Here is a 144,179-nt window from a genome sequence, read left to right on the forward strand (position 1 = left end):
TATGGCACCAAATCAGCAGAGAGAGATCAGGGAGCCTCTGACAGCCCTGACACTGCAAATCAAACTCTCAGCTCATCTCATCTCCTTCACTGCTCCCTCAGGAGGAGGCATCAGCCCTCCTTTGTTACTGTCATCAAATGATGCAGGTACAGCATCACGCACCACACTACCAACACACATGTTTTTTCTGAACCTGACAAACAACAAACTCTGAGATGAAACCAGAGCGTTCTCCACAAAGACACCACAGCAGGTTGGTGGGTAGTTACAGTCACACAGCTGTGGGGGTGGAAGCTCTGCAGTTTCCTCTGAAGCTGCAGGAAGAAACATGTTTCATCCGCTCTCATCTGGAGATTCATATGGAGAGACTCTCTCAGATAGCTGCAGCTTTCAGACCATGTAGGTGGAGAATAACAGCAAACTGGTCTTTGGTGGATTCACGGCTGTTTGGACCATGTGAACCTGAAGTCAGCACAAACTAATCAGTAAGTACTCTTGAAACAAACAGAGTCTTAACAAAGATGGAAAAGTATTACACAGATAAACCACGGCTCTCTGCAGCTGTTTGAACTGGTAGTGTTTGTAGTTAGTGGGAGGGTGAAGTGTTTAGCCTACAATATTACTGGGAGGGGGGGGGTCACAGCCAGCTGCTGGGATGGCTGAGATTTATGAACCGAGAGTACCCATGTACATGTGATTCTTCTGATTCTTTAATATATTAAATGCTTTAATTTGAAACTACAGTGATTTAAATGTCTGCCTTCACAAATAAAAAAAACAAGACTTAACACTTTGAATCTTCCTCTCAGTGTTTTCACCTCTGCTCTCAGGATGAGTCAGTCCAGAACATCAGGATAAATTCTGGTTATTCTGAGGAGATGCAGAACAAGATATTTACAGCTTTAATGAGGAGAATTGTTTGCTGTGATGTTTTCTTCTGACTTTTAAAGGCAGAAGGAGAAGAAACAAAGTTAAAACCTCAAGATGTTTTCTAATATTGTGGAACAATATTTTAGAAACACTATTTACTACTTACCACTTTCTTCTTTCTTGCTCATGGGTGAAGAGCAGGAGAAGATGATCAACACTTGAAATTGTTTTTATGGATCTTGAGTTCATTTTCTACAGATTATTTAATAAAGTCTTCTTTTCCTTGTAGTCATATCAGACACAGTTCAGCACCAAGAAATCAAGAAATATGCAAGACACACCAAAATCACTGACCTGTGTATCTGCCTAATCATTAACTACATACATATGTACAGTAATAACGCCTCACCTGAGTCAGCTGCATCAGCTTCTGTAGTCTGATCTTTCTCATTTTCACCTCCTTTTTGTGGCCGCTCTGACCTGGTGGGCTGCTGTGGGACTTCCACTGGCAGATGGTTGACCAGCAGAAGCAGTGTCCCAGTTTTTCCTGTCATGTCATCTTCAGGATGGAGCACAAACTCTGGATTGTCTGAAACCTGTTCCTTCACAACAAATATCTTATTCTCCCAGTCTGAGCACAGATTAGCAGAGATTACAAACTAAAACCCTTTCACCTGCTTCAGGACCACTCCTCTCACCTTCTGGTCATAGTAGAACTTCCCTTGACTTCAGGCTCATTCAGCACCAGCACTGGTCCATAAACATCTGAGAACACAAAATACAGTTTATGTGCTTCAACTATCAGACACACAGACTTCACTGGAAGAGGTTCATAAAGAGACTCAGCAGTAAATGTAGCCTCACTGTGACAGAGTCGCACCTGATGTGTGACCAGAGGTCTCATTCAAATTCACCACATGTCAAAGCAATCCTGGAAAAGCATCAGGAGCCATCCTGCCTCTCCTTATTTGTTATGATGGTGTGAGCTGCTCATTCAGTGCAGAGCTTTAATAAAACTACAAAACAAGGAAATAATTCAGCACCATAACAGGCCTCTAACAGGCTTCTTCTGTTTACAAGACATCTAAAGGTTGAGGATTTCACAAATGAGTTGGCAACAGACAGAAATACTAATGGCAAGAAAACTCTGAACTTTTGATTTTTTTTAGATCACACTGAGCTGTTTCTGTGCACTGTTAGCTATCAAGCTAGTGAGCTAACGCTAGTTTTGTATTGTTTGTCTGTGGTCAGTGCTAACATAAAGAACAATGTAGCTGGTAATACTGAGAATAGTCAAAGGTCATAATATAAGTGACCTCACATATAAAATATTATTGATTGAAGAATGACTTCAGATTTTAATATATTCTATGACTTAGCAGTGCTACCATGTTAATGAGCTCTGTCTATTTTTATTGCTGTCATCAAACTCCAGAAGAGCAAAAAAAGGAAGAAAAAACAGCAGAAAGAAATTATTACATTTTTCCAGAATAAATTCAACCGAAAGAAAACATTTCATAGTCAGTGACATTTTTATAGCAGAATGATTTTGATTAAAGATTCAAGTCTAAAAGTCGACCTTTTAAGTTGGATGATTTTTTACTTGGATTTTTGTACTCAGTGGACTCAGAATCTAAGTGTTTACTCAGTATTTTAAAATACTGAGTAAACATTTAGATTCTTTTGCAGGTAGACTGCAGCTTGTAACATTTAAAACGATCTGAGCTAAATGTGAAAAAAATATTGTGGCAAATTATCCAGAATTTGTTTGACTCTCTGTACAAACTTATTTATTTATATGTCAAACTATACCCCTCCTAAATTTATATCAAATGATTATTTCATTCTAGTTATTTATTATAAATTTTATTTTTACTTGTTGGTTTTCATATAACTCTATGTTATCTGTGGAAGAATAAAGGATGGGAAAAAGAGGGCTCAGTCTGCCAACATGAGTTTAATGAAAAGTTTGATTTTATTTTTTTTAATTGTACAATTTTAAGATTGTGTGATAGATGTTGTGCAGCAAGGTGGCGTGGTGGTTAGCACTACTGCCTCACAGCTAGATTGATATCTAGGTCTGGGTTTGATTCCACCAGTGACGTGCGGTGAGGGTCGTGACTGGTGAGGCACTGACGTCATCACATCAGATTTACAAACATATAGCTTATTCACCATTTGATTGGCAACAGTTGTTTTGTTTAACATTAACATAGTCTGAAGCAAACCTTTTAGCTCCGGTGTTGGTCTTCCTTTAATTATTATCTTCTGCTTCGATTGAAAGTCCAGTTTAGAAAATTCTTTCAGTTGAGTTATGTAATCTTCCATGTTGAACATAAGGCCAAGCAACAGGAAAAACTAACTGGCCTTGCTAACTGTTTATGGTAGCTTGCCGCCGAGGAGTCGTAGAGTCCCTGGGATCACCAGCGCCCCCTACCATGAGGCACGAGAACTGCGTGCCTCACCTACACACTAAGAAATAGAGGGACGAGAATGGACCTAAAAAGGTACGAAGGCTTTGTCGCTCCAGCTGTACCCTAGTGGAGTACAACATTGTACCTCTAAATGTAGGAACAATTTTGTACCTTATTGTCTGTACCTTTAAAAGAACATTTCTGTACCTCTGGTGACAAATAAGTGCCTTTATGTACAGGTACCATACTGTACCCATTACAAAGGTACAAATTATGTACCCAATGAGGTACAGCTGGAGCGACATGGCTAATGGTACCTTTGAGAGACAAAAACAAACCCTTAGATTCACAAAATTATTCTTTATTTATCAAAATGTATAATTTAAAATCAGTTCATTCAGTTTAAAACAAGAACTGAATAAAAGACAGAAGAATGTAATGTTGAAAACAAAATATATACTGAAGGCTGTTATAAAGGCTTCACGTAGGCTCGTGCAGTGGCATACATCTACTCTACTTTCACCAGACTGGGCCCGGCACTGGTCATCACCGTCTTCCACTTATTATCCATAAGTTGAATGGTTGGATAGGGTGTAACAGCATCTTTCTATATAAATTACAAAAATAAATAAATAAATAACCAAGCAGCAAAAGACATTGTTCCAATTAATTTATGTAAAATAATTTAAAGACCTTAGTGTTAAGTTACAAGTTTAAAATATTAAGTAATACAACTTTAAATATGTTAAATGGTGATCAAAATATCAATATAGTAAAAATAATTCCTTACTCGAGTAATTTTTCCTTTCCTCTTCACTTATTTGAACACGATCTTACTACAGTTCAGATGCCTACCTGTCCCAAAGTGGTGTAGTGTTCAATCTTTTCTCTGAAGATGGATGGCAGAAGGATGAGTCCAGCCCTTAAGTCGATTCCTCAAATGCAAAAAAAGAAAAAAAAATCATACAGAGTGTAACTACAGCAGATCTACTTTCACATTTATTAGCAAGATGACTGTGACTACCTGGTAGATCTTCAGCCAGGGCATCTTTTCTTGTGTCATAGTACTGTTCTGCCAGCACAGACTTTCCCTGTGCAAGCTTAAGTACATTTGGCAAGACACCAGCAAAGCCGTCTTTGAAACAATGACAGACGGCAGATGTTGAAGGGTGAATTCTGTCAACCACATCAATACACTGTAGAATACACAAACACATTATCAATTATTATTGTTAAAGGCAACAAGTAATTCAAATCTAACCAAAATAACAAAAGCTAGAAATGCAGCTTCTAGTTCAAGTGAATTTGGCTGAGTTTTTTTTTTTTAGGATAGATGGTGTAGCTGAGCTGAAGGGAGCTTTAAAGGAGACCGCACAGCCCCAAACAAAGTACTTAAACAAAAACAGATGGAATTACTTAGCTCTTGTGACAGTACTTCACTAAAATACTAATATTCTGAAATTGCAGAGAAGTTGGGTAATGCCCTGTGCACACAACATGCTAGGTACTGTTAGCATGTTAGTCTTAAATTTTAAATGAATGGAGACTGAGTTAGACCATGAACATGAATAGGTCAGATTACTTACCACTGAATCTTCTTGCCTCGTCTTCATTCATTTTTATTCCAGCTTTAGATATTTTTTGAATAAGTTCTTCAGTGGACAGGCTGCATAAAACCGGATAGTCTGCCATTTTACATTTCTGGTGCCTTTTTTTGTTGTCTGGGAGGAAACACCCCACCCAACACTGACTTCTACTGGTACACTTTTGTACCATTTGCTCTGACAAGTGATTTTGTACCTCTGATGGTCCACAGTAAATCACCCCAAGGGTCCATCTCTGTACTTAGAGGGAACTTTCCTGATAAAAGTACCTTTTGGGTACAAAAATTTACCTTTATTTTTTTGTGTGTAGTGTCTCTTCGCAGCAGTTTCATGATCGCTCAACACAAGAATGCATTACACACACATACAGTTGTTAATGAAAAAAAACAAAAAAAAAACTGTGCATTATATACACCAGCTAAAATATAGAAATTTAGTTCATATAGTAAAAGTGTTAGAACATTTTAATAGCCACATGCAAAGGGAAAGTAATCCGGTCTCACTGCATAGCATGCCAGCACAGTTAGTAGTCATTGGCAATGACTATACTGAGCCGCACCACGGCTCGCCGGGCTGGTGCCTCACCGTTCGTCTCTTAGTATTTGACCGGCAAATGCGAAAATTCAGCGATTTTGAAAAAACTAATCTAAAAATGGTGTAGTTAAATGGAAAAGAACTTTAAAATACAAATCACTGAATGAATATAACCATTTAATTTATTTTTTAATTTTATATTTCCACGATGACAGGTGAGGCCGTGCCTCACCTGCCTCCCCTGACTGCACGTCACTGGATTCCACCTTGGTCTCTCTGTGTGGAGTTTGCATGTTCTCCCCGTGTCTGCGTGGGTTTCCTCCCAAAGACATTCAAGCAGCTTCTTCTTCAAGGGAAGAGAAATGTGTGTGAAAACAGTTTTCCATGAAAGAAGAAACTTAAATGTCACAGAATTCATTAAATTTAATTTAACCATACTTGTGGACACTCTATTATATCTATAATTTTATGGTTTAAAATTACTATAAGTTAACTACTTTTCATTCCTTGAAAATATCATTGGTCATATGAAGCCTGCTGGGTCTCCAAATGACCCCTTGACGCCTTTTCAAGGAGGTTCTTCCCACTTTGGCATTTTACGTGCTTAGTATTTTCAGTGGGAACTTAGCAAAGGGTATAGTCCCTGCTTGTCTTAAGAACACAGTGGTGACCCCACTCATTAAAAAACCTGGCCTAGACTCCTCTCAGCTTTCCAATTTCAGGCCGATTTCTAAACTCCCTTTTATTTAAAAAATTCTAGAGAAGATTGTTTACTGCCAGCTCAGTTCATTTTTAGATAAGCATGACACCCTAGAAGACTTCCAGTCTGGTTTTAAATCCCGCCACAGTACTGAGTTGGCACTGTTGCAGGTTTTTAATGACATTCTCTTAGCCACAGATGCTGATCTTTGTGTTGCTTTGGTCCTGTTGGACCTAACAGCGGCCTTCAATACTGTGGACCACCAGATCCTCCTGTCTTGACTGGAAAAGTGGGTGGGCATTAAGGGTGTGGCTTTAGATTGGTTTACATCCTATTTGTCAGAGAGAAGTTTTTTGTGTTCGTATTGGGGCTGCTGAATCTTGTGCAGCACCCCATATGTGTGGGGTGCCCCAAGGCTCTATTCTTGGTCCTCTCCTCTTCTCTCTCTACCTACTTCTGATGGGATCAATTCTTAGAAGACATGACATCACATTCCACCTTTATGCTGATGACTGCCAAATTTATGTGCCTCTGAAGCAGCAAAATGCATATTCTGCTAACCATCTGCTCGAGTGAATTGAAGAGATCAAGGCATGGCTGTCCACTAACTTTTTGCACCTAAATGATAAAAAGACAGAGGTGTTGCTGCTTGGGCCCAGTGATACTTCAAAAATGACTATTGATCTGGGTCCCTTAAGTCAACATCTGACTAAGACAGCGACAAACTTAGGTGTAAAGCTGGACAGTGAACTTAAACTTGATGCCCAAATTAAGTCAGTGGTCAAGTCCAGCTTTTATCAGCTAAGACAACTGGCCAAGGTGAAGCGATTTCTTTCACGGCATCATTTTGAGAATTTAATCCATGGTTTTATCATGACTTGCTTAGACTACTGCAATGCACTTTATGTTGGGCTCAGCCAGACACTGCTTGCCCGGCTCCAGATGGTACAAAATGCTGCTATAGGACTTTTAGTTGGGGTCAAGAAACACGAGCACATTTCTCCGATCTTGGCCTCACTTCTTGGCTCCCAGTTCATTATAGGATTGATTTTTAAAATCCTTTTAAAATGTCTTCATGGCCTCGCCCCGTCATATCTGTCTGATCTGCTCCACCTGTACGTTCCTTCATGTTCACTCAGGTCAGCTGATCTGGCACTGCTGGCTGTCCCAAAGACAAAGAGGAAGTCCAGAGGTGACCGCACTTTTTCAGTTGCTGCCCCACAACTGTGGAACGATCTTCCCTTGCACATCAGGCAGGCTGACTCACTCTCTGCTTTTAAGTCCTCTCTTAAAACACATTTTTTCTTGTTGGCGTTTATCTCAGTTTGAGATGTTGGTTTTCTTTGTTTATTTTTTTTAGCTGTGGTTTTTATTTTTATTTATTTATTATTCTTTCCTTATCTTATGTCTGTGTTTTGGTTGTTTGGTCTTAGTTGTGTATACCAACTGCATTTGATTTTAAAGTGCTTTATAAATAAAGTTGAGTTGAGTTGAGTAGATAATGTAGTGATACAGGCTCAACCACAAACACTGTGGATGTAACTGAGTATTTGAAATGAGGATTAGTGGCTGTGAGGAAAAGAAGGGACACCACAGGTTGGGCACAGGGACAAAAGAAAGATTTTTATATTGTATACAGGAGAAAAATGGGGCAAAGCAACCTCACAGTTCATGCTGCAGATTACATTCTGGCCACAGATCATCATCCTGCCCAGTAGGTGGTAATACACCTGATTGTTGCTGTTAGCCATAACACAACTATTAGTCACCTACCATTCCAGGGCTCAGGCTTTAGCTAGTGGAGCTAATGCTTGGAGTCTAAAAAGCTGTACCAGGATCACCGGATACTGTGTGTTACATGCAGGAATCATGAAAGCTGGCAACACTGACCTTTCCCGGTCAGTAAGTGTTGGACTTGAAGGTGAACAGAGGAGTGAATGTTCCTCACACCTTCAACTGTATCTCCTGCAGCTCTAACAGCAGTGACACAAACACAGCAGACTGTGCTGGCAGCAGTGGGAGAAGATGCTGAATTCAGCTCCTGGAGAATAAAGACGTCCTTCAGGTCACATGGCAGAAAATCTCAGGTGATGGAGGCGAGAATGTCGCCACCTACAACAAGGACTTCGGTCAGAGAGTCAATGATGGATTTATAGATAAATTCCAGTTTAAGTACACTGGACTGCAGAACTGCTCCATATTCATCAGGAATATGATGGAGCAGGATGAAGCCTGCTATCACTGTCTGTTTAACACTATCCTGAAGGTTCCCTGACAGGAAGAACCTGCCTCCAAGTCTATGGTAAGGAGTTGGTGAGAGCCTCAAACAAACACAGTGGACATCAATAGAAGCTGGTGTCTCTGTGAGAACATGCTGAGTCTATTTGTTCCTCCTTCACAGAGCTGCATGAACCTGTTCTTGATGTCAGAGTCAAACTCTGCTGCAGAGGGTTGTTTCCTGTTCAGCCAGGTCCACCTGCTGCCACTGTAACACTCAGTGTCTCACAACAGGACCTCAGCTGAGGGTTTCATTTCTCCTCTTCCTCTGGCCTTCTTTTCCTCAGAGGAATCAGGATTAGATGTTAGATTCAACTCACTGTCATTGTGCACACAAGGCACACAGCATAATGATGGTTCCAGATCACTCATCCAGAGACGAGCATCTGCGGTCATGCAGCCAGAGACTAGCGCTACCGTAAGGCAATGTGGTTTAAGTGTCTTGCCCAAAGACACAACGCAGCGCAGGGACAGGGGCTCGAACCTGCAAACTTCCGGCTGCAAGGCGAACGCCTACCCACTGCACTACTCCCACATTATTTCAGTCATTTCCTCCTCTGTGTTGTTGTTGCCGGTGTCATCTGTGCCTCAGAGCAGGTTCTCCTCCTTTTGGTTCAGCTGATAAATGTTTGTGCAGCTTTAACTGTTCTTAAACCTTTCAGTGTGACTCACAGGGAGCTCCAGATGAATGATATGAGGAACTAGAAACATTAAGTCACTCTTTATCCTGTCAGGCTGCTCTGGGAAAGCTGCTTATTTGTTGTTTATGTAAAGTTATGCACTCACAGTAGAAGCTCACTGTGAGCCTGAGACACTTTTACTTTTTTGTTGCTGTAAACTGAACTGTTTCCTTGTTGCTGGAATTTCACTGATATGTTTGAAAGTTTTTCATAAACTAATGTGCAGTTTGTTTAGTTCAACATCAGAGTTTAAACTCTAGTTTAACGATCATCTGAAATCATTTGACTGTTCTTAACCTTTAACCTCTGTTAAAAAGCTTGTTCTAACCAGCCTGTCTGAAAACCAGTTAAACCAGAGCTCTTCATAACTGCATGACTAAAAGAGGACAAACAGGTCAAACATGCTGCTCCTCCTTATGCTTCACTGCAGTTTGAATGAAATGGCTCAGAGTGGAGTTAAACATTATGTTTCTGCTCTTATTATCTTTAGAGTCTTTGACACAGCTGAGGTCAAACTGTGAGTTAATGACAGTATGTTATTTTTTGATAAGAATGAAGATCATTGGATTTCTAATGAAGGTCTACTTTTTACACCATCAAAACATCAGTGCTCACAGTATTGATGCAGTAATCAATACTGCAAACACTAACTTTGAATATAAGCTGAAAATATTTTTGCTTTAATAAAAACCATCAGAATGAATTATTGTGTTATTAAACGATGAGTCTGTTCAGATGTTCCTGTTTTGGGGGGAAACTCTGCAGAGGATCAAACATGAACCTCAGTCGGTGAGTTTCATGTGTAACAGGAAAAACTGCTCAGTCTTCATGTTTTCAAATGTCTGTAACTGAAACATCAGGAAACTATTTATGGGCGTTGTTCATGAGTACAAATGTGGTGGGGGCGCTCAGGAGGTGGAGTAAACCATCCACCAATTGGAAGGTTAGGAGATACTGAATTTTGTTGGGCTTGTATTGGAGATATTACGGTATCAACAGGAGAAGAAGAAGAATCCTGTAGTTTTGATCGTTTTACTGTCCAGCAGAGCTTTTGCTGGATTGCAAATTATAATACATAATTATCATTACATTACACACTATAAAAATATTTAAACTCATACAAATACTTTGAGGTGAACAAGTTTGAAATGGATCTGAATGCAGAACGACTCCAACTCTGTATAATTGCTGCCATGTAATATTACTGCATCTTTCAGGGGGAAAAAATTTATGTAAATCCTCTAAATACTCAGTCTAATTAATTTTGATTATTTAGATTATCAGTGTGTTATTTATTCATGATTTCAAACTGTCAGAGAAATTATTGTATCATGTGTCAGTCCAAGTATCACAGTACTGCACACATAAGGAACAATAAATCAGTTCATTCTGACCCCAGATCTGTCTGTGGAAAGCTTCTATTTGTGGTCATAACTGGTGTGTTAGAGCAGCACATGTAAACTGTTGATTCTGACTTTCTATCACATTCTAACTCTGAGCATCTACTTTTAAGATTTCCATGTTATTTGTGTGCTCTGAGGCATGTCGGTAACTTTATTGTTGACAGTTTGGAGCGAGTCTCTGTTAATAACATATGGAATGCAGAGTGAAAGTGAAAGTGAAAGTAAGCAGGAGTTTGAGAGCCGCAGTCACGGATTGTTCTGTCGGTGAGGATCAGATTGAAGTTTTTCCTGCAGGATGAAGATGCTGCTGCTCCTCTTACTCGGTAAGAAAGCCGCTCTGATCCTCTCTGAATGACTCTGTAAACCTGCACTGCTGTCTGCTCTCTGTTCTCCTCGATCCTCCTCCGTCACACGGATCAGCCTCCATCGAGTCCTGGTTTTGGTTCTGACTTCACATTTGAACCTCACAGCAAAAATATCTCCGAGTTTATCGGTTCAGTTTTCCATGAGAAGAATCGGTTTATAATCAGGAGGCTGCGCTCGGAGCAGCAGGGAGGTGTTAGCAGAGACAGCTCCACCTGCAGCCTCGCTGCTGCTCCCCTGCTGCCGTCCTCAGGTGTCTCCACCTGCCGTGGCTGTTTGCCGTGAGCTGCCATACTGTTAACTACACCTGCAATAATTAATCGACTAATCGATCACGTCAACAACAAAAACAGTTGACTTAGAATTTTAATGTCTACACGTCATATTCTAAAACCACAAAAGAAATCCAGTGATCTTTTTTTTTTTTTTTTTCAAGCTCCAGAGACTAAAACCACAGAGGTGATTTTGCAGCTGCAATACAATACAGGAAGATATGGGAGCAGTATTGCCTCCATTGTCTGCCAATAAAAACAATACTAACGAGGAAGAAAGTAACCGAACAACAATGAAGATGGAGCAGAGAGGAGGGAGGAGAAAATGAAAGAAAATGGAGACAGACTGTCAAAGGAGTGGGAGCGTTTGACAGAAACTAAAATAAAGCTGAATGCAGACTGTGTAAAGCAGAGATTTCCTTCCAGCAGCATCACTGCAATGCTGAGCTGTGACGTCAGCTCTGGATGGGTGTGTCAGTGCGTCGCTGATACCTGTTAATGTTTGTACAGGTGTGTTTCTGTTAGTTAACCTGTCGGAAACAAGCTCTCATTGATAATGTTTGATAAGCACCGCCGTTTCAGTGATGTGAGCTAACAAGTGAAGGACAACAGGAGCAGCTACGCTGTCTCCTATTTTTTTCCTCATATTAATATCAGCGTTCATTCTGAATAATAAACCTCTGTATGAACTGAATCATCTGTAAACTTTTCAGCTGTTTTGGACGGAAAAATCTTTTTGATTTAATTTGAAGCCTTATTTGAACTTTTGGACAGAGGCCATTTTTATTTATTTGCACATTATATTTTCTTTTAAAAATAAAAATTGCATTCACTTTAATATGCATTGTTTATTTAATATTTATTGTGATGGTCACATTAATGTTAAAAATTCATTTAATTAGTTTCAAACTGGTATTTTTATGGGTCATTATTTTAATTGTGAGAAGAGAACAAGTTGATGTTAACAGGTGGGCAGGCTGGAACAGGTGAGTTAAGATTGAAATAATTGTTGACTAATCAAATAATTGATAAAATAATTGACAGATTATTCAACTACCAAAGTAATCTTTAGTTGTAGTCAAACTCTCGTGGATACTCTCGTGCTTGATAGTGGTGTTCGTTATGGACAATCTCTAACCTGATTCCACAGATGCTGTGACTGATTGTAGAAAATGCTCAAATTTTTCTGCTCTTCTTCTCTGAGTTTTGTGGCAGTGCAGTGATTATTGACCAGGCCCTGTTCCAGGAAGCAGGTTTAGTTAAAAAGTCCGGTTTTCATTTCCTCCTTCATAAAGTGGCTGTCAGAGCGTCAGAGGAGCGAATTCATCTGCAGACGTTTATGTTTCTACAAGCTCTGAAATCCCAGTTAGACGTTAGTTTGTTATTTTTGTAATATGAAGCTTTTACAGTCGTTCACTCATCAACAGGCTGCAAGGACGGAGACAGCGATGATGTCACGCATTAATAATGAGGCAGCTGCAGCTGTCAGACTGTCAGTCAGTTCCTCTGAAACATTTACTGTAGTTACTGTAGCATCACTGTTACATCACACTGATCTGGATGAAGCTGCTGACACAAAACACACTGATCAGTGATCAATGATCGATCATTGGTCGTGTTGGAAAAGCTCACTGATGGAAAAATGTCTGATCCTGGAGATGATGGGAATGTTTGAGTGAAGATGAGGCTGAAATGATTTGAAGACTTTAAACTGAAATGGATTTTAAGTGACTGACAAACTGTCTCCTGCAGTTTGTCCGTCAGGCTCAATAATTAGATTTTATTAATCAAATATGAAGTTAGGATTCAGCTTCATCTGATGGAGATTCATGTTGTGTAAATAATGACAGCAGATATTATAAAGAAATGATATATTTGATAATAAACTTTTATTCTGTCTGTGATGATGTCAGAGTGGGTCAGGCTGATTAAAGTGACTCGTCATGCTCCACACTGACACGTGCGATCCTCCATCCATCGGATTAAAATGGAGGCTCCGCCCTTTATTTACCCGTTGCCATGGTGAATCCTGGTATCAGAGCTCCATTGATGATGGCTTTCTTTCTTTACTCACACACACACTAACTCAGGGTGATCAAACTCAGAATTGATTGAACCAACTCTGATCAGCTGTTCTGGGACAGGAAACAAGAGTTTGTTGAACCTGCTTCCTGGAATAGGGTCCAGGTCTGTCCCATCACACAAACACCAACCTGTGATCCACAGATTTTCTTTATTTCTTTGCTATTTTCCTCATATTTTTCTCCACCTGCTGAAATATTCCTGAGAGACTTGAGGACAATTATGCTCATCTTCCATTATGACCTTCTGATTGTGTCATTATCAAAAATGTATTTAAAATATTCCTTAACAAAAACAATTTTCCTTTCTTTATCTCAGGCTGACAAATCCAGGCACAGTTTTTCTGCTGAGAATAACAAACTGAGATTTATTTCATCATTTATGATGCTGTCTAACCTTATAGAAACATATAGAAACAGGTTGTTTATTCTCTTTCAGATTTAGTAGTTTTGACTCCTCTAGAGTACAATAACCCCTGGGTATAACAATTAAAATTGATGCAGTGCTTTCTAATAATACTGCATAAGGGAAGCATGTATAATGTAAATAGAATTGGTCCTAGTTCAGAACCCTGTGGAACTCCATAATTAACCTTAGTGTGTGAAGAAGACTCCCCATTTACATGAACAAATTGGAGTCTATGAGATAAATATGATTCAAACCACTGCAGTGCAGTACCTTTAATACCTATAGTATGCTCTAATCTCTGTAATAAAATTTTATGGTCAACAGTATCAACCGTCATTTAATTATAGCCACCTTAAAAGTCACTGGTACTTCTCCTATTGATAGATAAATTGATCAGAAAATAATAATGGTACATGTAATATATTTTGTAATAATGGAAACCAAGCTGACCAAATTGGAGGCACCACAGAAAATAAACCAGTATCCAAGGCCCTGTATCTGGTCTTGGCTAAAATATTTTCTCAATTTGCAATCTTAGAGCAGATCTTCTCAAGCAGTCAGGAAGTCACAGCTGTAGAGGGGAAGAGTAGACCCACACTGACTTGTACAAAAAAAAAAATTTTAAATGATTGGACTGTGTACTTGTAACATCTGACCAGTGATGAACTCTAGATGTGTGTTGTCCTTCAACATCTTTTCCTTGTAAGTGGTGTCCAGTGATTTTAACATTACTGCAGAAAAAAAACACCAAACTCACCTCTGCATTTATTTCATTATTAGACTCTACTGGCCTCAGTCTGAATGTAAATGAACCCATTCACTGTTTTAATCTCACTCTAATCTTGTCCTCACATAAGCCATAGAAACTGACCCTTTAACACTATTTCTTGAAAATCCTTCAATCTCAGGTTTAACTCTGAGATAGATCAGTAACCTACTACCACATGTGCAGTCCATTATTTTTCTTTATTGCAGGATCATTTAAAGAAGTCAGAAACTCTTCCAAACTTGGATGTTTGTTGGGTCAGTTGCCTGCACGAAGTGCAGTAGTTGAAATAAATGGGATGTTTTTGGTAGTGTTGTAGTACTCGAGATCGGTCTTGGTCTCGAGACGCTTTTTGATGGTCTCTTACATTTGCGGACTCGGGATTTTATTTCAAGACGAGTCAAGACCACAGCTCTGGAAATATCACTAAATTGCCAGAATATTGTCCAATTTATTTGTTAACATCTTTGCTTTTATTGGATGCAAATCGTACTGATTCAAATCCAACAAAGATTGCGCTCCTCTGCCTCTCAAAGGAGCGCACCTCGCAGACTCCGCCCCGGCCAGGGCTGGACTGGCAATCAGGCGTACCGGGCATTTGCCCGGTGGGCCGACAGTCCTCAAGGGCAGATACCATTGGATTTGTTTTTTTTTTCTTCCCTTTTTTTTTCTATGAGACTGGCCCACAATTTAGAGGGGGTGGCCCATTGGCCCATCTTCAATATAGACAGTGGACGTATGTCTGTGTAGATTCTCAGTTATCCAGGTCATAGTAGTCTCTGGAGCTTGAAAAAGGCGACTGGACTTCTTTTTGTTTCTTGAAGACGTTTCACCTCTCATCCGAAAGGCTTCTTCAGTTCTCAACCAAATGGTGGAGAGACCCAGGTATTTAAACCCCTGTGGGCGTAGTCTCCTGGAGGTGGTTATGACCCTCTATTGATCATGTGCTTGAACAGCATACACTACATCGCTGATCTTGTGTTTGGCGGGTTTGTCCTTGGGATGAACCAGTTTTTGTCTTAGGGTGTGACTTGGTTTGAAGTATACTGAGAAGAATTTTCTCCAAGCATGACATCTCAGTATACTTCAAACCAAGTCACACCCTAAGACAAAAACTGGTTCATCCCAAGGACAAACCCGCCAAACACAAGATCAGCGATGTAGTGTATGCTGTTCAGTGCAGTGAAGAATGCTCGGACCTCTACATTGGTGAAACCAAACAGCCTCTTCACAAACGAATGGCACAACATAGAAGAGCCACCTCGACAGGACAAGATTCAGCAGTACATCTGCATCTGAAGGAAAAAGGGCACTCTTTTGAGGATGCCAATGTCCACATTTTGGACAGGGAAAACAGATGGTTTGAAAGAGGAGTGAAAGAAGCCATCTATGTCCACTGTGAACAACCATCATTGAACAGAGGAGGTGGATTACGTCACCAACTTTCCCCCGCTTACAGTGCTGTCCTGAGCTCCCTTCCCAGACGTCTCAACCCCCATTCACACCTTTGTTCCAGTGACCTCAATAGGCCACAGGAAACAATGGAGCGGAGTCCTAAGTTGGTTTCAACTGAAACCACTGATTAAATATGACCCACGCCCCCTTCACACCTGGGCACATGTGTTCAAGCACATGATCAATAGAGGGTCATAACCACCTCCAGGAGACTACGCCCACAGGGGTTTAAATACCTGGGTCTCTCCACCATTTGGTTGAGAACTGAAGAAGCCTTTCGGATGAGAGGTGAAACGTCTTCAAGAAACAAAAAGAAGTCCAGTCGCCTTTTTCAAGCTCCAGAGAATAGACAGTGGACAGAACCAATCAGGATATAGGATGAAAGCGGCCCCACCCTTTCTCTGCGTGGTGCAGAACACTGAAACTACTCCCGCTAGTAGTTTCAGTGTTGAGCGCGTGTGTTAAAGGAGAGGCAATATGGAGAAACCGAAGCGGCAGAAAGGAGGTTCAGAGAAGTTACATGTGAAGAAATTGGAGAGTGTCGCTGTGTTACGTCCCCATCAGAGGCCTAGGGGTGAGGGGAATAACATAAGTCTGGAAGGAAGAACATGAGGAGGCTTTCTTAAGGTGGATTAAAGCTTTATTGCCCAGACAACATTAGGGAAGCAAGATTATGACTTCAGAGAGAGCCAAAGCCAACATAACAAACAAAACAGCCCTGCTCTAAGAAAAGAAAACCCCATCAACCACTTAGCTAAATCAAACCAAACATACAAACCTACACCTCAGCTCCCTAACAAGCGACAAAAAACAGGAGAAAAAGGTGGGTCGTCAAAAGAAATGGCAGCTCTCCCCTACCAGCTTCCACAGGGCACTAAAGCAGACAAGAATTAAAAAAAAACATTAACCAACAATTATCCACAAACATAAGCAAACAAATACATCTCCAAAGTGCCTGGTGCACTAATTACCATCCCATGGCCAAAGGCCCTGAGGCACACCTGCAGCCAGCTTATGTAGACCCTGCAGAGCGGCAATTGGCTGCAGGTCCCAGACTCCAGCCAATGACAGCCTGACAGCAGGCGTAAGGGCTGGGGAAGGGCGGATCCCACACAGCAGGTCCTGGAAGAAGCATAGCACTTATAAAAACGTCAACAAGGGAATGTAACACACTGTAGATGCTACAAAATGTGTAAAGATCACAGACATGTTCGCTGCTGTAGCCTCCACGTCCTCTGTAACAGTAATGCTGCAGCAACAGCTGCCTGTAGGCAGAGCCGGCCAGAGGCGACATATGCGGCTGCATAGGGCCCCCTGACCACCAGGGGGCCCCCAAGCTCGCCCACATTTGTCATGAAACTTTTTTGGTTTGTTTTAATTTTTTACAAATGCCAATTTCCTAAAAGAAAGAAGAGACTATTCTAACTGTCCAGATTTGTACACTTGTAACTACACTAATTTAATGAGTAGGCTACACTCTAATATTTCTGTCTCAGAGTGAAGCTGAAAAGTTAATTCATGCATTTATTACTTCTAGGCTGGACTATTGTAATTCATTATTATCAGGCTGTCCTAAAAGCTCCCTGAAAAGCCTTCAGCTGATCCAAAATGCTGCAGCTAGAGTACTGACAGGGACTAGAAAGAGAGAGCAGAGTTCTCCCATATTGGCTTCTTTTCATTGGCTCGTAGTCCCATATCACCCCAACAGAGCACTTCGCTCTCAGACTGCTAGCTTACTTGTGGTTCCTAGGATACTTAAGAGTAGAATGGGAGGCAGAGCCTTCAGCTTTCAGGCCCCTCTTCTGTGGAACCAGCTCCTAGCTTGGATTCAGGAGACAGACACCCTCTCTATTTTCAAGATTAGGATGAACGATGGGTTTTCTCTGTAATTATTGTGGGGTCTTTACCTTACACTATAAAGTGCCTTGAGATGTCTGTTTTTTGTGAGTTGGCACTGTATAAATAAAATGTAATTGAACTGAAAAATTGAATTGAAAAGGCTGAAACTGTAATATATCCTTAAAAAAAAAAAAAAAAAAAAAAAAAATCAACTTTAACCCTCCAGCATTAATAACAATTAAGTTCAGGGGACAATGAAGTGGTATGAAGGGGCCCCAAATCAAATATTGCTTCGGTCCCCTTCAAGGCTTGGGCAGACTCTGCTGTAGGTGAAGACAGCAGCAGTGTGATGAGCAATGGTGATTGATTAATATTAATATTTATTTACGTTTGCATACTTCCCCAAATCTGGCAGCCACGCCACCTTAATCTAATAAAATAGCAAACGGTCAAGGCCGAGAAGTGTTGGATGAGCAGCAAGGGTCCATTTTAGGCTGCATCACAGCATTTTAGATATTTAGGTTAAAGGTGTGTTGAAAGGCTGCACAGTAGTTTGAATTTGTAGCCTCTGTGCTGGTTAAACATGTTTTAAAAAGCCCTCAAGCAGATTTTAAAAAACTAAATGATACGTCAAAGCTTTGCAATTTAAGCATTACTGAAGTAAGTTAAAAAAAGAAAAAGTATTATTAGCAAAAGGTGTGCCCACACTGAATAAGAGTAAAACAGTGTCAAATGCTTCTAAGACATAGTTGCGGGCCAGTCTAAACCAAAAATGCCAGGGACGATTTTTTGTCCCAGTCCAGCCCTGAACCCCGGCTAGGTCGCTGCTATTATTGCTGCTTACGCCTGTATCATTTCACCACAGTTTGCAATCTACCACAGAGCACGGACAGTTTCATTCACAGTGTGCAGGTTTGATCTCACTATGGTCACGCGTGTGCTGCATAAATCGAAATAACAACCAGCATGAACACGTGTAGAAGTAAGAGGGAAAATGAAGATCAAAGGAAATTTCAGGCTTCCTACTCAACACAAGAATCCGAGCATGAAAGGTAAATACCAACCTTCATGTATTTAGATACACAAACTGAAAATTTAATGCAAGTTTTAGGGCTGCAACGATTCTTGATTCCGTCATTTGGAAAAAACAAAACAAAAACGACCCTTTAACACGAGTGGATTGCTGAGATGTTTTTCCACGCCCCCACTTCAGCTGTTATTTTTTCTTTACGTCAGCTGTAGCCACCAGAACAGACCTATAACCACAGTGGGGAAAGGGGGGCTGCCATTAGCACTAGTAATCGTTCGTTTGTTCAATAAAATGTTTTTTATCTTTAATCCCTGATTAGTGACTAAAAATAGAGCTGCAGTAGAAACGTAATTTGGAGGATGCTTGTGAATAAAAAGCATTACAGCATTAAGCTCATGCAGCCCCCAGTTTTTCAACAAAAACACAGCAGCAGCTGTTTTATGTGCAGTCAGACTGCAGGCACAGCAACTGCAAAGAGGCAGAGACGCTGAGCTCAGGTGGAGTGAAAGGAGCTCTTGTTCCTGTAACCACCTTAAAACCTTTACTGGGAAACAGCTGGAGGTCCTTCATCAACCACCTGATCAGCAACATGAAGAACAGAGAACTTTGTAGCTGCTCCATCCACCCTGTTTGTTTCACACAGAGAAACATCTGCAGTACGGAAGACAAAATATGCTGATGAATAGTTAAAATGAAAAATTATTTCTTATCCAATTACTTGATTAGCTGACAGAGTAATCAAGTGAATACTTGATTACTAAGATAATTGATAGTTGCAGCCCTACTTGTATTCAGAAAGCCATAGTCAAACATTAGTTTTCAGCACCAGTAGAGCTGTGAGAGGCCTTCAAGAATAAAATACTACAGTTCCCAGCAAGATGATGTCACTTCCTATTGTTGCATTAAAAACGTGATAGTTTATGCTCACAACGTGGTGGCTGATATTCAAATGTAGGAAATGCTTTTAGCAGCTGATTGTACAAAATCTGGATTATGTTTTTGTTGTGTATATTTTTTTATGTGATTTCTGCAAACACAGTGGAAGGAAACGGCACTCTGGGACACATTAAATGCTTGATATATAAATGTAACTTTTCTGGATTATATGCAAAAATTATCACTATCAATCTAATAAGGCCTGATTTAGAGTTCTGCATTGATCCTTTGTGTATAACTGAAACTCCTCTCTGAACCTAACCTGAAATGCAGCTCAAGAAATGTAACTACACGTCCAAAAAACTGATTACTGCTTTCCAGTTACATCTTAGGCCCCATCACTCAATTGACAAGCGGGAGCGGCATTTAGCGGTTAGCATTAGCTTACTAATTAGCATTAGCTTTAGCGCTGGGGTGAGAAATATTTCTTGCTATAACCCTGAAGTTACCATGGCCACCACTAATAGTAACAGCAGAGAAGTAAGTAAGTTGTTTCTCCGCCATTAGTACATTGAGCTAGTGGTGGGCAGATTGATCCTGATATCGATAATATGGATGCCAACGTTGGTATTGGTATTGATCAATATCAGTGTAATGAGGTCGATACTTTGGCTTCAGTTTCTCTCCTGTATGCAGTGCTGCGGTTTCATCAAAGATGCGAGCTGACTGTCTAAGTGTCGCTCCTGTCACAGCACAGAGCACTTTGCTCCTCCCCTCCCCACAGTGTTTTGTTATACTGTCATGTGACGCATAACATATTTTATTTGAGAAAAAAAAGGATTTTGCTATGAAACATTTAAAGCAAATTTAAATTTAAATTTGTACAACTTGTTTATTTAAGGAAAGATCTAGAAAATTAGTGAATGAAGGGACATTTTTTATTACATTTTTATATTATACTTTCGAAACGATCTACCTGGGAAAAAAGTTTGCATTTGTTCTTAAGTGATGATTGTGTACACTTAATTTATAAAAAAAAAAAAAAAAATTCCAGACATCAATGTATGGGGAAAATTGTTTTGTTAATGTTCTATTGTTTCAGAACAATAACTTTTATTTTGATAAAGTATTTTCTACTTTCATATAAACTTTGCCCAATTCTATCCTGGGTTTTAACTAATTAATGATCCAAAGGAAAAAATCTCAAACCAGTTAAACTTCATGGAAATTCCTCATAATTATTAAAAAGTATCAGTATCAGTATCAGTGATAATGTCCCTGTGTTTACTTGGCATAGGATTGATACTTAAACTGTACTTAAACTGAGTGCTCCTTAGTTCCTTTGCAGGTCCAGGTATTTAGTGTTCCAGTGAGAGCCTTCTTATGTTTCTGGCTCAGATCTGTTTTCTGGTTTTTGCCTCTGTTTGCTCCTCTGTACCTGCTTAGTTGGACTAATCACCTGTGTACCAAACCCATCTTTACATCAGTGAAGACTCTGAACATTTCCGTGATCTCAATGTGCATTTAGATCCTCATTCTGTGTCTAACCAGCTGTTACAAAAACACAGCACTCGTGTGATTCACTCGTGTTATCACAGCACTTTGTATTTTCTCTCCTCAGTTTCCCAGCATGCCTCAGGGGCAGAGGTGGAGGTGTTTGAGGGGGTGGAGTCTATCCTGCTGCCCTGTCAGGTATCAGCTGATGTTTCCAGGGACTCCACAGCAGCAGTGTGGGACCGCAAGGACCTCAACATCCCAACAGTCCACGTGCGTCTGCAGAGCGGTGATGATCGGGAACAACAAAACAATCGTTACAGCGACCGAACATCAATGAGAGCTGACGCTCTGCAGACTGGAGACCTCAGCCTCACTCTGAGGAACCCTACAGTCTCTGACAGTGGAACCTACGCCTGCACCACCCGCAGGCTTGGACAAGATCAGACCAAGATCCATGTGCAGCTGAAGGTCACAGGTCAGTGATGTAGATAAAGGTTGGAGGTCAGATCACAAATGAACTCTAATCTGAATTTAAAATTTGTTGTAAGATGTTCAAAATTTTGTGCTTCTTTTGATTGCAGAACCTCCTCCTCCAGCCTGGACTAAAGTTCTACCTGGTGTCCTGGTTCCTGTGGTTCTCCTGGCTGCTGGATTTGGTGTCTTCATGTATTATAGATATAAAATTATGAAGAGCAGAAAAGGTATGTGAGTGTGTGACTGTGTGTGTTATTGTATCATACCATGAAAAACCAGTGAGTGCCTCCTCTTCAGAACCAGCTTTAGTGTTTTAATGAAGTTTGAATCAGTTTTTCAAACCTGAAAGTTTCATGTGGATTCCTTCTGTACTTACAGAGTTCTGAGGGCTCAAAAAAGATGGAAAAATAACACAAATAAAATAAGTGCCAAATTTTGACCCAAGCCTGTGAACTCCATGGGCTTACAGACTTTATTAGATATACTCAGCTGATACTGAGGGGACAGGTAGGAACTTTTTTCAGACCTGGCTGACTTAGCTTGTGTGTGTGTGTGTGTGTGTATGTGTGTGTGTGTGTGTGTGTGTGTGTGTGTGTGTGTGTGTGTGTGTGTGTGTGTGTGTGTGTGTGAGTGAGTGTGTGTGTGTGTGATTTTATCAAACGCAATTTTTTTATTTTACTTGTGTATCCCTTTGAGATCTATAATAGAACAAGTCTGCTAGACCTTATTGTTACAGTTAAACATGCTGTAGTACCATCGTGTGGAATATTTCTATGCACTATAAATCAATAGAACCTTCAGAGCCCTAATTATAATAATATGTATGGAGTAAATGCATAATAACTACATAAGGTAGAGTGCACTAACCCCAAAAGATATTGAACAGTGAATGCATAATATGTACAGAAGAAGCCACTGAAAATGGCCGGCCGATCCCTGACTGGATGTTGGCCGGTCCGTGGCCAAAATGAAATCCCCTGTTCATGACGTAGCAGTTCAGGCACTGGTGGAAAGGCCCCTAAGCAGCATTTGGGAAAACTGGTTATAATATCTTGTTTAGCAGGAGCAGTGGCAACATTAAGGGTGAAGATTTAGTGAAAAGCTACTTTAGGAGAGGGACCTAAAGATTTGGCTCTTATACTTACAGGAATAATCCTTTGCCGGTGACATGCTGTTGGGCCAAAAAGTGATCCTGATGTTTTTGTCTGCTTTGATGTGTAATGTCTTTGCTTATATTGTTAAATTCAGCATGATTTATGAAGGGCTTATATATAAAATGAAGAAATAACCTGTTTTTCAAGAATCTTTAGGAGTCTGCAGACTCATAGAAACATGAGAAACACTTTTTGGCACAACAGCCACATGTTCCAGTGTCCAGCTGAATACTGCAGTATTTATTTATTTACAGCAGTGGTCCCCAACCTTTTTTGAGCCGCGGACCGGTTTAGTGTTAGAAAATATTTCCACGGACCGGCTTTTAAGGTGTGGCGAATAAATACGTCAAAATAAATAACCAAGTGTGATATTTTCTACGTATAATAATAAAAAACGGGAATCCACTTTGTATTCGTATGCAACTCTATCAGCAGCGTTCTCGTAACATCCCGCCTCAACATGAATAACAGGCTCTCTGCCCACAGCGCTCCCTGGTCAGCTGTTAGAGCCATGGTAAAACATGCCTTCAAAATAAGATACACCGCAAAAACAAATACAGTAGAAATCACCTCAGTCGGATTCAAATGGCCCAGTTTGGGGTCTATTATTGAATTTCGCTGCAATGGCTTCTGCTTCATCTATGAATTTGCTTCTGCAAATTTTATAATCTGAAATTTTACTCGTAAGTGCAAGTTTGTAGCTTACACTTGCCACGATTGTCCCCGGTGAAATGAACTGATATAAACACTAAAACAATTTCCAGGCGTTGTTAGTGTGTGTGTAGTTGTGCATGAACGAGCCGATGCATGGAAGTGGGCGGACAGGAGCTGAGGAGGGTTTTAGCGCTAAACTCATCCAGTTTATGTGATCACATTTAACTGGAAATTTATTACAATGGGACCAGATTTTTCATCCGAGGTACGTGAATATCCGACGGATTTATGTGATGATTTTATTGGAATTAATGTTAGGAAAAATCAGGACCTGCAGATGCCATCCAACTAGAGCAAAAACCCGATTTGTGCGACTTCGACTGCGATTTTTACTGTATAAAGCGCATGAAAAATACAACTCACCATAACACTGAATCAGTGTGAGCCCTGAGCTTGTTTCTCTGATACTCATTTTTGCTGGCTTCTGGTTTGACTGGGGTCGGCCGATTTCACATGGAGCGTGGCTGCAGAGCCGCGGTGTCAAGCGCTGGAGAGTCAGTTTGATGGCTGGGTCTACCTCACTGCTATCCCCGGTGTTGATAAATAAAAATGGTAAATGGACTAGTTCTTACATAGCGCTTTTCTACTCTTGTTGAGCACTCAAAAATTTAAAGAAGCGTTATGTAGGTCAACCAACCGATTTCGTTAGACAGGCCTGAAGCTTCTGGGTTTAATTTTAGCGGTGACGTATCATGTGAGCAGAAACCTCTTGACGTGTCAAGAGGAAGTCATGGAGGGAAGTAACGGAGCGAATCCGCCCATTTTTCAAAATAAAATATAGTTTAGGCGCAGATAATAAGTAAAACGGAAATAATTTAAGTTATTTATTCTTTATGTGCGGCCCGGTACCAAATGTCCCACGGCCCGGTACCGGTCCACGGCCCGGGGGTTGGGGACCTCTGATTTACAGGGGTGAAAGTAAGCCGGTACTGCGTACTGCTAAAAGATTCTGCGCCGGTATGCAGTACCGGCAAGAGCTCGTTCGGCTGTCTGCTGTAAAGCCGTCATTCAGGACTGGTCACGGCTGCACTTTGGGTCAGAATAGATCCGCTAGCAATAAGCAGTCTAAAACACGACTTAATCAGTTAATAAATTGCTTTTTTCTCTCATTTCAAATTGTTTCTGAACTGTTCGTGCTATACTGGAGCCTCAAGTCTCTAGCTTCTCTCCCCTCAGAGATCGAGGCTTTCAACAACGGACAGCCACTTCCCATAAGCGGGACTGCGCATTGTACATGACAGGCTAGACCCTCCTATTTTGATTGACGCCTCATTCAGCCAATCATGTAACTTGCTGCATCAAACTCAACAGAAAAGCTACGTGACACCCCCTGGTTATTATTTGCTTTGGGAAACCGATTTCTTTATGTGATTGACCGAATGAGGTGTAAATCAAAAAGGGAGGGTCTAGCTTTCCATATAAAATACACTACATACATGGGTTTTCCAGAGTCAACAATAACCAGAGGGTGTAGTTTTTTCTAGTGATTTTGGTTAACAGGTTAAAACGTTCACCGCTATGTTTAATGTCGGTCCGTTTTTTTTACAAACTCTCTCAATTAAAAGCAAATAGAGATGAACTAATTGTGTTTCATGTTATTCTGCTCAATTTCAACAACACAGCAGAGTTAAAAAACACTGCTTATGACCGGAAATTTCATTTACGTTACATGAGAGCGCATTCAGCTCCAAAACACAGTGGCTGCGAAGAGGTTTGAGGTTTGAGAAACTTTGGCGGATATTTAATTCAATTCAATTCAATTCAATTTTATTTATATAGCGCCAAATCACAGCAAACTGTCGCCTCAAGGTGCTTTGTATTGTGGGTAAAGACCCTACAATAATACAGAGAAAACCCAACAGTCAAAAACGAACCCCTATGAGCAGCACTTGGTGACAGTGGAAAGGAAAAACTCCCTTTTAACAGGAAGAAACCTCCATCAGAACCAGGCTCAGGGAGGGGCAGTCATCTGCTGAGGGGGGGCTGAGGGGAGAGAAAGACATGCTGTGGAAGAGAGCCAGAGATTAATATCAATTAATGATTAAATGCAGAGTGGAGTATAAACAAAGTAAATAAGGTGAATGAGAAGAAACAGTGCATTATGTGAACCCCCCAGCAGACTAGGCCTATAGCAGCATAACTAAGGGATGGTTCAGGGTCACCTGATCCAGCCCTAACTATACTTTCCAGAAGTTTTGTATTGGTGGACAGAGCCAGAATGCATGGAGGTGGTCATCAGTTGTGTTAAGTGTACAGCATGAGCAAACCTCTTAGTTCATTAACAACAAAAATATTTTTCACATTGTCGACTGATTCTACTTTCTGCCTTATCTATCTATCTATCTATCTATCTATCTATCTATCTATCTATCTATCTATCTATCTATCTATCTATCTATCTATCTATCTATCTATCTATCTATCTATCTATCTATCTATCTATCTATCTATCTATATATATATATATATATATTATGTTTTTTCTCATAGTACCGGCAAGAATTTAAAACTACTTTCACCCCTGTTTATTTATTTACAGGTACAAAAACTGCATATGCTGACAGGTAGGAGAGCGTAAACAGGACGTTAATGTTCGGTCTGAATAACCTGATGAATAAATAAATAAGCACACTAATTACATGATGTTCTATCACCAGTTTTACAAATAATTTATAGACTGCATAATTTTAAATGTAGCAGACTGCCTGCTACAAACCACTTTGTCTTTTTAAGAAGAAGAAGAAGAAGAAGAAACAGCCTTTATTGTCCCCCAGAGGGGAAATTTGGGTGTAACAGCAGCCGCAGTTATTATAAATATAAATATAATAATTTACATTATTAAGAAAGAATATATATATATATATATATATATATATATATAAAATCAACAAACAAGATTAACCTTAATAATAATAATAATACTACTAATAATAATAACACTATATACAATGTACATGTTGTGCCTGTGTGTTGAACCTTAACAGGCCGGACTATTTACAGTATATTATATATTATCCTACATTGTGTAGGTTATTGTGGTTTTGTTGGGAGCAGTGATGGTTATAAAGTCTTACAGCTGCTGGGAGGAAGGATCTACGGTAACGCTCCTTTGTGCATTTAGGATGCAGCAGTCTGTCACTGAAGGAGCTCTCCAGTTCAGCAACAGTTTCATGCATGGGGTGGGAGACTTTGTCCATCAGTGATGTTATTTTGGTCAGAGTCCTTCTGTCTCCCACCACCTGCACTGAGTCGAGAGGACATCCTAGGACAGAGCTGGCTTTCCTGATGAGCTTGTCTATCCGCTTCCTCTCGGCTGTTGATAAGCTGCTGCTCCCACATACTGCTGCATAGAAGATGGCTGATGCCACCACAGAGTCATAGAAGGTCTTCAGGAGTGTCCCCTGCACTCCAAAAGACCTCAGCCTTCTCAGCAGGTAGAGTCTGCTCTGGCCCTTCCTGTAGAGCGCATCAGTGTTATGAGTCCAGTCCAGTTTATTGTTCAGGTGAACACCCAGGTACTTATAAGAGTCCACTATCTCAATGTCCACTCCCTGGATGTTCACCGGTGCCCGTGTGGTGGGTCTGTGCCTGCGGAAATCCACCACCAGCTCCTTGGTTTTTAGCGGCGTTGATCAGGAGGTGGTTCCGCTGGCACCAGCCCACAAAGTCCTGAGTCCAGCCCACAAACCTGTGATGAGGCCAACTATGGCAGAGTCGTCAGAGAACTTCTGCAGATGGCAGCGTGGGGAGTTGATGGAGAAGTCTGCAGTGTAGAGGGTGAAGAGGAACGGTGCCAGCACAGTTCCCTGTGGGGCCCCCGTACTGCAGACCAGCCTGTCAGAGACACAGCCCTGTGTCCTCACGTACTGTGGGCGGTCAGTGAGGTAGTCCAGTATCCACTCGGAGATGTGGTGGTCCACTCCTGACAGTTCCAGCTTGTCTCTCAGAAGTCCTGGCTGGATGGTGTTAAAAGCACTGGAGAAATCAAAGAACATGATCCTCACAGTGCTTCCAGGCTTCTCCAGGTGGGTCAGAGCTCGGTGCAGGAGGTAGATGATGGCGTCATCCACCCCGATGCCAGGCCGGTAGGCAAATTGTAGCGGGTCCAATGAAGACGACACCATGAGGCGTAGATGGTTGAGGACCAGCCTCTCGAGGGTCTTCATTAGATGCGATGTCAGGGCTACCGGCCTGTAACTGCTAAGATCCTTTGAATGTTTGGTCTTTGGTACCGGTACCACACAGGAGGTCTTCCACAGTTGTGGTACTTTCCCCAGCTTCAGGCTCAGGTTGAACATGTATCCCATGATGCCACACAGTTGATCTGCGCAGCACCTCAGGAGCCTGGAGCTGATGCCGTCTGGACCAGCAGCCTTTCGCACCTTGATTTTACGTAGCTCCTTCCTCACATGATGAGTTGAGAGGGACAAGACGGAGGTGGGGGATGGGGGTTGTGAGATGGAGTCCTCAGAAGTGAAGGCGGTGGGTGATGGCTGAGAGCTGAGAGGTGTGAGGTCCCAAGAAGAAGAAAGGTTGGCAGTCATTAAAGATGGTGGGGCTGACAGCAGGGGGGACTGGGCTGGGGGAGGGGTGGGTGGCTGGTCAAACCTGTTAAAGAACTGGTTCAGGTTGTTCACCCACTCTAAGTCTCCCACAACCCTAGGGCTTGGTTTGTGGCCTGAAATTGAGTTCAAACTCCTCCAAACCCCACTGATGTTGCTCTGCTGTAGCTGGTCCTCCATCTTCTTCCTGTAGATGTTTTTTCCATCCCTGATTTTCCTTCTCAGATGCTTCTGCACAGCTCTCAGCTCCTCCTTATTTCCTGATCTAAAGGCTCTCTTCTTCTCCTTCAGGAGAGCCTTTATTTCAGAGTTGATCCAGGGTTTGTTGTTTGAAAAACACCGTACCCTCCTGGTGGGCACAGTGTTTTCAACGCAGAAATTAATGTAATCAGTGATGCAGTCCGTGATGCTGTCGATGTCCTCCCCATGAGGGGCACAAAGCTCTTCCCACACAGTGGAGCTAAAGCAGTCTCTCAGAGCTTCTTCAGTCTCCTCAGACCATTTCTTCACTGTGTGTGTCACAACTGGTTCTCTGTGTACCAAGGGTTTGTACACAGGCTGGAGATGAACCAGGTTGTGATCTGAGCCCCCCAGGGGAGGCAGAGGTGATGAGCTGTATGCCTCCTTGATACAGTAGATCCAGTGTGTTGGTATTTCTGGTGTGGCAGGTGACATAATGGGTGAAGGTGGGGAGAGTGGAGGACAGGGAGACGTGGTTAAAGTCCCCTGAGATCAGAAAGAGGGCCTGTGGGTGCTGTGTTTGGAGTCTGCTGGTAGTAGCATGGAGGACATCGCAGGCTGCAGCAGCGTTAGCAGAGGGCGGCACATACACAGTTATCACAATAACATGTGAAAACTCCCGAGGAAGATAGTACGGCCTCATACTAACAGCGAGCAGTTCAATGTCCTTACTGCAGAGCGTCTCTTTGATGGTTAGATGTCTGGAGTTGCACCATCTATCGTTCACAAACACAGCCAGACCCCCGCCCCTCTTCTTACCACTCTCCTTGGTTCTGTCGGCACGGATCAAATGAAAGCCGTCCGTGTTTATGTGTGAGTCCGGGGTTAGCTCGGTTAGCCACGTCTCCGTCAGGCACATGAGGCTGCTCTCCCGGTAGCTCCTTTGATGTCGCGTTAGCGCCGCCAGCTCGTCCACTTTGTTGGGAAGAGATCTCACGTTTCCCATGATGATGGACGGGATGACGGGTCTGTACCTTCTCCCCTGGCAACGACGACCTATGCCCGCACGTCTCCGGTGTCTCTTCCTTCTCAGTTCGCGGGGAATATCAAGTTGTTCTGCAGGAGTAGGCACAGCGGAGCTCCCGATGGAGATCAGCTGGTCCCGAGAGTAAACAATAGGAGCGTGGCCACTCTCACAGTCTCCAAACATAAACACCATAAAAAGGGTAAATAAAAACAAAGTTTTCCAGAAAAAAGTCTGCTCCATCATGAGGAAAAAGAGCAGAAGATACAGAAACACAAAAACACATCTAATACTAAACAAAATGAGAAAAAACACGGAATTACTGCGGAGCTGCTGAAACTGGCTGCCTGCTCACGCTGCGCCGGTTTTTCTGTAAATTAAAATCGTGCTCTGAAAGCGGTGCTCAAAAGAAACCTTTGGATCAAATAAATTAATACTGCGTATCTCTGGTAAATCGCTTCAGTGGTTTTAAGGGCAGAAACTACCTTTGCAGACACGTAAGAGAGCCCAGACTATCATTAGCATTACAGAGGATTCTTCTGAATTCTCTCTCTCTCCCACCCCCACCGTGGACCGCTGCGGCCGGCTCACCAGCTGAGTGCCGCAATTTTAAGAGGCAGCATCTCTAAATTGTAATAGGCATACAGTTTAAGTACTGTATGCTCATTAAGACAGGGATAAGACAGTGTACCGTCTTCAGAGGAAACAACAGAAAGTATTTATGACAGTAAAAACAGTCCAGTTTGTATTTCTTGTAACTGTAGGACCACATTTTTCCCGTTTTAGTGCTTGTTGATCTGCTGTCCTGCATGATTTGCATCACAGTTTAATTTTTCCACTTCTCAGTGATTGTAGGTTACATTTTAGGGGTCTCCATGTTCCTTTCTGACTGCAAATTAAAACCCAATTAAAATCATAGTTACCAACAAATTACAGGGTTGAGCAGGTTCTGATGCAGGCTGTTTATTAGACATCTTAGTTGCTACACAAATAGTTAAAAAGACACAGACAGTAACATAGTGAAGACTGAGTTACACACACAGAGTAACAGAAAGAAGAAAGAACCTGTTGATCATGCCCCGGCTTCCTCATCACTCCCTCCGACCGAGGAGAGCCCGTGCTGAGATTAAGTATGAGTCCAAATAAAATCAAACTTTCCAAATGATCCATGGAGATGAGCAAGCTCTGTTGCAAAAAGTTACTAGTACTTAGAAATATACAAACACAAAAAACAAAAGTCAAAAAGCAAGAAGCCCTCATGGGAGGTTGTGCCTTAGTAGCTGCTGGAAAAACGGGCAACATGAACAAAGACTATCGCTACATCTTCTCTTCTTTCTTCTCTCCTCTTCTAAGCGTGGTATTTATACTCTTCCTCAATCCTTTGTTTCAGGTTTTTGCTTGGTCAGCATCTTTGAAAACTGGGTCACCTGTTATCCCCTACAGATACCCAGCAGAGACTCTTATTAATCCTCCCCATTATCTAAAAGGGCACAAACAGCCCAGAGCATTTTTCAGCCATCATCATGACAGTAAGCAAAATCCCTTACACTGACCGTCAAGGTTGACCCTCTCATGGCTCTCTTAATAAAGTGCTCATTAAAAAGGATTTACGACTGCTCTGACTTTACACTTGCTATATGATGGGAGAATTTGAGGCCAATTTTGCCTGAGGGCAGATTATTCTGGCAGCTTTATGCTCAGCCCCTAAAACAAATCAAAAACTGGGCAAAGGTTCTGACAGGTGTCCTGCCCATGAACCCCATTGGGTTATTTTGTTAAAATTGCTGAGCTTGGCAGAAATCTTGGGATGTGCAAGCAGTTCAACTCTGGGCCACAGCAGATGGCACGGTACAGGAAGCAGAACCTCCGTGAGTGGGCTATGCATACCCGCTTAGCTTATGGCAGACAGCTAGTGAATAGCTTCGGCCCCTGAACATGAATAAGAGCAATTCTAGCTGGCCTCAAATCCTCCCACCACTCTTAGAAACACAGTAGGCATTTTTATTTCAGTGTAAAAAGCAGTTTAGTTGCAAATGAAACAGAAAGAGAAAATTATTAACTGTGAATATCAGCATTGGGGTAAAAAAAACACAAAAACCTGATCAGGTGTGAAATAAAACACTTCCTGCAGACAAGGAGCTCCGCCCACCCCCGTCTCTGTGTCTGTAGAAATTTCTGAGCGAACTGTTAAAACCCGGTCAGAATACTTTTGGATGCATTCAGGAAAACTCTGACACTTAGACCATTTTTGTTAACTTGGGTCAATAATGAAAAAATTATCGAAGCTTGTTTCCACCACTAAAAAAAAAAAAATAAATCACCATCCCTAACTCAAAATTCCAAGTTACTTTCTCGAAATTTCGAGTAACATATCTCAAATATTTGTGTTAATAACTCGAACTTCCGAATTACTGCTACCAATGAAGAAGCTCTGAGAAAGAGGTCATTTCCTTGTTACCTGGAGGCAGATGCTGCCAGCGCATGCACACTCAAAATGGGGTAGCAACAGTATCAGTAAGCTAGCAGTTTTTAGTAAACGTGAACAAATTGTTGGCATGTTTTTGACAGTCAACGGTAAAAATGTCACAATTTCGAGTTATTAATTTGAAAATTTGACATATGTAACTCAAAATTTCGAAATATGGATGGTGAATTTTTTTCTTTTAGTGGTGGAAACAAGCTTCCATAGAGCATGAGAAACTCCCAGTTTCAACATCAAAAAATAAACCACTCAAAACTGAACGTTAAGTTGGAAAACCTTAAATTTGGTCTAAGCTGCTTTTATTGGTGCTCTCTGAACGTCCCGTTTTCCTGAAAGCACCATGAGCTTTGCTCTCAGTCACATCACCCAGACCGTTTCCCTGCCCCACCTCCATAAAGTTAGCACTGGTCTAATTCACTTTAATTTGGTGGCTCAGTACTCCAAAATCTCTCATTTCTTTATATTTTACAGGAAACAGGTGCAGCCATTTATTGAAACATACATGAATGCAGTTTATAAGGTTCAACATGGAGCCTGAAAGTCAGTATTTGGTATGACCTCCTTTATTCTTCAGCACAGTCTGATCTCTCTGAGGCAGCTTTCTGTAATTTCTGAAGTAGTCTTCAGGAACAGTTCTCCAGGCTTCTTGAAGGTCATCCAAAGCTCTTCTTTGGATGTTTCTGCCTTTTGTTGCATTCACTGTCAGGACGCTCCCACACTGCTTCAGTAATGTTGAACTCTGGGCTCTGGGGAGACCAATCAATGACTGATCGTGCTCCAATGTGTGTTTTTCTATCCAGGTATGCTTTTACTGCAGTGCCAGCATGTTTGAGACTTTTCTGTGCTGATAAATAACTTTTGACAAGATCTCAGCACCAGTGGATGAAATGCAGCCCCAAACCATGACAGAACCTCCTCTGTGTTTCACAGACAGCTGTAGATGCTGCACCTCCCTCCTGATCTCCTCCATACATATCGATTATAAGTTGAACAAAAATTTCCAATTTGTGCTCATCACTCTATAAAACCCATTGTTAAGTACCATTTTTGAGTAATTCATAGTTCATTTTTAAGGAGCTTTAAAAAAATTCCGTAAAGCAGGATTCAGATGCCCAAACCACCTCAACTGGCTCCTTTTTGATGTGGGGAAGCAGCAGCTCTACACTGTTTTACAGATGTGTGTCAACATAGACAGCCCTACAACATCCAAAGCCTTCAGGAACTCAGGGCAAATCTCATCCACCCCAGGGGCCCTGCCATTAAGGAGCTGTTTAACCATCTCAGTGATCTCACCCCTAAGGATGGGCGAGCTTATAGTTATTAATCTCATCCACAGACTCTGCTCCTTGACTCCTTCATCAGTTTGGTGGCTCTCTTCACCTGAGTGTCCTAAACATATGGCTGCAGATCTGATGATACGATTACAAAATCGATCATCAATCTGTGACCTAGAGTCTCCTGGTTCCACCTGCACTTATGGACATCTTTATGTTCAAACATGGAGTTTGTTATTGTCAAACTGTGATTTGCACAGCTGTCAAATCACAAAACACCAGGTCACCACAAAATGTGGTTTTCCATTTGTTTAGTGTTTAACGCAAAGCAATCAACACGAGTGACCAATGGTTCTTGCTGTGCCGTACCACAGTGTTGGCATGCAAACAGGCCAATACACATGCATAGATATTTGGGCCTTTTGCATTCATTCATACTGGGCAGAGGACGAACTGAAGATTTTGCTGGTGGAGCCTCAAAACAAAATATTATTTATTAAAAAGTCGGTAAATTACTATATTTACATTTTTGAAAAAGAGGCACCTCAGCATTGGATATGAAATGAAATGAAATTGCTAAAATTTGCCATAAAATCCAGATTAAAAAAAAAAAAAAAACTCTTTTTATAATAAGTATCCAGGCAGATTTAGAAGGTTTTGAACTCTTCATGTTTCTGTATTCTTTAAAAAAAAAAAAACTATAACAAAAGTAGATTGTGCAGAAATAAACTCGTTGCTCTCAGCTAATATTTTATTGTTTCCTGTGCTAAATATATCAATAATGAGAACAACTGTGCACAATTGCAGCATTTCCATAAAACTGTCAACATAACAAAAGAGAACATGTAAGAGGACTTCCACATCACATCATGAAAAATAATATAGATTTGAAAGAAAAATTGATATCTCCAATGATAATATATTACCTAGGATACAATGTTAATTTTATTTTACTTCATGAGAGCATCAGGCCCTCACACTGTCTGCAGAGAAAAGTTCCAGCCCTCAGACAAATGTAGTTGATGACCCCTGACCTAAACACTTGAATCCCATCATTAAAAAAAGCTGTTTTGTTTTCCGTTGCACATAATTTTGTGTTTAGCCCACCTGATGAGTTGTGATCTTTAGAAGCTCAGCTCTGCTGCCTCTGCTCATCAAAGTGGAACTGAGACACCAAAACATGATCAAAGCAGCTCTGTTAAAGGAGCAGGAACACAGGAACTAATGAGGAACCACTGAGAACTGGAGACCTCAGTCTGAGCCTGAAACAGGAGTGAAGAGCTGCTGGTTCCACAGCAGAGGAGATGATGGAGGATCACACTCACTGACACCTGTCTGTCTGTCTGTCTGTCTGTCTGTCTCATGTTCTGCTCTGTTCTCCTCTCAGATTATCCATTGGAGATGGTGGAGGTGACACAGGAGGAGAAGTCTGTCCTGCTGCCCTTTAAATTCACAGAAGATCTTCCTCAGGACGTCAGAGTGGAGTGGAAACACAGGAACATGAAGGTCCATGAGTATCAGAGCAACCCAAACCAACCTCTGCTACAGGACCAGGATCACAGAGATCGCACAGAGATGAATGAAGATCCACTGAGAGCTAAAGACCTCAGTCTGACACTGAAAGACCCCCAACTTAGTGACCATGGTGGCTACACCTGCACCGTCTACAACAAGGGTGGAGACATCCTGCTACACAAAGTGGTGTCACTAAATGTCACAGGTGAGAAAAACAGCTGTTTGTGCAGCCTCACACATCAACACACAAGCAGTTTATTTACAGTGCAGATGATGGAGGACCACTGACACCTGTCTGTCTGTCTGTCTGTCTGTCTGTCTGCTTCATGTCCTCCTCTCAGTTCCTGAGGTGCAGATGGTGGAAACAGTTAAAGCGGTGCAGTCTGTCATGCTGCCATTTAAAGTTGAAGTCAGCAAGCTTGAGGATGTGACAGTGGAGTGGAAACACAAAGACAAGAAAGTCCACGAGTATCAGAGAGAACAAAACCAGTCTCACATACAAGGACGCTCAGAGATGAAGAAAGAGCAAATAAATACTGGAGACCTCAGTCTGACCCTGAAAGACCCCCAACTTACTGACAGTGGAGTCTACACCTGCACCGTCTACAACAAGGATGGACTCATGCTGCTACAGAAATCAGTGACTCTCATTGTCAGAGGTGAGTGTAACAGCTGTTTGTCCAAAATGACTGTAAAAAGAATAAACAGTCACATGAAAGGGGCGGAGCTGGCAGCATCTGACCAATCAAAAAGTGCGTTTCTGTGTCATGATGATCCCTGTGAGTGCTGCCTGCTCAAATCAGAGACTTTGTTCAATGATTTTTTTATTAAAACTCTCATGAACCATACAAAGCAGCAAACATCAACACTGTTGTGAAAACTGTGAGAGCTGCAGAAACTCCTGAATCTGCTGCTTCAGCTCACAGAGCGCTAACGTTAACATTTTAATTCCACCTAATTATTTGGTCCACTTTGTAATAACTACACAGTGTTCAGCATTAGTAAGATATTAGTTAGTCCTTAAATCATCTATAAAGCATCACTCCTCCTTCATATGTCATTGATAAACAATAATCAATAATCTCATATCTAACATGTTTAATGGCAGCATTTTTATCTAAATACAGTTATAATGAAGCAGTTATTTAGCAGCTGTTCATGGAGTCATTCAGAGTGTCAGGAGCGCAGCGAAGGAGGACCCAAGTGCAGACACAGACGGAGGCAAGACTATAGTGGGTTATGCAATTTATTGTCACCAGGGACACCATAAACAACGAGATGGCTCTCAGAGACTCCCGTAACACTGAACTCGAACACTTAAACTGTGGGAAGGGGTGCAACCACCGAGGGGTCGGTCTAGACGGAGGGAGAGGGAGAGATATGTTAGGGACTGTAGTTAGCATAACATAAATTGACATGGGGGGGACGGTAGCAGAGAAGTAGGCTTACGTGGGGAGCAATATGACAGAGTCCTGAGGGGAGGCAGATGGCTGGAGCGGTGTGCTGTTATCTTCAGGAGGGCAGGCAGGCAGGCAGGCAGGCAAGCAGACTAGGGGACGAGATGACTTCCCAAGCACTAGCAGACACTCTGGCAAGGACAGGAGACTAGAGCAGATCCACACCCCAACCCCCGCAGAGGGGGTTGGGGTGTGGGGTACCTATATTTAGGTACATATTGGTAAAAACCGATATGTACCTAAATATAATAATAAACGTGAATCCACTATGTACTCTTATGAAACTATAGCAGCAGCATCTGATGGTTTTGTTTCCTGACACTCCCGTTACCATTTTAGCTGGAGAAAAATAATCCCAATGGAGCGAAAATGCTCCTCAACAGAAGAACAAGACTCCTTAAAAAAATCACTGGAGATGAGCAGGTTTTGTTACCAAGGTTTATTAACAGACAAAGTTACAAAAAAGCAAAAGCAAGCAGAAGTCTCCTGGGAGTTTGCACCTTAGCAGTTAGCAAGAGAAAAACGGACAGCAACAGCACCCACACCGCACGAACACACTGCCCCAACTACTGCTACACACCGTCTTATATACTCTTTGCCTTTCTTTGTGTAAGGTTTTGTGCATAGTCAGTGATTTATAAGCATTCATTAGAAACTGTCATTAATTCTACTGACATTATCTGAAAAGGCACAAACATCCCGGAGCATCTTCAATACATCAACAAGACAGTAAGAAAAATTCATCACAATAATTGTCAGAAACAACCTCCTTGTGGCCATCCTATGGTACACCTGGAGAAGGATTTACAACTGCCCACACTTACACTAACCAGATGCAGGGGAGAAAGTGGGGCCCAATTTGCCTCTAGACTTGTTGCATAGACAGATTTACAATTTCTTGATTTGCATTTCAAAAATCTTTGGCTGTATAAGCAAGATAGCCTATGGCTAGGTCCACTGGACAGATTTATCTTTACCACCAGAGTAAATCAAAATTTGGGCACCCAGTATGATGGGTGCCCTATACATGAACCCAAAAAAAGACAGTTTTATGAGTACAGACCCCTAAGCATGAATTTGAATGACCAAGTGGTTCAACACGGGGCCACAGCAGAAGATGGGTATGCTTCGAGGATGATCTAAGAGGGCCTGTCCGACCACGGGGGCTGCTACAGAGAGGTGGCATAAGCTTCGGTGTCCTGCTCATGAATAAGAGCAATTCTACAGGCCTAAAACTCTCCTACCACTTCTAGACACACAGTAAAGTAACACGTTGAGTAAAATTTTATTTCAGTGAAAAACAGTTTAATTGTGATAAACAAAAGTAAGAATAGCTGTATACATCAGCATTAAGATAATAAGGTCTTTTGGAGTGCAGGGGACACTCCTGAAGACCTTCTATGACTCTGTGGTGGCATCAGCCATCTTCTATGCAGCAGTCTGTTGGAGCAGCAGCTTGTCTACAGCTGAGAGGAAGAGGATAGACAAGCTCATCAGGAAAGCCAGCTCTGTCCTAGGATGTCCTCTCGACTCAGTGCAGGTGGTGGGAGACAGAAGGACTCTGACCAAAATAACATCACTGATGGACAAAGTCTCCCATCCCATGCATGAAACTGTTGCTGAGCTGGAGAGCTCCTTCAGTGACAGACTGCTGCATCCTAAATGCACAAAGGAGCGTTACCGCAGATCCTTCCTCCCAGCACCTGTAAGACTTTATAACCATCACTGCTCCCAACAAAAACCACAATAGCCTACACAATGTAGGATAATATATAATATACTGTAAATAGTCCGGCACATCATGCACATTGTATATAGTGTTATTATTATTAGTAGTATTAAGGTTAATATTGTTTGTTGATTTTATATATATTCTTTTCTTAATAGTGTGAATTATTATATCTTTATTTATATTTGTAATAACTGCGGCTGCTGTTACACTCAAATTTCCCCTCTGTGGGACAATAAAAGCTGTTTCTTCTTCTTCTTCTTCTTCTTCTTCAACATCCTCTCTGCTTGGCTGGGTCCTCCTCACTGCTATCCCCGATGTTCTTTCATATAAATGCTTAAATGTACTAGTTCTTATACAGCTCTTTTCTACTCTAGTTGAGCACTCAAGGCGCTTTATACGAGGGTCATGTAGGCTAACCAACCTAGTTCTTTAAGGCCATTACACACATTGCATTTTTCCAAATAAATTGTCCTCATACAACCCACTGTGAAAAAAAGGAAGTGAACATCATCGAAGAGGTAATGAGGTCATGATGTTTTTAATCAAGAGAAGAAACAGATTCTGGGTTCATAAGAATGCAGGTTGATGCATGTTTTGATCCCAGAGTTTAAGCCTATGATATTTCAGGATGTCAGTGGGCAGGTTTTTTTTTTTTTTTTTTTTTTAAAGCCTGACATGTCTGGCAGATCTTGCTAGCAAAACTATGATCTGAATGTATTGTTGTGCCAAACATATTTACTCTTTTAAGAAGAGCCCCATAGGTTCTCTACAGGCTCCTCTTTTTAATGTTTGTCCCTTTACTTTATTTATTTGTTATGTTTCAAATACATATATCTGCACCAGAGTTGACAGGCTGAGGAAAAGGAACAGAGAAAAGAATGAAAAGAAAAAGGAAGAAAGAAAGAGAAAAAGGAGAATGCAGAGAATATAGAAAAAAAGGGGATAGAGCACAACTAAATGAACAAAAATAGTTCATCATTTGCTGAACCTGTGAGAGAAGAAAAAAAAAACATAAAAAATGCTAACAATACTTGGAAAAATAATTTTATGTGGGGAAAACGAAACAAACGAAGCATGGCTACACAAACCAACAAGTTTGTTAAGGTGTGGTTGCGTGGCTGTTTGTGTCTGTGTCATGAAATGTACTTACTAATGAGGGCAGAACGCTGCAGCTCGCCCCATCAGAAGCTAGAGGCAGGTAGAGAAAATCCCAGGGGTCATTTGGCCGTTTGAGCTCTTGTTGGCAGAGTTGGGATCACATCTGTGGAACAGAAATATTTCAGTGCCGACTGACCAGGAGCTGTGTGTAGCTGCGAGTCTGAGGTAATGTATTATTTTACTGTTCCCACATCACTGTATATTCAGTGTATTGGTGCGTGTTTTGCGCTATAAGCTCACATCATAGCAGCGCTTTGATTGGTCTGATTTTTGTTTCCTTGAAAGACAGAAAAATCTAATTTGATCTGAAAAAAAATGCCGCAAATTCATCCTGTGAAATGATGTGGTCAGTCTGAACGGCTGCATTAAGAAGGGGCGAGTGACAAAAAATATTTTTAACGCACAAAACATTCACACGGAATTTATGTGTCCAGTGTGTAAACCCCTTTCGACAGGTCGGTGAAGATTGTTGGTATAATTTTAGCAGTAACGCATCACTTGACCGAGACCAGCATTGTGACACATGTCATGAGTGAGTCATAGACGCATCTAATGGAGAGAATCCGCCCATTTTTCAAAATAAAATGTCATTCAGCCACATAATAAATAAAACATTAATAATGTAAGTAATTTATTTTTTTCAGTGCAGCCTGGTACCAAATGACCTACAGGCCGGTACCTGAGGATCTCTGATTTAAATTACACCAGAAATAGTTGTCTTAATTGGAAGGGAGTGTGAAATTTTTAAAAAGTAAGGCCAAATTGTATTGTACTTTTGACATCAATTCTTGGGCCAGAAGCAGGGGCAGGGCAGAATGGGGCCGCAGGGCGGGAGTTTAAGACCCCTGTCCTACAGTGTTTCGGGTCATTGTCATGCTGGAAGACCCAGCCACGGCCCATCTTCACTGCTTTTATTGAGGGAAGGAGGTTATTGGCCAAAATCTTGAGATGCATGACCCCCTCCATCCTCCCTTCAGTATGGTGCAGTTGTCCTTCACCCGTTTTCAGAAAAGCACCCCCAAATTATGATGTTTCCACCCCCATATTTCACGGTTGGGATGGTGTTCTTGAGGTTGTACTCATCTTTCTTCTTCCTCCATACACAGTGAGTGGAAGCCCAATGTGTTCACAAGCTGCCCAATCTGGCAACACTGTGCCATCCACCAACATTTGTCCGAACCGTCTAGATTCGTATTTGTGTTTATTTTTTTCATCAGGATTCATGTTCACACAAATACTGTGAATGAATGACCATATTTACAGTATTATAAATGAAATGTGCTTTGTGTTCTATCAGTTGTGTGCATCTAATTTTGTTAGATGCACAGATTCATTCTAGGCTCAGGAACCGAGACGAGAGACTCCCCCTGCTGCCCCTTTCCTTCTGTTACAACCAGAAATATTATAGTTAACGAAAACAAACAAATTACGAAAACTGAAATTATAAAAACATTGTCGTTAACTGAAATAAATAAAAACTAAAATTAAAAGGAAAAAACGACAACTAACTAAAACTGTATTGTGAGTTTAAAAAACTAACTAAAACTAACTGAAATTATAGATAAAATGACCTTCCTTTTCTTGTTTGTCATTTTATTTAACAGCCTTGTGGACATTTTCCGCTCTTCGAGTTTAAGCTGGGAGCGCCGTCGGGCCGCTGTTCGAAAAGTAATGGCAGCGGTCTGCCGAGAAAGCGGAAGAGTCCCATATGGAGTTTCTTTGAGTCCAATAATACAGATAGAAGAGTGTCTTGTTGTGAATGATGAAAAATGTATGGAACACGTCTCAGTGAGGAAAAAACACCACCGTCAAAGTCCACCTGAGAAGCGCACACAAGGAAACCGCTCCGGAGAAATGTGACTACTCCTCGCTGCCACGCAGCCGCAACGTTGTGATGAACCTGCTCCGTCCCTGTGTGTTTCCGGCCACTTTATCAATGAGAGAATAATCAATATAAGGACTCACAAATGTAAGCAAATTCCTGGAGGGAGCTGCTAAAACTGTCAGAATGGACGCAAGGGAATGAAGAAAGTGAAAAAACAGGGACAAATATGTTTGTGTAGAGTGATCGAGTGGTAGCTTACTTGAATAATGTACCTTTTATTTTGGCTTGGAAAAACTCACAACGTAGCTAGGCAACGGGTAAACAGTTACAGGGCACCAATGTTTGTGTGTGTGCCGTAAAGCAATATGGTGTCGTACAGCGTAGTACACAACAGCAGTTTACAGTACACTTTTTCAAATCAATAATATGACATCTCCTCCCTTTTCTGTCTTTTTTTTTTTTTTTCAAGAGTGCATCATATAAGTAGCAGGTTACTGTTAGTTAGCGTAGCTCATTTCCACACTAGATTACTATGCAAACATGGACTATGTAACATGCTTTTCTACTATATGGAACAGTTCATATAACTCTGTAATCAGCAAAATGAGGTTCAAAACAAAACGCAGCATCACCTCAAAACTTGAAGCACATTCTCTCTCTCTTTTTTTTCTTTTTTTTTTTTGGACACAAAACTCAAACTGCATCACAGAACAGGCATTAATGCTCTACTATTATTCACAACATATTAAGTCATTGGGTTTCTCTTTCACATCCTTGCTCCCTTCCCACCCTCCAAAGGCCTATAGTGGTAGACAGACACTAAAGGTCCAGTCTTATGACCGGTTTGCACACACGTCCAGATCTGGTACGAACTTGCACTGGTGAGTCTGATTGTGTGTGCGTGACAACCTGACCAGAGTCAGAGGGGGGTAGTCTCAAGAGTGAGGGTACATGCAGATTTGGACGGTTCGACTGCAGTACACTCAGCTGGTGGGGAAATGGAAGCCGTGGCAAGCTGTGAGGAATGGTCCCGACGAAGATGGCGCCGATCCCTCCGAAACGATGTTCCCTGCGGTGTGTGGATGAGGTAAGACCTCGGGGTAACACATTCCTTGGATACTACTGCAGGTGTCACCCATGTCCTTTCTTGATCCAGCTTGGTGACAACTGCATCACCTGGCTGCAGTGGTGAAAGTGGTCTGGCCCCATGGCGACGATTGTAGTAAAAAGCCTGTTTGGCCTTTTCAGTAGCATCCCTTTGCATAACAGTTTTTCTATTGGGCTATTTAGGTTGAAGATTTTTCTCTAGGGTAGGGAGAGTTGTTCTAATCTTTCTCCCCATGAGGGGCTCAGCTGGACTGACTCCTGTTGTAGCACAGGGTGTTCACCTATAACACATGAGAGCTAGGAGGGGGTCTTCCTGTTTAAGGATTCTCTTAGCGGTCTGCACCGCTCTCTCTGCGTGAGCATTTCCTTGAGGACGGTGAGGACTTGAGGTTAAATGTTTAATGTCCATTTGTTGTGCTAGTTCTTTGAATTCTGCGCTGGAAAACTGAGGTCCATTGTCACTCACCATCTCATCAGGGATCCCAAATCTAGCAAAGATTGCTTTCAGTCGGTGAATAATCTGAGTTCTTGTTGTGGAAGACAAGTGCAGAATCTCTAGAAAACGGGAGTAGTAGTCTGATACTATGAGGTAGTTATTCTTGTTGTGTTCACAGAGGTCAAGTGCGATACGTTTCCAAGGTTGACCAGGCAGAGGTGTTGAGATGAGTGGCTCTTTTTGCTGTGTCCGTCCCTGACAGGTTTGGCATTGCATTACAGTCTCTTTGAGCTCGGTAGAGAGCCCTGGCCACCAAACAGAGGAGTTTGCCCGGTCTCTACGCTTTGTAAGTCCTTGGTGTCCTTCATGTATTTTCACAGGGATCTCTGCTCTTTGTGACTTTGGAATGACAATCCTGCATCCTCATATTACTAGACCATTTGTCTCTGACAGTTCATTTTTCACTTTTGCATATGCTCTGGCATTCAGTGGAACTTTATCTCTGTATTCTGGCCATCCATTTCTTATGTACTTTATGACAGTTTGTAGTTCACAATCTGTTGCGGTGGCTGCTTTGATGCTGTCCATTCGACCCTTAGAGGCTGGAATGCCTAGCATTACAGTAGCTATGTAGCACTCCACCTCACTGTGTGTGTCAGTCTTTTCTTTGGTATAAGTCTGTGGGCCACGAAACAAGGCATCAGCTACTACGAGGGTTTTACCTGGCATGTAGACAGCTTCTGGTTTGTATCTCATGAGCCAGATTAGGAGACGCTGGCACCTCAGGGGAACATTGTCTAAGCTCCTGCTGTTAACGAGTGGTACTAGTGGTCTGTGATTGGTCTCCAGTCTGAACTGATCTAATCCACAAAGGTACTTATCAAACTTCTCGCAAGCCCATACACTCGCCAGGCACTCTTTCTCTATCTGGGTGTATCTTGTCTCAGTCTCAGTGAGACATCTGGAGCTGTAGGCAACTGGTTTCCACTCTTCTCCATGGAGTTGAAGTAACACAACTCCCAGACCAAAGCTAGGATATATATATATATATATATATATATATATATATATATATATATATATATATATATATATACATATATATATATATATATATATATATATATATATATATATATATATATATATTAGGGGTGGGACTTTAACGCGTTAATTTCGATTAATTAATTACGGGGAAATTAACGCGTTAAAAATTTTAACGCATTTTAATCGCACTTTGCACCGTGGAACGTTTCTCAGTGCGAGAGTTCCCGGCATAGGGGCTGCATCCTGCGAAGGACCCGGCCCACGTCTTTCGCAGCCCACGAAGACAGCAAAGGCCGGAAGTGAGCAGCTAGCCTTCATATCAGCTGCCGTCACCTCTGTGTAGCTCATGTCGCCTAGCAACCGTGAGTGCGAAGCACAGCTGTGTAAAAGCAGCTGTTAAACGGAGAACGAACTTTTTCTCCTTTTTGTGGTTTAATTTTACGTATTTAATACAAAATAAGCTGTTAAAACAAGCATAACAACATCAAGGAATACAGCTGAGGGAAGGATTAATTTCCAACTATAACAAGTGAGACATTAATGTTGAATAAAACTATCCAGTTATGATGCTTAACTTTAATTTCAGGAGTTTGCTTATCACAGGAGCACTTCCACCCTTCGTTGGTCTGTGTAGTAGACTGGTGGGAAAATAAACAAGATTTTGAAGTTTAAGCTTATGTATATTGATTTATTCATCAACCAAACTTAAATTAATATTTCTCATGTAAAATATTGAAATGCGATTAAAATGCGATTATTTTCGATTAATTAATTACAAAGCTTGTAATTAATTCGATTAATTTTTTTAATCGAGTCCCACCCCTAATATATATATATATATATATATATATATATATACATATAAATAATTAAAGGAAGAAAAAAAAATTATGCTAATCAATTATCTTACTTGGGACAAAGGTGTGGGGGACACAATAAATTAAAACCAGCAAATGATGAAGGAAATAAATAACAAAGATTATTAATACAGTACTTCTGTAAAGTCTGGTTTTAAAGGTTTTATGTATCTGACCCATTTAAGCCATAGGTCAATAAATTTACTTTTCTCGAGGCGGATGAAAGAAGTAATTGCTTCCATTATGTAAATCTCATTAACCACATCTATCCACTCAGAGACTGTAGGGGGCTCAGGAAGCAACCAGCGTCTTGTGAGTGCTTTTTTACAAGCTGATATAAAAATGGCAAATAAGTACTTATCAACAGGTCTGATCAGAAAATCACAATTCCCCATAAATAAATGACGGAACTGTAAAGGTATTTTGTTATTGAGAACAATAGTTATAATTTTGTGAACCTCTTCCCAAAATGGTTTTATTTTTGAACATTCCCAAAATATATGCCAATGGTCAGCTTCCCGAGAACCACACTGCCTCCAACACTCAACACTCAACTCTGCAGAATCAAAATGTGCTTTTTGCTTTGGTGTTATAAAAAAAACAAATAAGACATTTCCAATTAAACTCCCGCCACATATGAGAATTTGTACATTTCCATTGACACTTACATAAATTTAACCAATCGTCTGTAGGTATAGTTACATTACATTTCCTTTCCCATCTTGCTGTGATGTAGTCTGTGGAATGGGTATTTTTCATCAGTAGCCCTTTATAAATACTAGAAACAAACCCTTTAACCACAGTATTTCCATATGCACCCAAAATTAGTTTTAGAATGGGATCATTAAGATCTGTTTTAGGTTTAATATTATATTCAAAATAATTATGAACTTGCAGGTATCTAAAAAAATCTGAATTCTGAAGCTGGTATTGTTTTTTCAAATTTTCAAAGTCCCTAAATTCCCCCTGTTCAATTAGTGAATAAAATGTTGTTACACCTTTGGAAATCCAGAATTTAAAATGATTATCCATTAGGTTAGGCCTAAATCCAGGGTCAAAAGCACACCATTGGATTATCTGTATTTTATCATTTAACTGATACTCTCCTTTTATTTTATTCCAAATTTTGAATTGAGTTTTGATCCATGGGTTTTGAATCTCTTTTATAAATTTGTGTAAATGTGTATAAGCCAGTACTGCAGGTACAGGAGGAGCTTTCATGATTGAGGATTCAATATCTTTCCACCTAGCATTATATTGAATGGAACATGAATAAATAAGAGGCCTAACCTGGGCTGCATAATAGTATCCTTTAAAATAAGGTAACCCCATTACCCCCCTCCTCCTTTGACAGCTGCAATGTTTTAAATCTAACTCTAGGTTTCTTCCCCTGCCAAATAAACTTAGAAATAATTTTATCTATTTCTGAAAATTCGTTTGGAGTGATTTCTACTGGGAGTGCTTGAAATAAAAACAGATATCGTGGGAGGATATTAATTTTTACACAAACAATTCTATGACTCAAACTGAGAAGAGAAACAGAGTTCCGTCTATTTATATCTTCTTTCATTTTCGCCAAGACGGGAGCATAATTCATTTCTGCAAGCTGTGAAACATCGCTTGGTAGGTGTATACCTAAGTATTTCAATGAGAGTTGATCCCAGTTTAATTGGAATTTATCTCTCAGTAATTTTGAAGGTGAGTAGTTGAAAGTTAACAACTGAGTCTTTTGTTCATTCAATTTATAACCTGAAAAATTGCCAAATTTTTGTAAAAGGGTCATTAATTCTGAAAACGTTTTAGAGGGATCAGTTAAATATATCAAAATATCGTCTGCATACAGAGCCACCCTATGTTCATCCCCATTTATACTAACCCCTTTAATATTTTCTGTCTGTCTTAGCCATTGTGCGAGGGGTTCAATAAAAAGAGCAAAATGTAATGGAGAAATAGGGCATCCTTGTCACGTTCCTCGTTGTAAAGCAATAGTGCTTGAGAGATTGCCATTCATTTCTATTTGTGCTACTGGTTTGTAATAAATCGTCTGTATAACATTGATAAAATTTGGGTGCAAGCCAAAATGTTCAAGGACTTTGTATAAGAAAGTCCAACTGACAGAATCAAAAGCTTTTTCTGCGTCGAGACTTACCAGCTGGAAGCGCTGTTTCCAGTCCGGCCATTCTGTCGGCCTATCGAAAGGAAAGTTCGAGGGAGAATTAAACTTTGCCATCTCTCCGAGTCCGCTTATTCTTTTATGTAAACTGGTGGCTATACGGTCCGGATCACTTCTGACACCATGTAGAGAAGAAGAAGAAGAAGAAGAAGAAACAGCCTTTATTGTCTCACAGAGGGGAAATTTGGGTGTAACAGCAGCCGCAGTTATTATAAATATAATAATTTACATTATTAAGAAAAAGAATATATATATAAAAACAACAATAAAAGATTAACCATAATAATACTAATAATAAAAATAATACTACTAATAATAATACTATATACAATATACATGAGGTGCCTGTGTTAAACCTAACAGGCCGGACTGTTTACAATACATTATATATTATGCTACATTGTGTAGGTTATTGTGGTTTTGTTGGGAGCAGTGATGGTTATACAGTCTTACAGCTGCTGGGAGGAAGGATCTGCTGTAACGCTCCTTTGTGCATTTAGGATGCAGCAGTCTGTCACTGAAGGAGCTCTCCAGTTCAGCAACAGCTTCATGCATGGGGTGGGAGACCTTGTCCATCAGTGATGTTATTTTGGTCAGAGTCCTTCTGTCTCCCACCACCTGCACTGGGTCGAGAGGACATCCTAGGACAGAGCTGGTTTTCCTGATGAGCTTGTCTATCAGCTTCCTCTCAGCTGTAGATAAGCTGCTGCTCCAACATACTGCTGCATAGAAGATGGCTGATGCTACTACTGTGTCATAAAAGTCTTCAGGAGTGCCCCCTGCGCTCCAAAAGACCTCAGCCTTCTCAGCAGGTAGAGCCTGTTCTGACCCTTCCTGTAGAGCGCATCAGTGTTATGAGTCCAGTCCAGTTTATTGTTCAGGTGAACACCCAGGTACTTATAAGAGTCCACTATCTCAATGTCCACTCCCTGGATGTTCACCGGTGTCCGTGTGGTGGGTCTGCGCCTGCGGAAATCCACCACCAGCTCCTTGGTTTTAGCGGCGTTGATCAGCAGGTGGTTCCGCTGGCACCAGCCCACAAAGTCCTGAGTCCACTGTCTGTACTCTGAGTCATCCTCACCTGTGATGAGGCCAACTATGGCAGAGTCGTCAGAGAACTTCTGCAGATGGCAGCGTGGGGAGTTGATGGAGAAGTCTGCAGTGTAGAGGGTGAAGAGGAACGGTGCCAGCACAGTTCCCTGTGTCAGAGACACAACCCTGTGTCCTCACGTACTGTGGGCAGTCAGTGAGGTAGTCCAGTATCCACTGGGACATGTGGTGGTCCACTCCTGACAGCTCCAGCTTGTCTCTCAGAAGTCCTGGCTGGATGGTGTTAAAAGCACTGGAGAAATCAAAGAACATGGTCCTCACAGTGCTTCCAGGCTTCTCCAGGTGGGTCAGAGCTCGGTGCAGGAGGTAGATGATGGCATCATCCACCCCGATGCCAGGTCGGTAGGTGAACTGCAGCGGGTCCAACGAAGACGACACCATGAGGCGTAGATGGTTGAGAACCAGCCTCTCGAGGGTCTTCATTAGATGTGACGTGCATGGCTACCGGCCTGTAGCTGCTAAGATCCTTTGGACGTTTGGTGTTTGTACCGCTACCACACAGGAGGTCTTCCACAGTTGTGGTACTTTCCCCAGCTTCAGGCTCAGGTTGAACATGTATCCTATGATGCCACACAGTTGATCTGCACAGCACCTCAGGAGCCTGGAGCTGATGCCGTATGGGTGAAGGTGGGGAGAGTGGAGGACAGGGAGACGTGGTTAAAGTCCCGGGAGATCAGAAAGAGGGCCTGTGGGTGCTGTGTTTGGAGTCTGCTGGTGGTAGCGGGGAGGACATTGCAGGCTGCAGCAGCGTTAGCAGAGGGCGGCACATACACAGTTATCACAATAACATGTGAAAACTCCCGAGGAAGATAGTACGGTCTCATACTAACAGCTAGCAGTTCAATGTCCTTACTGCAGAGCGTCTCTTTGATGGTTAGATGTACGGAGTTGCACCATCTATCGTTCACAAGCACAGCCAGACCCCCACCCCTCTTCTTACCACTCTCCCTGGTTCTGTCGGCACGGAGTAGATGAAAGCCGTCCATGTTTATGTGTGAGTCCGGGGTTAGCTCGGTTAGCCATGTCTCCGTCAGGCACATGAGGCTGCTCTCCTGGTAGCTCTTTTGATGTCGCGTTAGCGCCGCCAGTTCGTCCACTTTGTTGGGAAGAGATCTCACGTTTCCCATGATGATGGACGGGATGACGGGTCTGTCCCTTTTCCCCTGGCTACGACAACCTATGCCCACACGTCTCCCATGTCTCTTCCTTCTCAGCTCGCGGGGAATGTCGAGTCGTTATGCAGGAGTAGGCACAGTGGAGCTCCCGATTTAGATCAGCTGGTCTCGAGAGTAAACAATAGGAGTGTGGCCACTCTCGTAGTCTCCAAACATAAACACCATAAAAAGGGTACATAAAAACAAAGTTTTCCAGAAAAAAGTCCGCTCCCTCATGTGGAAAAAGAGCAGAAGATACAGAAACACAAAAAACATATCTAATACTAAACATAATGAGAAAACAGCACGGGAGCAGGCAGCTGAAACTGGCTGTCTGCTCGCGCGGCGCCAAGAGTGAATCTGGAGTGGTAGAGTAATCGAGTGGTAGTTTACTTGAATGACGTACCTTTTATTTTGGCTTGGCAAAACTCACAACAACATAGCTAGGCAACGGGTAAACAGTTACAGGGCACCAACGTTTGTGTGCATGCCGTAAAGCAATATGGTGTCGTAACGTGTAGTACACAACAGCAGTTCACAGTACACTTTTTTCAAATCAATAATATGACAGTTTACAGCCAAAAAACTGAGCACAAAGAGCACATGACAGTAAGGTAATGAACACACACAATCCAGCTACACAAGCAGAAATGCGACATGAGGTCGGCCACATATCAAGCATCTAACCAAGCTAGCTCCAAAACAGAAGCTGTTGTTAATCTGCAACACTGATGCTGAACTTTATTGGGAGTTTATTGTAGAATTTATTGAGTTTGGGAGTTCATGTTTTTCTTTGTTTCTCCCTGTTGATGTTCATGTGTGTCCTTAATATTACACACATTTAGCACGTAGTGCTGCTGTCTTGTGAACAGTTGGTTGTTGAATATATTTCTTTAAACGGTATCGTTGGTTGAGTTTTTATTACACAAGAGTTATTCTTGTACCTTGAATCTTGCACCTGACAAAGTATGAAAAACTAAAACTAATACTGAAACTAATGAAACTAAACTAAAACTAAGCTATAAACCAAAAATAAAAACTAATAAAAACGAACAAAACCACTCTGAAAACTAATTAAGCTTAGAAAACTAAGCTGGAGTGGTGGCCTAGGGGAGGCTGGAGTGATGGCCTAGGGGAGAAGAAGAGGGTTCATCACTGAGAGGACCCTGGTTCAAATTCTCGGGCTGGCATCACTGTGGGTCCCTGAGCAAGCCCACCCCCCCAGGTTGCTCCCCGGGCGCCCTTTGGCTGCCCCCTGCTCCATGCTGTGCTGTGTGTACTACATACTCCATGTGTGTGATGGGTTAAATGCAGAGAATGAATTTCACTGCATGTAAATGTATGTGACAAATAAAGCTCTTTCTTCTTCTTCTTCTAATTAAAACTAACTGAATTAAAGGAAAAAAAGGAAAAACTAACTAAAACTAAACGATAATGTAAAATCCCAAACTATTATAACCCTGGTTACAAACTGTCAGACCATGGTAGAAAGATACATGCACCACACAGCAGGCAGAGGGAGCCCATTACCCCACAAGGTGAGTAGTGCGGTAGGCGCTGCTGCGGTGATTGCAATGCGTTGGGGGGAGGGGGGGGGGGGGGGTCATGCTGCCCTAGATGAGAAGCCACCCTGGGTGGCTGCCCATGTCGCCCATATCAGGAACCGCCACTGGGTATGCACTCTGAAGCCGATCCTTCTCGCCTCACAGTCACAGCAGAGTCCACTGTCTCCTCTCTCACCGCACTTCCAGAACAGGTACAGACAAGGCTCTGTCGGGATATTTACTCCATTCCCGGGCTGAAAACAGTCTTTCCCATCTCACACAGTTGAACTGGTTTAGTCCAACTATATGTACAACAGTCTGTACACTTGTGGTGTGCGGACTTACTGCTATTACGCTCGTTAGCTTAGCCATAGCACACTCGCTAATGCTCGGGCTAACATTACCATTAGCGCCACAGTCATACACAGTCTTTGACATAGAAGAATTGGTAATCCTTCTCATACTCGCAGTAGACACACACACACACACACAAAACCTTGGTATCACCCAACCTGCTTTCTCTACCAAGCGGCGGCGTTCACCCTTTCCTTGTGGAAGCAGCTGCTGGGGTGGGTGTAGTTCGAAAAAATGAAAAGAGCGCCAAAAAGCAGACAAGCACCAATTTTTCATTGTTGGTCAACAACACCCCCTTGTAAAAAGCGAAGAAAAATCAAAATGAGGTAAATGTATATGTATTGTTAGCTGATGATTTAATAACTATGCCACTGTGTATCAGGCATACTATGAATACTGGTATTTTTGCTAGCTTCGTTAGACCTGCTGCTCCTAATCTGACAATGAGTCAAAAGAAAAAGAAGATAAAAGTGGTTATTTGCGCACACGCACAGTACAATAGCTGTAATATGTAATGAACTAAACTCATTAAACAAGTATATAGTTTTACTCAAGTGAATACACACATAACATTTTATGTATTTAGTTATTAATAACTAATATTAGCACTGATAACAGGACTGAAGATTCCCAGAAAGGTCCAGGATGAGACTTGTTATACACTGCTCAAAAAAATAAAGGAACACTTAAACAACACAATATAACTCCAAGTAAATCAAACTTCTGTGAAATCAAACTGTCCACTTAGGAAGCAACACTGATTGACAATAGATTTCACATGCTGTTGTACAAATGGAATAGACAACAGGTGGAAATTATTGGCATTTAGCAAGACACACTCAATAAAGGAGTGGTTCTGCAGGTGGGGACCACAGACCACTTCTCAGTACCTATGCTTTCTGGCTGATGTTTTGGTCACTTTTGAATGTTGGTGGTGCTTTCACACTCGTGGTAGCATGAGAAGGACTCTACAACCCACACAAGTGGCTCAGGTAGTGCAGCTCATCCAGGATGGCACATCAATGCGAGCTGTGGCAAGAATGTTTGCTGTGTCTGTCAGCGTAGTGTCCAGAGGCTGGAGGCGCTACCAGGAGACAGGCCAGTACACCAGGAGACGTGGAGGAGGCCGTAGGAGGGCAACAATCCAGCAGCAGGACCACTACCTCCGCCTTTGTGCAAGGAGTAACAGGAGGAGTACTGCCAGAGCCCTGCAAAATAACCCGACGTCCACAGATGGGGGTTGTGCTCGCAGCCCAACACCATGCAGGAAGCTTGGCATTTGGCAGAGAACACCAGGATTGGCAAATTCACCACTGGCACCCTGTGCTCTTCACAGATGAAAGCAGGTTCACACTGAGCACATGTGACAGACGTGACAGAGTCTGGAGACGCCGTGGAGAGCCATCTGCTGCCTGCAACATCCTTCAGCATGACCGGTTTGGCAGTGGGTCAGTAATGGTGTGGGATGACATTTCTTTGGAGGGCTGCACAGCCCTCCATGTGCTCGCCAGAGGTAGCATGACTGCCATTAGGTACCGAGATGAGATCCTCAGACCCCTTGTAAATAATGAACAATTTGCTGCGCTTCCTACTGTGTCCCTCCACGCATGCATGTCTTCTGTAAACAAACTTTGCAAAAAGAAAACAACACCAACTTGTGGCCTGGCATGGGAACTACATTGTTTTCACCGTTTCACGCGTCACACAAATCACCGTGTAAATGGAAGGCTGAAACGCATCAAAACGACACCGTTTACAGTGGAAACAGTGCTGTGTAAATGGGGCCTGAGGGAAAACCAAACTCTAAAGCCATGGGACAGGAACCTAAACACCACACAAGGAAACAACAGGAAGGGAACTAAACACAGAAGGCCCAAGACAGGGGAACAAAACAGACACAGGAACACAAACACGAAGAGACCTGAACAAAGGGAAACCAGAATAACATACAACTAACTAATAATAGAACACCCAATCAATCACAAACTGAGGATCTAAACTGAAAGAAAACTAAGAAAACATGACTACAAAATACAACAAACAGTACTTCACAAAAAGTGAAGTAATCTTGTTTCATTAGAAAAGCAAAGTAACACAATAAAGAATAAGTCCCCTATGAAAGAACAAGCACCACTGCATGCTGTGGGCTTCTCCTACATGCTGCACAGGTCAGGGCTGCTGGTTTCCTCGTAGCATTTTCCTATTTACATGTTGGTGTTTTGGAGCCTCAAATCAAATTGTAGCATCATACACTGCACGAAAAGAAGCATATTCGTCCCCGTATTCTGACGCGGGCGCCGCTAGTAAACGGCAGCTTTCGTCAGCATACGGGGATGCGCATTTTTGTTCGCCTGAGACGGATATGGTCGTTTACGTACCACCAGAAGCAGCGGGGGGGGGGGGGGGGGGGGGGGGGGGGGGGGGGGGTAAAGGTACGGGGGGAGCCAGCAGGCGTTAAAGACTACTTTACATATGAATAGCAGCGCTGCAAGCCGAAGCAGCGGCAACAGACCCACGTGGCTTCTCTGTCATTGGATGATAAAAATGACATCACAATTCAGTATTCACATGTGATTGGCTGGTAGATCTGTCCCCCATTGGCCTTTATAAAGACAGGCCTGGGTAAGCCCCTCCCTAATAAATAATAACCCAGTAATAAAAATTATTTTAATTATTATTTCTGTGATATACCTTGTATGTTATGTTGTATTCATGCCATGCTAATAACCTCAACTAAAAGGAATTCAATTAAGAGAAACAAATTGTGAGGCACAAGTTTGAATTTCTTTATTTTATTTACAAAGCAATATGCACATACACACAAACACAACATATATAAGAAAACAAAAACATTATGACATATAATGCTTTGCTACTTCTGGGCCATGTGGTGGTGGCTTTCTCTCAGAGCACGGTCCAGCATACAAACACTTATGGTGCACGGCGTTGTATTTAGGGTGAGCTTCTAGTCTGTCTTGCAGTTTGGCTCAGAGGTCACTGAGCTCCTGGCTGGGGAAGCTTGGGGGTCTTAATCCAGCCCGATACACCCTCTGAGACGCCATCCTCCTCATCCAACATGAGGTCAGTGGTGACACCGTCCCAGAAGGCAACCTCCTTCACTGCCAGGACACTCGTCCTCGCCTCCAGCAGCTGTTGACACAGAGCACACATTAAGTCATTATGAAACTATATGAAATATTGTGAAAAATCAGGAAACTACACTGAAAGTTTGAGTCTCTCGACTTTGAATGCACACATAGCAGATAAGACCCTGAATGCAAAAAAATTAATCAGCCCATCTTTGTCATCAAAAACAATGGTTATGTGACAAAGTACCAACTCCTGCATCCTGTGAATAAAAGACAAATGAACAAGTACTTTGAAAAATTTAGCACTGATAAAAGTACTTCAGTGATTTTGGTCATTAACCCTTGAGTCACCTTTAAACTGATTATACACTTTATCTTTTAGGTCCCAAAATGTTACAGCTGCTAAAACTATAAACATTCAATGTTAATTATTTTCATCTTTTTATATACATTTTGGGTTGTTCAGAAGAAGCCAGATTTTATATAAAGTTAAAAAAACAATAAGTAATATTTCCCCAAAATAAAACTGCATTTCCAAGCTAACTACACAAATACAGCAGACCAACAAAACAATCCAACACGTCTTACCGGCTTCCTTCTTGTACGTCACCGGGCAGGATTTTTAATGGCTGCCGCCTTTTCCTGAACGTGAGGCTGACTGTAGCAGAAGCTGCGGCGGACCGTCTGTAGGTTTAACAAGAAGCTGGAAAACATTTTTGTACATTGTAAATAAAGAGCATAAACACAGTGCATACATAAACATATCCAGGCAAAAAACACACAAACAAACACCACCAATAGATACTTACACACAATTATATCACGGTCCACGCATTAGGAACACTCACACTCGCGTTGTGAGGCGAACACAGTCTGTGGAAAATAAAGGTGAAAATAAATAAGAGTAAAAACATTTGAAGTTCTTCTCTCCTCCACACATTGAATACTGCTGCTTTGTTTCTGATTCTTACCTCTGCAGAGGATCATACCGGCTTTTATTGGATTCAGAGTTGTGCAGGAACTGCTTCCTATAAGATGAAACCAAATAAAAATAAGAAACCAAATCACAATACGTCTGTCAGCTTACTGTGACCATTCCTCCACTCTTAGTATTTTTGTTTTAGAAACGACCAAGTCTTACCGCAGTTTTCGGATTGTGCTGCCGTCTTTTCCTATTGAGTCCTTCTTTATGTGAGTCTTTGTTAGAGTCCAGAGCATCGAGTCTCTACACAATATTGTCTTTCAGTTGCTAGTAGAAACTTGAGTAACTGAGGAGATAACCCACTCATTGCAGCCAGCAGTGTCTTCTCGTCTGCAGCAGGGCTGGTTGAAGCTGGCCGGTAGAGAGGCCCGCTTTCACGAGGAACTTCTGGGGTGTTGAAAATATAGACAACCTCCATTGTCGTACCAGGAAAGCAGCGTAGACAAAGAACACCATTCAGTTTGAACGGAAGAGAACGACCGCACTGATTTCCTTTGGTCTTGCAAGACCTTCAGCGCGATCCTGCACGTGATCTGTATTGTCCAATCACAGGCGAGGAAGCTGCCACACAGAATTCAATTCATTTCATTTCAATTCAATTAAATTTTGTTTATATAGCGCCAAATCACAACAAACAGTCGCCTCAAGGCGCTTTGTATTGTAGGTAAAGACCCTACAATAATACAAAGAAAACCCAACAGTCAAAACGACCCCCTGTGAGCTGGAAGACACACATTCACTGTCTGTTTAAGCAGGACAACTGAGAAGGTGACTGTTGCATTAAAATATCTCTTATGTACATCCATGTATTTCAAAATAAAAGTTTAAATGTTTCTATGTTTTCTTATTCCATCTGCCTTGGTAGTCTTTAATGTCATTAATGCATGTGAACATTCACTGAACGTTTATAGCAGCGTTCATGGGATGTTGTCTGAATGTTCAATGCTAGCTTGAAGCCACTGCACAGGAGAGGATGATGGTGTGACAGACTTTTAGTTACAGTGAATTAGACTGAAAACTGAGTTTGCTTTTCAATGAAAATAATGCTTGTAGTGTCACCAAAATCAAGTTATAGCCTTTGTTTATCTCCCTCAGTCCACTAAAGTTCAGGGTTCAAAAAAAAAACCCAATAACAAAGGCTCACAGACAGAAGCTCACAGACAGAAGCTCACAGACAGAAGCTCACAGCCTTATTGGACAAAGGGACAAAAGCTGAAAACGTCCAAAAGTATATTTCCAACTAGATAATACTAATTTATAAATTAGAATGATTTCTTCTGAGTTTAGTCTTGTTTGAATGTTTCGCTGTATAATTTATGTGTAGTTACATTGTAATGGAAAAAGGCTTAAAAGATGATAATGTAAATTTGATTATATATATCTCAAAATAAAAATATGCTGCTTACAACTGTTGGGAGGGGTAGACCACTGGTGAGTACTGGTGACCACTGGTGAGTACTTGCTTTGCATTTGTATGACTCACAGAAACCTCCTTTACATATGAGAGCCTGCCCTAGACCTGAGGAGAGGGGGGAGCTGAGGGAGCACTGACACAGAAAGTCCACGGCAGTTTCCCTACAGTTTACTGTTCTGGCCAAAGCCTCCTGCTGAGAGCCCTAAAACTCAAGGCGCGCAGCAATATTACATACAAGAAACTGTCGAAAAACCCACTTTTCATGCAGTGATAATTAACTTTATTTTCATCACACATCCCTCATCCCTCTTTGATATACGGGCCTCTGTGCCCGTATATCAAAAAATACCTTAAAGAATTTTTTCAAATGGGAAATTGCGTGAATGTAGGGGCCACACATGGGGGCCCAGCAGTACCAATCACTGTTGGTTGCAGTTATAGAGCTTCTCCAGGATTTGCCGACTCTCAGTCGTCAATCTGTACAGCTGCTCAGCAGTCCTGTTGTATTAAAGAGTCTGCAAAGCTGCCTAGAATATAGACATTGAAAAAGTACAAAATTTTCTCTGGCTGATTTCACAAGCTCCACGCTGTTCACTCCTCAGAAGGTAATAAAGATCCAGGTGTGTTTTTGATTGGCCCATAGCTCGCACAGTGTCGCTGGTCTCTCATTCAATCTTTTTGCCCCCCCGGCATCACCATATAACCCTGACTGGCCTGAAGGACCTGCCCTCACAGAGGCGGTGCTTCGCCCACAGGGATTTGTGGGGCAGGTACGATCATTCAAGTTACGACTGACTACAGGGACACTTCGGGCTCTCTACTCATATCTGATCAGGAAAGGGGGGATGAGGGAGGATGAGGAAGGGGATAACAGATGCCTCTTATCATAACCATATACATAACTATGACATGTATATACATAAAATCATTGCAGGTTGTTTGTTGGGCCATTGAACAGTAATCAGCAGCAGGAGGAGCACGACGATAAAGCAGGACAGAAGCTGTGGCTCACTGCGGTCCTGATGATGAAGCTTCGGACCTGCATTCATTCTGCAGCAGCTTAGAGCTGCATTCAAAGCGAACAGCCTGATCAATCAAAAAAAGTTAGAGCTCAGACTCCAAACACTTGAACCACATTATTAAAGGAACTCTTTTGTTTGTTTTGTTTTGTTACTGTGTTCATAATTTAGTGTGTAGGCTACAAATTACAAGTTAACATACATTTAAATGGATGTGGAGGGTGTACTTGGACAAGTTCATCAGCTCAGGCCTTTATCAGTATTTGATTAATTAGGCCTGGTAGTTTTTTTAAGCTAACCATTATTAGCAAAGGCTAACTGAGCTTTATCATTCCATGGTGCCAAAAAGCACATGTCTATGGCAGTCATATAACTTTTTTATTATTATCTGTTAATAAATTTAACAGTTAACATATAAACTCCTCCACAGGCTGTTGGAGACACAGAGAGACTCAGAGGAGCTTCTGGTTGAAACTCTGTAAACAAAAAATATTCAATACAAAATAAATGCTGCATAGAAGATGATTATAATGATTTACCCAAAATAACCAGAATAAATTAATATATTGTCATATGGATTAGTTGTACTCGAGCAGTTGGCGTAGTGGTTAGCACTGCTGCCGCACAGTTAGAATACCATCTGGAAGGCCTGGGTTCGATTCCACCTTGGCCCAGGCCTCTCCCTCTCTCTGTGTGGAGTTTGCATGTTCTCCCCATGCTTGCATGGGTTTCCTCCGGGTACTCCGGTTTCCTCCCACATGCCAAAGACATGCACTTACTGGGGTTAGGTTAATTGGCTAATCTAAATTGCCCATAGGTGTGAATGAGAGCGTGAGTGTGAAAGGTCGTCTGTCCCTCTGTGTTGGCCCTGCAACAGGCTGGCGACCTGTTCAGGGTGTACCCTGCCTCTCGCCCTATGACAGCTGGGATAGCCCCCCCCGACCCTTAACAGGATGTGCGGAAGCGAATGGATGGATGGATGTACTCGTGTACTCATGGTCAAATAGCTGGTTTATTAGAACATCATCAGCTGCTGATGGAGGACTCTAGAAACAAACCTCTGTGAAAATCTTTTGGTCCATGAAGACCTCCAAATGTTTTTGTGTAGTTATTAACAAAGCTGCAGAGCTGAAAGGCTCTGATGGACCTCCTACATCCTTCACCCACCTGATGAGTTGTGGTCTTTAGAAGCACAGCTCTGTTGCCTCTGCTCATCAAAGTGGAACTGAGACACCAAAACATGATCAAAGCAGCTCTGTTAAAGGAGCAGGAACACAGGAACCAATGAGGAACCACCGAGAACTGGAGACCTCAGTCTGAGCCTGAAACAGGAGAGAAGAGCTGCTGGTTCCACAGCAGAGGAGATGATGGAGGATCACACTCACTGACACCTGTCTGTCTGTCTGTCTGTCTGTCTGTCTATCTGTCTCATGTTCTGCTCTGTTCTCCTCTCAGATTATCCATCGGAGATGGTGGAGGTGACACAGGAGGAGAAGTCTGTCCTGCTGCCCTTTAAATTCACAGAAAAGCTTCCTCAGGACGTCAGAGTGGAGTGGAAACACAAAGACATGAAGGTCCATGAGTATCAGAGCAACCAAAACCAACCTCTGCTACAGGACCAGGATTACAGAGATCGCACAGAGATGAATGAAGATCCACTGAGAGCTAAAGACCTCAGTCTGACCCTGAAAGACCTCCAACTTACTGACAGTGGAGTCTACACCTGCACTGTCTGCAACAAGGATGGACTCGTGCTGCTACAGAAAGTAGTGACTCTCAATGTCAGAGGTGAGTGGAACAGCTGTTTGTCCAAAATACTATAAACAGGATAAAAACTCACATGAAGGGGCAGAGCTGGCAGCATCTAACCAATCACAAGGGGTGTTTCCGATGTCATGATGATCCCTGTGAGTGCTGCCTGCTCCAATCAGAGACTTTATTGGCTGATGATAAAATACTGATTAAAACTCTCATGAACCATAAAAAGCAGCAAACATCAACACTGTTGTAAAAACTGTGAGAGCTGCAGAAACTCCTGAATCTGCTGCTTCAGCTCACAGAGCACTAACATAAACATTTTAATTCCACTTCATTATTTGGTCGACTTTATAATAACTACACAGTGTTCAGCATTAGTAAGGTATGAGTTAGTACTTAAATCATCTATAAAGCATTACTCCTCCTTCATATGTAATTTATTAACATAAATGTTTGGTCCTGATCAATAAGCTCATATCTGACATGTTTAATGGCAGCATTTTTATCTAAATAGAGTTTTAATGAAGCAGTTATTTATCAGCTGTTCATGGAGTCATTCAGAGAGGAAATGATGAACAAAGTGTTTGGATGCACATTTATACACATACAGATTATGAAATGAGCTTGCTGTGTGTGAGTGTGTTCATAGCTGCTTATTTCATGTTGGAGTTCACGGCTCATTCACACACTCACTGCTTCTTATTTAGTGTGAGCTCATCTAGAGTGAGGACCATCTGAGCCTCACAGAGCATTCAGACATGAAACTGAAGGTCAGCAGGAGCTCCACACTCACACCAGTCTGAGACCACACAAACAGGAAGCACACAGAGTCATACACAACACACACACACTGACTCAAAGACAGAGTGAGCAGCCACAGAGTGCTGTAACTTCCATACACTGAAGCTCCTTCATTAGAAACAAAGATGAACGAGGTCATCACACAGCAGTGAGGAACATTTCACAGCTTCTCCATCAAAGTGTCCTCATGTTAAACTGATGATGCAGGAACATGTCTCTGGGAGCTTTCACACTGTGGACTCTCTCAGCTTCAGTCACATAAGCCAGCATCCAGTCTGGATCAGATCCAAAGAGCTCCTGGATTCATCAAACACTCTCAGGGTGTTCAGTGCTGTGATGTCACACAGGTGCACTCAGGTGGATGCTGGGAGATGACAGCAGGGTCTCCTCCTCCTCTGGTACAGAGAGAACTCAGAGCAGCTCCTCAGGGTCAGGATCAGGTTCAGGTGTGGCTCAGAATCTCCTTCATCGTGGAGAATCCCAAAGCAAACAGCATTCCCAAACAGCATTCCCATTAAGTCTCAGAACTGCAACCTGTGTCAAACAGGAATTTTACTGTGTTCAAATCAGTGTGTTCACTTTATATAATACTCTAACATGGATGTGAAACTCAATCACAGCAATATGAAGTTGAATGGCTGGAAACAGAAACTTTTTCCTCACCACATTAAACAAAATGTATTTTTCTTCAAAAGTAACATGAGAGAAAACTGATGTGATATCAGCAAAAAGTCCAGAAACAACAAAGTGATTTAGTTTCTCTCTTATTCCATTTCTTTCCAACTTTCCATGAATTGACATATTTCCTCAGGCAGCTTGTCTCACCTGTGTGATCAGACACGTCACCACATTCAGAAGCTGTTTCCTCCACAAAGCGCTTTTTCAGATTTGCTTTTATCCTGCACTGGGTCCCCTCAGGGATGTGTTCTCTCTCTACTTTTATTTGGTCTTTACACAAATGAGTGTCAGAGCCACTATCAGAAGAGATATATAATTACAATGTTATGCAAAAGTTTGGGCACCCCTGATCATTTTCCTGATTTTCCTTTAGAAATCATTGGTTGTTCAGATCAGCAGTTTCAGTTAAATATATCATATAGCAGATGAACACAGTGATATTTGAGAAGTGAAATGAAGTTTATAGGATTTACAGAAAGTGTGCAATAATTATTTAAACAAAATTAGGCCGGTGCATAAGTTTGGGCACACCAACAGAAAAATTACATCAATATTTAGAAGATCCTTCTTTTTGCAGAAATAACAGTCTTTAAATGAGAGTCTGGATTCTGGTTGAAGGTTTCTTGGACCATTCTTCTTTCCAAAACATCTCCAGTTCACTCAGGTTTGATGGTTTCCGAGCATGAACAGCCTGCTTTAAATCCCACCACAGACTTTCAATAATATTCAGGTCTGGGACTGAGATGGCCAGAACGTTGTACTTGTTCCTCTGCATGTGTAACCAGTTACATTGTAATTGGCTGGTCCAAATAAATGTCTTCAACTCTGCATTGTGTAGTATTGATAGATGAAGGCTTGTTTATCTTTAAGATGTGACCCTTTTATTATCGGGATAAGAACAGAATATTTACTGGTCAGGCAGGTTGGCTCAGTAAGGGGCAAACTACAAAAGAACAATACATTATAAAGGCACAAAAGTTCGCTAGCCAGCCAAGCCAGTGCATCATGCTAATATATGATTGTTACAGCACTCCACAACTGCAATAATCCACTTAAGGTACTCTTGTTAGTAGTTACATAATTTATAGTGCTCATACAGTTCATATAATAGCTAGACAGATGTTAATACTTAATCATGTACGCTGCTGTGCACTGCAACCCACTGTTCCTGAAGACTTCAGCAATGACAGAAAGCTGCCTCAGAGAGATCAGACTGTGCTGAAGAATAAAGGAGCTCATACCAAATACTAACTTTCAGGCTCCATTTTGAACCTTATAAACTGCATTCATGTATGTTTCAATAAATGGCTGCACCTGTTTCCTGTAAAATATAAAGAAATGAGAGATTTTGGAGTACTGAGCCACCAAATTAAAGTGAATTAGACCAGTGCAAACTTTATGGAGGTGGGGGCAGGGAAATGGTCTGGGTGATGTAACTGAGAGCAAAGCTCATGGTGCTTTCCGGAAAACGGGACGTTCAAAGACCACCAATAAAAGCCTGTTTAGAACACTTCATGAATTCCGTAAATTTAAGGTTTTCCAAGTTGACATTCAATTTTTGGTGGTTTCTTTTTTGGTGTTGAAACCGCGAGTTTCTCCCGAGTAGAGTCCGTGCTCTCATTATTGCCCCAAGTTAACAAGCATGGTCTGAGTGTCAAACTGTCGGAGTTTTCCTGAATGCATCCAAAAGTTTAATGACCGACTTTTAAGAAATTTCTACAGACACAGAGATGGGGGGTGGCGGGGTACGGAAGCCGAGAGCGGCCATGGTACGTATAAACTTTTTTTCTGATGGTGTTCTCGAGATAACGAGTTATTTATCTCGTTGTCACGAGAAAACTGTAATCTTTATTTCATGATAACGAGATAAATACCTCGTTATCTCGAGAATATCTCCAATCGCGCACTCATGTTTGTGGAGAACCTGGTGCTAATTTACGGAAGCCGAGAGCGGCCATGGTATGTATAAACTTTTTTCTGATGGTTTTTGAGATAATCTTATCTCAAGAAAATGGTAATTATTTCCTTGTGATAACGAGATAACTCGTTATCCTGAGAAAACGAACTTTGTAACGGGATGATTAGTGTGTTTGTTAAACCTGGTGTGTGTTAAACCTGATTCCTTTCTTCAAATGCCTGTCACACCAGTCCGAGTCCTTTCTTCTAAAGGTTTTAAGAACACTGAGAAACTGATCATGAGCATTAAAGAAAAGATAATCATCTCGTGATCTCAAGAAAACCATCGGTAAATTAAGTCGTTATCACGAGAAAACAAAGTTTGTTATTTATCTCGTTATCTCAAGAAAACCATCAGGAAAAATGTTTATACGTACCATGGCCGCTCTCGGCTTCCGTACTAATTAACTTGTAAATGACCTGATTCTGGGTCAGGGTCTTGTGCGTAGCAGAACAGCTAATTGCTGTGATCTACTGAAAGTCAGCCCTCGATCCAAGCTTTTGTCGGCCCCCGGGCAGACGGGTCGCTGGCCCATATGTGTACAGTGTACCATGGGCACGAACGGAGCCAGCCAGCCGACCCCTGTTGATTTCCCGTTCAGCGGAGGGGCTCCAGGGGCTTAAATCCCTCGCACCTCTCCCCTCTGGAGCTGCACCACTGAACGGGAGCACACTCTCCACACACTAACCCACAGAAGAGGTATTCTGACTCCGCTACAATCTCCACAGCATCTTTTACGGAGCCTTCAGTGGGGTGATTTCCTGTATTTAAATGGCTGTAAATGACTTGTTGACCTATAATCTGTGAAACACCTGTCAAACATATCATGAATGATATCAGGTATTTTGAGTGAGAAATAGCATTTCTATCACAAGGTAGAAGCTGCACTCAGTTTGTGGCAAAGTGACTTTTATATATTCATTTTTTATTCAATTCAATTCAATTCAAATCAATTTTATTTATATAGCGCCAAATCACAACAAACAGTCACCTCAAGGCACTTTGTATTGTGGGTAAAGACCCTACAATAATCCAGAGAAAACCCAACAGTCCAAACGACCCCCTATGAGCAGCACTTGGTGACAGTGGGAAGGAAAAACTCCCTTTTAACAGGAAGAAACCTCCAGCAGAACCAGGCTCAGGGAGGGGGGGTCATCTGCCGCGACCGGTTGGGCTGAGGGGAGAGAAAGACATGCTGTGGAAGAGAGCCAGAGATTAATATCAATTAATGATTAAATGCAGAGTGGAGTATAAACAAAGTAAATAAGGTGAATGAGAAACAGTGCATTATGTGAACCCCCCAGCAGACTAGGCCTATAGCAGCATAACTAAGGGATGGTTCAGGGTCACCTGATCCAGCCCTAACTATAAGCTTTATCATAAAGGAAAGTTTTAAGCCTAATCTTAAAAATAGAGAGGGTGTCTGTCTCCCAAATCCAAGCTGGAAGCTGGTTCCACAGAAGAGGCGCCTGAAAGCTGAAGGCTCTGCCTCCCATTCTACTCTTAAGTATCCGAGGAACCACAAGTAAGCCAGCAGTCTGAGAGCGAAGTGCTCTGTTGGGGTGATATGGTACTATGAGGTCTTTGAGATAAGATGGTGCCTGATTATTCAAGACCTTGTATGTGAGGAGAAGAATTTTAAATTCTATTCTAGATTTAACAGGGAGCCAATGAAGAGAAGCCAATATGGGAGAAATATGCTCTCTCTTTCTAGTCCCTGTCAGTACTCTAGCTGCAGCATTTTGGATCAGCTGAAGGCTTTTCAGGGAGCTTTTAGGACAGCCTGATAATAATGAATTACAATAATTCAGCCTAGAAGTAATAAATGCATGAATTAGCTTTTCAGCATCACTCTGAGAAAGGATGTTTCTAATTTTAGAAATATTGCGCAAATGCAAAAAAGCGGTCCTACATATTTGTTTAATATGTGCATTGAAGGACATATCCTGGTCAAAAATGACTCCAAGATTTCTCACAGAGTTACTGGAGGCCAAAGTAATGCCATCCAGAGTAAGTATCTGGTTAGACACCATGTTTCTAAGATTTGTGGGGCCGAGAACAAGAATTTCAGTTTGATCTGAATTTAGAAGCAGGAAATTAGAGGTCATCCAGGCCTTAATATCTTTAAGACATTCCTGCAGTTTAACTAATTGATGTGTGTCATCTGGCTTCATTGATAGGTAAAGCTGAGTATCATCTGCATAACAATGAAAATTGATGCAGTGCTTTCTAATAATACTGCCTAAGGGAAGCATGTATAATGTAAATAAAATTGGTCCTAGCACAGAACCCTGTGTAACTCCATAATTAACCTTAGTGTGTGAAGAAGACTCCCCATTTACATGAACAAATTGGAGTCTATGAGATAAATATGATTCAAACCACTGCAGTGCAGTACCTTTAATACCTATAGCAAGCTCTAATCTCTGTAATAAAATGTTATGGTCAACAGTATCAAAAGCTGCACTGAGGTCCAACAGGACAAGAACAGAGATGAGTCCACTGTCAGAGGCTGTAAGAAGATCATTTGTAACCTTCACTAATGCTGTTTCTGTACTGTGATGAATTCTGAAACCTGACTGAAACTCTTCAAATAAACCGTTCCTCTGCAGATGATCAGTTAGCTGTTTTACAACTACTCTTTCAAGAGTCTTTGAGAGAAAAGGAAGGTTGGAGATTGGCCTATAATTAGCTAAGACAGCTGGGTCAAGTGATGGCTTTTTAAGTAGAGGTTTCATTACAGCCACCTTGAAGGTCTGTGGTACATAGCCAACTAATAAAGACTGATTGATCATTTTTAAGACTGAAGCATCAATAATTGGAAAGACTTCTTTGAACAGTCTAGTAGGAATGGGATCTAACAAACATGTTGCTGGTTTGGAGGAAGTAACTATTGAAGTTAACTCTGAAAGATCAACTGGAGCAAAAGAGTCTAAACAAATACCAGCAGTGCTGAAAGCAGCCGAACATGAAGAATAATCTTTGAGATGGTTATGAATAATTTTTTCTCTAATGTCTAAAATTTCATTTGTAAAGAAATCCATGAAGTCACTACTAGTTAACGTGAAAGGAATACTCGGCTCTACAGAGCTCTGACTCTTTGTCAGCCTGGCTACAGTGCTGAAAAGAAACCTGGGGTTGTTCTTATTCTCTTCAATTAATGATGAATAGTAAGATGTCCTAGCTTTACGGAGGGCTTTTTTATAGAGCAACAAACTCTTTTTCCAGGCTAAATGAGCATCTTCTAATTTAGTGAGACGCCATTCCCTCTCCAGCTTTCGGGTTATCTGCTTTAAGCTGTGCGTTTGTGAATTATACCACGGAGTCAGGCCCTTCTGATTTGAAGCTTTCCTTTTCAGAGGAGCCACAGTATCCAAAGTTATACGCAGTGAGGATGTAAAACTATTGACGAGATAATCGCCCTCACTGGGAGCAGAGTTTAGGTAGCTGCTCTGCACTGTGTTGGCACATGGCACTGAAGAGCATAACAATGAAGGAATTAGATCCTTAAACTTAGTTACAGCACTTTCAGAAAGACTTCTACTGTAATAAAACTTATTCCCCACTGCTGTGTAATCCATTAAAGTAAATGTAAATGTTACTAAGAAATGATCAGACAGGAGGGGGCTTTCAGGGAATACTGTTAAGTCTTCAGTTTCTATGCCATATGTTAGGACAAGATCCAGAGTATGATTAAAGTGGTGGGTGGGCTCCTTTACATTTTGAGAGAAGCCAATTGAATCTAACAATAGATTAAATGCAGTGTTGAGGCTGTCATTCTCAGCATCTACATGGATGTTAAAATCACCCACTATAATTATTTTATCTGAACTGAGCACTAAATCAGATAAAAAGTCTGAGAAATCAGACAGAAACTCTGAGTAAGGACCAGGTGGACGATAGATAATAACAAATAAAACAGGTTTTTGATTTTCCCAATTAGGATGGACAAGACTAAGAGTCAGGCTTTCAAAAGAATTAAAACTTTGTCTGGGTCTTTGATTAATTAATAAGCTGGAATTGAAGATTGCAGCTACTCCTCCTCCTCGACCTGTGCTTCGTGAATTCTGACAGTTACTGTGACTCGGGGGTGTTGATTCATTTAAACTAACATATTCATCCTGCTGTAACCAGGTTTCTGTAAGGCAGAATAAATCAATATGTTGATCAATTATTAAATCATTTACTAATAGGGACTTGGAAGAGAGAGACCTAATGTTTAACAATCCACATTTAATTGTTTTATTTTTTGGTGCAGTTGATGAAGCTGTATTATTTATTGTTTTTGAATTTTTATGCTTAAATAGCTTTTTGCTGATTTTAGCTTTGGTTTTTGGATGTCTGGGAGCAGGCACCGACTCTATGGGGATGGGGTTTTGGGGGGATGGCAGGAGGAGAGAAGCTGCAGAGAGGCGTGTAAGACTGCAACTCTGCTTCCTGGTCTCAACCCTGGGTAGTCAGTTTTTAGGAGGGTTAATAAATTTGGCCAGATTTCTAGAAATGAGAGCTGCTCCATCCAAAGTGGGATGGATGCCGTCTCTCCTAACAAGACCAGGTTTTCCCCAGAAACTTTGCCAATTATCTATGAAGCCCACGTCATTTTTTGGACACCACTTAGACAGCCAGCGATTCAAGGAGGTAAAAACTTTACCTTATCAAGGTAAAAACTTTCATTGACATGAAAAATGTCTTTTTAAACAGAAATCTGGCTCAGAAGGCTGCAGAAATCACAACAAATATAACATCACAGATCTATAAAGATATTTGAAGTGGCCAAAAAGCTCTGGATTGATTATAATGTAGGTCCAATAACAAAGACTCCTAAAGATTTTTGAAAAACAGGTTATTTCTTCATTTTATATATAAGCCCTTCGTATATCATGCTGACTGCACTCTATTTACCAATATAAGCAAAGACACTAAACATAAAAACCACACAGAAACATCGGGATCATTTTAAGGCAGACGATCACTTTTTGGCACAACACTGGCATCGGGCGGCCACCCAGCCCAGTCACGAGCAGCTGTCCTTCACGGGGAGGGGGCGTGGGGGGTGCTGATTATGAGTATTCAAGAAAAGATAATCATCCCGCGATCTTGAGAAAACCATCGGTAAATTAACTCGTTATCTCGAGATAACTGAGCCGGTGAGACTGACGCAGTGGTCCATGGTGGGGGTGGGAGAGAGAGAGAGACTTCCTTCCACAGAAGAATCCTCTGTAATGCTAATGATAGTCTGGGCTCTCTTACTGTCTGCAAAGGTGGTTTCTGCCCTTAAAATCACTGTAGCGATTTACCAGAGATACGCAGTATTAATTTATTTGACCCAAAGGTGTGGACACTTTTTTTGAGCGCTGCTTTCAGAGCGCGCGATTTTAATTTACAGAAAAAGACAAAGTGGTTTGTAGCAGGCAGTTTACTACATTTTAAAATCATGCAGTCTATAAATTATTTGTAAAACTGGTGATAGAACATCATGTAATTAGTGTGCTCATTTATTTATTCATCAGATTAGGGTTACTCAGACCGAACATTAACACTCTCTCCTACCTGTCAGCATACGCAGTTTTTGTACCTACAGTATAAATAAAAAAATACTGCAGTGTTCAGCTGGACACTGTTGCAGAACATGTGGCTGTTGTTGCATTTGGTCGCTTTCACAGCAGCATGACTGCGATCGTTGCCGCTGTGACTGTTAATTTGGAAAGCAGATTATTGGTCAACAAGTCATTTACAGCTGTTTAAATACAGCCAATCATTTTCTGGCAAATACCAGAAATCGCTTTTTGGCAGAGGATCACTTTTTGGCACAACACCGGCACGTCACCAGCAACGCATTATTCCCGTAAATGTAAGAGTCAAATCTTTAGGTCCCTCCCCTAAAGTAACGTTTCACTAAATCTTCACCCTTAATGTTTGAACAGAGCTCCACACATTTCTGCCATATTTCTTTAGAGCAGACTACACACTCACATACATCATTGTTGTGCAAACCTGCTGTTGTATAAATGTTCCGTTCACTGACAGAACTCAGCAATAATCAATTCATGTTTACATTTTGGATTTTCTTTTTGTTTACAAACATTATCAGTGCATTAAATAAGCATTTCATGCTCTCATTTTCATTAGTCAGCTTGTACAGTGCCTAGATTGTCTACTTTACTGGCAGCAAGCAAATATTTATATCAGTGTTTTACAGAAAGGTTCAACATTATGATTCTGTTAGAATCATAGAACCTCTGAGCAAATATAATATGTATGAATTAAATATAGAGCGCTGTAAGTGAAAGCACTTCCACTATCACTGCTCCTCCTGGTGGATACACAAGACATTACCACCAGTTTTCCCAAAAGCTACTTAGGGGCGTTCCCACCCGTGGCTGCACTGCTATGTCACGAGCGGGGGATCTCATTTCAGCCACATTCCGGCCCCGAATTGGCAACGGACCAGCCAAGGTCCTGTCACGGATCGGCCGACCATTCTGAGTGGCTTCATCTGTACTTCTGGCTCTGCATTTTGCTTCCTCCAGGCCTGGATGACCTCTGTGATGATTTTAATGTACTCTTGCTGCAGTGAGTTTGGAATGACTGGTCTGTGTCCTCCACTACTAACTCATCATGGTAGGGAAAGAATGGTTGTACAGAGGGAGGCTCATGATGAGGTGTCGGCCAGGTACATGTGTTTACCCTTTTTCCTAGACCGGGGTGATGTTGTAAGCTTGTAAATGAAGTAACATCCTCTGCAAACAGGCTGAAGCTGTGTGGATTGGCTTCTTTAGAATGGTGACTCTGTTTCAATGACTGTGTGCTTGCCATAGATGTAGTCTTTGAATTTAATGCATGTGAAAACAACTACAAGAAGTTCTTTTTCGGTCTGTGCATAGCGAGTCTCTGTGTCTGAGATTGCGAGATGTGTATGCGACAGGCCTTCCATCTTGCAAACACGCTGCACCCAGTCTTTAACGAGATGCATCACAGGTCAGTGTCACTGGTTTCTTTGCGTCAAAGTATGCTAAGACTGGTGAGCTGGATAGACATGACTCCAGATTTTCAAATGCTTGTTGGTGTTGAGGGAGCCAGCATCATGCAGTGTCCTTGTGTGAGCTGCCTGAGCGGTTCTGCAATGTTGCAGAGATTTGGTATGAACTTCCTGAGACAGTACACCATGCCAAGAAAACGAGAGTCCTGGGGGACAGGACTGTTTGTGATTGCATCTGTATTTGTGGGGTCAGCCTTTAGACCTTCTTTTGTGAACATGTGACCCACATAGCAGACTTGGTCAAGGCGAGACTTGAACTTCTGCGGTTTGAGTCTGAGTGTTATTTCATGTGCACATTCAAGCACTTTATTTAGATTTGCATCATGTTTTACAGCATCTTGACCTCCCACAGTAATGTCATCAACTATAATGGCACATGGGTAACCAGCAAACAGTTGTTCCATTGAGCGCTGGAAAACTTTATTTGTAGAGCTTATGCCAAATGGCATGCAGAGAAACCTGTAACATCCAAAAGGTGAACTGAATGTGGTCAACATGGATGACAACATGAGTCCAGTTTTATTTGCCAAAAGGAGTTCTTAGCATCAAGTACTGAAAACAGAGCTGCGCCTGACATTTGGGTGGTGACTTCTTCCACACTGTGCATCGGATAGTTTGGTCTCTTTAAAGCAGTGTTCAAGTCTTTGGGGTTAATGCACAATCTTATTTCCTCTGTCTCTTTTGTGTTCTGCAACCATTGATGAAACCCAGTCTATGGGCTTAGAGATGGGGTAATGACTCCTTTATTTGTCATGCTGTCGTGTTCAGGTTTTGCTTTTGCCTGCATTGCCAAGGGGATACGGTGCATTGGGCGGACGACTGGCTGCACAGCTGGATCCAGTGTCATGGAGTTATTGGCAGTTCTCCTAGTTCATCACTAAATACACCTTTGTACTGCTCTTTGATATTTTTTTATGAAGTCTGTTTTGGTCTCTGTACTGACCTAGTGAACGTAAGGGCTGTGTGACAAGTCTGAGTTGCATACATGCACGAAATCCCAAAAGTGGTATAACATTACGCTCTACAAGGTAGAAAGGTAATGTCATGATCTGACATTACCTGGCAGGAGTGAGGACCTCAATGCAGACACCAAAGACACGGGAATAAACTCAGAAACACAGCTTTAATGCTGGAGACAGGGCTGGTTGTCACTCTCTCTTTGGGGTTTGGTTCTTTTTGATTGTTTCACATCATGCATCCAGACATAGCACACACTACTACTTAAGGTTACTTTAAATAAATATTCTTATTTATCCTCGTGTGTGGCCTCCTCCAGTTTGTCTTTCCCTTGAGCCGGGCTGTGACAAAAGTGGGGGCTCATCAAGTTGGTTGTCTCTGGTGAGTTTTGTGGGGTTTTTGGCTCTGCCTGTGCTAGACGGCTGTATTTTTTTGGTGACTGGAGGGGTGTGTGTGCTTGATGTGTAAAAGATTGAGAGAGGCTTGTGTTCCGGGTTCCTTATGTGGCCATGCTTTGGACTGTTTGTGCGGTTTGTGTTGCTTACCTGGTGACTTTGGTGAGTGGTTGGTGTTAGGTTCAGACCAACGTTAAATAAAGGAAGACACAGAAACCCGTAGTTGATCTTTTCACCTGCAGGGAGAGTCTCTGTCAGGCACCACTCATGTGTGTGTCTGAATGAGAGTCTGACTTCCTTCTTCCTGAAGTGGTTGTGGGTTTTGCCCCATTTCTATGTGAGGGGTTTCTGTCTTTGGTTGGTGGGGAGCAGAAAGTTCCTGTTAAGATTTTAAGGAATTCAGGAGCTCTAAACACTTTTCAGGGAGTCAGTTTTGCCTTTTTCTCCACAGTCGGATACTGGGAGCTGTGTTCCTATTAGAGAAATGGATTTAAATACCATTTTTGTGCCTGTTCATAACGTTCATTTGTCTTGTGCTTTGGTACAGGGAACAGTGGAAGTTGGGGTATATCCAGACCTGCCTGTGAAGGGTGTCGATGTCATCCTGGGTAATGATTTAGCAGGGGGGTGTATGTGGCCTGTTAAAGTGGAGATGACCTCAGATCAATCATCTTCTGTAGAGTCGCATGCGCCTCAACAGCAGGCTGTGTCTTCAGCCTGCGCAGTGACTCGTTCCATGACAGCACAGTCTACTGGCGAGGGGGGAGCAGAGGTTGGTTCAGGAAAAGGGGGTGTTGTATGTCCTTTGTCCTTGCCTGCTGATCTTTGTCTCAAGCAGATTTAGTGAAGAACCAGCAAGCTGATCGTGAGCTGACCTGTTAACTTGTCAGTTAACAGGAAAACCTAATCAGACCATTCCGCCTGCTCCTTTGCAGCCTATTCCTGTTATCAGTCAGCCATTTCAACATCAGATTATAGATTGTGTTGGTCCTCTGCCTCCTTCAAAGTCTGGCTGTGTTTATTTTTTGACTGTAATGTGTCAAGCAACTAGGTATCCAGCTGCCTATCCATTACGATCAATTTCTGCTAAATCAGTGGTTAAAGCTCTTAGCCAGTTTATTTCTGTGTTTGAGATTCCTAAGGTGATTCAGAGTGATCAAGGCTCTAACTTTACATCTAGATTATTTACACAGGTCCTTCAGCAACTTCAAGTTAAACACAGCAAATCATCAGTGTACCATCCTCAAAGTCAGGGTGCGTTGGAGCGCTTTCATCAACATTTAAAATCGTTGCTTCGCGCTTATTGTACTGAGCTCCGGGCTGATTGGGAGGAAGGCCTGCCATGGCTTTTGTTGGCAGGAAGAGAGGTGGTGCAGGAAAGTACAGGATTTAGTCCTAATGACCTAGTATTTGCACACACTGTTAGGGGGCCTTTGGCTGTGATACATGACCAGTGGAGGTCCTCTGAACCACCTACAAACATAATAGATTATGTAAATGGTTTTAGGCAGAAACTTTACATGGCAGGGGTCCTACCTAAAGAGAAGCTAGAACATTCTCAAAGGAAGATGAAAAGGTTGTATGATCGTAGAGCTGAACAATGGCACTACAGTCCTAGTGATCAAGTGTTGGTGTTGTTGCCACTTGTTGAATCGCCATTTCAGGCAAAGTTTTTTGGTCCTTGTACTGTGATTAAACAACTATCGGAACTGGATTACCTGGTCAACATGCCAAATAAAAGAAAATCCAGCAAAATCTGCCATGCGAACTTGCTCAAACCATATCATGCTCATTACCCATCTTCTGACTGGTCTAGCAGGGCCAGTGACTCCACCGTATGTGGAAATCCTTCTCTTTTGGCCGCTGTTGCTGCCTCAAGCTCATCTGAGGTGATGATGGGTTAGGAGGAAGAAGGGGATTTGGGAGATGAGGTGTTACAACCTTGGCTTAAAAATTCAGAAGTTCTGAGTAATTTGTCTGCAATACTGGGACATTTGGTTATAGAGAAACGTAAAACCTTGATTAACGTCATTCAGGCTTATCCATCCCTGTTTTCAGATGCACCATCACGTACTCATGTAGTGGAGCATGATATTGATGTTGGTGAGGCTCAGCCTATTAAACAGCATTTTTATCAGGTGTCCCCCAATAAGCAGGAGAGAGTAGAGGCTGAGGTGCAATATATGCTTGAACATGGCATTGCTGAGCCTTCTTCATCAGCTTGGTCATCTCCATGTTTGCTGGTGAAGAAGCCAGATTCCACCTTTAGGCCTTGCATTGACTTTCGTAGGATTAATGCCGTTACAAAGCCCGATGCCTATCCTCTTCCCAGAATGGAGGATTGCGTGGACCAGGTGGGTGCTGCAAAATATGTGACAAAGTTGGATTTACTGAAAGGATATTGGCAGGTTCCTCTAATTCCAAGGGCCAAAGAGATTTGTTCATTTACCACTCCTTCAGGTCTGTATTCCTATACTGTTATGCCCTTTGGTCTTCGAAATGCACCCGCCACATTTCAACGATTGATGAATACTGTTGTGTCGGGGATGCATGGCTGTGCAGTATATTTAGATGATGTGGTTATTACATGGGAGTCATATGTAGACCAACTTAAGGCGTTACTGGGCAGACTGGTTTGGGCAAACTTGACAGTTAACCTGGCTAAATGTGACTTTGCAAGAGCTACTGTCACCTATTTGGGAAAAGTGGTGGGGCAAGGACAGGTAAGGCCAGTTGAGGCCAAGGTTGCTGCCATTCAGGCCTATCCAGCTCCAGCCACTAAAGCAGAGCTTATGAGGTTTCTTGGTTTGGCTGGTTATTACAGGGCTTTTTGTCCCAACGTTTCCTCAGTAGTAGCACCTTTGACAAATTTGCTCAAGACTAAACTGAAGTATGTCTGGTCAACCCAGTGTCAGACAGCTTTTGAGACGGTGAAGAAACAACTCAGCTAATCTCTGGTTCTGGTGGCTCCTCAAGTAGGGGTTCCTTTCCAGCTGCAAGTTGATGCCATTAAAATTGGTGCTGGTGCGGTCTTATTGCAGGTGGATGTTAATGGTGTTTTAAAGCCACTGAGCTATTTGTCTCGTAAGTTCAAGCCTTATCAACTACACTATTCTGTAATTTAAAAAGAAGCTCTTGCCCTAATTTGGGCTCTCCAACATTTCGATGTTTATGTTGGGTCAGGTGCTCCTCTTGTTGTTTACACCGATCACAACCCACTGACCTTCTTGCAATCTCTTCAGAATCCTAATCAAAGGTTGATGAGATGGGCCTTGTTCCTGCAGCCTTATCACCTGGACATACGTCATATTAAGGGTGATGTAGTAGCAGATGCTCTATCCCTCTACTGTAGTTTTTAGAGTTCTTCCCTGGGTTTCGATACTCTTAAAGTGCTTCCGAAGGTACCACGATTGCTGGGTCTTGAGAGCATCAGGTATGAAACTTTGAGCTTGGTAGGTAGGTTTCCACTGAACCAAACAAACCCAGGAGACAAAACAGAAGTCAAAAATATTACAGGAGGCCTGCCAGGGAAGGGATAAAGTCCAAAACAAAACAAAAATACAGAGCGAGAACAAAAGGTGGTAGCCCAAGGCTGGATCAAGGAGTCCAAAACAGGGTATCAAAACGAGGCAGAGCAGAGGCGAAACAGTCCAGGGAGATGCCCCGACCAGGACCAAAAACAAAACAAAAACAGCAATCGGCAGGGGGAAACAGTTCAAAAAATCACGGGCCCGTCCAGGCCATGGGACAGAACTCACAGGCCGGGGAACATAAGGTTCGTCAGGAGGCAGACAGAAACAAGACTGGAGGCCTGCCGCGCTCCTAGGGGTGGCGGTGACGAGACAGAACAGGGGGCCTGCCGCGCTCCCGCTGGCGGCGAGACAGGAGGCTTGGACTGAGTAGACGCCACAGAGCCCTTGGGCTCCGGGCGAGTCGAGGACGGGGCTCAGACTGAGCAATCACCGGAGAACCCTCAGGTGCAGGACGGGGCTCAGACTGAGCAATCACCGGAGAACCCTCGGGTGCAGGACGGGGCTCGGACTGAGCGATCACCAAAGGACCCTCCAACACGGGCTCTGGCTGAGCGGGACCCTCCGGACGCTCGGACTGAGGAAGCGCAGGCTGGGGCTGCTTTGTGGATTGTTCGGGTGAGTCTGATGATGGTGATGAAGACTGATGGAGTGCAGGCTGAGGCACTGCTGAAGGCTGTGGTACAGGCTGAACAGCTGTCTCCCTGGACCGCTTAGGGGGCAGTTTGGGTGTATCCGGTGGTGGTGAGGATGATGGAGACGGGGTCACTGACTGGGAGGCTGCTACAGCTAACTGGGGCACTGACTGGGAGGCTGCTGACTGAGGTGGAACTGGAATCGGGGAAGCTGACTGAGGGGAAGCTGGCTGGACCGAGGCTGACTGAGGGGGAGCTGACTGTGGGGAAGCTGACGGGACCGAGGCTGACTGAGGGGAAGCTGACTGTGGGGAAGCTGGCTGGATCGAGGCTGACTGAGGGGAAGCTGACTGTGGGGAAGCTGATGGGACGGAAGGTGACTGTGGGGAAACTGGTGGTGCTGACACAATGGGCTCTGACTGAGTTTGCTTGGGAGCTGCTGGACCTGTCTCAGACTGCGGGGAGACTGACAACATTGACTGAAGTGGCAGGAAAGCTGACCCTGGGGGAACAAAGGGAACCAAAATTACAGAGGGAGCAGGAGCCGAGGGGACCGGGACCAAAACCGAAGGGACTAAGACAGGAATTGGAACCGAGGGGACCAAAACCGAAGGAACTGAGACTGAAGATGGAGAGACTGAAGATGAGGAGACCAAAACTACAGAGGGAGGAGGAGTTGAGGGCACTGGGACTGAAACTGAGGGGGCTGAAACTGAACTGACTGGAGGAACCAAGGGGTTAAGGAGCTAACTGAAACACACACTGTGGACCGAGGGAGAGCTACTGGAGGTGACTGGAGTGAGGCTGGAGCTACAGCTGACAGAGAATGCGACTGGAGTGAAGAGAGAGCTACAGCTGACTGTGACTGGAGTGAAGGGAGAGCTACAGCTGACTGTGACTGGAGTGAAGGGAGAGCTACAGGGGCTGACTGAGAGGCAGGGAGAGCTACAGGGGCTACCGCTGATGGGGACAGATCGGAGGCTGGAGCTACAGCTGCTGACTGAGACGGAACGGAGGCTGGAGCTACAGCTGATGACTGAGACGGAACAGAGGCTGGAGCTACAGCTGCCGACTGAGACGGAACAGAGGCTGGAGCTACAGCTGCCGAATGAGACTGGGACTGGACGGAAGCTGGAGCTACAGCTGACAGAGACAGACTGGGGGAGAGCTGCAGCAGTAGTGGACACTGTGATACCTGGCCGTGGCTTGGGGCCTGCTGCTGCTGCTGCAGGCGGCGGAGACAGTGGCTGAAGAGGCGCTGCAGATGGCGCTACAGACTGTAGTTGTCTGGAGACTGCTGCAGCAGGCTGTGGCAGCAGAGGCTCTGGAGACTGAACCTGGGGCGGATGTTCTGCTGCAGGCGATGGAGACAGTGGCTGAGGAGGCGCTGCTGCAGGTGGTGACGGAGACAGTGGCTGAGGAGGCGCTGCTGCAGGCAGCGACGGAGACAGTGGCTGAGAAGGCGCTGAGAAGGCGCTGAGAAGGCACTGCTGCAGGCGACGCTGAAGAATGTTGTTGAAGAGGCGCTGCTGCAGGTGACACTGAAGAAAGTTGTTGAAGAGGCGGTGCTGCAGGCGACGCTGAAAACTGTGGTTGAGACCAGGGAGAGAGCTGGGGCCATTCTGCAGGGCACACGTCACCTCCTTAGATGACCCGGGCTGCTTACGAAGGCCCTCTGTTATCCTGAGAGGCGGGACTGCCCACACCTGAGAGGCCGATTCGGGTGCAGGGACGGACTGATCCCTAGCCGTCCCCACCCGAGGGAACAGAGCGGGTGCAGGAGCTGAGGGTCTCTCAGGGGTCAAGCTTTCAGACTTTGCAGGGGTTAAAGTCTCTAAATGTGTTATCTCTATAACAAAGTCCTTAATGATGGCAGGCAAAGAGTCCAGAAGCCAGGAATTTTCAGACACCAATGTGTTCAACTGACGTTCAATTGCTCTCCTATATGACACTAAGGGTCTCTTAAGCCATTGATCACATAGTTTTGTGACTAAGTTGCTGATGTTGCTGATGTCTTTCAAATAATAAAGCTCATCATAACATCATTTTATAACATACACATGCCCAGAACAGCGGGAATGTGTATGTTATGAAGTGCCACTCATGTTAGCTTAGTCCGTAAAAATGCTCCACTTAAGGCCTTTAAGGCCGTTTCACACCGGATGCGTTGCGCAAAAACAACATGAAATTCCGAATCTTTTGGATGTGAACCTGTCGTGTAACCAGGGGCGGGCTGGGATTGAAATTCAGCCCGGGAGCTTGCTTTGGAGAGGCCTTTTTTTAAGATCCCCCCCCCCACTCTCATCTGGTGTCTCCATACCTGTCAAGTATGGGAAATTTTAGCTGAAGTCGCTGTGACGTCATCGCCTAATTTGCATAATTGTTCATTTGGATAGGTGGCTCGGGCATCTGATTAGGATGCCTCCTGGCCGCCTCTTAGGTGAGGTGTTCTGGGCATGTCCCACCGGGAGGAGGCCCCGTGGTAGACCCAGGACACGCTGGAGGGATTATATCTCTCGGCTGGCCTGGGAACGCCTTGGGGTCCCTCCGGATGAGCTGGAGGAGGTGGCTGGGGAGAGAAAAGCCTGGGCTTCTTTGCTTAGGCTTCTGCCCCCGCGACCTGGCCCCGGATAAAAGCGGGACAGAATGGATGGATGGATGGATGTTCATTTGGATGTAGTTGCAGCCGAGGCTGAGGGAGGGAGTGAGGAAAAACATCTTTGGAGAGGCAAAAAGTGAAGAAAAAACACCCTAAATATGTTTAGAACTACAAATGAACTTTAATAACTTTAATGCTTTGCCTAGACCCACATTACGTAGTTGAATTTTGTCCCGTATTGTTTAATGTTAGAATTTAAACAATTTTAAAATTTAAAAGTTCAACCCTCCTCCTTTATCTGGGCCACTGTTGCTAACTTGTGTAAGAAAACTCGCTGTCACCTGTCTCAAAGTTTGAAAAAGGCCGAAGTGAGGCCCGGGGATGGGAGCGGAGGAAACGGGCGGGCAGACTCGGTAATGAAGTGAGGTTTGGGGGTTTGATGGTGGAAGTGAAGTGAGGTTTGGGCGATGCCAAAGTGTACGAAGGGAAGCAGGAAGACAGCTTTATGTACAGAATACACGGCGACAGTGGAGGATTTCACTGTCGCTAGACGCTTTATGGGGAAAAAAACCTCGCTAAGTTGGCAGCACTGAGCCCAACCGAGGTCCAGTTGTTTTCCCGGGTTTGCTCCGGCTGTCAGCACTAACCTCGCAAGAACTGCCACCCAGGCTACTGCAGGTGGCAGTTCTCGCGAGGCTAGTGACAGAATTCAGTTTGGAGTGGCACAGGAACACTTTTTCAAAAAAATTATTATATTAAAATATTTGAAATTTACGGGAAAATAATAATACCGTAAGACGGCGGGACAGAGGGGTAAAATATGGGAGTTTACCGGCCAAAAGGGGAGACTTGACAGGTATGGGTGTCTCGCCCTTCACCTCTGGGCTGTTGTGTTTGTAGCCCCTCCTGATGAAAAACGGCTCTCAGTGAAGAGCCAGCTCCGACTGACCATCACTGTTTGCACCTGTGGCCACGAGAGCGGCAACGCGAGCGCTGCTGGGGGTAAAAAAAAAAAAAAAAAAAGAAAGAAATTCTGATCACTGGCCAGTTCGGCCTGGAAACGACCGGCTGTTCGGGAAACGTCCCGAACCTCCCGATGGCCACCCCGCCCCTGCGTGTAACCTACATACACACTGGACGCGCTGCGTTTTTGCAACTAAATCGCCCTCATAAAATGCACTGTGAAAGAAATGAAGCCGACATCAAACGATGATGTAATGAGGTTGTGACTTTTTCTAAACAACAGAAGAAAGAAACAGAGATTCTGGGTTCATCCAACACATTAGAAAGCAGCAGCAGGGTTTGCAGGTTTCATGGTTTGATCCCGGAGTTGAAGCTTCATCACAGATGCTTTCGCGCACATTTCATATCATCAGTGGGCAGTTGTTGTTGACAGAGTTGGGATCACATGTGAGGAGGCAGAGAATAATTTCAGAGAGCCGACTGACTCAGAACAGCGTGTAGCTGTGTGTCTGAGGTAAAATAGTACGAGTTTACTGTTCCCACATCTCTGTATATTCAGTACATCAGTGCACGTTTTGAGCTATGAACTCACATGTTGCTAAATGCAGTGCTCTGATTTATTCGCAAAAACGCAGCACGTCCGGTGTGTATATAGTTTACATCCGAAAGATTCGGAATTTCATGTCGTTTTTATGCAGCGCATCCGGTGTGAAAGGGCTTTTAGAGTGAAAATAAAGCCAGTCATGCAGTACAACATCTTACTCAATATTTTACACCTACTACATCACTAAAGTCAGTCGGTCTTGTAAAGTTTTGAGCAACCATGACTCAGTCCTGACTGTGGCAACCTTTAAAACCCCCGTGTAAAACATGAATGATGGGTGATGTATAGTGGGTTGTATACTGTGCACATTGAGTCATGCATATTGCGATATAATCAAGACAGGGCCCTCCTTCTCCACCTCGCCTCAGACGTGACAGAGGCCTGGCTACCTAAAAATCTTATTATTCTCTCCTCTCTCCCATCCGGGCCCCCGCTAGCCCCCGGCCGGGGGCGTGCCGCCCTCCCAGCCCCACCAGGTATGCTGCCCTCGGGGCATCCTGTGGGAGGTCCTGCAGGAGTATGGGGTGTCTGGCCCGTTGTTGCAGGCCATTCAGTCTCTGTACAACCGCAGCTAGAGCTTGGTCCGTATAGCCGGTAATAAGTTGTACTGGTTTCCTGTGGCTGTCAGGGCCCTTTGTCACTGATTCTGTTCATAATTTTTATGGATAGAATTTCTAGGCATAACCAGGTGGCCTAAGAGTCATGCCTCTGCTTTTTGCAGATGATGTGGTTCTGTTGGCTTCATCAGGTGGTGGCCTCCAGCTCGCAGAGGAACGGTTCGCAGCCAAGTGTGAAGCAGCTGGCATGAAAATCAGCACCTCTAAGCCTGAGGCAGTGGTCCTCAGCCGGAAAAGGGTGGAGTGCCCTCTCCAGGACGAGCTCCTGCCCCAAGTTGAGGAGTTCAAGTATTTCAGGGTCTTGTTCATGAGTGATGGGAGCGGGAGATCGACAGATGGATCGGGGCTGCTTCTCCAGTGATGCAGACGCTGCACCAATCTGTTGAGGCGAAGAGGGAGCTTAGTTTAAAAGTGAAACAGTTGATTTACCGGTCACTTTGCTACCCTTACCTATGGTCATGAGCTTTGGGTCGTGACCGAAAGAATAAGATCGTGAATACAAGCGGCAGAAATGAGTTTCTTTTGAAGGGTGGTTGGCGTCTCCCTTAGAGGTAAGGTGAGGAGTGTGGCCATCCGGAAGGGGCTCAGAATAGAGCCGCTGCTCCTATACATCGAGAGGAGCCAGTTGAGGTGGCTCGGGCATCTGATTAGGATGCCTCCTGGCCGCCTCCTGGGTGAGGTGTTCTGCTCAGGAGGCCCCGTGGTAGACCCAGGACACGCTGGAGAGATTATATCTCTAGGCTGGCCAGGGAATGCCTTGGGATCTCTCCAGATGAGCTGGTGGAGGTGGCTGGCGTGGCTTCTCTGCTTAGGCTGCTGCCCCCGTGACCCGGCCCCGGATAAGTGGAAGAGAATAGATGCATGGATGGATGGATCTGAAATTGGTTATTTTTGAACTGGAATACAAAAATATTTAACATGAAAATAACACAGCATGAAGGTTCAATCTGTCCTCTGCTATACGCCTTTTAGATAAGAAAAGATAAGATAAGATAAGATAAGATAAGATAAGATAAAACTTTAATGATCCCACGACGGGGAAATTTGCGCATTACAGCAGCTCAGTACAGAAAACTAAAAATAGAATAGAATAAAATAAAATAGAAAAACACTATACACATATACATAAGCACTATATACAGAAAATATATAGTCAATACACACATGTACATATACACACATATACACACACGTCAAACACTATATAAAGATATCAAAATATTATATACATTTGTAGCCGGTAAGGTACACAGCATACATGGTATGCATTATATGGGTGAGTGTAATAAATAAAATGTATCTGGACTGTAAGGATAAAGTGATGGCAGAGGAGGTAAAGTGTCCAAGTGACTCAAGACATTATGATGTGTTATACAGTCTAACTGCTGTTGGGATGAATGACCTGCGAAAGCGCTCCTTCCTGCAGCGAGGATGTTTCAGTCTCTGACTGAAGGAGCTGCTCAGCTCACCCACGGTCTCATGAAGAGGGTGATGGGGGTTGTTCATGATGGATGTCAGCTTTGCTAACATCCTCCTCTCACCCATCACCATCACAGACTCCAGAGGACATCCCAACACAGAGCTAGACCTCCGCACCAGTTTGTCGATCCTGCTCCTGTCCCTTTCGGTGCATCCACCCCCCCAGCAGGCCACTGCGTAGAAAAGGGCAGATGCTACCACTGTGTCATAAAAGGTCTTTAACAGAGTCCTGCAGACACCAAAGGACCTCAGTCTCCTCAGCAGGTGGAGTCGACTCTGGCCCTTCTTATACAGGACGTCTGTGTTTGTAGTCCAGTCCAACTTGTTATTGAGATGAACACCCAGGTACTTGTAGGAGACCACTGTCTCAATATGCTTTCCCTGGATGTTCACCGGTGCTGTAGGGGGTGGCTTCCTCCTGAAGTCTATGATCATCTCCTTCATCTTGCTGGCGTTGATTTGGAGTGCGTTGTTCTCTATAGATGATGGAGGATCTCCCTCACTGACATTTGTCTGTCTGTCTGTCTGCTTCATGTCCTCCTCTCAGTTCCTGAGGTGCAGATGGTGGAAACAGCTAAAGGGGTGCAGTCTGTCGTGCTGCCATTTAAAGCTGAAGTCAGAAACCCTGAGGATGTGACAGTGGAGTGGAAACACAAAGACAAGAAAGTCCACGAGTATCAGAGAGGACAAAACCAGTCTCACATACAAGGACGCTCAGAGATGAACACAAACCCGCTGAGAACTGGAGACCTCAGTCTGACCCTGAAACACCTCCAACTTACTGACAGTGGAGTCTACACCTGCACCGTCTGCAACAAGGATGGACTCATGGTGCTACAGAAATCAGTGACTCTCAGTGTCAGAGGTGAGTGGAACAGCTGTTTGTCCTCATTACAATCCTGCATCAATAAGATCCAAGTCAAACAACTTCTGAGAGAGGAACTTTATGAGGGGTCCGGACAAACATTCTTACCATAGGTGGTGAGAACAATCATAAAGACATCATATAATAGACAACACAGATGGATCCAAAGTGAGCCCGTCAATGACAGAGCAGCCTATGATAAGATGATATTGGATATTTAGAATAGATTAGAATAGAATAGATACAGAATTGGATATATGATAAAATAGAAATTCCTTTCTTTGTCCCCATTTTGTGGGACAAATAAAGCAATTTCTATTCTATTCTATTCTATATTGATAATACTAAGGAGGATGAAAAAGCAAATTTAGGGACTTGCTGATGCACTGAGTCACCTTAGAGCATTATTTGTATTAAAAGCAGTAAAATAATCACCCTCACTGACATCTCTCATTGTTTCAGTTTCTACAGCTCATGTTCTGCTTTGTTCTCCTCACAGACTACCAGACAGGGGTGGTGGAGGTGACACAGGGCCAGAAGTCTGTCCTGATACCGTTTAAAATCACAGATGAGCTTCCTCCAGAGGTCAAAGTGCAGTGGAGACTCACTCACCGTGAAGACAAGATGTTCCTCTTGTATGACAGCAGCCAGAAACAGCCTCTCTCACAGGATCAGGTTTATGGAGGCCGCACAGAGATAAAGACAGACCCACTGAAAATTAAAGACTTCAGTCTGACCCTGAAACACCTCCAACTTACTGACAGTGGAGTCTACACCTGCACCGTCTGCAGCAAGGATGGACTCATGGTGCTACAGAAATCAGTGACTCTCAGTGTCAGAGGTGAGTGGAACAGCTGTTTGTCCTCATTACAATCCTGCATCAATAAGATCCAAGTCAAACAACTTCTGAGAGAGGAACTTTATGAGGGGTCCGGACAAACATTCTTACCATAGGTGGTGAGAACAACCATAAAACCATAAAACCTGCAGGACACCGGCCCTTGAGGCCTGGATTTGAGGATCCCTGGCATATACATTCCTCTTTTCTTTATTTTCTGTAATTTATCAGTTTTCGCAATATAGGACAGTATCTGTGAAATAAGCATAGGTATAACTTTTACCAGTTTCTTAATACATGCAGATGTTATATACTCGTAAAGAAATATTTATACTATATTTTCCCAGCATTGTTCATAATCACATAACATGTTATATAATGAACAAATTCCTTTAAAAAATATAGCCACAAGAGGCGAATATAGGCCTTTGCCGGCCACCTCCCCTGTGATGGTACCAAATTTATCCCACCTTTTCCAGAAGATTCCAGTTTTAGCCCTTTAAATAGCTGCCACATATAAAATACTGTAATGGATGTAATGACCACCCATAGGAATAAAATGGGATATTTTTGTCATCACCATGGAAACAGTGTGCAAAATCTGGCATGGACTAAAGGCCTTTTCACACCGGACGCGTAAATTCCGTGCGAATGTTTCGTGCATTAAAAATATTTTTCGGACTCGCCTGTTCTTAATGCAGCCGTTCACACCGACTGTGTCATTTCACAGGACGAATTTGCGGCATTTATTTTTTCGGATCAAGTTCGATTTTTCTGACTTTCGCAAGCGAACAAACAGGACTGACCAATCAGAGCGCTGCATTTAGCAGCATGCGAGGTCATAGCTCAAAACGCGCACCAATGTACTGAATATACAGTGATGTGGGAACAATAAAATCATAATATTTTACCTCAGACACACAGCTACACGCTGCTCCGGGTCAGTCGGCTCTCTGATATTATCCTCTGCCTCCTCACATGTGATCCCAACTCTGCCAACAAGAGCTCAAACTGTCCCACTGACATCCAGAAATTTGAGTGAAAGCATCCGTGATGCAGCTTCAGCTCCGTGATCAAACCATGAAACTCTCCCTGCTGCTGCTTTCTTATGAGTTGGATGAACCCATAAACTCTGTTTCTTCCTTCTATTGTTTAGAAACATCAGGACCATTACATCATCACTTGATGTCGACTGCATTTTTTTTTCCACTGTGCGTTATATAGGGAGGATTTAGTCGCAAAAACGCAACGCTTCCGGTGTGTATATAGGTTACACGACAGGTTCACATCCGAAAGATTCGGAATTTCGTGTCGTTTTTACGCAACGCATCCGGTGTGAAACGGCCTCAAAATGTTATCACACCGGATGATAACATTTTGAGGCAAAATGGACAAAAATTGTGCAAAAAAGAAAAAAATTTAAAGTGAAACAGAAAAAAGGCCACATTTGGTGCATTGCTAGGGCAACACTGTTTAATATTCTATAAAACCTTGGACACCTTTTGATGCCCCACTTGTCTATGTGATCCTGATCAATTTTAGTGTCACTTGGTTCAACACCTACGGATGAGTAATTGAGCCTCCCGAAGGCATCGGCAAGCAGCCTATTGTATGTGGTAGCCTGCAAACAAAATAACAGTGTTGGTCAGGTGGAATGCTTTCTGAAAACCTATATATGGGGTCACTGTAAAGATGCCTATTTGGAATTGTTAGCGGCCTTCCTTCTGACAAACCCTATATTTTTTCCCCCAATGGGACAGTGAACATCAGGTTAGTAATAGAATGACAAAATTTAATACACACAGAGATCTTGTGAAGACGAACAAAAAATATTAGAATGGTGATGCCACACAACAAACAGGAAGTTGGCCATCTTGGCTTGAAATTTTGAAAGTGCTAAGCCACTTTTACACACCTTGCATTTCAACGAACTCGTTCTAGGGCATTGAACTGAGTGACACCAAAATATTTCATGTTTGTAAAGAAACCAGGAACAATTCTGTTAAATTATAGATTTTTATTTACAGTGTAGATGATGGAGGACCACCGTCACTGACCTCTGTTGTCTGTCTGCCTGCTTCATGTCCTCCTCTCAGTTCCTAATGCGCAGGTGGTGGAAACGGTTAACGGGGTGCAGTCTGTCGTGCTGCCATTTAAAGCTGAAGTCAGAAACCCTGAGGATGTGACAGTGGAGTGGAAACACAAAGACAAGAAAGTCCACGAGTATCAGAGAGGACAAAACCAGTCTCACATACAAGGACGCTCAGAGATGAAGAAAGAGCAAATAAATACTGGAGACCTCAGTCTGACCCTGAAAGACCTCCAACTTACTGACAGTGGAGTCTACACCTGCACCGTCTGCAACAAGGATGGACTCATGCTGCTACAGAAATCAGTGACTCTCAATGTCAGAGGTGAGTGTAACAGCTGTTGATCCAAATTAAACAGCTCCTGATGCATCATGGGAATGTGAGTGTTTAGCACCTTTGTCCGTCATAAAAACAAGGAAACAGAAATATTTTAGAAAACTTGTTTCAAACTAAAAATAATAATATTCATGAAGTAAATAAAGTAAAGTGAATTCATGTTTTTATACTGACCGACACACTGAACATCACTGAGAAATGAGAAATTAATCCTGTCACTGCTGCCCCTGGGATGCGGGTGCCTGTGGGTCCTGGGGTTTGTGGCCTGATATCTTGGCATGGCTTTTGGCCTCTTTGGCATGGGGGGGCTCTGCTAGGTGTTGGGCAGTTCTTGCCCTCATTATTGAGTACGTTCCATGACAGAGGAACACTCATACATCACTACAAACTAGGGATGGCACGATACCACTTTTTTATGTCCGATACCGATATTTTACGGGCCGTTTGTAGTCGCTTTTATATGGCAGGCAAGACCCTCCCATTTTTATTGACACCTCATTCGGCCAATCATGTAACTGGCTGCACCAAATCACCTGACAAAGCTACGTGACGCCCTCTGAGTATCACTGGCTCTAGCAAACCTATTTCCAGTGGCGGTTTCTGATATGGGCGACATGGGCAGCCGCCCAGGGCGGCATTTCATCTAGGGCAGCATGACCGCCCCCCGCCCCCCCAACGCATTGCAGCAGCACCTGCTGCACTACTCCACTTGTGGGGTAATGGGCGCCCTCTGCTTGCTGTGTATTGCATGTAGCTTTCTGCAATGGTCAGACAGGTTGTAACAGAAGGAAAGGGGCAGGCGGGGGATTCTCTGTCTCGCTGTCACTGCTTCACTCGATCGTCACACACACACAGCGCTGCCCCGCCCCCTTCTCCTCTCAGCCTGGGGTGTGAGTCGAGTGAAGCAGTAATGGCGTGAGTGAGACTGTCAGCCGGGTTCATTCATTCATGCCTGTACAGTTTTGGCCTGGTTACAGCATGTGTGTAATTTGCGGGGGGGATAGGGGGGTTATGACCCCCCCAATAATCTGATCCAATCACTATAACCCCCCCCCCCCCCCCCCCCCCCCCCCTTCCCCCCAATAAAGTCACATCATTTCGATTTACAAAAACATCTTACATGAATAACATGTTATTTTTCTTTATTCATTATCAATTTTGGGTAAACTACTAGCATGTTTAATCATTTGGTAATGTAACCCCCCCTCTCCCCACAAAAACTTGGTATCACCCAACAACCTGCTTTCTCTACCAAGCAGCAGCTTTCACTTGTGGAAGCAGCTGCTGGGCAGCAGGTGTAGTTTGAAAAAATGAAGAGCACAACACCCTTGTAAAAAAGTGGAAAAATCAAAATGAGGTAAATGTAAATGTATTGTTAGCTGATGATTTAATAACTATGGTGCTGTGTATCAGACACACCATGAATACCGGTTCAGGTATTTTAGCTCCGTTAGACCTGCTCCTCCTAATCTGACAATGAGTCAGAGAAAAAGAAGATAAAAGTGGTTATTTGCACACATGCGGCTCAGTATAATACCTGTAATATGTAATAAACTAAACTCATTAAACAAGTATATAGTTTTACTCAAGTGAACACACACATAACATTTTATGTATTTAGTTAGTAATGACTAATGTTAGTACTGATAACAGGACTGAAGATGAGAGTCCCAGAAGGTCCAGGATGAGACTTGTTATATTTTAAACACATCAAGTTAAAACCTTTTTCTCTACAGAACTTCTTTAATAGTAAAGATTGCATTAAACTTTCACATGCTCAGTGGAGAACAGAGTGCTGTAAAATATTTTATTTATTATATTTGGCCAAATTAAAACAGTTTATTTAAAAGTGGAATGAGGGGCTGCAAAATTGGTAGTAAAACAAAACAGGTTCATGAAAGATATTTGTTACTGTTGGAAGAAATGTGAAAAATGTAAGCCTTTTCTTCATTGTTGAAGGTGTAGAGTAAATACAAATAAAGTTAAATAAATACATAGTAAAAGCATTACAATGTATTTCTAATACATTTCTAATTAACCCAAAATCTCCTGAATCCTTTTAGAAAAGTAAATGATTTAATAAATAAATAAATAGGCAGAGAGCTTAACCCCCCCAATGTTGGACCCAAAGTTACGCCCTTGGGTTACAGCCAACAGTAACAGCTGAATTATAAATAAAGGCGACTTTTGCTGGCAGTCTCTCGCCAAACCTTTCATCCTCACGTACACTGCCGTATCAAGATTAATGCAAAGTGTATGTCCTAATATTGAAAAGTTTTGCGAGATCTCGCAAAAGTAACTGGGGATCTATGCAAAACTGACTCTTTTTTTTTTTTTTTTTTGTCCTCCCATGTTTTTTTCCCCCATGTTCCACAGAATGAATCTGTGCATCTAATAAAATTAGATGCACAACTGACAGAGCACAAAACCCATTTATAACACTGTAAATATGGTCATTAATTCACAGTATTTGTGTGAACCCGAATCCTGATAAAAAAAAAACACAACTACACAAATACAAATCTAGACGGTTCGGGCAAATGTTGGTGGATGGCGCAGTGTTGCCAGATTGGGCAGCTTGTGAACACATTGGGCTGGAATATTATATAGATATATCTATAAAATCATATAGATATATAATTTTACAATAAAAACTTCCTAAAAACCCACCAAATATGGTGAAAAGCAGTCAAAATTTTAACAACTCACACAAAGCTGTGTATATTTATATATATCACACCTGGTGCTATTAACATGAGTTTCAATGGAGGTTTTGTTGTGTTGAACTGGCAACTGTCAGTCAGATCTAACAACCCTGGGGATGGGCGGTGGTGATAACCTATTCTGCTTCAGTGCGAATTGTGGCAGATGGAAAGGAAAAGGTCAAAGCCATCAGGTGTGTAGTTTAGGAAAGAGAGAAAAGAAGAGGAGGTGAAACAAGCAAAGATAAAGGTAAGCAGAAGCTGTGTAATATTTCAGTTTCTTCCATGTTTTTTCAAATAAAAATTTAAAAGAAATTCTGAGTGTGCCTGTGATGGTGGGGGGACCTTCTGATAAAGTCTGTCTGTCAGACCATGGCAGAAAGCTACATACGCCACACAGCAGTCGCTCATTACCCCCCAAGTGTAGTAGTGCGGCAATCGCTATTGTGTGTGTGTGGGAGGGGGATGCTCGCCCAGGGCGCCAAACAGGCTAGGACTGCCACTGCCCATTTCTTAACATGATTGGCCGAATGAGGTGTCAATCAAAATGGGAGGGTCTAGCCTGCCATATAAAAAGCACTTCATTCGGCCGGCAGACCAGACGCGGCCAGTTAATAGGCTGTGAAATGGGTTTTTCAGAGCCAATAATAACCAGAACGCGTTATGTAGTTTTTTCAGGTGATTTTTTTGCTGCCAGTTAAGAGGTTAAAAAAAGAAAAAAAAAAAAAGAAGTCAACAGTCTCTCGCACAACAAAATCAAAGTCTTTCAGTTGTCTCACATACAAGACTAAGGACCAGGGTGGACAGAGCTTTTCAGGCAGTGGAACCAAAGCCCTGGAACTGTTTACCACTCCAGCTCCATTTAGCTGAGTCTGTGACGTCATTTAAAAAATAGTTAAACTTTTCTGTTTAACCAGACTTTCTGGTTTCTGACTTTATTTTTATTCTTTTTCTTTTAATATGGTAATGTTATTATGTTTTTAACATAGTGTTTTCTGGGGGGGGGGGTGATATTGTGTTTTAATTATTGTGCAGCGCCTTTCTGTCTGTGAAAAACGCTATATAAATAAACTTTACTTAGTTACAGCAATAACTATCACCTGAATCCTGTTGCTTCTGTGTGAGAAGGTGATGCTTATGGCATGTTGCAAATTTCATTAGGGCTGCAACTATCAATTATTTTAGCAATTGTGTATTCTATTTATATTGATTACCCAAGTAACTGGATAAGAAATACTTTTTTTCATATTAACAGTTCATCTGCATATTTTAACTTCTGTACTACAGTTTTTCCCTGTGTGAAACAAACAGGGTGGATGGAGCAGCTACAAAGTTCTCTTTTCTTCACTTACTGATCAGGTGGTTGATGAAGGACCTCCAGCTGTTTCCCAGTAAAGGTTTAATGGAGGTTACAGGGAGAAAAGGCTTCTTTTGGACACTAGAAAAACATTTCCTTCTGCTCCATCTGAGCGCACCGGTTCCGCCTCTTTGCGTTTGTGCAGACAGACTGCACGTAAATCAGCTGACTGCTGCTGTTGCGTCATCAGTGTTTATGTTGAAAAACTGGGGGCTGCATGAGCGCAAACTTGTAATGCTTTATATTTACAAGCATTCTCTTACGTTTCTACTGCAGGTCTATATTTAGTCACAAATCAGACGTTTAACCCCTTAACTGGCAGCAAATAAAATCACCTGAAACAACTACATAACACCCTCTGGTTATTATTGGCTCTGAACAACCCATTTCATAGCCTATTAATCGGCTGCGTCTGGTCCGCGGGCCGAATGAAGTGCATTTATATGGCAGGCTAGACCCGCCCATTTTGACTGACACCTCATTCGGCCAATAATGTTAAGAAATGGGTTTCCCAGAGCCAATAATACTCAGAGGGCGTCACGTAGCTTTGTCAGGTGATTTGGTGCAGCCAGTTACATGATTGGCCGAATGACGTGTCAATAAAAATGGGAGGGTCTAGCCTGCCATATAAAAGGGACTACAAACGGCCCGTCACCGGGCCCTTGCCAGTTAAGGGGCTACAGTATCAAAAATATTTTGATAGGGAAGGGGTCCTTCCGGTACCGGACGGTCACTAGTGCTAATAGCTGCGCTCGCTAGCAGTATGTCCAGGAGCTGAAGTAGAGAAAAAAATAACAGCTGATTCTCAGCACAGCGAGCACAACACACGAACACACAGAGAGCGGTGGAGGCGGAAAAACATGTCAGCGATGATCGCTCAGTGTCAAAGGGAATCCGTCGCAGCGTCGGAGGATCTGAGGGGGTTGTTTTCTAACTCCTGATCCCCACTCCATTCCAGTAGGTGGCGGTAATGCAGCTCTAAGCTGGTTTGGTCAACCGCAAACCCACAAGAAGAAGACGACGATGGAGCTCTGTAATGGGCTCGACACACGGGGAGCGACAAACGACAGCGACGAATGGGTCGCATCGCCACTGGGGTGAAACCGAACACACGAGACGCGATAGCGAAGGTAGCTTTGCGAATCACGCTCTTACGTCACTCGTCTCCAAGAAATGTGATTGGTTATGAAACTGGAGGGATTTAGACATTTTAAAAGCAGTCTGTGTCAGACACGGCAATAAAGATGATGAGTCTGAAGATTTTATTGGAACTGACAGAAATCTTGCTGTTAAGTCTCCTCTACAAAAGAAAAGGACAACCTCGGTTTCATCCTATATTAGCACAAAAGTCCTCTCTGTCCGTCTGTTTAACGTTAGTCTTGCACCAACACGTTCCCATATGGCTGCCTTTTATGTTTAACTCGATAATCACTGTGTGAAGTGTCATATAATATAGGAAAGTCAAACACAGCTAAAACGATGCTTTCCTTCGTGCTGAAAGTGGTTGCAGACTGCAGCGTGTAGCATACTCTCCGCTCATTGGTCAGTCAGTGAAACCCTCGCTGATTGGTTTAGTGCCACACGACAGCGACAAAAGTAGAACATTTTCCAACTTTGTTGTGTCGCGTCGCCTGGTCGCGTGCGCACGTCTATGTGTACGACCTCGAAATTTCACATGCACGAATGTCGCCGGTCGCTTAGCTGGAGGAGTGCAAGCGATTGTCGCCTCATCGCACAAGCTCCATAGGAAATGAATGGAGAGCGAGCGACGTCGCTCCCCATGTGTCGAGCCCCTAATGCAGCTAATGTGAGCGAAACGTTATTTAATGTATATACCTGTCAAGTCTCCCGTTTTGGCCGGGAAATTCCCGTATTTTACCCCTCTGTCCCGGCGTCATCCCGTATTTTTATTTTCCCGTATTTTTCCCTTATTTTCAATTTTCACTTTTCAGTTTTTTAAAGCACTCCTGTGCCGCTCCAAACTGAATTGTCACTATCACTAGGTTAATGCTGACAACCCCGTAAAAACAACTGGACCTCAGCGCGCCCTTTTCACAGAGTTCAGTGACGTGTTCCGGTTTAGTTTAGCAGCGTAAACAAAGCCACGCTAGGGCTCAGTGTTGCCAGCTTAGCTTTTTTTTTTTGCCCCATAAAGCGATATAGCGACAGTGAAATCCTCCGCGGTCGCCGTGTTCTGTGTACATAAAGCCTTCTTACTGCGTCCCTTCTTACACTTTGGCATCGCTCGAACCTCGCTTCGCCTCCACCCTCCAACCCCTGAACCTCACTTAAACACCGGGCCTGCCCACCCGCTCCCTCTCTCCAGCCTTTATCAACCTTTGAGACAGGCGACAGCAACTTTTCTTACACAAGCTGCCGACATCGGCCCAGATAAAGGAGGAGGGTTGAATGTAGCTTGCAGTCTCACCCCACAGTGTTTTTGTTTAAATTTGATATTCTAACATTAAACATACAGGACAAAATAGATCTATGTAATGTGGGTCTAGGCAAAGCATTAAAGTTATTAAGTTATTTCATAAAGTTTTTTTGTAGTTTTGAACATATTTATGGTGTTTTTTCTTCACTTTTTGTCTCTCCAAAGATGTTTTTCCTCTCTTCTGCAGCCTCGATTGCAACTACAGTACATCCAAATGAGCACTTGTGCAAATTAGGTGATGACGTCATACAGTGACCTCTATTTTCAGCAGCGGATAATTTCCCGTATTTTTAAATACAAAACTTGACAGGTATGCATGTATCGGATTACATTTTTTATTTCTTTCCGATATCCAATCCAGTAATTTAGGCTAGTATCGGACCGATACGATACTGAATATCGGATTGGTGCATCCCTACTACAAACTACAACAAGACTGTATGTGTGTATCTGTATATGCATGTGAATGTGTAGCTATGTGTAGCTATCTATCTTCTATTTTTTCTGTTCTCTCCCCCTTTTTTTCTTTCCTCGCTCTCTCTCTCTTCTTCTCTTCCTGCCTGTCAAATTTGGCAAGAATTAAATAAAATAAAAATAAAAAAACAATTAACAATAATAGCCTATAGAAAACTTATAGAGCTCTTTCTGTAAAAGCAAATATGTCTGGTTCAACAGTGCATTTGGATCATCATTCAGATTTCAAAAACTGCCAGACATGACAGGCCAAAAAAAAAAAAGAAATTAATCCTGTCATGTAGTGCTGTGTGGCAGGCAGGTTGAGGACCCCAGAATGGACACCTAAGGTAAAAGGCTAATTTGAATCCGGCTTCATTTAAGAAGTGAACACAGAAGGGCTAGACGGGAACCCGTGGTACCAACATAAACGCTAGTGATGTGTTCTGTGTCGAGGCTTTGAAGCGTGTATCGAGTAATTGAGGGAGACTTTTGTGAAGCGCGTATCGAGGCTTGTGTCGGTGACATTCGAAGCCTCGCTAGCCGGCTGTACAATGTGACTGATTCAGGAAATGATTCGGAAGTTCAGCGTGCGATTCAAATTATAAGGGGCAGCAAAACGCAATTGATCCCCCTTCACAGTTTGTGGTAGTGGGGTATTGCACGTTGGTTTGCAGTCTATTTGACCTGCTTCTTTTTTGGTGATGGAACAAACCAAGAGGAGATTTTCCTTGTCTGGGAATTCAATTCAATTCAATTTTATTTATATAGCACCAAATCACAACAAACAGTCGCCTCAAGGCGCTTTGTATTGTGGGTAAAGACCCTACAATAATACAGAGAAAACCCAACAGTCAAAAACGACCCCCTATGAGCAGCACTTGGTGACAGTGGAAAGGAAAAACTCCCTTTAACAGGAAGAAACCTCCAGCAGAACCAGGCTCAGGGAGGGGGGGGTCATCTGCTGTGACCGGTTGGGCTGAGGGGAGAGAAAGACATGCTGTGGAAGAGAGCCAGAGATTAATATCAATTAATGATTAAATGCAGAGTGGAGTATAAACAAAGTAAACAAGGTGAATGAAAAGAAACAGTCTATTGTGGGAACCCCCCCAGCAGCCTAGGCCTATAGCAGCATAACTAAGGGAGGGTTCAGGGTCACCTGATCCAGCCCTAACTATAAGCTTGATCATAAAGGAAAGTCTTAAGCCTAATCTTAAAAATAGAGAGGGTGTCTGTCTCCTGAATCCAAGCTGGAAGCTGGTTCCACAGAAGAGGGGCCTGAAAGCTGAAGGCTCTGCCTCCCATTCTACTCTTAAGTATCCTAGGAACCACAAGTAAGCCAGCAGTCTGAGAGTGAAGTGCTCTGTTGTGGTGATATGGGACTATGAGGTCTTTAAGATAAGATGGAGCCTGATTATTCAAGACCTTGTAGGTGAGGAGAAGGATTTAAAATTCTATTCTAGATTTAACAGGGAGCCAATGAAGAGAAGCCAATATGGGAGAAATATGGTCTCTCTTTCTAGTCCCTGTCAGTACTCTAGCTGCAGCATTTTGGATCAGCTGAAGGCTTTTCAGGGAGCTTTTAGGACAGCCTGATAATAATGAATTACAATAATCCAGCCTAGAAGTAATAAATGCATGAATTAGCTTTTCAGCATCACTCTGAGAAAGGATGTTTCTAATTTTAGAACTATTGCGCAAATGCAAAAAAGCCGTCCTACATATTTGTTTCAACTGTTTTCTTGTTGTTGGGAGAATGGATCTCAGCCTGCGACTCATGAGGAGTTGGGCTGGTGATTTCAGTTCATCAACGGGGGTGTTCCTGTATTCTAGGAGTGCAAGATAAGGATCTTTTCCATCCTCTCTGGTTTTTGTCAGGATACGCTTTGCAGTCTGGACTGTTTTTTCAGCCAGGCCATTGCTTTGAGGATAACGTGGGCTTGAAGTGATGTGCTGAAAACCCCATCTTTTTGCAAACTGGCTAAACTCTCTGGAGTTGTAGCATGGCCCATTGTCACTCATAACTTTTTCAGGAATCCCATGCCTGGCAAGCACACTTTTCATCTTGTGGATCACAGCTGATGTGGTGGTGTTGTGCAGGCGTTCAATTTCAAAATACCTGCTCAGGTAGTCACATATGACAATGTAGGACTCAGAGTTCCAGGTGAACAAGTCTGTTGCTACAGTTTGCCATGGGTTGTCTGGGATTTCTTGTGTTTGACATATGTCGCATCTCGTTACAGTTTCTTCAATTTGTCGACACATACCTGGCCAAAACATTATGTCTCTTGCTCTGTGTTTGCGCTTCTCCATTCCGAAATGTCCTGTATGAATGCATTGTAGCATCTCCTGGCGGAGCTTGTGAGGAGTGAGGATCTTCTCACCCTTAAGAAGGATTCCATCAGCTTCTGTGATTTCACTGCAATGGTTCCAGTATTCGCCAATGAGCGATGGGCACTTTTTCTTTGTCTCTGACCAGCCTGAGTGGATGACGTGTTTAAGAGCGGACAACTGCTCGTCTTCAGCTGTGGCTGTTTTGAGGCGGTCAGCCTCTCCGTACTCACTGGCATTGCACTGATGACAGTGTGTATTTGAGTTTCCATATCTTTGGTTAGTGAGCTGTCCTCATCATATGTTGATTTTCTTGACAGTGTGTCGGCGACTGGAATCTCCCTCCCGGGTTTGTGGATGAGGGTGAAACTGTACTTCTGCAGTGCGAGCAGCATGCGCTGTAAACGTGGTGGCGCAAGTGCTAGTGGCTTGCGAAGTATTGACTCTGCTTTTCCATGTGTTTCGTCCCATTTGAACTCTTTGTCATGTCGAAGAAGGTGTCTGAGTGGTGCGCTCACCTCGGCGAGTTTTGGTGCACACTTTGCAAGATAATTTGCCATGCCGAGGATTGTCTCCAGTTCTGCTTCATTTTCTGGTGGTGGCATGTCACAGATCGCTTTCACTTTCATAGTATCTGGCTCAAGTCCGTTTGCTGTGAGTTTGTGTCCAAAGTAATTGATTTCACTGACACAGATCCGACACTTGTCTGGGTTGAGCTTTAGACCTCTTTCTCTTGTTCGGTTGAGCATGGCTTTGAGGTTGCGGTCGTGCTCCTCTTTTGTTTTCCAGAACATAATGATGTCATCTACGATTCCAGCCACTCCTTCCAGGCCCTTGTATGCTTCATCAATCCTCCTTTGGAACTCATCTTGGGTCGACACGATGCCAAAAGGCAGCCTGAGGAAGCGATACCTGCCAAAGATGGTGATGAAGGTAGTGAGCAGAGATGACTCTTCACTAAGTTTGATGGTCCAGTACCCAGATCTAGCATCTAGTATGCTAAAGTATTTTGCTCCATCCAGCTTGTAGGTTATATCATCAAGCGTTGGGAGGGGGTAATGTGGCCTCATTATAGCTTTGTTCAAAGCTCTAGAGTCCAGACATACACGAAGCTTGTTTGTTTTTGGTATCTCACAGATGACGAGTCCATTCACCCACTGTGTTGGTTCTGTTACTTTACATATTATGCCTTGTTGTTCCATGTTTTCAAGTTCCTGTTTCAGGCGATCTCTGAGGGCAAAAGGCACTCTCCTTGGGGGGCAAACCACTGATGCTACGCTGGGGTCAATTCTGAAACTGCACTCACTCTGAAAAGCACCAATGCCTTTGAAAACATCAGAGTACTCTCTCAGTATGGCAGTTGACTGGTTGGTGGTTACTGTGTTATTTGTGGTGGAGACTGCATATACGACTTTTATGAGTCCAAGGGCTTTGTAGGCTTTGTAGCCCAGGATGGGTGGGTTATTGCAGTCTACGACGTAGAATCTCTGTGTTGTTTTGTCTTTGTATCTGCTGACAAGGGTACAGTACCCTGTCACCTTGAGCGGGTGTCCTCCATACCCATACAGCTCGTGCTTGTCTTTCTTCAAAGTCATTTTGGGCATTAGCTTTTTAAAGTCTTTTGTGGGTATCACATTCATTTGTTCTCCTGTGTCTAACTTGAATTTTAGTTTCTTGTCATCTAGTCCCAGACGTTCTTCATATGCACTGTCCTCCTCTTCTTTTGTCGCTGTGATGGTGTCTACAAACAGCTTTGGTTGTAATGCTTCCTGAGTTTCTCTTATAGTGCGCACCTCTCTGTGTCCAGCTCTTGGTGTAGTTGGAGGTTTGGACCTGAATACTTTGGCGTAGTGGTTGTATTTCTTACACTTTAAGCATTGTTTTGTTTTTGCTGGGCACGCTGTTTGTCTGTAATGTGTGCCTCCACAAGCACCACAGCCTTTCTTGGGTATTTTCTGGTTTTCTTTTTCTCTTTTTGTTTGATCAAAGCCTGGTTTTGCTGTTCTTTTGTCCACTGCATGTACTTCCTGGCTGTCATTAGCCATAGCTTTTAGCTGTAGCTGCACTAACTCATGGGAGCGGGCTATGTTAGTAGCTTTGTCTAGCATTAGCTCTGGGCCTTGGCTCAGTAACTTTTCACGTACCTTTGGTGAGTTTGTGGCAAAAACAATACGGTCCCGTACCATTTCGTCATTATTGGTGTAGCCACAGTCTTTGACTAAGAGTTTGAGCTTGGTAACAAACTGCTCAAATGACTCACCATTGCTCTGCATCTTCTGATGAAACTTGTATCTGGCGAAGATTGGATTAGCTTTGGGCGTGAGGTATGCTATAAAGCCGTCGTAATATGTTTTGAGCAACTAAGCTTGATCCTCCGATATGGTCCAGGTGTTGCTTATGTCTCGGCCTTTATTCCCAATCCACAGCAGGAGAAAACTGCATTTCTGTTCCTGGGTACAGGGGAGCCTGCCGGCGGGAGGTGTTAACGCCTCTACTTTACATATGAATAGCAGCGCTGCAAGCCGAAGCAGCGGCAACAGACCCACGTGGCTTCTCAGTCCTTGGATGAAAACAATGACATCACAATTCATCACTCACATGTGATTGGTTGGTAGATCTGTCCCCCATTGGCCTTTATAAAGACAGGCCTGGGTAAGCCCCTCCCTAATAAAAATTAACCCAGTAATAAAAATTATTTTTAATTATTATTTCTGTGATATACCTTGTATGTTATGTTGTATTCGTGTCATGCTAATAACCTCAACTAAAGGGAATACAATTAAGAGAAACAAATTGTGAGGCACAAGTTTGAATTTCTTTTTTTTTTTTTTATTTACAAAGCAATATGCACACACACACATCATATAATCCATATATATATATATATATATTTGGACTTTATAATTCCGCCTGCTCTGTGTCATATCACGTATGACAGACAGACTCTTTTTAATATCAGAATACAGCACTCTGGCTGTATTCTGACACCTTTTTCTCCCGACCCGACTTGGCCTCGGGAGATACTGCGTTTCCAGTGGGCCAGCTCAAACAAAGGACCCAGGTCACGGACAAGGCCCAGAGGGAAAAGAGCCGCCGTAAGAGAGAGGCTGAGGCGCAGAGCGCACCAAACGCCACTGCCGAGCATCCTGTTGGCTAATGCCCAGTCACTGGATAACAAGCTGGACGAACTCAGGGCCAGGATACAGTTTCAGAGGGACATAAGGGACTGCAACATCATCTGTCTCACGGAGACATGGCTGACTCCCCTCATACCGGACCACGCCGTACAGCCGTCGGAGTTCTTCAGTGTTCATCGCACGGACAGAACGAGTGAGTCTGGAAAATCAAGAGGAGGAGGTGTGTGCCTAATGATTAATAACAACTGGTGTGACAGTAGGAATGTTGTCCCTCTGAAACAATCATGTTCACCTAACCTGGAGCTCCTAACCCTGAAATGCCATCCCCACTACCTGCCCCGCGCGTTCACTTCGGTCATCTTCAGCGCCGTCTATATTCCACCTCAGGCGGACACAAACACTGCACTATCCGAGCTACATGAGGCGATTTCCACCTATCAGGCTAACCAGCGTGATGCGGCTCTCATCGTAGCCGGGGACTTTAACAGTGCAAACTTGAAAAAGCTGATACCGGAGTTGATTCAACACATCGACTGCCCCACCAGAGGAGAGAGGACCCTAGACCACTGCTACTCTCCATTCAAAGATGGCTACAAAGCAAAGCCTCTTCCGCCTTTTGGGAAGTCTGACCACACCTCTGTACTTCTCATGCCGAAATACAAACAACGGCTCAGGCAGGAACCCCCTGCTGTGAGAGTAGTGACATGGTGGTCTGATCAAAGAGAGGCCGCTCTGCAGGGTGCGTTGGATTCAACCGACTGGGACATGTTTCGCAGCAGCGCGGGCGGAGACATCGAGGAGTTTACGGAAACTGTTGTGGGATTTATTGGGAAAGTTGTTGAAGACACTTCACTTAGGAGGACCATCAGGACTTTTCCCAACCAGAAGCCGTGGGTGGATAAATCTGTCCGCGACGCCCTGAGGTCCCGCACCGTTGCCTACAACTCCGGCCTCGCCTCTGGGAACATGGAGGACTACAAGGTTGCATCATACAACGTCCGCAGAGCGGTGAAAGAGGCAAAACGTCGCTACGGCCGCAGACTGGAACAGCAACTACAACAGTCTGACCCCAGGGGACTGTGGCAGGGACTACGCACCATCACGGACTACAAAGCACCACACACACACCCGGTGAGTGCCGACGCTTCGCTGGCTGATGAACTCAACATCTTCTTTGCGCGCTTTGAGTCGGGAAGCCGACAGCCCGCTGCGCTCCCGGCCGGAGGGGCGGAGACACTCACTGTGACGGAGCGCGACGTGAGGAGGGCGTTTAGACGTGTAAACACCAGGAAAGCGGCTGGACCAGACGGTATTAGTGGACGTGTCCTTAAGACCTGCGCTGACCAGCTGGCACCTGTGTTTACACTGATATTCAACCTCTCACTGAAACTGTGTGTGATTCCCACCTGCTTTAAAAAGTCCATCATAGTCCCTGTCCCAAAGAAACCACACCCCAGCAGCCCCAATGACTTCAGGCCCATAGCGCTCACCTCTGTGGTGATGAAGTGTTTTGAGAGACTCATCAAGACATTCATCACCTCCTCACTGCCCACCACCCTCGACCCACTACAGTTTGCATACCGGCCAGACACATCCACAGACGACGCCATATCCTTCCTCCTCCACAAGACCCTTTCACACATAGACACTGGTAAGGGGAACTATGTGAGAGTGCTGTTTGTAGATTACAGCTCAGCATTCAACACCATAGTTCCCTCCAGGCTGGTCTCTAAGCTGCTGGACCTGGGCCTGGGCCCATCCCTGTGCAGGTGGGTTCACAGCTTCCTGACCAGCAGACCACAGGTGGTACGAGTGGGTCACCTCACCTCATCCTCCCTCACCCTCAACACTGGATCCCCCCAAGGCTGTGTGCTCAGCCCTCTGCTGTACTCACTGTACACCCATGACTGCGAGGCCACGTCAGAGTCCAACGTCATCATCAAGTTTGCTGACGACACTGCTGTTGTGGGACTAATCTCTCACAATGAGGAGACAGCCTACAGGAGAGAGGTCTCCCGCCTGGAGAACTGGTGCCAGGAGAACCACCTCCTGCTCAACGTCAGCAAAACAAAGGAACTGATCGTAGACTTCAGCAGGAAGCAGCAGAGGGACTACCATCCACTTGTCATCAGTGGTGCTGAGGTGGAAAGAGTGGACACCTTCAAATACCTGGGAGTGACCATCTCACAGGACCTGTCCTGGACTCATCACATAAACATCACTGTGAAGAAGGCCAGACAGCGTCTCTACCTCCTCAGGCGGCTGAGAGACTTCAAGCTCCCACTCAAGGTGCTCAGGAACTTTTACACCTGCACCATCGAGAGCATCATGCGTGGGAGCATCACCACCTGGATGGGAAACTGCACCAAGCAGGACTTCATGGCCCTAAAAAGGGTGGTTCGTTCAGCTGAACGGACCATCAGAACCACCCTCCCCAACCTGCAGGACATTTACACCAAGCAGTGCAGGCTGAGGGCCATGAAGATCCTAAAACAGCCCAGCCACCCTGGACACTCTCTCTTCTCCCTGCTCCCATCAGGCCGGCGTTACCGCTGCCTGAGGGCTAAGACTGAAAGGTTGAAGAAGAGTTTTTACCCACAAGCCATCCGTCTGCTCAACTCTGAGCCCTAACTGGACCATTATTGCACAGTGTAAATATTATAATTTAAAAAGTGTGTATAGTGTATAGTATATAGAGTATAGTGTATAGTGTGAATTACTTTTTTTATTTTTATTCTTCTTATTTATATGTGTGTGTATATAAGGTTGCAGGTACAAAATACATTTCACTGTGCATTGTACTGTGTATAACTGTGCATGTGACAAATAAACACTATCTTATCTTATCTTATATATATATAGAAAACAAAAACATTATGACATATAATGCTTTGCTACTTCTGGGCCATGTGGTGGTGGCTTTCTCTCAGAGCATGGTCCAGCATACAAACACTTATGGTGCACAGTGTTGTATTTAGGGTGAGCTTCTAGTCTGTCTTGCAGTTTGGCTCAGAGGTCACTGAGCTCCTGGCTGGGGAAGCTTGGGGGTCTTAATCCAGCCCGATACGCCCTCTGAGACGCCATCCTCCTCATCCAACATGAGGTCAGTGGTGACACCGTCCCAGAAGGCAACCTTCTTCACTGCCAGGACACTCGCCCTCGCCTCCAGCAGCTGTTGACACAGAGCACACATAATGACTTAATGTGTGCTCTGTTGACACAGAGCACACATTAAGTCATTATGAAACTAAATGAAATATTGTGAAAAATCAGGAAACTACACTGAAAGTTTGAGTCTCTTGACTTTGAATGCACACATAGCAGATAAGACCCTGAATGCAAAAAAATTAATCAGCCCATCTTTGTCATCAAAAACAATGGTTATTTGACAAAGTACCAACTCCTGCATCCTGTGAATAAAAGACAAATGAACAAGTACTTTGAAAAAATGTAACATTGATAAAAGTACTTCAGTGATTTTGGTCATTAACCCTTGAGTCACCTTTAAACTGATTATACACTTTATCTTTTAGGTCCCAAAATGTTACAGCTGCTGAAACTGTAAACATTCAGTGTTAATTATTTTCACCTTTTTATATACATTTTGGGTTGTTCAAAAGAAGCCAGATTTTATATAAAGTTAAAAAAAACAATAAGTAATATTTTCCAAAAATAAAACTGCATTTCCAAGCTAACTACACAAATACAGCAGACCAATAAAACAATCCAACACGTCTTACCGGCTTCCTTCTTGTACGTCACCGGGCAGGATTTTTAATGGCTGCCGTCTTTTCCTGAACATGAGGCTGACTGTAGCGGAAGCTGCGGCGGACCGTCTGTAGGTTTAACAAGAAGCTGGAAAACATTTTTGTACATTGTAAATAAAGAGCATAAACACAGTGTATACATAAACATATCCAGGCAAAAAACACACAAACAAACACCACCAATAGATACTTACACACAATTATATCACGGTCCACGCATTAGGAACACTCACACTCCTGTTGTGAGGCGAACACAGTCTGTGGAAAATAAAGGTGAAAATAAATAAGAGTAAAAACATTTGAAGTTCTTCTCTCCTCCACACATTGAATACTGCTGCTTTGTTTCTGATTCTTAGCTCTGCAGAGGATCATACCGGCTTTTATTGGATTCAGAGTTGTGCAGGAACTGCTTCCTATAAGATGAAACCAAATAAAAACAAGAAACCAAATCACAATACGTCTGTCAGCTTACTGTGACCATTCCTCCACTCTTAGTATTTATGTTTTAGAAACGACCAAGTCTTACCGCAGTTTTCGGATTGTTAGTGTGAGAAAGAGAGCGCACTTACAGAATGGATCCGAGCTCGGATGGGAGACAGTGGTGCTAAAAGTGGGTCTGCACTATATGCAATGCATAGGGGCGCCTCACAAGAGGGGGGCACCAAAACTAAATTATTTCTCTAGTTAGCATTTTCTCATATCATATTAACAGCTGTGCATATGAAATGATCAATAACAGAGGAACGGCGCTGATTAGGCACCCCTGTGCTCCTTCACCTCCTGCCCCCCCCCCAAAAATAAAATTGTGTCCGCATACACCTCTGAAAGTAGCTGCGGTCCTAATGGGAGACGTACCAAAGGCATTCTGCAGATTCTGCAAGTGTGAAATATGTGCTCACCATGCTGATTTAGTTCAACATGCTGATACAGAGAAACACACACAAAAACTGCACCCTGCTCTTCTATGAGGCTAAGAACCATGGCTTTGACTGCTCCAACACACAATGAGACAAAACAAAGAAGTGAGCTATACTACTATAGAGATATAATGTTTAAAAGCAGCCTCAGTTTTACACAATGTTGTGGGTTGCCAGTTGGGCTTCTTTTGGGCTTGTTTTCATAGAGCTGGTTGCTTGTTTCTGTTGCAAAATTTGGCAACACTGGTATAAAACATCATAACTGCTTTAAAACCCTTAACATAAACACCTCTCTGACTTGTAGGAGTTTTTAAACATGACCAAGTCTTCACGTATCCCCAATAAACTGACACCCATTTGGAACAATCCAGATATATGCCACAGAAATAAAAAGAATGGAATAAAGAATCTAGAACATATCATTCAACATAGAATATTTTATTCATTTCAAGAAATTATTTCAAAATATGGAATCAGTAACAGTAAATTTCTCAGATATCATCAATTGTGGTCCATCATACAGGGAAGATTTAATTTAAATCATCTGAACTTAGAAATCCCTGTGTGGGTAACAGAATTTCTAAATCTCTGTATCCCAAAATCGCTATTAAAACTATATACGTTATTGGTAAGAATTAATGATTCAATCTCCCTCCCAACTGCAAAATGGGAACGAGATCTTTCCATCAACCCCAATGGAAACTTCTGGACACAGATATGTGTACACCTTCAAAATGACTCAAATCCAAATTTACAAGTTATACAATATAAAACTCTCCATAGAACACATTATACAGGTCACAGAATGTTCCAAATGGGCCTCAGAGACACAAATATATGCAGCCACTGTTCAGGCAACTATACTGAGAATTATATGCATGCTATATGGTCTTGTACACCTGTTCAGAGGTCCTGGCAGAGGATATGTGAAGACCTATCCACATGGTTTAATTATGGTATCCCAGCCTCACCCAAACTGTGCACTTTAGGTGCTATAAGTGAATTACACACATGGAAACAAATATATCCCACATAGTTCTTACTGCCTTATGCATTGCTAAGAAAACTATCCTCATTAATTGGAAATCAAAAAATGATTTATGTATTACTCATTATAAGAATTTACTTTTAGATCACATTAGTCTAGAGACAATGTCTAAAATGGCTCTAAAATGAGAGAATGTCTTGACAGGTAATTGGGTTTGTTTGTGAAAGAAGACACCTGAAACACTTTAATTAAAAAAGTAAGACATTTAATATATTAAAGAATCAGAAAAATCACGTGTACATGTGGGCAAATGTGGTTGAGGGAACCCTCCCTTAGTTATGCTGCTATAGGCCCAGGCTGCTAGGGGGGTTCCCATAATGCACTGTTTCTTTTCATTTACCTTATTTAATTTGTTTATACTCCACTCTGCATTTAATCATTCTTATTGATCTCTATCTCTCTTCCACAGTGTGTCTTTGTCCTGTCTCTCTCCCCTCAGCAGATGACCCCCCCTCCCTGAGCCTGGTTCTGCTGGAGGTTTCTTCCTGTTTAAAAGGAGTTTTTCCTTCCCACTGTCACCAAGTGCTGCTCATAGGGGGTCGTTTTGACTGTTGGGTTTTCTCTGTATTATTGTAGGGTCTTTACCCACAATACAAAGCGCCTTGAGGCGACTGTTTGTTGTGATTTGGTGCTATATAAATAAAATTGAATTGAATTGAATTGAAAGCCAGGCCTCTCAGCAGCTCCCTGTGCTCCCTCCCCAATAAAGAACTGCTCTAAACTAACCATAACAACTTAAACGGCCATTATCTAAACAGATTCTGAGTGCTGTGGGGGGGATTGGCCTGACTGCTTGTACTTCAATTCTCCGCAGTCCTCGGGTCGTGGTGGAGGTTTAGACTGTTTTCAAATCGAACTCTGACTGTACACAGTTGTCTCTTTCAGTCTCGTACTCCAGCTTTGAACTGAGTCTTTTTGAGTTGAGCCACTCTCCTGCACTGCTCTGCGCAGTGGTTTACCCTCCACCAAAGTATGATAAAGACTTTTTAAGTGACTTCTCTGATCTATTGGCTAAAATCATGCCAAGATATGACCAAGTTTTAATGGTTGGGAATTTTAATATTCATGTTTGTTGCCCTGAGAAGCCTCTGGTGAAGGATTTTTTAGATTTAGTGGACTTTTTTAATCTAATTCAGTCTGCATGGTCCCACTCAGGAACATGGGCACACATTGGATCTTGTTTTATCCTTTGCTTTATCAGTTCTTCATTTGGAAATTGGTGGTACAATGTTCTCAGATCATATGCCTGTTTTATTCCATTTTGTTCCTCTGTCAACCTGCTAAAAATGTGCCCCTGTTTGGCACTTCCGTGCTCTTAAACCTTCCACTGCCGTTCATTTCTCTGTTGTTTTTGACCACGAAGTGACCTCAAACCTTTCTGTGGCCTCCAGTACTGAGGAGCTGACCCTTAAATTTAATTGTATTTCTAACCAACCTGGACTCTGTAGCTCCATTAAAAATCAGGCAAGCAAAGCCCAGACCAGAGCCATGGTTAATGAGTATACCCATGCCATTAGACAGGAGTCAGGAAAGCTGAACGGGGGTGGAAAAAGGGAGGATTGCAGGTTTCTTTTGAAATGCTGAGAGAAAGATTGCAGTTTTATCAGAAAACTGTGAAACCTACTAGGTCGAAATTCTTTTCTGATATCATTGTCTGTCTCTAACTCTCACAACCTCCGGGTGCTTTTTTACCACACTGAACTCTGTCCTAAATGTCCATGAACCTGTCCATCTGGAAGCTTCCAGTGAAATTTTTGATAGATTCCTTCACTTCTTTTTAGAGAAGGTGATAAGCACTAGGGCCCTAATTTCACCACCTTCTCATGATCCATCTACCCCAATACCCTGTTCAGCTGAGTTTGACCACTTTGAACCAGTCTCGCTCTCCTTTTTAGAACAGCTGGTTTCCAGTTTGAAGCCATCAGGTTCCCCCTTTGATGGTGTCCCCTCTCGGCTTGTTAAAGAAGTTTTTCCTACCCTTGGTCCATTCATTCTCACCATTATTAATAGTAGTTTGACCTCTAGTGTGGTGCCAAAAAGTTTTAAACATGCTGTTGTGCAGCCCTTGCTGAAGAAACCTCCCCTAGACTCTTCTGTTTTATCAAACTTTAGGTCCGTCTCCAAGCTACCATTTTTGTCAAAAATCCTGGAAAGATTGTTTTCACCCAACTAAAGACCTTCCTAGATGAACGTGCAGTTCTGGAAGTGTTCCAGTCTGGGTTTAAAACTCATCACAGCACTGAGTCCGCTCTGTTAAGAGTTTTCCTTGAAGGGGTGGATTTGGCTCAGGTGGTAGAGCAGGTCACCTACTAATCAGAAGGTCGATGGTTCGATTCCTGGCTGTGCCAGGCGGCATGCGAAAGTATCTTTGGGCAAGATACTGAACCCCAAGTTGCTCTCCGATGCAAGCGCTGGAGTGTGAATGTGTGTGAATGTTAGACAATAAAAAAGCACTTAGTTTAGGTTCATATGGAAGTGCTTATATGGGTGTAACTGTGTTATATAAGCGTGCTGAGTCAGAGTAGAAAAGCTCTTTATAAGAACTAGTCTGTTTACCATATTTCTTGACTGTGCATTTTCCACTGAAACACACTGCTTCATGCTGTGTCCAGCCTCTCCTTGACTGTTTGCATATTTCTTTTCTACAGCTGGTGCAAAATGCTGCTGCTCGCTTTTTATCTGGTACAAGCAAGGGAGAGCACATCACCGCAATTTTAGCTTCTCTTCACTGGCTTCCAGTTCATTTACAAATCCATTTTAGAATTCTTTTATTTGTTTCTCTTATTGGTTGTGCCCCATTTTATCTATCTGAACTGCTGCACCCATATGTTTAATCTCGTTCCCTCAGGTCAGCAAACCAGATGTTTTTACTCGTTCCAAAGACACAACGAAAACTCTGAGGTGATTCAGCTTTTACAGCAGCGGCCCCAAAATTATGGAATAATTTACAGCTGTATGTCAGACATGCTTCTTCACTTCCTGTTTTTAAATCTCGTTTAAAACCCCATTTTTATTCCTTGGCCATCGGCCCAGTGTGAGACTTTGACTTAAATCTTAAGAAACTGTTATAGTTCTTAATTGATCTATCTATTTATTTAACTCTTACACCTTTGTTTCGTTTCTGTATCTCATTGCCTTTTGACCTGTTTTGATCTTTTATGTGTGATGTTATTGTACAGCACTTTGGTCAGCCCTGTTATTTTTAAAAGTGTTTAAATAAAGTGGTATGGTATGGTATATGTGTGTGCAGTTGTGTCCTGGGTCCTGAAGCTTACTGAGCTTTGGCCCCTGTGGAACATGGTTGTGCAGGGTGGGATTTACTCCTCCCTGTTGCTCCCCACTGATCGTTGCTGCCTCCCCTGGGTGTGTGGCTGGATGTCTTAGTGTGGCTGTTGGCCTGCTCCCCTGGGGGTTGCTGCCTGGCGCCTCTTCGGCATGGGGGGACCCTGCTGGGTGGTGGGCAGTTCTTGGGTAATATATATATATATATATATATATATATATATATATATATATATATATATATATATATATATATATATATATATATATATATATATATATATATATGTGTGTGTGTGTGTGTACCTTCTTATAAAACCATCATATCATGTTTACACAGTCTTATTTGTCTTTGTAAAATAATACACTTCCACAGTACATTACATTCCACAACATTGCATTTGTAATGTTAGCTTTGCTTTTATGTCCAAAGGAATTATGTTTGTTTAATCCCCATCTTATCATCAGGGTTTAACTGAGGTGCTGCTGTGGGAGGACTCGGAAGAGAGGAGGAAGCTGTGGCCACAGATTGAACAAGCAAGGTGGGCTGGAAAATAGATTTATTTTCAGGGCCCCCATGGGTACAACAAAGGACGAAGGATTGGAGATGAAAGATGAACCCCTCCATTTGAGACTGTGATAGGGTGGAATAATAATGTTGGGACGTTAGAGCTCTAGCGAAAGTTAAACTTGTTACTGAGCTGGATGCAGGTGTCCCGGGTTAAACTCACACTTCGCTTTTTACCTTTCTGTGTGCTTTTTGTGTATGTGTTTTTTTCTTTTAGCGTGGTGTTAAATTCTAAAATTGTGTTTGGTTCACTAATATTTGGGGTTCTAAGGATGATATGTAAAGAGGCTCTTTTTTTGTTATGTAAAGGGCAAAAATGTCATTGGTTATTTCTGCAAGAGACTCACTCTGTGGATGCTACTTTTTGGACTAAACAATGGAGGACAAGATTTTGCTTAGTCACAGCTCTCATTGATCTGGAGGAGTTGGCATTTGTTTAACCCCTTAACTGGCAGCAAAAAAATCACCTGACAAAAACTACATAACGCCTTCTGGTCATTATTGGCTCTGAACAACCCATTTCATAGCCTATTAATCGGCTGCGTCTGGTCCGCGGGCCGAATGAAGTGCATTTATATGGCAGGCTAGACCCGCCCATTTTGACTGACACCTCATTCGGCCAATCATGTTAAGAAATGGGTTTCCCAGAGCCAATAATACTCAGAGGGCGTCACGTAGCTTTGTCAGGTGATTTGGTGCAGCCAGTTACATGATTGGCCGAATGACGTGTCAATAAAAATGGGAGGGTCTAGCCTGCCATATAAAAGGGACTACAAACGGCCCGTCACCGGGCCCTTGCCAGTTAAGGGGCTACTACATTTCCAGGAGAAATAACTCACAAAACTGATAGAGAAGGTCCCTTGTTAATTGCATTCGTGAAATGTTAAAGCTTATTCCTGACTGTCACAAATCTTTATGGTCACAATAATGATGGTCAGAACAAATAATTATTTGAAAACATAACAGATGTGATTTCAGAACTTAAAGTATATATGGAGGAATGAGTGTCAATATAAGAAAGAGCGATATGGTTAAACTCTATGAGGATTGGGGGACTAATAACACTGGCTCTGTTGTTAAAACTGAAATTTTCAGATCAACAGGAACTCTTTCTGCAGCATTATTCCTAATGATGTCATTTTTGATCAAATGGGTGGAGCAGACTTTTTGTTATGTTGTGATTCTGATTGCAGCTCTTTACCAGTTAAACTCAGCTTTCCATCAGCAGGTTCTTCTTTACTGGACATAAATCTTTTTCTGAATGAAATCTATCATAATCCAGTTAAAAGAAATTATCTTGAGGATAATTTGAGGAGGTTTAGGTTATACAAAGAACGTATATTTCACTTCCCCTTCCTCCTACAGTAATAAAGTTAACTCCTCAATGAGATCTACCCAACTGATGAATTCCTAAGATTTAAATTTATTCTGGATGTAAACACCTGTGTATTCTGTGAAAATGATATTGAAGGTCTGGATCACCTGTTCTTCTAAGGAGAGGTGGTGCAGGCTTTCTGGTATGAGATTTGGAGCTGGCTGCAGTCCAGGAGGATTCACTTACCACAGTCATCAGTTACTGTAGTGAAGTATGGGATATGGGATATTTATTGGGAATTCCAACTTGGACTTTTGTCAGGACGGTGTTATTATTAGGGAATTTTTTTTTTTTTAATTCACAAATGTAGCTCAAATGTACCTCAAAGACAAACCATGTATAACCAGATTAATGAATTTAGAGTCTGTGTTTATTTTCTCAAGTTTCACAGTTCTGTCTTTTTAGCTGTTCTTTTCTTTGTTTCTTTTTAAGTTTAACCATGCGTATATTTTATGAATAGTTCTTGTTACTCTCTTGATTGTTTGTACTGTTAATGAATAAAGTAAAAATAAATGCTGTTTCTGTACTGTGATGAATTCTGAAACCTGACTGAAACTCTTCAAATAAACCGTTCCTCTGCAGATGATCAGTGAGCTGTTTTACAACTACTCTTTCAAGAATCTTTGAGAGAAAAGGAAGGTTGGAGATTGGCCTATAATTAGCTAAGACAGCTGGGTCAGTGATGGCTTTTTAAGTAGAGGTTTAATTACAGCCACCTTGAAGGTCTGTGGTACATAGCCAACTAATAAAGACTGATTGATCATTTTTAAGATTGAAGCATCAATAATTGGAAAGACTTCTTTGAACAGTCTAGTAGGAATGGGGTCTAATAAACATGTTGCTGGTTTGGAGGAAGTAACTATTGAAGTTAACTCCAAAAGAAATAAATTAATAGTAATTGAATCAAATGAAAATCAAATAATGATTAATCAGTAGTTGAATTAAAATGATCAACTAGTGATGGAATTAAAATAACTAAATATTGGCTGGACCAGTCAGTTTAATAATTGAATGAATAAATTATATATAAATTATACTAACTTTACGGCCTTTGGAAGATATGGTTATCTTATTTGTGGCATCCCAGTCTCTGGGAAAATATGTACAAATATGTACAGTTATGTGTAGGAGAGTTAGTAAATGTCACCATGTCCTGTTACTAAGCTGGAAGAAACTGCCTTGTTGTGATTAGGGATGTGTGAGGGAGGAAGACATGTGCTTCTTTTACAGAGCTCTAATTGCTGATTGGAGAAAGCTGTGCCATGAGGCCATAGCCAAACTGAGATGGCCAAACACTGCATGAAAAGTGGGTTTTTCGACAGTTACTGGCATGTAATATTTTTGTGCACCTTGAGATTTAGGGCAGGAGGACTGGTGTAACAACGGAACAATCATAGACAAACATTGTTCCTCAGACCTCGAGTACATGTCTGTAAGATGTCGGCCTTTTTTTCTGCCTAGAGAGCTAACAGAAGTGATCGTCACAGCTGTGTATATAGCTCCTGATGCTAATGTTAGCAGTGGCGGATCTAGGATTTTTCTGAGTAAGGGGCCATCAAGGTGCCACAGTATTCATAGAGGGGCCAAGTATTTGTGGTAGATGTACGGACCAACAAAAATTAAAGCCATTAAAGTTATGGTAAATCTTATCACCATGAGGTGTAAGAATTCACTGAACTTTATGTGCCATTTCACTAAATAACAATATCAGACATTTCATACATTACAGCATTAACTGTTGTTGCTCTCCTTAAATGATTCCTGACCTGATGGAGGTACCCTGCTCTTGCCCACCCTCCGGTCTACTGTGTTCTGCTGCTCTCTCCCTCCTCTCACCCTGCTCATTTTCAGCTGGCAGACTCACTCTTTTGCTCAAAAACTGCTGAATTTCCACCTGAGACTGACCCTTTCTTTTCATATTCTTTTCTATCACTGCCAAACATTATAGTTAATGTTAACACACAAATGCAAATTACAAAGAAGTACATGAATTAGTGTTACATGAATTAGTGATATGCTAATATTTATGTCCAAACACAGGTAGGACATCAGTTAACATTACTCTTAATAGATACATTCAGCTGTCCACCTCGAAAACTGATACATATAAACTGTTTGTAGCTTGTAACAATGACTCCAAACAAACAAAAACATCATGTCAGCTGATCGCCCTGCCGACACTCTAGGCTTTAACATGAAAAAAAAAAAAAGCCTTTTTACTGCTCATCGCACAAAGCTTATGATGAGCATGAAATTCTGTTTTTTGTCTTAACCGTGTGGGAAGAATGTTGATATAGGACTTCTGAACTCGGCCATTGCCATTTTATTTCGCCATAGTATTTTAATTAACCACTGTCTGTAGCATGCACCACAGGTGAGCTCGGATATTAGATTATTTACCTTTGTATTTTTAATTAACCACTGTCTTGTGAGGTTGAACCTCTTTGATGTCCGTCTGGTGGGAAAAAACACTGAGACAATGAGCTCAATTGTTTTGATCGGACACCGTGTACGTCATTATCACACGTCAGCGCAAACACGCACGGACACACGCACGCGCAAGGCTTTTTCACACCTAGGTGTGAAAGGGCCACCTTCTTATACTACTGAGGTTCTTCCTGTCAGGGAGCCTTCAGGATAGTGTTAAACAGACAGTGAAAGCAGCCATGATCCTGCTCCATCACATTCCTGATGACTATGGAGCAGTTCTGCAGTCCAGATTACTTAAACTGGAATTTATCTATAAATCCATCATTGACTCTCTGACCGAAGTCCTTGTTGTAGGTGGCGACATTCTCGCCTCCATCACCTGAGATTTTCTGCCATGTGACCTGAAGGACGTCTTTATTCTCCAGGAGCTGAATTCAGCATCTTCTCCCACTGCTGCCAGCACAGCCTGCTGTGTTTGTGTCACTGCTGTTAGAGCTGCAGGAGATACAGTTGAAGGTGTGAGGAACATTCACTACTCTGTTCACCTTCAAGTCCAACACTTACTGACCGGGAAAGGTCAGTGTTGCCAGCTTTCATGATTCCTGCATGTAACACACAGTATCCGGTGATCCTGGTACAGCTTTTTAGACTCCAAGCATTAGCTCCACTAGCTAAAGCCTGAGCCCTGGAATGGTAGGTGACTAATAGTTGTGTTATGGCTAACAGCAACAATCAGGTGTATTACCACCTACTGGGCTAGGATGATGATCTGTGGCCAGAATGTAATCTGCAGCATGAAATGGGAGGTTGCTTTGTCCCATTTTTCTCCTGTATACGATATAAATATCTTCCTTTTGTCCCTGTGCCCAACCTGTGGTGTCCCTTCTTTTCCTCACAGCCACTAATCCTCATTTCAAATACCCAGTTACATCCACAGTGTTTGTGGTTGAGCCTGTATCACTACATTATCTACTCAACTCAACTCAACTTTATTTATAAAGCACTTTAAAATCAAATGCAGTCGGTATACACAAGTAAGACCAAACAAGCAAAACACAGACATAAGATAAGGAAAGAATTAATAAATTAAAAAAAAGAAAAACCACAGCTAAGAAAATAAACAAATAAAACCAACATCTCAAACTGAGTTAAAAGCCAACAAGAAAAAATGTGTTTTAAGAGAGGACTTAAAAGGGAAGATCGTTCCACAGTTTTGGGGCAGCAACTGAAAAAGCGCGGTCACCTCTGGACTTCCTCTTTGTCTTTGGGACAGCCAGCAGTGCCAGATCAGCTGACCTGAGTGAACGTGAAGGAACGTACAGGTGGAGCAGATCAGACAGATATGACGGGGCGAGGCCATGAAGACATTTAAAAAAAAATAAAAGGATTTTAAAATCAATCCTAAAACGAACTGGGAGCCAATGAAGTGAGGCCAAGATCAGAGAAATGTGCTCATGTTTCTTGACCCCAACTAAAAGTCCTGTAGCAGCATTTTGTACCATCTGGAGCCGGGCAAGCAGTGTCTGGCTGAGCCCAACATAAAGTGCATTGCAGTAGTCTAAGCGAGTGGTGATAAAACCATGGAATAAAATCTCAAAATGATGCCGTGAAAGAAATCGCTTCACCTTGGCCAGTTGCCTTAGCTGATAAAAGCTGGACTTGACCACTGACTTAATTTGGGCATCAAGTTTGAGTTCACTGTCCAGCTTTACACCTAAGTTTGTCGCTGTCTTAGTCAGATGTTGACTTAAGGGACCCAGGTCAATAGTCGTTTTTGAAGTATCACTGGGCCCAAGCAGCAACACCTCTGTCTTTTTATCATTTAGGTGCAAAAAGTTAGTCGACAGTCAAGCCTTGATCTCTCCAACGCACTCGAGGAGATGGTTAGCAGAATATGCATTTTGCTGCTTCAGAGGCACATAATTTTGACAGTCATCAGCATAAAGGTGAAATGTGATGTCATATCTTCTGAGAATTGATCCCATCAGACGTAGGCTGAGAGAGAAGAGGAGAGGACCAAGAATAGAGCCTTGGGGCACCCCACACATATGGGGTGCTGCACAAGATTCAGCAGCCCCAATACGAACACAAAAACTTCTCTCTGACAAATTAGATTGAAACCAATCTAAAGCCACATCCTTAATGTCCACTCACTTTTTCAGTCGAGACAGGAGGATCTGGTGGTCCACAGTATTGAAGGCCGCTGTTAGATCCAACAGGACTAAGGCAACACAAAGACCAGCATCTGCGGCTAAGAGAATGTCATTAAAAACCTCCAACAGTGCCAACTCAGTACTGTGGCGGGATTTAAAACCAGACCGGAAGTCTTCTAGGGTGTCATGCTTATCTAAAAATGAACTGAGCTGGCAGTAAACAATCTAGAATTTTTGAAATAAAAGGGAGTTTAGAAATCGGCCTGAAATTGGAAAGTTGAGAGGAGTCTAGGCCAGGTTTTTTAATGAGTGGGGTCACCACTGCGTTCTTAAGACAAGCAGGGACTATACCCTTTGCTAAGCTCCCATTGATAATACCAAGCACGTAAGATGCCAGAGTAGGAAAAACCTCCTTGAAAAGGCGAGGTGTCAAGGGGTCATTTGGAGACCCAGCAGGCTTCATATGACCAATGATATTTCTCAGAGGTGACAAAGTGACAAGCTCGAACTGGTCAAAAACAGGATGTGATCCCTTTCACATGAGGGGTCATAGAAGGAAGAACTAATGGGTGCCCCAATGCTAGCAACCTTATCAATAAACAACTTCATGAAGTTCTCACACAGTTCAAAGGAGTTCTCCAAGTAATCAGATTGAGGTTCACTCAGAACAGAATTTACAATTTTAAAAAGAACATGACGATTGTGACAATTAGAGGTGATGATATCAGAAAAATACTTAGATTCAACAGCCTTCACAGTTTTCTGATAAAACCGCCAACGATCCCACAGTAACTGGAAGGACACCTGTAACTTGTCCTTTTTCCACTTATGCTCAGCTCTCCTGCACTCGCGCCTGGCAGAGCGTGTTCGGTCATTCATCAAAGGCTCAGATCGAGGTTTGGAAGCTTTCATTTTCAGCGGAGCAACAGTATCTAATACAGTCAGGCAGGTCGAGTTAAATCGAGAGGTGAGTACCTCGACATCTGAATTAAGGCCGAGGCACTCAGAAGAGCTGATTACAGTGTTAAAGGCTGAGAAGAACTGAGCAGCAGTGGAGGAATTAAAGGCACGACAGCGCCATGTAGGAATGACAGATTTCACCATATGACATGAAAGAGGCGTGTCAAAGACAACGGGCATATGATCAGAGAAAACACCATCACAAACCTCTAAGTTAAAAACACTAAATCCATAAGTTAAAACAAGATCAAGAGTGTGCCCACGTTCCTGCGTTGGACTTGACACAGACTGCACAAAATTAAAAGAATCTGTAAGATGTAGAAAATCATTGGCCAATGGCTTCAAATTACAGCATACATGAATATTAAAATCACCAACTATTAAAATCTGATCATAGTTTGGCATTATTCCTGCCAGGAAATCAGCAAAGTCACTAAGAAAATCCTTGTTATACTTAGGTGGTCTGTAAACAACGGTGCACAGCACCGGAGGAGCCGAGCAAAGTTCAAATAAATTAACTTCAAAGTTGCAAAAAAATGTTGACAGCTGGACTTGTTTACACTTATATCGTTCTTTGTAAACAGTGGCAATGCCTCCGCCACGTCCTGACATTCTCAGAGAGTTAAAGTAAGAGCAGTCAGGTGGCAACAGTTCACAGAGAGTCACCAACAGTCGGTGATACACAGAAAATCCAGACCGCGGGACGTAAAGAAATCCTTCAAGATAAAGGTTTTGTAAGCTAGCGATCTAGCATTCACCAGGGCCACCCTGACAGGAGCTGGAGCAATAGCCGTTTGTTGGGCTCGAGGAAAAGGCTGCAGATTCTGTAGGTTCACCCCACGCCTGCAGAGGTAAGGAAAGGAGAGACCTGATGGTTGTACTATGACCGAGCCGACCACGGGAATCAGAGAGGAGGCAATCGGATCCAGGAAGCGTCGTGAAATGAAGCGATGAAATGCCGATTCCAGCATCCCCAGAGAACGTGGCAGAAGGACGCGCCAGAGCAGCTCTCAGGTTTGTCAGCTTGCCACCGCGTTTCCCATGACTTCTGCACCTTCGGCGCACAGCCGGAAAATGACGGAGACATGCCGGTACACCCAAACGAGGTGGGAGGTTGAAAATACCCTGGCTGTCATGACTGAGCTGTTCCCAACACTCGCATGATTGGTGAATATTTAGGAGTGTTTGGCGATCATAAGCCAGCAGAGAGTTGACGTTCAATGTTAGAAGCATCCAAAACAGCAGGAAAACAACCCGAGTTCACAGAGACAGACGGCCACAGACACTGGCGCCATCTTGAATCCTTTTCAACAACACTATCTAACATCTCAAAGGACAGCTCACCTTAGTGATCTCTCCCACCACTGCTGAGAGGAGTCGTGTCCTTATGAAAGACGTTTAAAGAATGACCTTCAACTCTATAAAAAGTGCTGAATCACATTCTGTCATTAACATGCAGTTTATTCTACCTTTGTCAGAGACTCCAGAAATAAAAATGGTGATAACATAATGTGAAACTCCAAAGACTGACATTTCATTCAAACTTCATTCAGTTCTTTGTCTGACAGTGCAGCTCAACACTTCGGCGGGAAAACTGTTCATATAACACTTAAAAATTTAGCCAAGATAACAAATTGTCCCCTAATGAATTATAAGGTTCTGTCTGCATTCTGACCAGTTTTGAGATATTAAGCTTTAAAGTTTTTGGACTCTGTATCGTAAAAATTACACATGGAATAAGTCTTGTTCACACATGATTATGAAACACACCCTAAATGTATTCTAAATCAGTAATATCAAAATCCTATTAAAAGAGCAAATGGGTTTTTTTAACAAGTAAAATGCAGAGAGAACCTTATAATTCTAAAAACTTGTTTTTTGTTTAGAATTATAAGGTTTTATCTGCAAAATTTTGAAAACTACTACTGATTTTCGAGGAATGAAAAACAGTTAACTTATAGTAATTTTTAAACCATAAAATTATAGATATAATAGAGTGTCCACAAGTATGGTTAAATCAATTTAATGAATTCTGTGACATTTTTGAAGTTTCTTCTTTCATGGAAAACTGTTTTCACGCACATTTTCCTTCCCTTGAAGAAGAAGCTGCTTGAATGTCTTTGGGAGGAAACCCACACAGACACGGGGAGAACATGCAAACTCCACACAGAGAGGCCGAGGTGGAATCAAACCCAGATATCAATCTAGCTGTGAGGCAGTAGTTAACACCACGCCACCTTGCTGCACAACATCTATCACACTATTTTAAAATTGTACAATTAAACAAAATAAAATCAAACTTTTCATTAAACTCATGTTGGCAGACTGAGCCCTCTTTTTCCCATCCTTTATTCTTCCAAAGTTTTCTTAAGATAAGAACATAGAATTATATGAAAACCAACAAGTAAAAATAAAATTTATAATAACTAGAATAAAATAAACATTTAATATAAATAAACTCAAATCTCAATAAAATTTGTACAGAGAGTCAAACAAATTCTGGATAATTTGCCATAATTGTTTTTTCTAATTTAGCTCAGACCTTTTTAACCCTCTGAGCTCTATGCTGGCCATTTGTGGCCACTTCACTCTCTTTTTTTTAACCATTTTAACTGTGTTAATGCAAATGGAATAAAATTTTACAAGGGTCTAGATTTCATTCTGATTTTTTAATTTTCAACTTCAGCTACTGAAATATGTCAATAATGTAGTGTGTACATCAAATTGTTCCTCTTGGCTCTATCGTGGCCACTTTTGGCCCATTAAAACCCATTAAAACTACATTTTTAAATCTCTTGTTATATGCAACATAAAAGCATGCATTTTGGGCACAACTGCTTTCATTCTAAACTCAAGACATGGAATTTGTAATTTTTAACAGTTTCTACCAGATTAGATAATTTATTAATTTTTGGCTGAGCAGGCAATTTTATGTAATATTCTTAGTTTCCAATGGGGCGTATGATGGCTTACTACACTCCAGTGGAGCAAATAAATCACACAATTTTGACATAGGAGTGATGTCACATAATTTTTTGTGTGTGTGCATGAAAATAATTATTCCTTTATGTGACATTCTAGCAGAAATATGTATTTGAAAGACAGACTGAAATAGATTATGACCTCCAAGTTACCAGCTATTCAGCTTTGAGTTTCCCAGGTATAACTGGCTTTGATGCACATGTTCAAAGCACTTGTAGCTTTGTTCTTTTCATTTAAAAAAATACCACACCCAAATATCTAACCTCTAAAAAAAGTTTAAAAAAAATTCACTGGCCATCTTGCAGAGTTCAAAGTTGCAGCTGCAGGGTAAACAACAACAACCTCTGGCACTGTTTGTAAATCTGTCCCGGAGTTTGTGCAGGTGCAGCAAAGACTGCTGCCAGAAGTAACCTTAGCAGCTTCAAGATCGTATTTTCTCCAGCAAGAAGGTCATATTCACTGCTTCAAGCACTTGACTATGTAATGTGCTCAAAGAGCGAAGATGGGGAGAAATCCTCTGTACTTGAAGACACATCAACTCCTGAAGATGAGGGCACACCTTCCTCAGAGGTTGACAGCATCAGCACTGATGATGAAGAGTACCAGCCAGTGCCTGATTCTACTTCTTTAGGGCGTGAGGACAATACAGACACAGCAGTTGGATCAGTGGATGTCTCATGATTGGAAACTTATGTGGTTTCCCACTGCTGAAGAGACCCTGCACTACAATCCAGTACCTGCTGGTCTCACCCCAGGGCCCACCCTGTATGCAATTGTCCACATCAGCAACTTGAAGTCTGCCTTTGACCTGTTTGTCACAGAAGAGATCATTCATCTTCTGTGCACCCACACAAACCTGCATGGGAGGAGGAGGTGTGAGGTTTGGAAGGATGTGGATGAAGTGGAGATGAGAGCCTACATCAGAATTCTGATTTGGGAAGTTAACCATGGAATGAGGGTCACATTCCAACTGACAGGAGCTACAAGGACTCACTGTCACATGTGAAAACATCTTTACTTCATTTTTCTTGAAACTCCTCAGAAGACAACTGGCTCTGGTTGGTACAATCAAGGAGAAACAAACCAGAGCTACCTCCCCACCTCCTCCAACTGTGACAGCACAAGATTCTGTCATCTGTCTTTCCTTTCACAAAACTAACATGGCAGTATCCTACATGCCCAAGCGAGGGAAGAATGTGCTTCTTTTGTGCACAAACCCCAGGCAACCAGCGGTCAGCGACGGGGAATAGAGGAAGCCTATAGCAGTTATATGATATAACTGGGATTTAAAGGGTTAAAATTCTGCGTTTGAATGAAATTTTAGTTTTAATGACAAGGACTGATGCAAATTTAAAAATTAAAGTTTTGAAAGTGAAAAAATCAGTTAAAAAATATTTATTTTAGAGCATTTTAGAGCACAAAAAGGAGGTGGCCATTTTTGGCCACGAACAAGCTGAGAGGGAGTTTTTAGGTTTTTTTCATCACTGCACAAAAGTAATGATTTATAAAAATCAATGATACTGCTGATAATTGACATGCATTTAGCTGCAATGAAGGTTAAAAAAATAAATCAGGTTGCATGTGTTATTTGGTAAAAAATTTACATTTATAATTTTCTCATTTTATAAATTATTAGGACTACATGATATAACTGGGATTTAAAAGGTTAAGATTTAGAGTTTGAATCAAATTTTGGTTCTAATGACAAGGACTGATGCTAATTTAAAAAATCAAGTTGTGAAAGTGTGAAAATCGGTTAAAAAATGTTAATTTTAGAACATTTTTAGAATATAAACATGAGGTGGCCATTTTTGGCCACGAACAAGCTGAAAGGGAGTTTTTTCAATTTTGCCTTCCCTGCAAAAAAATATTAATGCATAATAATCAGTGTTCTTATTAATCAGTTACATATCTCATGCTGTACTTTTGATAATACAAGAGAATCCCATAGTACTGAGAATATATAAAGTATTCAGTTTTGAGGTAATTTGCCAACAAGTGCATTGTTCAAACAAGCTGGCATTTGAAGGGTTAATAAATAAAAAAGGAATGAATATTTTACATTTACGTGAAGAACTGATGTTAGTTAAGAACGTTATGCAAAAAAAAAATCAAAAAACAAGAAAAATGTAAAAAATTATGCCCTCTTTTTGTTAGTGACCATTATTGTCCACGAACAAGCAGAAAGGGTAGTAAAAACGAACACGTTCAGATGCTACAAGCTACAATCTACCTAAAAAAGTCATTCTTTAAAATACTGAGTAAACATTTAGATTCTGAGTCCACTGAGTACAAAAATCCAAGTAAAAACTCATTCCACTTAAAAGGACGACTTGGATCTTTAATCAAAATCATTCTGCTATAAAAATGTCACTGACTACGAACTGTTTTCTTTCAGTTGTATTTATTCAGGAAAAATGTAATAATTTCTTTTGCTGTCCTCTTTCTGGTGTTTTTTTTTTTTTTACTTGCTCTTCTGGAGTTTGATGACAGAAATAAAAATAGACAGAGCTCATTAACATGGTAGCACTGCTAAGTCATAGAATATATTAAAATCTGAAGTCATTCTTCAATCAATAATATTTTATATGTGAGGTCACTTATATTATGACCTTTGACTATTCTCAGTATCACCAGCTACATGTTCTTTATGTTAGCACTGACCACAGACAAACAATACAAAACTAGCGTTAGCTCACTAGCTTGATAGCTAACAGTGCACAGAAACAGCTCAGTGTGATCTAAAAATAATAAAAAGTTCAGAGTTTTCCTGCCATTAGTATTTCTGTCTGTTGTCAACTCATTTTTGAACTCTCAACCTTTAGATGTCTTGTGAACAGAAGAAGCCTGTTAGAGGCCTGTTATGGTGCTGAATTATTTCCTTGTTTTGTAGTTTTATTAAAGCTCTGCACTGAATGAGCAGCTCACACCGTCATAACAAATAAGGAGAGGCAGGATCTCCTGATGCTGTTCCAGGATTGCTTTGACATGTGGTGAATTTGAATGAGACCTCTGGTCACACATCAGGTGCGACTCTGTCACAGTGAGGCTACATTTACTGCTGAGTCTCTTTATGAACCTCTTCCAGTGAAGTCTTTGTGTCTGATAGTTGAAGCACATAAACTGTATTTTGTGTTCTCAGATGTTTATGGACCAGTGCTGGTGCTGAATGAGCCTGAAGTCAAGGGAAGTTCTACTATGACCAGAAGGTGAGAGGAGTGGTCCTGAAGCAGGTGAAAGGGTTTTAGTTTGTAATCTCTGCTAATCTGTGCTCAGACTGGGAGAATAAGATATTTGTTGTGAAGGAACAGGTTTCAGACAATCCAGAGTTTGTGCTCCATCCTGAAGATGACATGACAGGAAAAACTGGGACACTGCTTCTGCTGGTCAACCATCTGCCAGTGGAAGTCCCACAGCAGCCCACCAGGTCAGAGCGGCCACAAAAAGGAGGTGAAAATGAGAAAGATCAGACTACAGAAGCTGATGCAGCTGACTCAGGTGAGGCGTTATTACTGTACATATGTATGTAGTTAATGATTAGGCAGATACACAGGTCAGTGATTTTGTTGCGTTTTCCATATTTCTTGATTTCTTGGTGCTGGCCTGTCTGATATGACTACAAGGAAAAGAAGACTTTATTAAATAATCTGTAGAAAGTGAACTCAAGATCCATAAAAACAATTCCAAGTGTTGATCATCTTCTCCTGCTCTTCACCCATGAGCAAGAAAGAAGAAAGTGGTAAGAAGTAAATAGTGTTTCTAAAATAATGTCCCACAATACTGGAAAACATCTCGAGGTTTTAACTTTGTTTCTTCTCTTTCAGCCTTTTGTCTTTGAAAGTCAGAAGAAAACATCACAGCAAACAATTCTCCTCATTAAAGATATAAATATCTTGTTCTGCATCTCCTCAGAATAACCAGAATTTATCCTGATGTTCTGGACTGACTCATCCTGAGAGCAGAGGTGAAAACACTGAGAGAAGATTCAAAGTGTCAAACTGTGTTTTTCTATTTGTGAAGGAAGACGTTTAAATCACTTTAGTTACAAATGAAAACATTTAATATATTAAAGACTCAGAAGAATCACATGTACACGGGCACTCTGGGTTCATAAATCACAGCCATCCCAGTAACTGGCAGTGACCCCCGCCCACTAACTACAAACACTATCAGTTCAAACAGCTGCAGAGAGCCGTGGTTTACCTTTGTGATACTTTTCCATCTTTGTTGATGTAGCGGGTGTATTTAAAATGTTAAGATATTTTTTTATATTCCACCAAGAATCCATCCCCTGTTATTTGGTTTTGTTGTTATTTTTCATATATATGTATGTATTTGTTTTCTATGTTATGTTTTGGGAGCTTTTATTTTGTTATGTCACTTCGACTTCCCTTCCATGTCACTTCCGGTGGTTTCGGGCCTCCCTCTCCTCAGTCGGCAAGAGGCGCTGATGAGAGGAGGTGAGGTTACGTTCGTCCTTCTGGTTATGGAGTGATTTAATGTGTTAGAAGTGTTAAAATACGGCTCAAACCTTGCTTGTTGTGCTCATAAATTAAGTGTTGAGACATTGTTGATTGTTTTTAGTGTGAATCCCCTTTTTTTTTGTGAGTACAGCACTCGATTGCAACAAGCTAGTATTAAGCTAGGCTGCAAGAGCATACAGGCAGCTTCTCATGTGTTTGCCGGTTTGTTCTCTAGAGGGTGTGCATGCAGAAGCTCCATGAGGTCGCTGTACTAAATTTGCGTTTATATTCACACAGGTATGTGAGCTCCCTTTTATTTATAACATGTATATTTGTTTTTGTTCATCTTTTTACTCTTTTGAACTTACTGTATAATTATTTATGTTCTTGTTTGCTGTTTATTCATTGTTCTGGAAAAAGTTCATATAAACAGTTGCCACTGTTGTGTCAGGTATAGGTTGTCCCTAAGAATTGTTTTGTTAAATTATTACTATATGATCACAAAACTGTGTATTTTTGTTTATGTATTTCCAAGTTTTTATGTGTTTTATAAGATGTGTTATCATAGCGCACACCTCGTCAGTCGGCAAGAGGCGCTGATGAGAGGAGAGGGCGTGCATGCAGAAGCTCCATGAGGTCGCTGTACTAAATTTGCGTTTATATTCACACAGATGTGGGAGAATAAACCTGCCTCAGTCGGCAAAGAAACAGACGACTCCTTTAATTCTTTATTGCCAACACAACGCAGAGAGGTTGCCGCAGCCTGGAATGCAGAGGCAGTGTGGCGCCGGTTACAGTGGTGCCGTGGAGGATTTTGGAGTTTTCCAGGGCATGTGTCAACCTGCAAAATTTGAGGAGGAGGAGAGGAGTGATAACACCAAGCCCACAGATCTCAAACAGAGGCTAGAACAGGTTGGACTTAGTGAAATTGACATTGCTTTGTGCCGTGCTGGTCCAGAGGGGAAGGAAAGGTTGGTCAAACTGCTCGAAAGCTACAATGACATTTTCTCCAAGCACACACTAGACTGTGGAGAGGCTAGGGGCTTTGTACATCGCATCAGGCTCACTGATGAGAGACCATTTCGCATCCCCTATCGCAGAGTGCCGCCAGCGCATTATCAAAAGTTGCGACAAGTTTTGTCTGAGATGGAGGAACAGGAAATCATAAGGAAGTCAGTGAGTGAGTATGTTTCACCACTGGTGTTAGTGTGGAAAAAGGATGGCGGTTTGAGAATCTGCACTGATTTCCGGTGGCTGAATGCAAGGACTCTCAAGGATGCACACCCACTGCCGCATCAGTCCGACTGTCTTGCTGCTCTGGGTGGAAACATCTTCTTCAGTACCATGGACCTGACCTCAGGGTTTTATAACATTCCTATGGCCGAGGAAGATAAGAAATACACAGCATTCACAACCCCAATGGGATTGTATGAGTACAACAGGATGCCTCAAGGTCTCTGTAATAGCCCTGCATCATTCATGCGAATGATGCTCAGTATATTTGGGGATCTGAACTTCAGCAGTCTATTGTGCTATCTTGATGATCTGCTTGTGTTTGCTCGAACAGAGGAGGAGGCTTTGGAGCGGTTGGAGACTGTGTTTCAACGGCTGCGCCTCCATAACCTCAAACTGAGTCCCAAGAAATGCCATCTGATGCGATCTTCAGTCAAATTCCTGGGTCACATCATAGATGGTAATGGAGTGGCTGTGGATCCAACAAAAGTTGAGGTCATAGCAAAGATGACAAAGACTGACCTGATGGAAGACGATGGCTGCACACCATCAGTGAGGAGGATCAAATCATTCCTGGGAATGGTATTCTATTATCAGCATTTCATTCCTAGCTGCTCTTCCATAGCTAAGCCTCTGTTTTCCCTCACTGCTGGACAAAAAAGGAGAGGGAGAGTCAAAATGAGTACCAATGCAGGTGTATACAGAAAGCTGAAGCCTTCTGATTGGACAGATGAATGTGACGCAGCTCTGTTTAACCTGAAAGAGAGACTGTTGAACTGTGTTGTTCTCACACATCCAGACTTTTCCTTGCCCTTGATATTGTCCATTGATGCTTCACTGGATGGGCTTGGCGCTGTGTTGTCACAAGTGCCTACTGGACAACAGAAAGCCCGTCCGATCGCTTTCGCTAGTAAGACCTTGAGCAGCTCTCAAAAGAAATATCCAGCTCACAGATTAGAGTTTCTGGCCCTGAAATGGAGTGTATGTGAGAAGTTCAGTCACTGGCTAAAAGGTCATCCTTTTACAGTATGGACAGATAACAACCCTCTCACATACATTTTGACAAAACCAAAGCTCGATGCTTGTGAGCAGCGCTGGGTGTCCAAGCTCGCCCCCTACACATTTGACCTGAAACACATACCTGGCACCAAGAATATTGTTGCTGATGCTCTCAGTAGAGACCCGTTTGCAACAACAGTCAGCCATCGGCTGATCACTGAGCAGTATAGTCACCTTCTTGCTGAGTCTGAGACTATCAGCTCTGATGGTGTTCAAAACACCTTCCGCTTAAAGGTCCAGGGTCAGCGAGTAAGCAAGTCAGCTTGCCGTGCTATGGAACGACAGCTTGACAGTTCCCAGCCCCGGTGTGAAGCCATGGATGCCAAGGCGATCTTGGATATGCATGATGAGTGGGTCCTGTCTGCTGAGACAAGAGCTGTGGAACTGATCCAGTCAGTTCAGGATCTATTGCTCTCAGGGCAGGATACTCTTCCTGCGTTCACTTTAGAGGAACTCCAGCGCAGCCAGGAGCTTGACCCCACTGTCTCTAAAATCATACCATTTGTCACCAGAAGGAGGCGACCTTCCAGGCGTGAAAGGGCAGGATTTGATGCAAAAACTATGGTGCTGTTCAAACAGTGGGAGAGGCTCAAAATCCAGAATGGAATCCTCTATCGGATTACAAAAGACCCGATTAGCAAACAAAAGAGACATCAGTTTGTTTTGCCTGACAGTCTTAAAGGGAAGGCACTGCATGGTGTTCACAACATCGCAGGACATCAAGGGCAGACAAGGACTCTGCACCTGGCAAGACAGCGATTCTTTTGGCCAAAGATGGAGTCTGACATAAAAGAGTATGTCAAATGCTGTCAGAGGTGCATCCTAGCCAAAACACCAGAACCGTCTGCTCGAGCCCCACTGGAGAGCATCAGAACCTCTGCCCCTATGGAGCTGGTGTGTCTGGATTTTTGGAGCGCAGAGGACAGCAAGCAGCGCTCAGTGGATGTTCTTGTCCTTACAGATCATTTCACTAAGTTAGCTCATGCTTTTCCTTGCACAAACCAGACTGCAAAACAGGTGGCAAAGAAACTATGGGACCATGTCTTCTGTGTATATGGGTTTCCTGAACGGATTCACTCCGATCAGGGGGCGAATTTTGAAAGTGAACTGATAGCAGAATTGCTCCGACTATCAGGGGTTTCCAAATCACACACCACAGCATATCACCCCATGGGAAATGGAGGGACTGAGAGGTTTAATAGGACACTTGGTAACATGCTCAGATCTTTGCCCCTCCAAGAGAAACACAAGTGGCCTCAGCAAATACAGACTCTGACGTTCGCATACAATGCAACAGTGCATGAGACCACTGGTTTTGCCCCATTCCAACTTATGTTTGGCCGCATCCCAAGGCTCCCTGTTGATGTGATGTTCAGACAAGTGTTTTGTGATCCTGCAGTTGTTGATCACAGAAGCTATGTGAGAACACTCATGTCGCATCTTCATGAGGCAGCTAGGATAGCTCAAGCACATGCTATTAAGGAACAAGACAAACAGGCAAAAGGATACAACAAAAAAGTAAAGGGTACTTACCTGAACATAGGAGACAGAGTGCTCATTGCAAACAAGGGCGAAAGAGGAAAGAAGAAACTCGCTGACAGGTGGGATGCAACAGTGTACACAGTCAAGGACAGGAATGTACAAACTCACACATACAAGTTGGCGGATGATAAAGGCAATATAAAGGTGGTGCATCGCAACCTAGTCCTGGATATCAGCTTCCTGCCTGTGGTTACAGCTGAAATGTGTGACGTTGGATCGGAGGAGGGGTCATGTACATCAGACTGCTTAGATTCCCTGGTTGAGGAGGATGTAGAGGACAGAGTAAGTGCTTGGATTAACTCGGCTGATGATGAGAGTCAGGAGACTCTGAGTGAGGGACTCTCAGGACTGGATCAGTCAAGTCAGGGTACTGGAGGGATTTCTGCAGATGGTTCAACTCAGTGTTCCACCAAAGGAGAGAACTACTCTGAGAGAGACACTGACCTGGGCAGCTTGGTGGCAGAACCAGACCTACACGACCCATCTCTATTGGAGACACAGCTAGAGACTTCAAATGTTCAGGCAGAACAGTCAGACATGGGTGATGGCACACAGACCAAGTCACTACTCACAGCTCCAGTCACTGACACAAACCCACAAGTAAAACTGCCAGCAGGTCCAGGGGATGTGATCACGACACGAGCTGGTAGAGTTAGTAAGAGGGTTAATCGACTCATAGAGTCTATGGTTCAAAGGCCTTTTGATTTGAGACAGTTGACAAACTCTCTTAGTAGAAGATCTCAGTCTCTTCTTACACTGTTCTAGAAACTAAATCCAGATGCTCAGAGATCCTGTATGTTTTTTTTGATGGGACAATGTTATTATTGAAAAGTGGCTGGGACTGTGTGGTGTAAACGGCATCATATCAATCTAAGAAAGGCTCAGGCTTGATCACCCTTGTGCTCTTTCTGAACCTATTCCATAGGTGGCTTATACAGCTGAGACTAGAGCTTAGACCTCAGAGTTTAAATCCCATGTCAGGTAACCGGAGACTGTGTGATCTTGTCCCTGTGTGCTAGCTGGATTACTCCTGTGTGGTCTGGATTTTGGTGAAATCAAGGAGGGGTGGATGTAGCGGGTGTATTTAAAATGTTAAGATATTTTTTTATATTCCACCAAGAATCCATCCCCTGTTATTTGGTTTTGTTGTTATTTTTCATATATATGTATGTATTTGTTTTCTATGTTATGTTTTGGGAGCTTTTATTTTGTTATGTCACTTCGACTTCCCTTCCATGTCACTTCCGGTGGTTTCGGGCCTCCCTCTCCTCAGTCGGCAAGAGGCGCTGATGAGAGGAGGTGAGGTTACGTTCGTCCTTCTGGTTATGGAGTGATTTAATGTGTTAGAAGTGTTAAAATACGGCTCAAACCTTGCTTGTTGTGCTCATAAATTAAGTGTTGAGACATTGTTGATTGTTTTTAGTGTGAATCCCCTTTTTTTTTGTGAGTACAGCACTCGATTGCAACAAGCTAGTATTAAGCTAGGCTGCAAGAGCATACAGGCAGCTTCTCGTGTGTTGCCGGTTTGTTCTCTAGAGGGCGTGCATGCAGAAGCTCCATGAGGTCGCTGTACTAAATTTGCGTTTATATTCACACAGGTATGTGAGCTCCCTTTTATTTATAACATGTATATTTGTTTTTGTTCATCTTTTTACTCTTTTGAACTTACTGTATAATTATTTATGTTCTTGTTTGCTGTTTATTCATTGTTCTGGAAAAAGTTCATATAAACAGTTGCCACTGTTGTGTCAGGTATAGGTTGTCCCTAAGAATTGTTTTGTTAAATTATTACTATATGATCACAAAACTGTGTATTTTTGTTTATGTATTTCCAAGTTTTTATGTGTTTTATAAGATGTGTTATCATAGCGCACACCTCGTCAGTCGGCAAGAGGCGCTGATGAGAGGAGAGGGCGTGCATGCAGAAGCTCCATGAGGTCGCTGTACTAAATTTGCGTTTATATTCACACAGATGTGGGATAATAAACCTGCCTCAGTCGGAAAAGAAACAGACGACTCCTTTAATTCTTTATTGCCAACACAACGCAGAGAGGTTGCCGCAGCCTGGAATGCAGAGGCAGTGTGGCGCCGGTTACAGTGGTGCCGTGGAGGATTTTGGAGTTTTCCAGGGCATGTGTCAACCTGCAAAATTTGAGGAGGAGGAGAGGAGTGATAACACCAAGCCCACAGATCTCAAACAGAGGCTAGAACAGGTTGGACTTAGTGAAATTGACATTGCTTTGTGCCGTGCTGGTCCAGAGGGGAAGGAAAGGTTGGTCAAACTGCTCGAAAGCTACAATGACATTTTCTCCAAGCACACACTAGACTGTGGAGAGGCTAGGGGCTTTGTACATCGCATCAGGCTCACTGATGAGAGACCATTTCGCATCCCCTATCGCAGAGTGCCGCCAGCGCATTATCAAAAGTTGCGACAAGTTTTGTCTGAGATGGAGGAACAGGAAATCATAAGGAAGTCAGTGAGTGAGTATGTTTCACCACTGGTGTTAGTGTGGAAAAAGGATGGCGGTTTGAGAATCTGCACTGATTTCCGGTGGCTGAATGCAAGGACTCTCAAGGATGCACACCCACTGCCGCATCAGTCCGACTGTCTTGCTGCTCTGGGTGGAAACATCTTCTTCAGTACCATGGACCTGACCTCAGGGTTTTATAACATTCCTATGGCCGAGGAAGATAAGAAATACACAGCATTCACAACCCCAATGGGATTGTATGAGTACAACAGGATGCCTCAAGGTCTCTGTAATAGCCCTGCATCATTCATGCGAATGATGCTCAGTATATTTGGGGATCTGAACTTCAGCAGTCTATTGTGCTATCTTGATGATCTGCTTGTGTTTGCTCGAACAGAGGAGGAGGCTTGGAGCGGTTGGAGACTGTTTCAACGGCTGCGCCTCCATAACCTCAAACTGAGTCCCAAGAAATGTGCATGCAGAAGCTCCATGAGGTCGCTGTACTAAATTTGCGTTTATATTCACACAGATGTGGGAGAATAAACCTGCCTCAGTCGGCAAAGAAACAGACGACTCCTTTAATTCTTTATTGCCAACACAACGCAGAGAGGTTGCCGCAGCCTGGAATGCAGAGGCAGTGTGGCGCCGGTTACATTAAGACTCTGTTTGTTTCAAGAGTACTTACTGATTAGTTTGTGCTGACTTCATGTTCACATGGTCCAAACAGCCATGAATCCACCAAAGACCAGTTTGCTGTTATTCTCCACCTACATGGTCTGAAAGCTGCAGCTATCTGAGAGAGTCTCTCCATATGAATCTCCAGATGAGAGGATGAAACGTGTTTCTTCCTGCAGCTTCAGAGGAAACTGCAGAGCTTCCACCCCCACAGCTGTGTGTGACTGTAACTACCCACCAACCTGCTGTGGTGTCTTTGTGGAGAACGCTCTGGTTTCATCTCAGAGTTTGTTGTTTGTCAGGTTTAGAAAAAGCATGTGTGTGTGTGTGTGTGTGTGTTGGTAGTGTGGTGCGTGATGCTGTACCTGCATCATTTGATGACAGTAACAAAGGAGGGCTGATGCCTCCTCCTGAGGGAGCAGTGAAGGAGATCAGAAGAGCTGAGAGTTTGACTTGCAGTGTCAGGGCTGTCAGAGGCTCCCTGATCTCTCTCTGCTGATTTGGTGCCATACAGATAAAGACTGATTGATCCTCCAGACCTTCTGTTTGCTGCTGTCTGCTCATCGCTCTGTTTCTGCATTGATCACTTTGATTTATAAAGCACCAAATCACAGCAAACAGTCACCTCGAGGTGCTGCTTCTTCTTTGTGTGTAATAATAATAAAACATTTCATTTATAAAGCACTTTACAAAAGTTTACCTTTGTAACCATAAATTTATTAATAAAACATGGATCTATAATTTTAGTTTACAGTTTCAGTGTTAAAGAAAATGAAGTAGATCAGTAACAAACAGTAGAATCAAAAACAAATCAATAGGTCAGGTCAATAATCAGTAATGTCTTTCATTATTAAATAATCCACTGTATGATTATGATCATTATTAGTGAAAACCATCTTCATTGAGTCATCCAAACATCAACAACAGTATAAACACACAAAAATCTCCCACAGCATCTCTAACAGCATCTCTAACAGCATCTCTAACAGCATCTCTAACAGCATCTCTTAACAGCTCTCTCCTGGTTCTGGACTCAACAACAGTAAAGAAATAATCGATGGCAGCTCCTGATTCTAGTTTTGGAGTTTTTAAAGGCATTTGATGCAGTTTTCCATATTTTTATATGTGACAGCCTGAAGTTTTTCAGATTAATAACTTTTTAATAAAGACCATCAGGACCTTGTAGAAAGGCAGCAGCAGGTGAGTGAAGCTGCCCTACGGAGCATCACCCAGATGTGAGAATAAGAGAGGAACATCTGGGCGGTCCCAGCTCTGCTCATCTCTTTGTTCTGGCAGGCCGAGTTCTCAGCCAACATCAGGTTAAAGGCAGCAGCTTTGATTGCAGACACACAACAGTATGACAGTTAGCTGATGACACTGCTTTATTCTTAGAAAGCTGAAATGAAGTCTTCCAGCCTGATGGCTCATCAGAGGATTCTCTGGAGGCTCTGATTGAAACCTTCATTTAAATCAGTGTCAAATTCATGCTTTAAGTTGGCCTTGTTAAAGTCTCCCGTGGTAATAAGAACACCGTCGGGGTGGGCCCACTGCTGTTCGTTAATGGTGTTCAGCAGGCAGAGAGAGCGCCATGCTAACATTCAGGGGCAGTTCTAGGGGCGGGGCCACAGTGGCATTGGCCCCATCTGAAATCTGATTGGCCCCCTGAAGTGCCCCTGTCCTGTCACTCATCTGTCCTTTGTCCGAGAGCGAGGATCAAATCATAGGTGGATGCAATTCCATGCCAAAACACCAGTAGTGCTAATGAGCCAAATAGGAATGTCCAATGTGAATAAAGCTTACAGAAGAAAAAGAAGATTTGAATGTTCTCGCGGAGAAAGTTTTTTAACTGACAACCAATGCCAGTCTACATTTTGAGGAGTTTGTTGGTAATGATAAGTCAAAAATCCCTTTTTACTCACAGCTGACACATAGCTTAAGTCTGATAAACATTAAATTGAGAAGCAAAGTTAGTTAAACATAATTTAATAAAATATATATTACTAAAGTGTTTGTTGATTAAAGTAGGTTTTTTTTTATCTATGAATTTCCCCCATGTTGTCGAGAAAGCAGGGCTTACTGTTGTTTTTTCTCTCTATGTGGGATTTTTTTCCACGTTCTGTTTAAGCTTTATGTGATGAGTAACACAGCGCCTTGGCTGTTTCTTAGTTGCGAACATCACATTATTTTTCCATGTTAAAGCATGGAGCGATGAGAGTGTGATCAGCTGAAATGGAGTTCTTTTGTTGTTCGTTCAGATGAAGGTGCAAAGGATCATGGGAGTTCTCATTTCGGGTTTATGTGTTTAGTTACAGAGTTATCAGCTATGTTTTGCGGTTCTCTCATAGATATAATTAATTTGAGATATGAATTACGCATGTGGCGAGGTACGGATGCTAACTAGTAATGGAACACCGTGACTGAGTTGGCTGTAGCCGCTAATGGCCTACGGTCACCGCGGTTGCTTCAGAGCAACACGCCTGTGGTTTTTATCGATAAAGCTGCAGCGCCTGGCTATGATCAGTGCGCACATGTCAGAAATTCTAAAATCAACTTAAAGTCTCTGCTGTTTCTTGAGCGTGACAAGACCGTCTCAAACACTCGTTTTGTCAAGAGGATTGCATTTGTTCCTTTTTCCCCAAGTTTTTTCTTTTTAAACTGACGCCGGGTGCATCAATATCCTTGCTGTCTTTTAAATGGATTCAGGTAAGCATATTCTTTTACACAAAATTATGTGAACTAAACTGTATTCTGTATAGCAACTCATTTCATTTTTTTTTTAAAGAAAAAATAAATAAATAATTGTACGTTTGTGTATTTTGTGTATATTACATTAATGATAACTAATGATGCTTGTTTTCCAGATGTTAAAACTTCACCACCGTCACAACCATCACGGGTGATGACCGCTCCTGCTCCTCCTGATTCTCCATCTTCATCACCTCCACCATCTCATCAAATACCTGAAGAGCAACTGTCGCGGAGCGGGGTCATGGCTGTTAAGTTCGCTACACTACGCATTCTGTGTAAGGCCGTGCAGAACTACCATGAAGGGATATGCTACGGATGTCGAGTCAAACACCCTAACTATGATCAGCACAGCTGTAAGCAGGATATTCCTGATTTCTTCTATGCACATCATTATGACGAAGTGATGAAATTATTCTGGACAGATTGACTCATTCCTGCCATTCGACTCTTCTTATGGTCCAACTGTCTGGACGACGCACGTAAGGATTTCACATGGATGAATGAAGGTTTTATTGCCATGTGGGTGAACAAGTTCACACATTGGAAATTGCAGTTTACAGAACACCCATCCAAGAATACACAAACACAACACACATGGGGGGGGTATGTGTCCTGAGGTCATGCAGCCGAATTGCAGCGCTACCTTTAGCAGGAGAAGAAAAAAACACATCATGGGGTAGTTAGGTTAAAAAAAAAGTCATCTGGTACAGTGCTCAAAAAGAGCACCATACCAGGGTCCAAAAAAAATACACAGCTTTTGGACATGGATTGTGGACTCTCAGGTGTCTGATTTGCTGTGTGCATTAAACATCACAGAGGCAATAGACAGTTTGTATCATGAACTGAGGGAGGAGTATTTCTTTGAGGACTTACCAGCAGAGCTTCTCATGGTGGAAAACTAGTGGCTAGGCAAACACAGGCTGTATATGTAATGCATACTCTGTATTTTTGTTTTTATGGGGTTGAAATAAAAATCAATGTTAAAAACTGTACAGGCTGATCATTTTTAACTCTGCATTCCTCACGGAAAACAGTGCAATATATGTTTAAACATCTTTTCATTCATTCATAATACGTTACATACTATGCCCCAAACAAAAAAAAAAACAAAAAAAAAACTATGGTTTAAAGCAATAGCTGTGTATTTTCCTATCTAAGGTGTGTGTGTGTGTGTGTGTGTGTGTGTGTGTGTGTGTGTGTGTGGGGGGGGGGGGGGGGGGGGGGGGGGTTCTTACAACATTCTTGTATTCTATTTGTTATCACAACTGCATTTTCTTAAAAACACTAACTGACTCTAATTTTCAGGAACAAAGAGGTCGGCACTCACTCATTAGGTGAACTCTCACCCGTGTACACTTTAACTATACATCCCCAATTAGCAGGGTGTGTGTGTGTGTGTGTGTGTGTGTGTGTGTGTGTGTGTGTGTGTCTTTAGTTTCTGTTTTTAGTACCGATGCTGTATCACTGAGCTTTGATAAAACCTGACAGTTTGGTGAAATCATTATAGTTGCAGAATCTCATCCTTTTTCTGACCATTCCACACAGCTTACCCACAGTACGATTCAAAGTCACAACAGAATATCACACAGGAGGAAATAATGTCTCAGTGACGTGTATAATCCTATTTTTGTGTAAGTCAAAACGATGCACCGATTTACCCATTGCACATGTTTCTATTCTTTTTCATCATCATCATTAACAGAGAATCTTAGCTTGTTAATGAAACATCTCTGCACAGTTTGTCTTCATCAGTATCAACTCAATAGAATACAGCAGAATAAAAGTTTTATTACAGGGTGTTGTTAAAAACACATCAATTCGGCTAACATGTTTAAACAAATTCCCACTCCTAAACAACCTTTTATAAAATAACAATGCTAACAGCCCCTGTGCCTGCATCGTGCAAAAGATTTAAGATGTTGATAAATCAGAGCATACAGACTAGCATGTTTTTCATGTGTAAACTTTGTTTTTTCCGTATCGTAGGCTGCATAGTGCCCACAGGGTTAGAGGCAGTCAAGGGTGGGCCCCGTCAGAGCAAAGGATCATGGGAGTTCTCATTTCGGTGTTTATATGCTTAGTTACAATGTTGTCAGCTATGTTTTGCTGCTCTCTCATTAATATTATTATTAGTTTGAGATGTGAATAACGCACGTTGTGGTGTTCATGAATAATGAATGTTAAACATTTGGGATCTTGAATGTGATCCCGGAAGGCCAGGTGACTTGTGAGAAGTCAGGAGGGGGCGGGGTGTGATTTTTGGGTTTTCATGTAATAAAGGACGTGATCGTCAGCACACGGAGGTCTACGGTTATTTGTTCAAATTAAGAACACGACATGGTGTCAGAAGTGGCTCGTGTTGCTGAGGAGACACTTCCATGGTCCATCGGGAGTGGATAAGGAGGGAAAAGGGTGAGCAATAGCATTGGAGATGTCTAATAACGGAGAGGACGCGCAGCCGAGGGCAGGAGTTAGCACTGTGGCTAATACTCCCAGCGCTACGTTCAGCATCCAGCCGCCGGAGCCCTTTGATTTTTCTAAACCACAGGAATGGACAAAATGGATTCGTCGCTTCGAGAGGTTCCGCCAGGCCAGTAACTTGTCATTGAGTTCGGACGAGAACCAGGTAAACACCCTGATATACTGTATGGGAGACGAAGCAGATGATGTCCTGAGAGGACTAAAGCTAAACGACGCAGACCAGCGCCAGTACGATAAAGTGAAAGAAGGCTTCCAAAATTTTTTCGTAGTGAAGAAAAATGTTGTTTACGAATGCGTAAGATTTAACATGCGCAAACAGGAGCCAAATGAAACAGTGGATGCGTTCGTTACAGCCCTGCATGCATTAGCGGAGCACTGCAGTTACGGACCGCTCCATGACGAATTAATTAGGGACAGAATTGTAGTGGGCTTAGCAGACATCAGACTGTCAGAGCGTATGCAAATGGAGAAAAATTTGGACTTGGAGAAAGCTGTAAACATGGCAAGACAATCAGAAGAGATTAAAAGGAAACAAAGTGCTCTGAGAGGTGAAGCCAGTGCAACGCAGTCAAGTGTCAGCTCTGTTGACAGAGTTGTTAAGAGCAGACAACAGTTTGAGAAAATCAAATACAACAAGTTCCAAGATAAATGTGCTAAAACACATCCACAGGTCGACAGTAAAAGCAGAAGCACATCGAGTACAAAGTGCTTCAGGTGTGGAGGCTCCCCTCACCCTAAGCACAAATGTCCTGCTAAGGATGCAAAATGTCATTTCTGTGGAAAGAAAGGACATTACCAACGCGCGTGCAGGCACAGCAAAAAAGTGCAAAGCGTCGAAGAGGGGGAAGAGGAGGAAAGTTTCTTCCTTGGCGCTGTGACCACAGAAAATCAGGCATGGACAGCGGACATACAAATAAATGACACCATACTAAAATTTAAGCTTGATACAGGTGCAGATGTCACAGCCATGGCTCAAACAGATTGGAATAGACTGTTCCCAAGCATTGCAAAGCCTGTTCTTCACAAACCTGTAAAACCCCTGTTAGGCCCTGGCCGGACGCCACTGGTGGTTGCAGGTTACACGAAACTACAGCTTATTTATGGAGACAAGCGTACAATGGAGAAGGTCTACGTTGTCAAAAACCTCACTACACCGCTGCTTGGATTGCCTGCCATCACAGCTCTTGGCCTTCTGGTGCGCGTGAACTCTATATCAATGAACACTCTAAAAACAGTATATCCCAGACTCTGCAATGGACTAGGTGAGGTGCAACACACATACCACATCAAACTCAAACCTGAGGCGGTGCCATACTCACTCAAAGCCCCTAGGAGAATTCCCCTGCCTTTGGTAGGAAAGGTAAAAGAGGAACTTCACAGAATGGAGGAGCTGGGCGTCATTTGCCGGGTGGAGGAACCTACAGATTGGTGTGCCGGCCTGGTGGTAGTCCCAAAAACAAACAGTCCCAGGCTGAGACTGTGTGTGGACTTCACAGGACTGAACAAGTACGTTTGCAGAGAAAAGTACGTACTGCCATCAGTTGATCAAAGTCTGGGAATGCTGGTGGGAGCAAAAGTGTTCAGTAAACTGGATGCCAATATGGGGTTTTGGCAAATTCCCTTATCAAAGGACTCAGCCCAGCTCACAACATTCATAACACCGTTTGGGCGATTTCACTTTAATCGCCTTCCCTTCGGCATCAGTTCTGCACCTGAGCACTTCCAGCGCACGATGGCGGAGGTTATAGAAGGACTGGAGGGAGTGATTTGCCACATTGATGATCTGCTGGTGTGGGGCTGCAACCAGGAGGAACATGATGCCCGTCTACATGCTACGCTGAAACGGCTGGAAAAAGCAGGTTTGACGCTGAATGTAGAAAAGTGTGATCTCTCACAGAGGAAAGTTTCCTTCTTGGGCCATATCATCACAGATTCAGGCATCAGCCCTGATCCAAAATAAACTGAGTCAATTACCGACATGAAAGAACCAAGTAATGTGGCAGAACTGAGGAGCTTTCTGGGTATGGTGAACCAAGTGGGCAAGTTCATTCCCCACTTGGCTGAAAAGGACAAGGCCCTGCGTGAGCTGTTGTCGAAAAGGAACAGCTGGTACTGGGGCACAGACCAGGACAAAGCATTCAAAACTTTAAAAGAGGCACTGACCTCACCCCCAGTACTGGCCATGTATGACCCGAACAGAGACACTAAGGTTTCTGCAGATGCTTCATCATATGGACTGGGGGGGGGTTCTTCTCCAGAGGTGGGAGGAAGGCTGGAGCGTATGCTTCGCGGTCACTTTCTCCAACGGAGCAACGCTATGCACAGGTGGAAAAAGAGGCTTTAGCCCTTACTTGGGCATGTGAGCGTTTTCGAGATTTCCTCATAGGAAAACACTTCTGCTTAGAAACAGATCACAAGCCCCTCATTTCCCTGCTGGGAGGACAAGCTTTGGATCTTCTCCCACCAAGGATCCAGCGTTTCAGGATGAGACTCATGCGATACTCGTACGAGATACAGTACGCCCCAGGTAAATCACTCTGGACAGCAGACACATTGTCCCGTTCACCTGTTAAAAGACAGATGTCACATTCTGATAAAGAACTAATGGAAGACACAGACATCTATGTGGACAATATCACTGCAAATCTGCCGGTTAGTTCCTCATACCTGGACACACTTAAAGGAGAGTTACAGCGTGATAACATTTGTGCTCGTGTCATGCAGAGGTGCACACAAGGATGGCCAAATCTGGAAAAACAGGAACCGCTGCTGAAACATTACTGGCCAGAACGTGCCACTCTGACTGTGAAAGATGGCTTGTTGCTAAAAGGCTCACGGCTAGTTATCCCTTCAGCGATGCGCAACGATGTGTTAGAAAAGCTTCATGAGGGACATCAAGGAGTTGTTAAGTGCAGAGCCCGTGCTCGCCAGTCAGTGTGGTGGCCTGGACTCAGTCAGCAAATAAGCGAAATGGTGTTAAAATGTAGAACTTGTATACAGGAAAGAGACAATCACAGCGAACCACTCATACCTTCCGCACTCTGCCCGCCCATGGCAAAAAATAGGCACAGATCTTTTTGAGTTGGGAGGGAAAAGTTACCTTCTTGTTGTGGACTATTTTTCTAGATATGTGGAAATAGCCCTCCTAAAGGGGACAAAAACAAGTGAGATCATAGTTCATCTTAAGTCCATTCTTGCCCGACATGGTATCCCAGAGGTTCTAATGTCAGATAATGGACCACAGTATTCTGGGCGAGTTTTTGAGTCTTTTGCTGCCTCATATGGGTTTGAACACATCACCAGCAGCCCAAGATTTCCACAAAGTAATGGGGAAGCGGAGCGCTCAGTACAAACTGTGAAAAACCTGTTAAAGAAAGCAGCAGACCCTTATTTAGCTCTTCTTGCTTATAGAGCTACACCGCTGCAGAACGGATATAGCCCTGCTGAGCTCTTAATGGGCCAACGGTTGCGCACAACGCTGCCAGCACTTCCCTCTACATTGGATCCTGCACTGCCGGACAGCAACAACTTGGCTCAAAAGGAAGGCAAAAAGAGGATGATGGACATTGCTAACTTCAACAGGCGTCATCGTGCCAGACCGTTGAGTAACCTATCTCCAGGAGAACAAGTTTGGATCACAGATGCAAAAACACCAGGAACTGTGATCAAAAATTATGCCACACCAAGATCCTACACAGTGGGTTTACCCCAGGGATCAGTGAGGCGAAATCGCAAGCACTTGATTCCCTTACATTCAACTTTGCAAGATAAGACTGTGGAAAAGGGGTTGACAGGAGTGTCTGCAGAGCAGCCTTCATCAGCTGTTTCATCATCTGCTACTCCTGCAAAAGCTGATGGTGTGAGGACAAGATCAGAGAGAATAGTGAGGAAGCCTACTAAACTAGATCTGTAAAAAAAAAAAAGAAAGAAAAATAAAAATAAAAGATTTGAGTTATGTTGGACTTAATTAACAAAAAGGGTACAAGGTTGGACATTTCAGAGTTATGTTATATTTGTGTCCCTAGCGGGTGAATGTAAGGAAGAAGAGAAAATGTGTTTCTCATGTGTTAGAGGAAAATGTGTTTCTTATTTGTTAAGAGGGGAGATGTGGTGTTCGTGAATAATGAATGTTAAACATTTGGGATCTTGAATGTGATCCCGGAAGGCCAGGTGACTTGTGAGAAGTCAGCAGGGGGCGGGGTGTGTTTTTTGGGTTTTCATGTAATAAAGGACGTGATCGTCAGCACACGGAGGTCTACGGTTATTTGTTCAAATTAAGAACACGACACACGTTGTCAGGTATGGAGGCTAACTAGTAATGGAACACCGTGACTGGTTCAGAACACGCCTGTGCTGCAGTACCTACATATGACCAGTAGGACAAGAGTAGGAGTTGGTGATAAAAAGCTGGTCTCTGCGGCATTTGCAGTGAAAGGATTTCGCCATGTCACGTGTCTGTGATCTGGTAGAGGTGCGTAACTTCCCTGTGGAGACGTGTCAGCTACACGCGGTCGTGCTAGACTTTGTTAAACTTACCGTCAAGTCTGTTCTAAACATGCTTATTCAAAAACACAAAAGAGAGATTTGCGCAGGATGTGAAGCCTCACACCCCTCACAAAGAAGACACACATGTGGGGCTCCTTTAGAGAGGCACTACTTTTTCAAGTATTATGATCAACTATCAAAAAGATTTTGGAATGGACATTTTATCCCTATATTAGTGCAAATTCTCCGTTTGGAAGGTTTCACCCCGGACACACACAGGCTTATGGGCGCTACGGAGGCTTATCTCCATGAGTTAAGAGAGGTCAACGATATTGAACGGGCGCTTTTTGAAATGGGGAACAGTGTTATTGGTGTCAAACAAACATCTGTTGACCATGTGATAAACCAGAAGTATCATCTGTGGATTTAACTTCATTGTGTGCATTTAAATCGAAACTGCAGACTTTTTGGCTGATTCCATCGTTTGTACTTGATTTATGTTATGAAATTTTAATTATTTTATGTCTATGAACATGTAACTATGTGATGTTTGTATCTCTGTTTTACATGTTTATATTGTACTGCTGATTATCTTAGTCTGAACAACCATGAAAAATAAGAGATTTTTAATCTCAAGGGATCCTTTCCTTGCTAAAATATCACCTTAGTTTGATTTCACTATAGTGGACTTAAGTAATTTTTCATAGTATCATGTCACTGTTTGTTGATGCGAAAAAGTCTGCAACAAGATGTTTTTAAAATAAAAGTTTGTAGTGCAGTAATGGTGAGACATCAGCGGTTTTATACACAAATCTGCACACTGTCTCCTGTCTAAGTATTGATCAGACACTCGAAGGGTAGTATAGTTATGATCCATGCTACAAAGACCAAAAAACATAATGTATTTATATATTTTTGTGTTTAAAAGCACGTGTTACAGACGGGTCAATGAGGTTAAAAGGAAAAAAAAAAAAGAAAAGCTCACGCAACTCTGCTCATAAACCCTAAAGGTGTTAAAGCATCTTTGTACTTCAGCACAGCTGTTATCAACATTATTCTTAAAGATAATTACCCGTCTATTCATCTGCTGTTTGATCCATAAAGACTTTATATGGTTTTAGTTTAAAGCAGCTGTACAAGAGAGAGAAAAGCATTAACTATATTCTAACAGCACACTTGAAAGAAAGCTCAAAGTTTACTCAAACAGCGCACATGTACTATGAAATGGGTGAATATCAGTTAGGATTATCTACCAGGCTTTATGAGTAAAATCATTTGTACTGAATTATATTACTTAAAAACTATGATGTGAAAGTAATACCATCACACAAGGTTGTGATGTTTATGTATCCAAAAATCAAAAACATTCAGCGCTCTGAAAGCATTATTGGTTCAGGTTCCTTTATACACACTTTACAAGCTTTGTACCAATAAAGTTCACAGATTAAGCAAAATGGACTCTAAGCAATGCAAAAGCCCACAGACTGAAGGAGATAACTCAGAAAACCTCACCCACACAGATCAACACCTACCCCCACATTCACAAATCCTACCAATACAGACAGTAGTCCCCACCCTAGTGTAACAAACCCCCCCTCCCCATCACTTCTCCCCCCATCAGCTCAGGACTATCCCTTCACAGCACCCCCATGCCTGCAGTCTTGTGTGTGATTTAAACTATATTTTTTAACTCACACAGTATAACTGCAAGGATTTTATTTTTGCTCATGAATGGATCTATACCAACTTTTCATCAGTACAGACTATACTCAAAGAAATATGCTTCTCTCCACTAAATCCCCCAAAGTTTTTTTTTTTATAGGAATAAAAGGCCTATGAATTTACCGCTGTTTTAATTCCTTTCACGCCAAACCATCACGAGTTATGATTGAGTAAATTATCCACGTATTTTCAGAGCCTACATCAGTGGTAAGTGGAATCTGAAACTAAGTTAGATAAAAATAATGCAGTTGCACGAGGGTTGTAGGCTTCACACTTACTTCATACCTGATAGAGGAATACCAGGCTCATGTAGTTGAAGAAATAATTTTAAAACATTTATTTAACAAGATACAGGCACACATATTTTGTTGTAATCAAACAGGGCTTGTGCACTTAGTTTGTAACCACAAGTTTATTCTGTAGTGAAGATCATGAAATTTTTTTACATGTGTATCAGTTTTAATGATCAGATACACATGAACAGAGGTGTTTAATGTGAAAAGAAAAGGTGAAAAGAGTCGTTAGTTTGCACATTTTGTAGGTGGGGGGAAAAAAAGAGCAGTAAGCACAGAAAAAGTCCTTTTTTCTTTTTTGGAACACAAAAACTATAACTTTTAACCCGCACACAAAACTGTGTGCGGGTTAAAATCCTCTGGCCTTCTTTTCCTCAGAGGAATCAGGATTAGATGTTAGATTCAACTCACTGTCATTGTGCGCACAAGGCACACAACGAAATGATGGTTCCGGATCACTCATCGAGAGACGAGCATCTGCGGTCATGCAGCCAGAGACCAGCGCTACCGTTAGGCAATGTGGTTTAACTGCCTTGCCCAAGGACACAACGCAGCGCAGGGACAGGGGCTCGAACCTGCAAACTTCCGGCTGCAAGGCGAACGCCTACCCACTGCACTACTCCCACATTATTTCAGTCATTTCCTCCTCTGTGTTGTTGTTGCCGGTGTCATCTGTGCCTCCGAGCAGGTTCTCCTCCTTTTGGTTCAGCTGATAAATGTTTGTGCAGCTTTAACTGTTCTTAAACCTTTCAGTGTGACTCACAGGGAGCTCCAGATGAATGATATGAGGAACTAGAAACATTAAGTCATTCTTTATCCTGTCAGGCTGCTCTGGGAAAGCTGCTTATTTGTTGTTTATGTAAAGTTATGCACTCACAGTAGAAGCTCACTGTGAGCCTGAGACACTTTTACTTTTTTGTTGCTGTAAACTGAACTGTTTCCTTGTTGCTGGAATTTCACTGATATGATTTAAAGTTTTTCATAAACTAATGTGCAGTTTGTTTAGTTCAACATCAGAGTTTAAACTCTAGTTTAACGATCATCTGAAATCATTTGACTGTTCTTAACCTTTAACCTCTGTTAAAAAGCTTGTTCTAACCAGCCTGTCTGAAAACCAGTTAAACCAGAGCTCTTCATAACTGCATGACTAAAAGAGGACAAACAGGTCACACATGCTGCTCCTCCTTATGCTTCACTGCAGTTTGAATGAAATGGCTCAGAGTGGAGTTAAACATTATGTTTCTGCTCTTATTATCTTTAGAGTCTTTGACACAGCTGAGGTCAAACTGTGAGTTAATGACAGTATGTTATTTTTTGATAAGAATGAAGATCATTGGATTTCTAATGAAGGTCTAATTTTTACACCATCAAAACATCAGTGCTCACAGTATTGATGCAGTAATCAATACTGCAAACACTAACTTTGAATATAAGCTGAAAATATTTTTGCTTTAATAAAAACCATCAGAATGAATTATTGTGTTATTAAACGATGAGTCTGTTCAGATGTTCCTGTTTTGGGGGGAAACTCTGCAGAGGATCAAACATGAACCTCAGTCGGTGAGTTTCATGTGTAACAGGAAAAACTGCTCAGTCTTCATGTTTTCAAATGTTTGTAACTGAAACATCAGGAAACTATTTATGGGCGTTGTTCATGAGTACAAATGTGGTGGGGGCGCTCAGGAGGTGGAGTAGGCCATCCACCAACTGGAAGGTTAGGAGATACTGAATTTTGTTGGGCTTGTATTGGAGATATTACGGTATCAACAGGAGAAGAAGAATCCTGTAGTTTTGACCACTAAATCGGTAAATCGGTGCTCTGCGCGGTGATTTACCGACCACCGAAGTGCACGAAGGACTTCATCGGTGACTTTGCTGACTTGCTGACGGGTCTCATACTAAAATATGACCGTATTTTAATTGTTGGCGACTTTAATATTCATGTGTGTTGTGAGAGTGGTCCACTGGTTAAAGAATTTGCCTCGCTTATTGACTCTTTTAACTTAACACAACTCGTGTGTGGTCCCACTCATGAAAAAGGTCACACACTGGATCCGGTGTTGTCTTATGGACTTAGAGTCTGCATCACAGGGATACGTGACTGTGGTATATCGGACCATTTTCCTGTTTTATTTACAGCAGCGCTCCCCAGCTCTGGGATAAATAGAGTATCCTCTACACGTCGTGTGCGCTTGGTTAACTCTTCATGCGCTGCTGATTTTGCAGCTGCTTTTAAAAACTCTGACTTAAGCAATTTGGATTTTTGCTTGAGCCTGAATACCGAGGACTTCACTAACTCTTTTATATCTGCTTGCACTGCTGTACTGGACTGTATTGCCCCTTTTACAACCAAACGCACCAAACCTTCCTCCCAGCCCTGGCTGGATGAGACAACCCGCGCTCTCAGACGTGAGTGCAGACGCGCTGAGAGAAGGTGGAAGAAGGATAAGCTCGATGTCTCCTTAGAGATCCTGCGTAACTGTTTATTGAAATACCAGAAAGCAGTAAAATATGCAAAGTCTGCTTATTTCTCTAACATTGTTTCAAGTAACAGTCACAGGCCTCATTTTCTTTTTAGTGTTTTTAATTCACTCGCTGATCCTCGCTGTAATGTAAACCAAGCCAAGGTCTGTCCTGCACTGTGCGAAAACTTTAAGAAATTTTTTGTGGAAAAAATTTCTGCCCTCAGGCCTTCATCACCTCAGGCTGAAACAGACTCATCTGCACCTCCTCCCAGCAGAGCTGTCTTTGAGCAGTTTGAGCCTGTCACACTCTCCACACTAAAGGAGGTGATTCAAAATATGAGACCTGTAAACTCTCCCACAGACTGTGTTCCGTCTCGCCTTTTTAAAGAGGCTTTTGATTCAGTGGGACCAACTATCCTCGCTCTGATTAACAGTGCGCTTGCATCTGGTTGTGTTCCAGCTGCCTTTAAACATGCAGTTGTACAGCCTCTAATCAAGAAGAAGAACCTTGACCCTGATGTTCTTTCAAATTACAGACCAATTTCTAAATTACAATTTTTATCCAAGGTTCTTGAAAAAGTTGTTTTTAAGAAACTTCAAGCATTTTTAAGTGAACATGGAATGTGGGAAAAGTTTCAGTCAGGTTTTAGAATGCGTCACAGCACAGAGACGGCTCTTTTAAGAGTTTTTAACGATCTGCTTTTAACTGTGGACTCTGGTAGTCCTGCAGTTTTAGTACTTCTAGATCTGTCAGCTGCCTTTGACACTGTGGACCACGAGATCCTTCTATCCCGCCTAGAACATGAAATTGGCATTAAAGGCACGGTTCTGACTTGGTTCAGATCTTATCTTACTGATAGAAGTTTCTCTGTCCATCTAGGAAACTGTTTTTCTACCACAGCAAAGCTTTCTTGTGGAGTGCCTCAGGGGTCCATTCTGGGCCCAATTCTTTTCTCATTGTATATGTTGCCTCTAGGGTCGATTTTTAGGAAACATAATATTTGTTTCCACTGTTTTGCCGACGACATCCAGGTGTATATGCCCATCAAACTGAACAGCAGAGATCCATGGGAACCCCTGCTGAACTGTCTAAGTGACATCAAGTCCTGGATGAGAAACAATTTCCTAAATCTTAATGAAAGCAAAACCGAGGTCATATGCTTTGGTAAATTTGACCCCTCAAGCTACTCCTCTGGCACTCCGAGTCATTTGGCTCCTCACTGTCGTGATGCTGTGAAAAATCTGGGTGTCATTTTAGATAGTAGTTTTAAAATGGAGAAGCAAGTAAGTGCTGTTACCAAAATCAGTTTTTACCAACTCAGAGTTATTGCCAAGGTAAAACCTTATCTCCCACAGCAGGACCTGGAAAAAGTTATTCATGCTTTTATTACTTCCCGCCTGGACTACTGTAATTCTCTGTACTTTGGCATAGATCAATCATCTGTGCGCCGCCTGCAGGTAGTCCAGAATGCGGCAGCTCGTCTTTTAACCGGTTTAAAAAAGCATGAACACATTACCCCAGTCCTGTCATCCCTTCACTGGCTCCCTGTCCGTTTTAGAATCGATTTTAAGATTTTATTGCTTACTTTTAAAGC

The 144,179-nt window shown here is 42.5% G+C and overlaps 1 protein-coding gene across 1 annotated transcript; it reads left to right on the forward strand.

The window, feature by feature from the left end:
• Window positions 1–10,697: 10,697 nt before the first annotated feature.
• LOC115775839 (uncharacterized) lies at window positions 10,698–82,629 on the forward strand. Its single transcript, XM_030723363.1, has 7 exons — window positions 10,698–10,805; window positions 21,195–21,545; window positions 21,652–21,771; window positions 34,322–34,654; window positions 81,467–81,784; window positions 82,284–82,459; window positions 82,576–82,629. The coding sequence occupies exons 1-7, from the start codon at window positions 10,778–10,780 to the stop codon at window positions 82,627–82,629; spliced, it is 1,380 nt and encodes a 459-aa protein (XP_030579223.1). The 5' UTR covers window positions 10,698–10,777.
• Window positions 82,630–144,179: the final 61,550 nt, after the last annotated feature.

This window comes from Archocentrus centrarchus, unplaced genomic scaffold, assembly GCF_007364275.1.
Source record: "Archocentrus centrarchus isolate MPI-CPG fArcCen1 unplaced genomic scaffold, fArcCen1 scaffold_24_ctg1_1, whole genome shotgun sequence".
In the NCBI taxonomy this organism is placed as follows: Eukaryota; Metazoa; Chordata; class Actinopteri; order Cichliformes; family Cichlidae; genus Archocentrus; species Archocentrus centrarchus.

What these genes read in the sequence shown, in the direction of transcription:
- LOC115775839 (XM_030723363.1), top strand. Translation starts at nt 10,778, where the DNA reads ATGAAGATGCTGCTGCTCCTCTTACTCG. An exon ending in GGTGTCACTAAATGTCACAG is followed by an intron (nt 34,655 to 81,466) that starts GTGAGAAAAACA and finishes TCCTCCTCTCAG; the next exon opens with TTCCTGAGGTGCAGATGGTG. An exon ending in AGCCTCTCTCACAGGATCAG is followed by an intron (nt 82,460 to 82,575) that starts GTTTATGGAGGC and finishes CACCGTCTGCAG; the next exon opens with CAAGGATGGACTCATGGTGC.